The sequence below is a fragment of the Oryza brachyantha genome, chromosome 5 (assembly GCF_000231095.2).
Source record: "Oryza brachyantha chromosome 5, ObraRS2, whole genome shotgun sequence".
Classification (NCBI taxonomy): domain Eukaryota; kingdom Viridiplantae; phylum Streptophyta; class Magnoliopsida; order Poales; family Poaceae; genus Oryza; species Oryza brachyantha.
In genome coordinates, this window is record NC_023167.2 from 11,611,983 (window position 1) to 11,755,222 (window position 143,240).

At 41.7% G+C, this 143,240-nt stretch overlaps 12 protein-coding genes, 1 non-coding gene and 3 pseudogenes across 17 annotated transcripts in view; 8 read left to right on the forward strand and 8 right to left on the reverse strand.

Moving 5' to 3' along the window:
- The first annotated feature begins 3,107 nt into the window (after window positions 1-3,107).
- Window positions 3,108-7,912, forward strand: LOC102710980 (atherin). Of its 3 annotated transcripts, XM_040524241.1 has the most exons (8): window positions 3,110-3,583; window positions 4,306-4,736; window positions 5,437-5,589; window positions 5,905-5,997; window positions 6,206-6,264; window positions 6,668-6,761; window positions 6,897-7,036; window positions 7,591-7,912. In XM_040524241.1, the coding sequence occupies exons 1-8, from the start codon at window positions 3,172-3,174 to the stop codon at window positions 7,661-7,663; spliced, it is 1,455 nt and encodes a 484-aa protein (XP_040380175.1). In that variant the 5' UTR covers window positions 3,110-3,171; the 3' UTR covers window positions 7,664-7,912. The 3 variants fall into 3 exon arrangements, with proteins under 3 accessions (XP_040380176.1, XP_040380175.1, XP_006654339.3); XM_006654276.3 differs by lacking the exon at window positions 7,591-7,912 and having other exon boundaries at window positions 3,112-3,583; window positions 6,897-7,140; XM_040524242.1 differs by lacking the exons at window positions 6,668-6,761; window positions 7,591-7,912 and having other exon boundaries at window positions 3,108-3,583; window positions 6,897-7,002.
- Window positions 7,913-19,148: 11,236 nt separating this feature from the next.
- LOC102711260 lies at window positions 19,149-23,184 on the forward strand. Its single transcript, XM_006654277.3, has 2 exons — window positions 19,149-22,682; window positions 22,776-23,184. Exon 1 carries the CDS (start codon window positions 19,453-19,455, stop codon window positions 22,669-22,671), a length of 3,219 nt encoding a protein of 1,072 aa, XP_006654340.2. The 5' UTR covers window positions 19,149-19,452; the 3' UTR covers window positions 22,672-22,682; window positions 22,776-23,184.
- Window positions 23,185-58,167: 34,983 nt separating this feature from the next.
- LOC107304190 lies at window positions 58,168-60,926 on the forward strand. The gene is made up of 2 exons (XM_015837096.1): window positions 58,168-60,018; window positions 60,579-60,926. Exons 1-2 carry the CDS (start codon window positions 58,168-58,170, stop codon window positions 60,924-60,926), a joined length of 2,199 nt encoding a protein of 732 aa, XP_015692582.1.
- Window positions 60,927-66,819: 5,893 nt separating this feature from the next.
- Window positions 66,820-71,418, forward strand: LOC102722400 (probable ADP-ribosylation factor GTPase-activating protein AGD11). 2 transcript variants are annotated; one of them, XM_015837374.2, is made up of 9 exons: window positions 66,820-67,258; window positions 67,440-67,501; window positions 68,153-68,252; window positions 68,729-68,804; window positions 69,225-69,388; window positions 69,531-69,717; window positions 69,846-69,929; window positions 70,017-70,112; window positions 71,021-71,418. In XM_015837374.2, the coding sequence occupies exons 1-9, from the start codon at window positions 67,164-67,166 to the stop codon at window positions 71,303-71,305; spliced, it is 1,149 nt and encodes a 382-aa protein (XP_015692860.2). In that variant the 5' UTR covers window positions 66,820-67,163; the 3' UTR covers window positions 71,306-71,418. The 2 variants fall into 2 exon arrangements, with proteins under 2 accessions (XP_015692860.2, XP_015692859.2); XM_015837373.2 differs by having other exon boundaries at window positions 66,824-67,258; window positions 69,807-69,929.
- Window positions 71,419-74,086: 2,668 nt separating this feature from the next.
- On the reverse strand, window positions 74,087-76,559 carry LOC121054442 (annotated as a pseudogene).
- Window positions 76,560-82,602: 6,043 nt separating this feature from the next.
- On the forward strand, window positions 82,603-84,415 carry LOC102722680 (cytochrome P450 94A1-like). Its single transcript, XM_040524116.1, has one exon. The coding sequence runs from the start codon at window positions 82,635-82,637 to the stop codon at window positions 84,198-84,200; it is 1,566 nt and encodes a 521-aa protein (XP_040380050.1). The 5' UTR covers window positions 82,603-82,634; the 3' UTR covers window positions 84,201-84,415.
- A 3,634-nt stretch (window positions 84,416-88,049) lies between these two features.
- LOC102711531 (annexin D4) lies at window positions 88,050-90,014 on the reverse strand. Its single transcript, XM_006654278.3, has 5 exons — window positions 89,586-90,014; window positions 89,249-89,436; window positions 88,935-89,153; window positions 88,583-88,813; window positions 88,050-88,520 (listed from the first exon to the last, which is right to left on the reverse strand). Exons 1-5 carry the CDS (start codon window positions 89,623-89,625, stop codon window positions 88,239-88,241), a joined length of 960 nt encoding a protein of 319 aa, XP_006654341.1. The 5' UTR covers window positions 89,626-90,014; the 3' UTR covers window positions 88,050-88,238.
- Window positions 90,015-92,374: 2,360 nt separating this feature from the next.
- Window positions 92,375-92,447, forward strand: TRNAR-CCU. Its single transcript has one exon. It is a non-coding gene; the product is annotated as a tRNA-Arg (tRNA).
- A 667-nt stretch (window positions 92,448-93,114) lies between these two features.
- Window positions 93,115-95,048, forward strand: LOC102722962 (annexin D3). Its single transcript, XM_040524042.1, has 4 exons — window positions 93,115-93,474; window positions 93,824-93,969; window positions 94,100-94,654; window positions 94,741-95,048. Exons 1-4 carry the CDS (start codon window positions 93,264-93,266, stop codon window positions 94,942-94,944), a joined length of 1,116 nt encoding a protein of 371 aa, XP_040379976.1. The 5' UTR covers window positions 93,115-93,263; the 3' UTR covers window positions 94,945-95,048.
- Window positions 95,049-95,074: 26 nt separating this feature from the next.
- LOC102711805 (mitochondrial fission 1 protein A-like) lies at window positions 95,075-98,192 on the reverse strand. The gene is made up of 5 exons (XM_006654279.3): window positions 97,824-98,192; window positions 97,140-97,269; window positions 96,927-97,048; window positions 95,845-95,908; window positions 95,075-95,341 (listed from the first exon to the last, which is right to left on the reverse strand). The coding sequence occupies exons 1-5, from the start codon at window positions 97,917-97,919 to the stop codon at window positions 95,256-95,258; spliced, it is 498 nt and encodes a 165-aa protein (XP_006654342.1). The 5' UTR covers window positions 97,920-98,192; the 3' UTR covers window positions 95,075-95,255.
- Window positions 98,193-98,686: 494 nt separating this feature from the next.
- LOC102699407 (AP-3 complex subunit mu) lies at window positions 98,687-103,938 on the reverse strand. Its single transcript, XM_006655206.3, has 8 exons — window positions 103,811-103,938; window positions 103,595-103,700; window positions 103,407-103,517; window positions 101,994-102,083; window positions 100,950-101,197; window positions 100,060-100,269; window positions 99,752-99,959; window positions 98,687-99,577 (listed from the first exon to the last, which is right to left on the reverse strand). The coding sequence occupies exons 1-8, from the start codon at window positions 103,843-103,845 to the stop codon at window positions 99,332-99,334; spliced, it is 1,254 nt and encodes a 417-aa protein (XP_006655269.2). The 5' UTR covers window positions 103,846-103,938; the 3' UTR covers window positions 98,687-99,331.
- Window positions 103,939-112,219: 8,281 nt separating this feature from the next.
- Window positions 112,220-113,499, reverse strand: LOC121054476 (ATP-dependent RNA helicase RhlB-like). The gene has a single exon (XM_040524354.1). It carries the CDS (start codon window positions 113,395-113,397, stop codon window positions 112,819-112,821), a length of 579 nt encoding a protein of 192 aa, XP_040380288.1. The 5' UTR covers window positions 113,398-113,499; the 3' UTR covers window positions 112,220-112,818.
- Window positions 113,500-118,734: 5,235 nt separating this feature from the next.
- LOC102699688 lies at window positions 118,735-120,905 on the forward strand (annotated as a pseudogene).
- A 320-nt stretch (window positions 120,906-121,225) lies between these two features.
- LOC102699962 lies at window positions 121,226-122,657 on the reverse strand (annotated as a pseudogene).
- A 12,095-nt stretch (window positions 122,658-134,752) lies between these two features.
- LOC102712083 (ABC transporter G family member 23) lies at window positions 134,753-137,431 on the reverse strand. Its single transcript, XM_040523844.1, has 3 exons — window positions 137,367-137,431; window positions 137,138-137,296; window positions 134,753-137,029 (listed from the first exon to the last, which is right to left on the reverse strand). The coding sequence occupies exon 3, from the start codon at window positions 137,013-137,015 to the stop codon at window positions 135,054-135,056; it is 1,962 nt and encodes a 653-aa protein (XP_040379778.1). The 5' UTR covers window positions 137,016-137,029; window positions 137,138-137,296; window positions 137,367-137,431; the 3' UTR covers window positions 134,753-135,053.
- A 997-nt stretch (window positions 137,432-138,428) lies between these two features.
- The window catches only part of LOC102712360 (PH, RCC1 and FYVE domains-containing protein 1-like), a 7,969-nt gene continuing 3,157 nt past the window's right edge, over window positions 138,429-143,240 (reverse strand). For both annotated transcript variants that reach the window (XM_015837644.2, XM_006654281.3), the window contains 4 exons: window positions 141,067-143,172; window positions 140,539-140,685; window positions 139,808-140,166; window positions 138,429-138,903 (listed from right to left, as the gene is read on the reverse strand). In XM_015837644.2, coding sequence (XP_015693130.2) covers window positions 138,774-138,903; window positions 139,808-140,166; window positions 140,539-140,685; window positions 141,067-143,172 — 2,742 coding nt within the window. In that variant the 3' untranslated portion in view covers window positions 138,429-138,773. The remainder of the gene's footprint in view (window positions 138,904-139,807; window positions 140,167-140,538; window positions 140,686-141,066; window positions 143,173-143,240) is intronic.

The following is a 143,240-nucleotide window of genomic DNA, read 5'->3' on the forward strand; positions in this document are numbered from 1 at the left end:
TGCTCCATACAGTATACTAATCTCAGTGTTTTCTCGTAGTGTTAACCAGTGGATTTGGTGTTGTGTGTGCAGCATACTGATCTTAGTACGCATTCTTTTTGTCTTTATGTATCAATTTTTAATGTCTATCCCATGGCTTAAGAGCTAGAGGAGGAATGAGCTACATGGGCAAAGCCATTTAAATTGACAATGTTGAACACTTCAACCTATGTACTATGTAGGTATGAATATATATTGTGAAATAATTGAGCTACTTAATGATTTCACGTTTTCATTTAGTAGTAAGATTTAGGTTACCATGAGAACTACATTCTTACTATTTATGTTTCCTAACGATGTTAACCAATGGATTAAGAGTTCATTCCTTCAGCGCAGATCGTTTGAAGTCTCAACATGATGATACTTGTTTCAATGAGGTATTAATTTTGGGAAAAAGGTATGGCTTGTTGTCCGCTAATTTTATGCTTAACTTAGAAGTTTTATCCGCTAATAAGAAGTCCCAGTTAGAATTCATGGTCTGCTGCATCACCGATACACTACATAGACTCCGTCATGCATTATGATTCCTTATGGAAAATATATTATTTTATTATGAATTTTCCCCCCTCTTATTCTCATTATGACCGCAACAATGATGGAATTCTTTCTTTGGGGTTTGTCTGTATGGACAGATGTGGTTAAGTACGTGGAACAATGAATTCGTTATTGTTAAGGAATAACCAAGAAGATATAACTGTAGAATCACTTATTAAAAATATTCTTTCTATTTTGTATTTGTCAGATACTGCTAATTCTAGACCCTTGGGGTCATATTCTTGGATGTATACTATCACTACACTGTTGTAACAAAAACGCCGCAAAACGGTTCAGATGGATATACATGCTCATCGTTTGCTCTCCTCTCACATGAACCAATATTAACTTGATTGATTGAGTTGAACATTCCATTTTTCTAGGTGACGTGAGGTTCTGGTCCTACAGGGTGATTGCCTGGTGGATGAGAATATAGCTAGGTTGATTGTCTGGTGGATGAGAATGCAGCAAATATATTAGTAGATAGAAACGTGAATGCAATGACATCCATGTTTAGGCTTCAATAATTAGGAAGAACCAAAGTAGCAAAGAAGACTCCTGAGCTCATGATGCATATGTTTTAAGTCTCTCTTTGTATCTCAGATGGAGAACTGTCATCTCTTCTTTTCCCCTGTGATTAAGCTGACCTCACAGTCAATACTTATGACGAGAGGATGTTTCGTGCTCATTTTAGACAGAAATAGTTGCAAAGAATTAACTTGTGATGGTACATATTAATTTATTTTTAAAACAAGTGAGAAGTGAATCTTAGTGTTCTTTTATTTTCGTTTTGAAATGGCGGTGGAAATGAAAGAGATACAAGATGGCTTGTGCTTATTTGTCACTGAATATAACCCTCATTTCAATTATTTTTTATGTCAACATAAGTGGTTTATAATGGATTGATTGTTTTTTAACTATTAATAGGACTCAACAAATAAATTTTACTTCAATGTGCACGCACGTGCGTGCATACTAGTATCACAAATTTATTGGTTTGACTTAAGGTATCCTAATATAAATTCGAAGGCCATAATTTATAGGGGACTGCTATAATACGGTATCCCGTTTTAAAACGGGATGATTCCGATGAGGTATTAAATATGATATTTCATCGGTATCAGATCTGATACTAGAACAGGATGGGTCTGACGAGGTATTAAACATGATACGTCATCAGTATCAGATCTGATACTACGATGGAATGATTTTGACGAGCTATCAAACATGGTACCTCATCGGTATTAGATCTCATACTAGACCAGTACCAGGCAATACAAGAGTGGTAACAACTAATACTCGGTTAGCACCAATTGATACTAGGATGGTATCAACTCTGTCGGAGATATGGACCCGAGGTATCCCTGTGAGGTTGGCGTGCGGCAGTAACTCCCAGGCAACGGTGGAAAATTGGTTGGGAGCTTTAAGCAAGAAGTTCTTCTGCATCTCTGCGTGATCAAAGGAAATCTCGTAAATTCGGTTTCTTCGTGGATACAAACCCTGTAAAGTTATGGTTTCTGTTTTATTTTTCTCTATAAATATTGTACTTTACCTTTTTTTATAAAATTTAAACTACTGGGCGGGCCTGGTAGTATTAAAACTTTTAAAAAAAGAAGCCTTTGCGCTAGCCGTTATGACATTTGAGCATTAACAGCATCATGCTCTTAATGCCAACCATTGGTACAACTAATACCTAATAAATATTAGGTTTAATATCATTACATAGGTGCCATGTATAAAATATGTAGTTGCGGCAAGAGGACCAATGCTTTGCATGCCTTGGCCATTTGATACGTCGTGTTTAATGACAAACTAAACGCTATCAAGTGCTAAGAATGAAATTAAACTGCTAATGCTTCTGGAGCTGCTATATGTTTCGCTTAGTGCTCAAAAGTGGGGTTCCTTTCGTTTTGTGGTTGATGCTGTAACGTGGAACCGGTCTGCCCGGTGTTGCTTCTTTTTGGCTTTAATGAAAAGTAGGGTTGCGGCCTTTCTAAAAAAAAATGAAATTAAACATCATATGGTCTTCAGATTTAAAGCTAATCACTCTGTATTTAAATACATGTAGATTTATATATTAGATTACAGAAGAAACAAAGAATCATATTAATTAGTGAAGAATAAATTAAGAAACATGTTAATTAGTCGAGAAGAAAGAGATAATCATATTAATTAGTTGAGAAAAAAAAGATAATCATGTTAATTACTTGACAAAATAGATAACCATATTAATTAGTTAAACTAGACGTACGTACACATGCTGCTAATACGTAGCATCGACCGAAGTTAGAATTTACTAGAGGATACCGTCCGAGCGAATTGGTCCGGGATCCCATTGTTGTATAGCATTTCCATAATTTTGACGTATTTACCGTACCGATTCTTAAACAGGAGTAAATACTTGAGACTATGGGGCAATAGAACATAATTTCCAGAGGAAAAAAAAATCAGAAACGGATTTTTTTTTTTTAGAAAAAAGAAAACACTACTGCGACAGCACAGGCAACGCGCGCTGGACGGCTCCACGACTTCCATTCCACTCCCCGCGCCGAGTAACGGATAACAAACGCCCGGCTTGTCGCCTACCGCCGCGAACCAATGGCCGCCGCCGCCGCCGCCTCCTCCCTCCTCCCCTTCGCTCCCACCCGCATGCCCCACTCCACCGCCGCCAAGGCCCGTACACTCACCACCCAGAAGCCACCCCGCCCCCCGCGCCCGCTCGCGGCGTCGTCCTCGCCGCCGCCGCCCGAGGAGGCTGAGCCGAAGGACCCCATCCAGCTCGCCTTCGCCCGCGCCGCCGCCTACAAGAAGGAGAGGGACAGCCCCCCGCCGCCTCCGCCTCCGCCTCCGCCAGCCCCTGCGCCACCGCCGCAGCCCTCGGTGGCTAAGGCGGAGGAGTCGAGGTCCGGCAGCAAGGAGGCCTTCGCGCGGGCGGTGGAGTACAGGAACGGCAACGGGGGAGGGCTGGGCGACGGCGGCTCCGCGCTGCTCGGGGCGTCGCCGAGATTCGGTGAGTAGAGAGGTGGCCCCCTCTTCCCTGGATCGTTTTGTTTATTTGTTCTCGACTTCTCGTTGGCAAACATCGTTCGGGTCCGCTACATGATGAGTATTGAATTCATGGTTAGTGCTGAGGAATGATGAGTATTGAATTCATGGTTAGTACTGACTAATAGACGGTGAATTGGTGACTGATGGACGGAAAAGAATTGGGAATTCAGATGGCAGTGTTTGAGTTCTGTGTGTATTATGCATTTCCCCTGGTGACATATGGATGCGGTTTAAAGCCTTTTTGATCGATACGCATTTCGCAAGTCCAAACGTGTTCTCATTAGAAGCATTCAGTAATGGTTACCGTGTATACCGTATAGATTTCAATGCCAAGAAATTTTCTTTTCTTACGGAAAATAGGCACAAGCTTTGCCGATCAAATGCCTAGAAGCATTTTCTTTAGATGAAGCTTGTCTTGGAGGACTTTGTCATTGTGATCTTGGCAGAGTATGTGTCCTTTTGCTCTCAATACATTCTTGTATTGATGAATGTTATATTTTGTACTTGCCAGGCTACAATTTGAAACTTTTTCATGTTCTTTATAACCATGGCATTATTTACTTAGTTTCATGTAAAAATAGCTCCTCACCATGAACAGTGAAAAGCTTTTTAGATTGCACGAGTCTTCGTAAACATCATTGTTTTTATTTTTAGTGTTGTACATAACACTTAGTTTATTCTTAGGTCAAAGTACATTTGCTAGTGAAGATGCTGCGTTTGGGAAATTTGCAAATAAGAAAGAAGAGTATGAGTATGATGAGACTGATTTTTTGGGCCTAGACTTTTTTGAGAAAAAGAGTTATAAAGGGCCTCCACCAGGGTTAGCTCCAGCAGCTGATCCTTTTCCAGATGAAGATTTTCCTGAAGTGGAGATAATAATTGGGGACCCTAGTAAATTTGGGAAAACTCGTCGTTCGACAGAAATTCAACCAGCAGATGATAATGAGCCTGAGGAAACCTCACATTCAACAACAGAAGAAAAGAAGGAAGATAACAAGCTTGAGGAAACACCACCTTCAACTGTTACTGAGCCAGAGGATGAAGATGAAGACGAATACAAACCAACAGTTAGATCATGGGGAATGTTTCCACGACCGCAAAATATTTCTAAGGCGGTAATAAACTATAGTTTCTGTATCTCTTAAAGTGTGCTACACATATCTGCTTTTTGTTATTAGAATTTCATGTTTGCATGATTATTTATGTTGAATGGTGTTCGGAGGACAATGGTTTTGCTAAATGAAACTCCCAGAATCTTTTGCAACCTTCAGTTAAAGAAAGAGATTCTTTTGCAATCCTCTCTTTATATCTAGTATTTTTTTTTCTCTTTCGGACATGTATAGGGAAATCAGTCACCACAAACTCATCTATTTGTACTTCAGCCATCCAGCACAATCCTTCTGAAAAAAGTTTAAGTTAAAGTTTGCCTTGCCAAGGGACAATGTTGACCCATCCAACATGGCTGGAGAAGCTACCTGCGTATGAGAGACCATTATCCAAGAATGACTGCATGTAGAGCATAGGAGTGGGTACATAATATATATATGGTTTTGATGTGGACTGTCATAGTCTTTGGGACATCCATGAAGATAATGTGTGTAATACATGTCTGACAATAAAAATATGAAGATTATCCAACAATATAATATTTGGGACTGCATTTCTTTGTCTTGTTTGATTGAAACAGTGCATGTCGACAATTTCTGGTGCTATCATAAGGTATTTGATTTGATAAAACTGGATTATAGTGTAAATATGCGTATGGCAGTGCCATGTTACCCAATTCTGAGTTTTCCTCTATTCCTTCTTTATTAGTATGGTGGCGGAAGAAATATACGCCTGGGTGGAGAGGCTCAAAGTGCTAAAGAGAAAGCAGCCAAGGATAAACGTACAAGAGAGCTAATAGCTGCATATACGAATAGTCAGAACATGATAGTTGATGCAAAGACAAAGGCAGAGTGCAGTCAGGTACAAGAAACATCATGTTTTGTTAATTAACCTTCCTTGAAAGGAATTGTCATTTTTGTTTTATACTGTACTAGTGTATTTTATGATTGACCTAGTTTAGACAAGATGATGTCATATCTACAGACAGGTGGCCTGATAAGTATCTTATGGATTTGAACATGATGAATTGAAATCCTTTCTGTTAAAATACCAATGGAAAATGCTTTTGTCAGATCACATTCTGGTTTTGAAATTTGGTGTTATTGTAGTTTAGAGTTTTCTGAATACATGCACAGCGTTAGTATAATCTATAACTGTAAACTTTACATGTTGAAGGCCTTGAAGGAAGGTGATGAGTTGATGAATACTGGAAGGCTTAAACAAGCATTGCCTTATTATGAAAAAGTGATGCAGGCTGTAGACTTCAAGGTATTCTACTCCATATTACGTAACTTGCACTATCACATGAGAAGCATAAAAAAGGATACTTTGCATCATATTGTCCTGTTAGATGCTTTAATTCAGATACATTTTGTTTCTCACATATGTGCAGCTTCTAATTTGCTTGTGTCACGGATTTGTTGTTTATGTCCTTTATTATTTTTGTATCATGTTGGGAAAAACAAATCATGTGCAGACTGAATTGCATGGAATGGCTGCTTTGCAGTGGTCCATCTGTCTAGATTCACTATGCAGGTATTTCCATTTGTTTTCATGCCCACTCTCTACATTGATGTTTTTCATCACATGTATTTTATACACACATCCTGGTTTGGAATGCAATGCAACATACTAAAATTTCCCTTGAAGTGAACAAGCCTATGTTCGGTCATTATATTTTTACAACTCTAGGATTTCCATTCTATATAGATCTAATACCTACTGTGATTTGTACATGTGTGCATGCACATTCACCCATGTGGCTATGCAATGAATGGGTTAATTTCCATATTTTCACAGCACAGTTAGAAATAAGCTGTATATTTCGCTTTAAACATTTGTGACTCTAGTTTGCTCCACTACACCCTTTTAATTTGATGAAGTATCTTGTGTGTTTATTTGTTGGACATTTTATTCGACGGATGTCATGTTTGGATAGGTCCAAGGAAGCCATGAGCATGTATAGCAAACTAAAAAATCATCCAAATTCTGAAATTAGCAAGAAAGCAAACATGTTCATGTTCAGTTTTCAGGTAAGCATTTCAAATGCTTATGCATAGCCTCTCTCGCTTGACTAGGTTGAGGACAATGCAACTTATGTCTTTTAGCTCCTTAACTGACCTGTGACCTGACTGAACCACGCTCATCGTTTTTGCTGTCATCTGAAGGCGATGGACTTCATGAAGGTTAATAGCACTCCTGTGTCCCGGAACACTGGCTATGAGAATTACTTTGACAAATTTGGTGGCCGGAAGAATTACTACGCAGCCCTAGACGAACCTGAAATGGGCATTGATCAGATCATCCCGTACATGCTCTTCCTTGTCTCCCCAATATTCTTGGTTGCTTTTGTCGCTCTGAGAAAATCCTTCCAGTTATAAAAGTCATGAAGCATATGCTTGGATGCTTCAATCGTCCTCACACCCACTGACGAATTGATTAGTATGGATTAGAATGTTTATCCGTCAAAAGAAAAGGATGAAAAATGATTATTTTGTGTATATATATTGAGTTGATTAGTATATATATAAGAATAAAACACATATTGAACAGTATTTCTTATGGATAGAGCCTCAGAAGCTGTTGTAGTTCTTGTTTGGGTCAGCTAGGCTGAGAGTCGTTCTTCAGCTGGGCTGGGCCCATGTCAAGCCATTGGACTGCGATAAAACACTACCAAATTTGATTATCTTATCCTCTCTTTTTCCACGCGCACGCTTCCTGAACTACTAAACGGTGTATGTTTTGCAAAAATTTTCTATAGAAAAGTTATTTAAAAAAATCATATTAATCTATTTATTATTTTTTTAATAATTAGTAATTAATTAATCATGTACTAATCTATTACTACGTTTTTCGTGTCAGGAATAAGTTACCTTATCCCTCCACCCCAAACACGGCCAAAGAAGTAAAAGGGAAAAGTCCAGACGAAAACTAGCGTGGACGACGTCGTACAGTCTGAATACTGGTTTTGGGTCTTATTCCCATTAACTTCCACTAGTAACTGCCAAAATCCCAGAATGTCGCAATGTTTTTACTAACTTGTCTAATATTTGGCTAGCAAAAATAGACCGCACCTTACCTACTCAGGTTCCACTAACGATTCTTCGCTCCGCAGAATGCACAGCCACCGCTATAGAACCAGCAACGATTATGTTCTTACCCCTGTTTTTAATTCTAATTATAATTTTACCACTACTTTTTACCTTTGTTATTTTACCCTCATTTTCCTAACTGAAGCTCCTGTTTGCCACCATTCCGTTAGGGTGATTTAATATTTTTAAAATTCACATATGCCTTTGCAGACTTGCCTCTACTTTTCTAAGAGCTTAGGATTTTGGTCATATTTTAACATCAAGCATTTTTTGGGAACTGAAACAACATCAAGCATTTTGACATGAAGTTTCACTTGTTCAGTTCAAAAGGCTCAGGATAATCAAGCTTGTATAATTTTTTTCTCCTGTTTTAGCTAAATTTTAACAACGTTTAGTCCTTTTAATAGAACGGGTACACACAAGCTTCGGTTAAAATAATGTGGATAAAATCATAAAGTTTTTTTTAAAAAAATAGGGGTAAAATTACAGTTTGAGTTGAGAACTAGAGTAAATCCCCCCATAAAACAAATAGCTTTGCCCCTATTTTTTCAGTGAGTGTACTACAGCTACTAATAAATACATGCATGTTTTTTCAGAGACTAATAAATACATTATACGAGTACCGTGTTGCTAGTCTTTGTTAGAGCAACTGGCATTTGAGAGGTGTGCAGCACATGTACATACGTACGAGTACGAGTACGTGCAGTCGGTTGGTTGGATCAAATCTGGCGCGAGTCTTTGACTTGAAGAGGAATCCATGTGCCAATACGCTGTCATGCCATGTGTAGCAAAAGCTGCATGGTTTTGAGTAGGCACAGGTACACATTTACCCAATACAGTAGCAAGGTTCATGAAACCATAGAGTTCTATGATTATCGTGTGACTATTATGTTTATTTAGTTTTTCGTATCTATCATAGTGGTTATCGTGTAAATTATGAAATTGCGACGGCCATGTCATTATTGTGTAAACTTTGTTCAGTAGTAGTATATTAATAATATTTTAGTTACGAATATATATAATGTATAATAAAAAATGTCTTTTTAACTGATTTAATTGAACCATAATGTGTGAAATAAATACGCAAAAATGCCGAGAACGTCACCGTGATGAAAGTTATGCGAGTTGTAAAGTCCCGGGACGGTTTCAGGACGGTTGACAATGCCACAAAGGTGAACCGTGGCTGAATCTTCTTCCTCTTTCTTCCCCTGTCTTGTTCCTTCTTTCCTTGTGGGCACAGCATCTGCCGAAAGGCGTCTAAAGCCATCGTCACCGCAATCACGTCGGTTTGACGCTTTGATTTTGATATATGGAGTCCTGAGGCTAATAACCTTCCTCGTGGGCGATGAGCCTAATCTCAATAAATTAATAGTGGCTTGATTGCTTTGTCTGTGATGATACAGTGGATGATTGTTTTAGGGGTTTTTGTATTGATCCTGGAGCCGTTAGCTTATACTGTATGCTAGCTGCAGCTTCACGTCCTTAACAGCAAGAGACCGCTTTGATTTGCTGATTTTGTATTTAAAATGTAAATCGTAAAAACAATATTTAAGTAGATGTTTTTTACTTATATGTTAGCAATTATGAAAGAAAGAGCCAATATACAAAAGTGACGAAGGAAACCCCTAAAATGAATTGTAAAATTCAAATCCAGCTTCAAAGAGAGTCTGTGGCTCTGATTGACGTTTTTTTAGCTTATTAGCTGTAGACAAATTTTAAATTTAAAACTTAATTTTATAGCTTTTGCATCTAAGTCCATTTTAATTTTTTAAACCACTGTGGAATATAAAAATATAAAAGTTTTATACATGAAATATTTTTTTTGTACTTTGTGCATATTTTCTAGGGGTTCTCAGCCATATCTCAAATGATAAAAACCGACACTTTAACACTCCATATACCGTAAACTGTAACTAAATCTAGAGTTGACCCTGGAGATTAGAAAATTATGTAAGAATGATTGAGTAAGATTATGATTAGTTGAGAAGAGTATGTGCGTGCTAAAATTAAATGAAAAATGATCGTGATCGGTTGAGATGAGAAATTAGGTAAAAAATAGATTTATTTTAAAATAAAGGATGAACAGAAGAAATAGTTTTATTCTCAAGCAGCGGAGATGTAAACGAGGTCCATTCAAAATTACAGCACCGCCATATTTCCTAGCCTGGAACAATAATTCGAGACAACTGTCAGCTGTCATACTCTCGCCAACAAACCAACCAGTTGGTTCATTCACACATGGTGTCCAGTCAGAATGAGACACATTATTACTCGTTACTGACACGCAGTTCCGGTAGTGGCGATAGAGCACTCCCAACGCAGGCTCTATCTTTAGCTTCTATGCCTCAAAGACTTCACAACAAGAAACCATGCTCTCTAATGCAAAGTTTTTTATAGTAGTTTCTATAGATAAAGTATAGCACAAAGCTAACTGATTAGTCATGGCGTAGAAACCACGCTGCCCTCCCCAACACAACTGTGGTGGTTTCTTCTGCCTCGAACGGAACATAGACTCCGTTTCTTATCAAGAAACGATTTACATGGACTCCAAGACAGAGTGTGTATATGACATGTGCGACCATGTACTAATGTTTTGCAGGAAACTATTGTATGAATTGACTATTAGATTGGCTATAGAAGAATTAGAGCTAGTAATTGGCTATACTATTGAACTTGCTCTAAATAGAGTCTGCATTGTGAGTGTCTTTAAAACAAGAAAAAAACAGGACTACTATACTGGTACTAGTATCCTTGCCTTGAGACCATACACAGTGCAATGACATGGCATGTAGCTCCAGCCTAGATTCCTTTCTAGCTCGGACATGGTGTGCCTCAACCGAGCTTCTCGCGTCTTCTGCAGGGGACGGGCTCCTCGTCAGAGCTTTTGCAAAAAGCTAGCGAATATGTCAGACAAACAGTGCAGAGAGGCGAGGTGAGGGGAGAGCGCATGGCGGCCGAGCTCCTCCGCTGTCGGGACGCTGTGACCTCGAGCCGCCTCAGCCGACGAGCTCCACTGCCGCCGCGCCGCCGTGCCGCCGTGACCTCGAGCCGACTCCGTCGTGCGCCCGCTCTGCCGAGTCGCCGAGCGTCGCCGCGCCGCTGTGCCCTCGGGTCGCCTCTGCCGCGCGGCTGCAGCGCCCTCGAGCACTGTCATGCCCTCGAGCCGCCTCCGCCACACGCCAGCTCCGTCGCGCCGCCATGCCCTCGGGACGCCTCCGCCGCCGAGCTCCTCCGTTGCCACGCCGCCGTGACCTCGAGCCGCCTCCGCCGCCGAGCTCCTTCGTCACCACGCCGCCGTGACCTCGAGCCGCCTCCGCCGCCGAGCTCCTTCGTCACCACGCCGCCGTGACCTCGAGCCGCCTCCGCCGCCGAGCTCCTTCGTCACCACGCCGCCGTGACCTCGAGCCGCCTCTGGGGCGCGACGGCTCTGCCGCGCGCCGTGCTCCGCTGCGCCGTCGAACTCCGCCACGCGCCAGCTCCGGTGCGCCGCCGGCTACCGAAGAGGGAGAGGGAGAGGAGACAAAGAGATAGAGAGGGAAGCGTAGAGAGAGAAGAGAATAGAGAAAAAGTAAAAAAAAGATAAAGTGCACAGTTTTGTAGGACCGACCTAGAGATCCGTGCACTATAGTATACTGTATATGGCTTATGTGTAGACTTATCCTATGTGACATGTCTTTTCGTTTAGGGGTACTTAATTAAGTATGTCTGACTATGCATGCCCTGAGGCCTGAGACAATAGCCGTTGGAGGTCAGCAGAAGCGGACAGAGCAGCACGAGCCCCCACGACACCACCCAAATTCCCCGGTGAAAATGGCCCCCCGTGCGGCGTGATTCTCTCCTGCCGATCGACGCCGCTGGTGTCTGTCATGGCTCGGGGGAGCAGAGGCAGGAGGGACGAAAGGAGCCAAAACTATAGTAGAGAAAAAGCGCGGCGCCCAGCACAGCAGCAGGTGGGTTTTGAATGCGCCGGTGCGGGTCCGTGCGACTAGCCGTTGCCTCCCCAACCATGACCTGCTGCTTGCTTGCGACTGCGCCGCAGCTGCTTCCACGACCCTCGCGCGCGGCACGCGGGGGCGGGGGAAAGAAAAAATTCCAACCAAGGCGAGCGAGGCGCCCACCCGCGCTCCGGGCCGCGGGCGCGTTTCTCCACCCACCCACCGGGCGCGGGTGTACTCGTTGTGACGGGCGCCAAGCCAAAGCCAACGGGCGTTTCCTCCCTTTCCTTGGGTTGCGTTGCGATGCCAACGAACGGGACGGGACGTACGGCCGGTGGTGGTGGTGGTGGAGGCGGTGCGGGCGCACGGGGCGCGACAGTGACGCGGTGTCCGTGCGCGTGAAAACCGGAGGCCGCCCTACTCCGCTACATCGAGCGCGTCTTTCGTCATTTTGTAGCATGTATGTATATGGGCTGACAGATCGATGTGCTGAGCCAATATATAACTATTGCATACGTGGGCTCATTTCATGTTTTTTTTTAAAGAAATATATACACACGTGTTGGATTGGTGTGTTAGTTTGATTCAAATATTTTTAAACGCAGTATATTTTCGAATTTGACTGTCACTTTAGCATTGCACAGATTTTTCTAAATATTTTTATTCTATATAGAATTTTTTTGGGGAAACTTTATACATAAAAACAATACTTTATACATATAAACTATATACATGTCATATAATGCATATATTTTATGTGTAAACTGTATACACGTAAATTTTATATATGAAAACTTTATGTATATAAACATACTTTATATATGAAAATCGGAAAGGTTAATGTGAAGATTTCAGAAAGATGAGTTAATCATGAGATAATTTCAAAAAAAAAGGGTAAATTGAACGAACTAATTCTACTGGTAGATCTAAATCCAATTATAGAAAAAAAAGCAAAGCATGGACTTAATTTACAAGCTCATAGCAAATATGAACATATTACTATGCATGCATACAAATAAATACATGTGGAAGTAGTGATAAGCTGTATTACACGTCAGTGATTCGCGCTGTTGTCTGATGCGCGAACACTCACATGCTAGACCCACTCGCGTGAAACCCCACAGGATCCGAAAACTTACAAGATCATGACCTAGCACACAAAAAAACAAACATAGGAGTTAGTGTTGAAAATTGAGAGTTTCATGACATGAGAGAGGAGTTTCATATCAATGAAACTCATCTGGCTCGGTTAGCTAGTTTACCGTCTTGGTAACTATGTCATGAAAGAGACTGGCCTTAGTAGTACTTGGATTTTTTTTAGGAGACGGGTTTACAATATCGCTTTTGGGTCCAAACTGCGATGCAATGATACAACGATATTTGAAAATATTGTGTAAAAATTGTATACATTTGAATTTTATAAGTTTAAACAATTATCATGATATTCTTAGGCATACTCTCGGTGATTTTCACAATATCGGTAATCATGATATATATGTCGATAATCGTGATGGCATGATCAATATCGATAATTGCAGTTTGATTGTGAGAAAACAGTACGATATGTCGTGACAATCACGATATATTACACAAATATATTTTTAGAATTTTTACATTTTATTTTCAAAAGGTTTAAAATCTCACGAAATTTTTCAAACCATATCATGATTTACCAAAATCACACCCTGATGCCTCGAGCGAAAAGAGCAGTACAATAACTGGCTATAAACTGGTTGCAAACATATTTTAATGAGATAAGAGATAAGAGAGAAGAACAGTGGGCTACAAAATTGTAGCCAGCTGCAGCACGGACTCCAAGACGTTGTATGCGTATGACATGTAGGATATGATAGTATATGTTTTATAGGTAACTATTGTATAAATTAGCTATAGATGAATTGGAGCCAGCAGTTAGCTATACTATTGGTAACGTGAACCGTCGCGACGAGCTGGTCCTCAGTCGACCAACTAGGTGCTCCAAGAGGCCGTTCCGATATGTTATCTCGGTCAAGTTTCCAAAGACTCTAGCAGCCTATAAAATTTCAAAAACAGAAATCCTAGGTTGATCTCAAGGAGCAAAAGAAAAGAAAACTGTGCTTCTTGATGATGCGGATGCGCGCGTGCACGTAACGTCCTTTGCGTACCTATCTGGTTTGTTGGTTGGCAGTGGTTGTTCGGTAAATTAAGGATTCATTCATCGCCATACTACTACTAGTCCTACTGTAGTGGAGTAGTTGATTGGGACGTGCAGTACAACGGTAGTACGTGAACTGCACCAGCAGTCGACCATACCAGCACCGCGAAGACTAGGGCCTACCAATAAAATATAAATCTTCTAAATAAATTTTAATTAAAATATAGAAATTTCCTAATGTATTTTCTTTTGCTAGATATAGGGCTCCAGCCCAAACTGCCCCACGCCTGGTACCACCCCTGATCACCGGGGTTTCTCGTGATAATGGCCCGAGTCGCCATAGCATGACAATGATATGACCGGTTTTGTCCAATAAATATCGGGATAATTTAAAATTTTAACAGAACAGAAAAAATCTGAAAAAACCATGATGATATATTATGATTATCACGACACATCGCATGGTTGGAACATCAAAACTGCAATTATTTTCCCAAGATGCTGTTGCCAAAACCACCACGATAATCGTCCAATATTGTGTGACTATCGCTTAATATCATGTGGTTTGATCACCTAAACCGCAACAAATTTTTTCAAAATTTTGAAGTCAAACTTGCTTGGTTTCTCCATATTTATCGCCGATAAGTGTTCTGCTCGTTCATGGTTTTGGAGGTGAAAACCATAAATGAAACCTTCATCATCACAGAGCCATCGTTGTCTCCCCTATATACATCAATCAATAGCAATTGGAAGGGCACTACACATATGGACCCTCTTCTTGTCCCAGCTCTAGTTACTCTGGCCTTTAGGGTTGTGTTTGGTTAGTTGAATATTCTTGATAAGGTATGGTTGTTCAGTTATACCATATTTATGGGAAAAAATAAATAGATAATAAATTCTACGGTGGTTCAAGGTACAGTGAAAAAAAAACAAACCATTTTTTACTTACATTAATAGTTCACTACCATCGGTTACAATAATTTTATTCTATATTTGGAAAAGCTTATTAATTTGGAAAATTAAGTAAATCAATGAGATAGAATAAAGTTGGTTATTCTCACAAAAATGTATATGTTTTGATCACAAGGATCATATTGCCGACTTGCATTTTTGACAATTAAGTATCGTTTCCTCTAGGATATCTGTCAATTTCACACCTAAACAAACCATGCGTCATTAGCTGTCTCTATTAGGTACACCCAGCTTAAATATGCAGTGTTTGTACTTGTGAAGGGTGTTATCCCAAGCAACTATAAACTGATCAGTGATCACACGCAACTTGGAAAAGCCTAATTGCCACCAAATAGACTACTCACAAACTCCTACATCAGTCTCTCGTTAGGGCTCGCGAAAACGACGTTACGCCATCAAGCTGATTAATCAAAAGCTTATGAGCAGTGACCTAATATTCTCTCGCCATCTTAATGACAGGTTGATATATATTATTAGTCCAGGGAAGATGATCGCTGAAGCGATAAAATATTTGGCATTTGCGATTTTGGCCGGTATATAAGTTAACTGCACGTGTGCATCACACACGTAAAGCCTGCGTAGGCAAGGCAGGCAGGACTGCAGTTGCAGATGAGGATGACGGACGGTTAGAGCAGATAATAGCAGGCTATAAGCCAGCTATAAACATATTTTAAAGAGATAAGATGTAAGAGAAGGGACGTGGACTACTAATTTATAGCAAGCTGTATATGGGCTCCAAGACAAAATATGTGTATGACATGTGGGAACATGTATTAATGTTTTGTAGATAACTATTGTATGAATTAGCTATTAGATTGACTATAGATGAGTTGGAGCTAGCAGGTGGCTATACTAATGAACTTGCTCTTTAGCTTGTTTTTCTCCTTGTCCCGTTCTTTGTGTCATCACTCATTAGAGTGTTAGATTCAATCATGAGAAATTTAGGGCATATACAACAGTATAGACGGCTGCTGTCTATTTGATACATAGAGACAACTAAATAGACAACATGTACAATAGTTTGTCTATTTGGCTGTCTATAGCATATTTAATACATCATTTTTTATATTTGTATTTGTTACATGCAACCAATATATAAAGTATTTCTCTAGAAAAAGTTTGCATGCAACTTGAGAGCACGTGTCCAAGCAGTAGACGAACAAAGAGACATCAATCTAGTTTTTCTTAAGTTAATGATGCCACGTTAGATAAATAGTCTGATATGAACGTATATAGACAGCTGCTGTCTCACTGTTGTACATGCCCTTTATAACTGATCAGAAAATGCAGTGTGATGCTCCTCAGGATAAGATTTCCAGTTCTTTATCTACCCAAAATAAAACAAATTATGGAACGGATGGAGTCCTATAATATATATGAAACAAATGGAGCAGTATTTTATTGATTTACCTGTACTCAAAATTAATAATTAACAGGTTTTGATACATATGAATCTTCTTTCTAATGTAAACTATCATAATTCTAATAATTTATAATAATAATAATAATATCTTTAACATGTTATTAAAATTTTAATATGTACTCTTATAAAAAGGAGCAGTGCCCACCACCACTTACCCTCGCTACAGTTTTATAATTTAACCCTTAAGTTTCTTGATATTAAAAACTAGTTAAATATAGATTGATATTTACATATAAATTCAAATTAAGGTGACTATTTCATATAAAAAAATTTAATAACACATCATAAAATCCGTAGAAAAGCACGGGTATTTATCTAGTATTTGAACATCAGTAACAGTGACCCGTGCAAATGTACGAGTTGACGACCAGTGCACACATAAATGGTGTTTATTACCCTCCTCAAAATTAAGGGCAAAAAGTTAATTGAATAAATACATTCATCCAAACAATAGGACCACTAAAAGGCATATTCAGGATATCAACAAAAAGGTCTCACTTGCGCTCATGGTTGTGCTAGAACAGAAACACCAAGTTTTTTGCTTCCAGGTCAGCCACCACTAATGGCTTGTGCAGAAACTTCATGGCACATTACTTCAGGAAGATGCATATTTGTCCGTAATTAACGAAACCAAAAAGAAAAAGCTAACACCAGGCTTGAAAGATTAGTATAACTAGATCAGAGTTCGGAAGATACATGGGGTGTTTAGACGATGCTAAAATATTTTAGTCCATGTCACATTAAATATTTAGATACTAATTCGAAGTATTAAATATAGACTAATAAAAAACTAATTTTATAAATGAGAGCTAATTCGTGAGACAAAATTTTTTAAGCCTAATTAATTCATAATTAGCAAATGCTTATTGTAGCATCACATATGCTAATCATGAATTAATTAGGCTTAATAGATTCGTCACGCAAATTAGTCCAAGGTTATAGAATAGGGTTTGTAATTAATTCACGTTTAATACTTTAAATTAGTGTTTAAACATCTGATATATGACAGAGACTAAAAAGTTTTAGCCCTTTCCAAACACCACCATAGATTTCTGAAAATCATTGCAATTACGATATTTCCATGACACGTACTACACAACGGGTTCCTGCACGGCCGACAACAACTATACCCTTTCTGTTTAGCGAAAGATGTCATAAAGAAGAAAAACTCAGTCAGAATAAAGTTAACGGCACGTTTAATATCAAAAGCAAAGAAAAAAAAAGAAAGAAAAGCAAACCATTTACCAAAAGATAAATGAGCAACATGGCCTTTTGAAAAGCACACGGTATTGGCAGCAGAGATGCAAGCGGCGGCAACTAAAGAATAACGCGAAGCCAATTTGTGAGCTGTGTGATGCTACAGCATCGAAACATATAAATCGGAGAAGAGATTAAATTAGTACTGCACGGTTTCAAAATACAACATGTGATCGTTTTGGCATATTTGCAAACGCAAATATTATAAATAAAACTTTTATGTATGTTTTCTTAGCTATTTACAAATCAAGCTACGATAAAAAGAATCCTAAAATCAACTCTAAGTTTAAAGTTGAAAATTTATATTTTTGCTTACGAGCATAAAAATAAATATAAGATACAGCTGCAAGTATTTACCTGATTTAAATTATGTATCAAAATATAAATATTTCTTGACTCGCCCCATCAAACATTTTTATTCAAAATTCTTTTTATTTTTTCCTTACTACACAATCTTAATCTTATATTTTAGAATGTACGCGAATATAACTTGCTGGGCCCATGCTGCAGAACTATAATGAAAGACCAATAATAAACCGCGAGAACGCTTATTGTGCTCCAAATCTCCACCGATAAAGTGGATTTACGCGTCAGCATCTTTGCATTGACGTCCCGTTTATGCTCTGGGATCCCCTGAGACGAACATTCATGAGAGCATTTAGACCTGCTTTGCCTTTTTGTTAACTTTGTATCAGCCTCTCCGTACCTAATTAAACCATGAATCGTTAGTAAGATTCTTATACAACCTTCCTAAAATTTAACGGCTAGTGAAAATAATGTTAGATTTAAAATATATTGAAATCAAATCTTCTACTTTTAGTTGACTATCTAAGTGAAACGCATGGAAATTGACTGGCACCGTAAACAATTGTAACGATAAAAACCCATTATTAGTGACATTTAAATTATTACCTTCTTTTTTTCTTAAAACAACATGCTCCTAGGCTGTGTTCTTTTGTTTGATTGTTCTCAGATTTTTTTCTTGATTTTCACATATACGCTTATTGAACTACGAGATGATTATTTTTATAAAAAATTTATATATAAAAGTTTATCATATAATCTTTTAAAATAGATTTTTAACCTTATATTAGCTAATTCTATCATTTACACTATCAAATAGCTATTGCAAAATTTAGATAATATTTTATCTTCAGCCTTTCGTTAAAGACGCGAGAGCTTAAGATTTTTTTACACACGAATCTAATTAATATGATACATCATTGTTATCCGTACAAGAACAACCACACCATTCTTATGCATTCATTTTTGTTTTCAACAGCATACCTCCAAAAGTCTTGAGAGTACTAAGTATATTTCAATGCTCTAGCAGTTAGTTGCATCAAACCTCACAGGAATAAATCAATAGCCAAAACCACCAACAGAAAACCAGATAGTAGCTATCATCAAATCCATTGAATGAAAAACAACCATCACCAGCACATACCAACACACAACGTGGCTCACAGAGTTTGACACACAGAGGATCCACAGATTCAAAACTTTTTCGGTTTTGTGATTTTTGTCCAGTCTTCAATCTTCTTCTCCTCTCTCAAAGATGGCACCTTTGAGCCGCCCACCCACTCTCCTCTGCCCATCCCATCCTCCTCTCCTTGTCAAGCTTGTGCTTCCCAAGTCTTTATCCCCTCCACTAATCCAAGCTTCTTCTTCTTCTCTTGCTTACTCCAAACCTCCTCTTCCTTTCCTTTGCTTTGCTTTTCTCGGCGGCGCCGTCTAACTCAAGAAGCCAAGAGCGTCAAGGCAACCCTGCAAGTCTAACAAGCCAAGAAATTTGAGGTGAAGTTCGGGTGCAAGGATCCAAGAAATCCAAGGGGGGTTTTTGGCGGCGAGAAGGCAAGAAATTGATCGGGGAAGAGCCACCGCCGGCCGAGGAAGGAGTAGGCAGCAGCCATGGTGCGGAGCAAGGTGGTGCACAAGAAGCCCAAGGATCCGCTGGTGACGCCGCCGTCCGCCAAGCTGAGGAGGTTCCAGGACGACGACGGAGGCGGCGGAGGGAGCCGGCCGAGGAACCGCGGTGGCGTGGCTATGTCGCCGGCGGTCGCGTCCGTGCCTAACTATATGAGGGGCACGAGCAGCTCCGACGCGAAGGTCGGGCGGGGGGCGTCGCGGCCGCTGTGTTCCGCGTCGCCTCCGCGGCGGAGGCCGGTGCGGGTGGTGACGAGGGGGAAGGTGCTGTTCCAGAAGGCCGCCGCGGCCGGGCCCGGGCTGGGCCGGGCCACGTGCTCGTCGACGATGAAGGACGCCAAGTTCCCCGACGCGCTCGACCTGGCCCCCGGCGCCACCGACGCCGAGGGCCCCGCCGCGATGCGGGTCTGCCCCTACACGTACTGCTCCCTCAACGGCCACGCCCACTCCCCGGCGGTGCCGCTCCGGAGCTTCCTCGCGTCGCGGCGGCGGCTGATCAAGACGCAGCAGAGCATGAAGCTCAAGGGCGTCTCGGCGTTCCGCAAGGGCACCGGCCACCCGAGACCGGAGGACAGGGGCGGCGCTGTCGCCTGTGCCGCCGCCGGCGCGAGGGTCGCGCCGCCGATTGACGAGGAGGCGCTCGGCGACTTCTTCGTGGAGGTGTACGCCGGCCCGCGAGTGAGCACGGACATGAGCTGCAGCGACATGTCCCTGGACGAGATGGACGCGACGGTGAGGAGGATGGAGTTCGTCGTCTTCGACCGGTGCGGCGCGGACGACTCCAACGGGAAGGGGAACGGCCTCGATGTCCGCGGCGACGGCGATGACGACGCGAGGCTGGAGGAGAGGTATGGTGCCTTCAGGGACAACTCGTCGGAGTGCAGTGACGCGTCGACCTCAGGCGAATTTGTTGAGGAGTTGCCGTGGATGAGGTACCAGGGGTACGAAGATGACAGCTTGGATGGTGAACTTTTAGATGAACACCGGATCAGAGATGAGGAGATTACTGGAGCTGTTGTCTCGGAGGAGCAAGATGGCCAACATGAAGAGGGTACACCAGGTAGATCAGACGATGAGTGCGAAGATGAAGCTGTTCAAGAACAGGAAGCAAATGATGAGGAGAACATCTCAGATTTTGTCGGTGAATCAGAGATCGTAAAACCGCAGGAAGGTGTTGATTTCAGAGTAGAGGCTTGCGCTGAGCAGGAGGGAATCAGTGAAGACAACATCCTGGATGTGGCGCATCAGACTGAGGTTGGCACAGAACAAGAGATTCAGGAACAGAAGAACTTTGCTGCCATCTGTAATTTGGAGATTCCTGAGCAGGAAGTAGCTGAATCAGTGTCGAATATCCTTGATGAGACCGAGGGTACCTCGACAGAGCAGGAAGAGGAGGGCGATGGGACCAACATGGAGTCTGCCAGCATTTCAGAGGTTACCAAGGAACTAAATGTGGAAGACGAAGAGAACGCGCAGGATGACGGTGGATCTGAAATGGAGATATCCGAGGAGATCATATCTGGTTTTGGTTGCGAAGAGGATTTGTCGGAGGAGGTTACTTCAAAACATGTCTCTGAAGGTGAAATTTCTGACTTTGGTGCAATTATACCTGTACATGTTGAAATGCACAAGAAGCCAGTAGACAACCATGCCTTTGAACAAGATGATTGCAGCACTGCAGACAATGCATTTCATCAAGATGACAATATTGCAAACAAAGCATTTGATGAAGATGACATCACTGCAGATGGCCATTGTGATTCTCAAAAGGAATTGGGTATCACAATGGGAGAACTCATTGTTGCTTCCGAAGAAGGTGGTATTCAAGAAGCTAAATATCATGATCCTGTGGACTGCACAGAAGATGTTCACAAGGAATTGGATGTATTCTTGTGTGACTCACAAGGTGCTTCTGAAGGTTCTGGTATTGCCCAAGAAAGCAACCAAGATGCTAACTCAAGCTTTAACGATGGAGTGGAAATGGTACCAGATATTACCACCCAGACATTGGAAGATGGTTCTAAAGAATCTGATGCTGCTGAAGAAACCACTCATGACTACTACTCTGCACCCCTCACTGCTTGTGCTGAAATGGAATTAGGAAATGGCACAAATGATTTGATGGATGACTCTTCTTATGTCAATGAAGAACCTGATATTGCTCAAGAAACTGGTGAAGATAATAATGCTGAATATGTAAGTGATGATGATTGTCAAAAGGCAACCGCGATAACCAGATGCCAATTGCAAGTTGCTTCTGAAGTTATTGCTCAAGAAGCTGATGATAATGATAGAGATGGTGTACAAAATGAATCTGAGCAGATACCATGTGAATCTGCAGGTTCTGAAGAATGCGATGTTACAACTATTCAGAATGACAATACTGCAGATTTCAATGATGGTGCTCTACAGGAATGTGTGGATACAAGTGAATCAAAAGATGCTCATGAAGAATCAGATGTTACTCAAGACAGTGATAAAGAAGATTGTTCTGTACATACCAATGCTGTTGCTCAAAAGGAAATACATCTTGATGCATGTGAATCTGGAGGTGCTTCTGAAGGAACTACTGTCCCTCCAGAGAATGATGGACATGTTAACACCACCGATCTAAATAACAGTGCTCCAAAGGAGATAACTGGTTCTATATCAGATGCCTGTGAAGACCATTGTATTACTGAAGAAACCAGTTACTCATCCAATATGGTACTTCCAGATCTCAGTGATAACTTCAGTGCCGAAGGCCATGAGAAGCTCCACAACCAAGAAACTGCTACAAAAGAATCATGTGTAGATGATATATGCGACGCATTCAGCGGGATGCACCTCAAAGGCGATGTATATCTTGATCCTACTGAGTCCATGACTTGTCCTAGGAACAGATTGATCATTGCTAGGAGGAGGAAAACACCAGAAGAGGAGGAATACTTGCGAGGTTTTAATCCAAGAGCTCCAAATTTTCTTCCTCTCGAACTGGATCCGGATTCAGAAAAGGTGGACCTCAAGCATCAGATGATGGATGAGCGGAAGAATGCTGAAGAATGGATGATTGACTATGCACTTCGACGAGCTGTGAATAATTTAGGCCCTGCTCGAAAGAAGAAAGTGGAGCTTCTTGTCCAGGCCTTTGAGACCGTCCTACCGCATGATGAGGAGGAAAAGAAAAGCATCACACCCACAAGGCCTGTCCAAGCTTGCAACTGATAATTGTAGAGGTAAGAACATTCGAGGAGGGATGACAGTTGTTTTTGCAGTAACAATTCCCAAATTTCACTGTCTCTTACACGCCTTTTTTGTTTCTCTTGCAGTTAGTAGTCGAACTAATCGTGATCTTGACTCGCGAGCTACTAACTCAGTGGTCGCTGCAATATTATCGCCAGGGACCTGGTTGAAGTTGAATGAGAGAAGAACTTACTAGTTACTGGAGATTTCTAGTTTGGGTTGTTTTACTGAAATCTCTAGTTGAGTTGCTGAGGAGCTCAAAACTGCTCCACAGGGAAATATAACCACTCACTGAATCAAGCAGATTCTTAACTAGTTACTGAATTGCAAAGTAACAGCTCACCAGCTAAGTACTGTAAAAACGTGTGGATAAATATCTCTTGTGCTAGCATCTTACTGATGACTGAGGCTAGCAAAATGTCTTGGGTGGTTGATGCCTTCGACAAAAATCAATAGAATTCTTCAGGGGTGCAGATTTGGTTGAGTATGATCATATCTCCTCTTGGATCCAAAACTGTACTCATTTCAATATCTGCTTATGCATGACAACATGTTCAGTCTACTTCATTTCCACCAAATTTCTGAACAAATCAAATTGATTCCTACGAAAATACTATATAATTCTTATGTTTCGAAGAAAGCAGGAATCCTATAATATTCATGTCTCCCGAAGGAGCTGGAACTGCAAATGTTTATCTCTGTGAATATCCTATTGTTTGATTTTTTGGTTGCAACATTTTTTCATTCGTTTTATTTAAAAATTTAGTATAAATATAAAAAATAATAAGTCATGTTTAAATTTCTTTTGATAATAAAATAAATCACAAACAAAATAAATGATATTTCCATATTTTTTTAAATAAGACAAATGATTAAACATTGTAAGTATAAAAGTTAAATATAAAACGGAGAGAGAGTACGTAACAATTTTGGCTGAAGGCGATACTGTTGTTTTGTTGTGATCATGAAGGATCCTTCAACCAACCTAATAGTTGCAGCCCAACTGTTTAGAACAATCCAGACCAGCCATCTGACTCTGAATGAGATACGTCCATTTTGAGCAGTCTGCATCTGGGTTGATTGGTGCAAACGGCAGCCGACCATGGATTTTTCTGACGTGACACGAAACCAAACATCGGCATTACCCTACTGTAGGCTTGTCCAATGGCGTTCTATTCCTTCCATGCCCCTATAATTTCAAATGATCTTTTTTACGTCTCCGAGATTTATCTCTTAAATACCCTAGTTTTTCGTTAGTTTGGGTAGAAAAGACTTCATTTTTCTTAGTACATATCTAAAAGCCAGAAATGTTTGATGTATAAATTATTTGGGTTGCAAAAAATAATAAGGGATAAATTACTAAATATTTGTTATGAATTTTAAAAAATGAAACATAATTTCATTAAAAATTCAAAAAGATTTATTGCAAAAAAATCAAGCTCTACATCAAATTTGAAAATTACTTTTCAATCAATATGTAGTGAAAAAAGATTCAGCGTAAAAAACAAACGGGTGAAATTATTCTACCACAAATTGAAATACACATTTGAAATTTTTAAATAAATTTCAACTCAAATTTGAAGAATTTTGTTGAACTTTCCAAAAATTCAAACATAAATAACATATAGTTTTAGTTCTCAATTTTATGGTGAAAATAATGTATGAATTTAACATAATTAAAAAAATCAAAAATTTAATTTTTCTTTTTTAACTTTGTTACTAAATGATTCTATCCCTTTTATTTGTTTTAGTATAAGTTAATTTTTTGACATTAAAAATTATGGAGTAGGTAGCATATAAGTATGATAGAGGGGTGATTTAGTCATTTAGACATATTAATGGTCAACTGATCGACAACTGAAGGAAACGAGTACACAGGGGATAGAAATAAAAACTAAAGCACACATAAGAGATGTGTTAAAATTCAGGGATATAGTAGGGATTGTGTAAATTTTTAGAGGTATGTAGAAATTTTCTCAAAAGATCGAGATAGTAACCTGAGTTATGACTGACTTATTTTCCATACATTTCGGATGCATTGTTCCCTTGAAAAGAAGAAGGTAAGTATTATTTTGCATATTATTTCACCATCTTGGTATCGAACTGAAGATCGGAACTGGCTTGACAAGCCCGGAAAGCGGCCGCTTCCTTCTTTTCTTCTTCTCCTGCATCGTTCTACGTACGGTGGTTGCGTCTTGCACCGATACTGCTGCCGACTCGCAGTAGCTACACAATGAGCATTTTGCCGCTACTCGACTGGTCACACGTCAAAGCTCTTCATCGTCGTCGGCAGCAGAGGAAACACTCGCTGATTGGCCTTTGTACACTGCAGCAGGCCACCCATTTCGGAGCCTTTGTAGACCGCACCGTGGTTCGTGGTGCATCTGTTTTTCCAAGGGAGAGTTAATTCTCGGCCCCCTCTTGCTAACCCACGATTTTTTTCTTCGTTTTTTCACCCGCATACTTCCCAAACTACTAAACGGTATGTCTTTTATAAAAATTTTCTATAATAAAGTTACTTTAAAAATCATATTAATTTATTTTTTTTTATTTTTATAACTAATAATTAATTAATCATATTACTAATCTATTACTATATTTTTCACGCCAGATAGCTAAACCGTTGACGAAAGTGGCGTAAGAATACTAAATCATTCGGGGGCTCACCATAATTCATGGGTGCCTACGAGAGATGAAGGCAAAGCTGGCTTTGGCACAAACCATATATAAAATTGTAAGGTTAGAAATTCACATGACTTTAGTTCCAAATTTCTGTCGAGTGATATATATATATATATATATATATATATATATATATCATTTATGCTAAAGATATTTTACCTGTAGATCAATCCGTCGGGAGAACTGAGAAGTAGACTTACAGCTTGGTGATGCTTCTTTTTGAGAGGCTTTAAATGTATTTGCGAGGTATATAGAGGTGTAATGCAATGTTGGCCATTGATCTTAGTGCGGGACGCTGTTGTAGAAAATAAAAATTATAATCGACGATAGTGATATAATTATATAGGTAATTTAGTGACAATTGTGTTTATCTCAATACCTTCACCGTTTAAAAAATATCAATATTAAAATAAGGGGCAATTACATAACTGGTTCTACTTTGAAGTTCAATTGTGGATTTAACCCTATTTTTTCAGTTTGTAAATTTAGCCTTGCTTTTCAAATTTGAATCTTCCATTTGGCCCTACGTTAAATAACCGTGAGTAAGTGTAAATAGAAAAAGAGAAAAAAAAGAAAAACACGCGAAATGACAACAATACCCCTTTGTACTCTCACCCTATCTTCACTTCTCCCCGGTTAGAACTTAGAAGCTAGGATTCTTCAGCCGGCGGCGAGCAGTGCGGGTAGGCGCGAGGCGGCGCGCGCGGCGGCCAGGACCCGCGGCGGTGGGCAGGCGCGCGGGCAAGCGCGAGGCGGGGCGCACAGCGGCCAGGGTCGGCGGCGGCGGGCGCCCGCGGCCAGGCGCGCGGCGGCACGGCGGCCACGTCCAGGGGCGGCTAGGGCGCGCGGCCAGGCGAGCGGCGGAGCAGCGGCCATGTGCTCAGCATTCACCAGCTACAGCTTCCACGTGCTTGTTTCCATGCTTAATTGTGTGCTGCGTTCTCCAAGAAATTAGGTGTGCTTGTAATTAGGGATGCGATTAACAAGCAGTTAGCTCTAGAAACTGGTGTGGTACTGGCTCCATCAATTGTTTCAGGAGGCATCTAGTGAACTAGCTTGTGTGTTCTTCCTTTTGGAAAACTTTGCAGATGGTTTGAGTGGCGGCCAGGTGCGCGGCGGCGTGGTGGCCAGCAGGTAGCGGTAACCAGCAGACCGCGATTTGCTACGTGGGACTCTCTGTGTGCTGATTTGGGACTCTATGTAGGCTGTTGGACATGATTAGTGCTATTTTTACATGAACATTCTTTATATTTGTTTCATTGTTTGCAATTTCCAAATTTTTAGGCAATATGCTGTCAAAATTTTGTAAAAAAAAGATAAAACTATGTCAATTTTGTTTACCATAATTTTTTAAAATTTGGTTCAAACTTTAATCGAATGTATTTTAAATCTTAGTCAATTTTATCAAACTCTAACAATCAAACTAACTCAAATCTGTTAAATACAAGTTAAATATTATAAATATTTCTTAAAGTACACATATATAAAAACATGGCCAAATATGCAAATAGTACTAACAAAACATGGTCAAATGTGCAAGGGTAAAGACGTCCATTTTTTCACCACTTAACGCCGTCAACGTGACTTAATGGAGTAGGGCCAAAAGTGAGCTTCAAATTTAAAAAGCAGTGCTAAATCTGCAAACTGAAAAAAACAGGGCTAAATCCACAGTCCAAAGTAGGACCAGTTATGTAATTGCTCTTAAAATAAGTATAAAATAAGTATAGTGCATTCGGTCGGTACTAGGAACGGGCGATTGTGTTTTTTCCTTCTATGCAAATCATCCATCTTTGAGGACGATCAGTAGGAGGAACCCATGGATAGTCTTGGCTGATTGGACAATGATATTAGTGACATGTGACGGTGTGATAGGATCATTATATTTTTAGAAGTGTTGTTTTAGGAGAACCTTCGTCGTAGTCCAAGTGTTGTTTCAGTGAAATATGAGGATGAGATCAATTGCGGTTGTAGTTCACCACAATATGATATTTATTGTTATCCCCTTTGTCTCACACTATAAGCATTTATAGCATTTGGAAATTGGAATCCTGTCCAAAAACATAAATATTCATAGCACTATTCATAATACTATCTGTTACACCAATCACTTCTCATTTAAAATTCTTACTACTTTATCTCCACTTACTCTTTCATCCTATTCAATATTCATTCAATATTTATTAAGAGACACCATAGTCTTTTTTCCTCTACCTTGCTCCATACTAATTAACCTACAAATGCTTAGATGCAGTACATCATTTTTCTTTTTTTAAACAATAATTGTAGCATGTCTACTCTAGCTATGCAAGAGCCATGAATTCTCTTATAGTTTCATCTCGATATATTTATTGGATATCAATAAAACGTTTTTTATATACAAAATTCATGAAACTATGTTAGTACTACTTGTACAGGCCGAGGAGGAAAGACTGAAGGGACATGAGGCCTGGACATGGCTGGCAGGATGGGCCTCAAGTAGGCTGGGCCCATGGCAAATAGAAAGAGGAGAGATGAATGCGAAGGTGGTATTTACTTGCTAAAATCGAGGGATGTTTTTATTTTTATATTTTTATTAAAAATTTTGAAAATAAATTTTTAAAAAATATTGCAAATCTAGATTCCCAACATTTAGCTAGGCGTGGAATCTGATGTGAAAGTCGGTGATAGGGAAGGGCCTGACTATTTTATAGACGATCCCTTGCTGCAGAGTAGGAGAGTTTTTTCGGCATGAGCAAGGGGCAACCTGCAAATTCACCTGAGAGGTATAAAAACCATGAATCGAGTGCCCTTCCTTAGAACAACGATAACTCTAATATGAATTTGGAACCCGACAAAATTTATATCCACATACATCTATAGACAAAAAATACTTTGCCAACTTGGCAAAATCACAACTATGAAATTCCACTTGCATGATTGCATTTTTGAGGCCAGAAGCTTCAGAAACACATTGGATAGAACTTGAAAAATTCTACGGGTCACATAGTTTGACCATTTGAGCTCAGATTTTTTGAAGTTGGTTCCTGTGTGCTTGTAGGTGAACACAAAATATCAATAAAAATAAAAAGTGCACTCTCTCCTCCAACACTCTATTGGCTTCCCTTGTTGTATTGTAGGCAGCCCTATGCTTGACCTTAGAAGCCCCAACTATAAGTAGCAAGGGGGACCGCCTGTAAAATGACGAGGCCCCCAAACCCCCTCCACCGGCCGTCTTGGTGATAATCTAGCTATTTGGTAGCAAGGGGTTGTTAACGTCAAAATTTGGTAAGATTATTTAGTGGATTTGGTTAAAGAAAGAGCACTATCAACTGATGGAAAGTTTATCTAGGAGCGTCCGAGTTCAAGAAGGAACCATAAAGACAATGGCATGACAATTTAATTCTATGTATTAATTAGACAATGTTTAGTAATTTTCCTTTAGAAAGTTCTATCTCGTGTTCAATTAGGACTATGTTTTCTTTGGTCTTTAGACTAGTATTTACCCATAGGTATAAATATGTACACCTATGGTTCGTGTATAATATCCCACACATCAATAAAACTACTTTTGTGCATCACCACCCTCTCTCCTGAGGTTTTTGTCACGGGGAAAACTTGGCACTTGATGAGGGGTTTGCATCGGCTTCAATCTTTGGCGAAGAGTTAAGCTCTAAGTTCCGCCGACCCAAACAATTGTATCACATAGATCGGTGTTGTTCAAGGTTGCATTGCTTCAACCTCTTGGATTGCTCTTGTTCAGTTAGTATATTTGCATACTCGATATTTCAATTCTATCTTTAGTAGCATTGTGTTTAGAGACGCATCGGTTTAGTCAGAACTATCTCGGTTAGGTTAGGTCCGATCTTTTGTATTAGCCAATATTTGTCAACAATAATGATGTTTTTGATTGTTTAATTTGTTATAGCAATCACATTAGATAGATTTATAGGCTCATAGAGATCAGATTATCATAAAAATCTCATTCTACATCGGTTAGGTCTGACCTACTAGATTGTTGCTGATAATTTGAATCTTGTTAAGCTAATAGGTTCATGCTAATGTTCCATCGGAGGGTTAGCCTATCTTATCTGACCATTTTGATCAGTGTCATATCGGCTTACTTAAATCTATCAGTCAATTACCAACCTTATGATGTATCGGTTACGTTCGACCTATGGTTTGTGGCTGTAAGTTAGGTTTATTTAAGTCAATAGGCATCAATCATTGTTTCATCGGGGTTTCAGCCGATGAGTTATCTAAGTGTTGCATTGTCTTATAAGAATTATATGCAAATTGGTTTTAGCCGATCGTAGCATCGGCTTTATTGTTTATCTAACTATTTGAGTATATTTGTATCGGACTTATAACCGATCCAATTCTTCAACAATCGATTGCTCAACCTATTGGCTAACTGCCAACCCAATTCTCCAACAACCGATTGTTTAACCTATTAGCTAATCATTGCCACATCGAAATCTAGTTGGTTGGATCTTCAATTATCCATCGACTCGATAACCGATCGATTCCTTTTATTCTTCATCTTGTGAGTTGCAAGATCAAACTGACTGGCATATTTTCACCTCATCAAGATTTAGGACCTGCTCCCATGCCATCATGTGTGACCAGGATGTCAAATCAATAGATTTGGCATCAACAGGGGCCGCCTGCAAAAATCACACCATGTGTCCAACGACCGTCCCTCTCCCTTGTCTTGTCGTTTGCCATTTAGGATACCACAACCAACAAGTGGGCATTCTATATTTCGCACCACTATCTAGGCGTTGGGAGGCTAGATTTGCTTTTTTGCCCCTAACAAAACAAAATTCTATTTTAGAAATTTTTTATGATAAAATATAAAAAAAATAAAAAAGATAGGTTCCAAAGAAGAAAGCAAATTTGGTAGCATTATTATTCTTCAAAATGATCAATGAAATGAGTTTGTTTAAATAATTATCAAATTATCAAATACTTGATAGATAAACTATTTTGAATATTTGGTTTATATGATTGCATTTGAAGAAGTTTAATATATCTTATTTATATTATTAAATTGAGCCATAGCGTTAGCACGAGTACAACACTCTCGTGTGATAAATGCTATAGGCCTTGGTGTGTGGCGGTCCCTGATCAGAGTTTTAACTGCTAAGCCCCTGTAAAACTATATTAGTCTTTTCCTTTTTTTTTTGAATTTTTGAAGATCGAACAAATTCACCTTTAAAATGATGATTCTTCCTCTCTATCAAAACGTAGTCACTTTAGGATAAAAATATCCAACAAACTATCCATATTATATGCTCCATATTTTTTTGGGAACCTTGTTATCCTCCGTATATAATATGCCACCTTCTCTTGTGTATTTTTAGTAACCCGTCCAATTTAACACACGGTCAGGCTGTTATAGACTTACCACTTGGGATAAAAACGGCTCAGAATCTTTCCGGATACCAGACCAATTTTCGGAAATGAAAATCGTCGATCGGATTTTTTTTGAATTTATCGGAAACGAAAATAGATTCGGAATTTTTTCTCAGAAACGGAAACAGAAACGGTAAGGACACTATCTGTCAGAAATCGGAACTGGTCGAAAACTTTCCGGAATTTTTCTTGGAAACTTTCCGAAAATTTTCTCGGATTTTTTTGCAGGCCTATGTGAATGTGATATAAATTCACAATATCAACCAAAATGGCCTAACCCACTCGAGCAAGTTAGCCTTAAGTTCTTAATCAAAACATATATACAAACACTTTACTTTGTATCAACATGTATGATGCACACTTTATTTATAGTATGATATGTGAGCTTCTATAATAATTAGCATGATTTGTAATTTACTATAATAATTTGTAAATTATAACTTTTATTTGGTATTTAGACAATCATTAACAAAGTAACTTATGAACTTAGTTGTAATGATAAAAGGTGGTATGATTAGTTGCTAATGTTTGAATTTTTGATGTACTGATTTAGAAAAAAATTGAAACCTCGGTCAGGCTGTTTTTTAGTAACCAGTCATACAACGCACACGAATACTCCACAGTAGATATGCAAAAGGGAGGCCATGATGGAACATCTGGTTCTTTTCCTTGAACCGATAAAAGAGCATAGTGTGCCAGCATAACTTTGACCTCGAGCAATGCATATATACCTACGCCGAGCAGTGATGTGCAAGAAGCAGCTAGCATCTTTTATTTGTTTGCAGCCCGGACACTGCAAAGGTTCAAGATCAATTAATGAATCCAACAATTACCCATCTCTAATTGATGTTAGGCCATTCTGAATGACCCTTTTATTTGATATTAATTAGGTGTTATATCTGATGACATGATAAATATTTAATTAGGAAAGAGAAGAGAACCCTTTCATTCTAGTGAAAGGCTTGTGGCGTTGTTTCCAAGCAAATGAAAGTTGAATGAAAATCCATTGAGGCTAAACCTTTCTTTCATTTGGATTCCGTGTGGGTCCACCATCTATTCTCTCATGCAACAATTTGTATGACACATTTAATCATACTCTCATGCAGGAATTTAATGCTCTATTAAATCTATGAAACTGTGAAATGAAAAAAGCCACTGAGAGATACTCTTTCATTTCATAGAATAAAACTAGAATGCTGATGTGCCATACTTAGAAACTGTGAAATAAAAGAGATCATTGAGAATGATCTTATGTATATTGATTGAGAAATCTCTAGTTTCACTACACAGTTTTCAAAACAGCTAACTCAATGAAACGCCGCATGAAACAGTTATCACAGTGCAACATCTCATTGTACCATTTCTAAAGCTAAATAAAACATTTAATTACTACTCAAAGTTTGATTGCATGTAGATAATGTTTGATTGCAGGAAACACCTCAAGCCCCTCGGTGGGAGCTTCACTGCGTAATCGAGGACTTGTTGACGGTGTCCAAATGTTTCATGACCATGAAACGAATTCACTCTCTCTCTTCATAGCTTCATGTAAATATTCTCTTTTGTGCTGATGAATTACCTAATTAATATGCATGACACTCGTACAAAACCCCATTAAGATGGGCTAAGAAAGGATACCGAAGAGTATCCATGATTACCCGAATTAATTACGTCTTGCAGGTAAAGAATTAATTGGCTCTTGGACTATGAGTACAAGAAAGGAACAAAGGTTAACTTGCCTTGATGCTTTGCCACACATATTCTCGGAGGAGTACAACACACAGCCTATATTATATAATAACTAGTATATATAAATATATAAGCATTGTTCCAGAGGAGGAGATTAACTTACCAATAAATTAAGGAGGGCTAGATCCCTCCAAGCGAGCTGACGTTATACTGCTCCCTTGTTCATGTTCGCAGGCATGCCTCCAGTATCCCTTAAGGCCAACTTGGACTATTTCTTTCATACTTTAGTCTACACGCTCCATGCATATACTGTTCCCTTCATTTCTTTATTCTGGCATTATATTTTTTTCGATTACACAAGTTTGCATAAGCATGTCCTTTGTTATAATGTCAGTGCCATAACAGCCACGGGCATGTAGGCGCATTGGAGAGATAGAGGATCTAATCCCATTTGCACAGCCTATGCACAAGTGTGCATCCCTTCATGCCCCATACCCTAACAGTCTTAAAGGGTGAACCATGATCAATGGCGAACCACTAAACTCACTAAATTTTTATCATATGTAACAGTGTCTTGGAAAATTATTGATATTTTTCGTTCAAATCTTTTGGAATAATGCACATATCAGATCTTTCAAAATAACGATTTTCAACAACATAAGTACACACGGTGGTTCGTTAGCAGTGATGCACTGAGCATGCCGAAAAAAATAGGTGCTCAAACACACGAGACATTTCTATTAAATTCATAAATGTTACGGTAAATAAATGACAAATAATTCATTATACACAACTTGGCTGACATATACTCATTTCTTTCTTTATACTCCCTCATTTCTAGATATTACCTACGTGTACAAATGTATGAGTATGACGTCTAACTTAAAAATAAATATAAAAAATGGAGTATGGATCGACATTTGCTCACTGTTCAAATTTTGACCACTAACAAACTCTAATTTTTGAGATTGGTTATATTTAGAATGTTACACACTTTGATAATATGTAATCTTCTTTTGTATTCATCTTTTATATATATAGAAAAAAGACCATTTTTTGGTAAAGAAAAATAATCAAATTTGTACTCGGTCTGTAGTCTCAAAAGTGTCTAATCATTTAATAATTCTGTAATTGTGAATAGGTTAATTAACACCGAGCTGTACTAGATCCGAGTCTCAATTTTAGTAATCCACCTATTTAAAAAATGAAAGTTGTAGTGAAATCAGGGTTATAATATTTATCATGATTAAAATATTTTAGAAGCACAATTTTTTTACTGTCGTAAATACAATCACAAATTCACAATCATGATTTTATTTGGTTATTACAGGAAACTGCAGAGAGGATGTTGGAGGACATTGATGCAGCATTGCAGCTGATGGTGGATATATGGGTGAGGCTGCTTATCTACGCGGCCGGCAAGTCCCCAGCCAAGGCGGGTCCACCACAATTAAGGGTATTTAGACGTAAACCCAACATTTTTGATAAAAATACACACATTTGTGCATTCAGTGAGAAAAACACAGATTCAGCCCAAACAAACCAAAAATAGGTTTACCGTCACAGATGACATCTGTCATGACCCTATATCTCAACACGTTACCGATAGTTGTATTATCTGTAATGGCTACTAATCTAGGCCCATTAATTACGGATATATATTTGTCGTGGTTAACTGTAGCGAGCCGTTACCGATATTATCAATTCGATCGTATTCGGTAGTTCACCGGTGACAAATATTTTTTTTGTTATCCGTAACCATTTCTCCGTCACGGGGCCAATCCCCATGACAGATTAGTGTTTCTCCTTGGCGTGCAACCCACAGAAATACTCCACGGTAGATTTGCAAAAGGTCGGCCATGATGGAACATCTGGTCCTTTTCCTTTTCCTTGAGCCGGTAGAAGAGCATAGTATGCCAGCATAACTTTGACCTCAAGCAATGCGTATATACTTACGACGAGCAGTGACGTCGAAGAAGCACCTGGCCCCCGTGTAGTTTCCAAAAACTTCTTTTCAAAAACACTACATTGAATTTTTAGATACCTAAATGAAGCATTACATATAAATAAAATAATAAACTAATTGCATAGTTAGGGTGAAAATCGTGGGACGAATCTTTTAAGCCTAGTTAGTTTATGATTAGCCATAAGTGCTACAGTAACCCATGTGTGCTAATAATAGATTAATTAGGCTCGAAGGATTCGTCTTGTGGTTTCTATGTAAACAATGAAATTTGTTTTTTTATTGTGTCCGAAAATCTTTCTGATATCCGATCAAACGTCCGACGTAACGTCTTTTCCCAACTAAACAGGGCAGCATATTCTATTTGTCTGCAGCCGGGACACTGCCAAGGTTCAAGATCAATTAATCCAACAATTAGCCATGCATCTCTAGTTGAGGTCATGCATACTGCTACTAGTCATCATATATAAGAGTATCCATGATTACTCGGATTAATTACGTCTTGCAGCTAAAGAATTAATTAGCACCTGGACTAAGAGTACAAGAAAGGAATAAAGGTTAACTTGCCTTAATGCTTTGCCAGAAATATTCTCGGCGGGCGAAGTACACCACACTGCCTTTTATAATAACTACACAGTGGAGTATATATTAGTATGGTTCCAGAGGAGCAGATCAACGTACCAGTAAATTACGGAGGGCTGGATTACTCCAAGCGAGCTGACGTTGTTTACTGCTCCCTTGTTCATGTTCGCAGGTATGCCTACAATATCCCTTATTCAACGAACTTGGCCTTTCCTTTCATACCTCATTCCACGCTCCATGCGTTATATTATTAGGATGTGCATGCATTTTTCAATAATTAAAAAATATTCTATAGTGATCCATCATTTGAAAGATCAAGTAATTTACTTATTTCACAAAAAAAGATAATACCAACAACATATTTCCGAAATCCCAAATACTCAATTCTATTTACTAGAGATTTAACTCTAATATTATTGTCAGTGATTCGGCTATTTGTTACGTCCAAATTGGTCTAGAGACTCGACAAATCTTATAATTAGCACAACCGTGGCATAGTGTTGAGCATGAACTTCATTATCTTTTTTTATCATTGTCGGTGTTCTAACGGCGTCTCGTGTTGGCTCGTGGTAGTGCACATGCCGCACTAATGTTGCGATTGCACTCTAATTCTAAAGGCCTACAATTCATATTTATGGAAACTTGATGATTGAAAAGTCTACATATTTATCTTTATGTAAAGTCCCTAATATATAGAAAGTGTTTGCCTTATTTCTAATTGAAAAAAAAATTTCTAACATATAGAAACTCCATAATTGGTAAGGTAGTTTCTAATTTAGAAAGTCAATGTAAGGAGGTGGAGTCCATACTAGCCACCCGATTTTACGAAAATGGCTTTCGTCATCAGATTTGAGGAATGATGAATAAAATATATAGATTGAGTAAAATCGGTTGGTGCACTATAGGGAGATACAGGGAGACTATAGGGTAGATGCAGAGATGTAGATAGGCATAACTCAATAAGGCTAATATCTCCATGTTCTTCACAATGTTCTCAGCACTAGGGGAAAGAGTTTAAATGCCGATCCTAAACCCCCATTGGAGCTAAATTCGTAATTGGTACCACTGATGCGACACTGATGAGGGGGGTCTCATTAGTGCCGAAATTAAGAGCTAGTGATGATTGGGAGAGGCAAGCTAAAAAGAAAAACCATCTCTCAACAATTGGTGGGACAAGGGAGACGTGCGGCAGACAAGGGGGACAACGAGTGCCCTCAGTGAGGCTACCACCGAGGGGAGAATGACTGTTGCCAAGGGCCTACCATTGAGGGGAGGTGCATGATGTGGGAGACGCGTGGCGATCAGCAAAGATGGCGAATCTCCTTTGCAAGGCCTATGTCGAGGGGAGGTTGTCCGCTATGGAGGACACACCATGGAGGGGATGCTGCCTACCACCATTAGCCCTACTGAGAGAGATGATCAGGAGGTACCAAGAGAGGGAGGAGAGAAAAATTAGAGGGAGAGAGAGAATAGATAAGTAGGCTAGGTCGATCAGGGCACATCAGCTCGTATGACTTGGCTCATCATGATAGGTCTCAGATTTTATAAATAAACCAGAACTAATATCCCCTTTATAGGTGCCAGTTTATTGAAGAAACAACACAAATAATATATGCCATTTTTAAAATAAACCAACATATATAAAGGGATATCAATGTTTTTTTTAGCTCATGCATGGAAGGGTCGAGGAAGTAGAAAATGACTCGTAGGTGCATGTTTTTTTAAAAAAACTATACCATATGAGGGGTCCCTTATTAGTGTTTTTAGTAGTGTCTTTGTATGCTCATGCATACCGAAATTGAACCACCTCTTTGGCTTTCATGTTCTGTGTCAGTGACTATATATTGAACTTCCATGTTTACTTGGACGGGAAAGAGGAGCCCGAGCTTTGAATAGACACCACTGAACTGAATAGACACCACTGAACTGTTGCTGCTGTCTCGGGGCAATCCTTGCTGATTCCTCTAGGGATGATGTACCATACACTCCACCACCTTTCTCTCTTTTTTGCCCTTCTACCCCTCGGTGGAACGGTTGTGGCATTAAAGAAGTTTCATGGTCAAGCAATAAATGATTGAACCGAGGAATAATTTATGACATGCGAGGTGCTACGGTTCAATCTGTGTGTGGTTGTGTGCCTCTTCCTACATCTATGTGTGTTTGTGGTCTTGCCTTATTGACGTGATTCAGGGGCATCACTGTATTTAGTGGCCCGGTCTAGCCTAGCTAGGGGTGGGGGGAGTCAGCCAACCTAACCTGCTATATGGAGTCCACTGCCTGTGCTCACCAAGAAATAAATGTTGTGCTAGTTTCACGTGAAAGCACATTTTTATTAGTGACTATCCTTTATAGAGTTCACATTATTCAGTAGAGGGGGGTTGGGGTAATCAAAATTTCCAAAATTATGTATTTCTATAAATGGTACTTTTTTAAATATATCTAAATTTAAAGGGAAAAAATGAGAAGAACTTTTACCCAAATTCAAGATATTTTCCAAAAAACTAGCATGGTCCCATGATCAAAGAGTTTGCTATACCACCGTTTGTGTTGGCAAAATGGCTTGGGAGTTACAATGCTATCACGAACCCCTTCTAGTGCATTGAGATTGATCGAGCTCTCTTTAGAGTTTAGGAATTTTTATCGAGACTTCAAACGTTCTCTGTATCTCTCCTCTTTCCTTTTATACTTGCACTTGTAAATATCGAAGGCATATCCTATTAGGATTCTAAGTTATTACCACCTATCACAGTAATATTATCTTTTATTATTTTATATCTTTAAGTCTTGTTAGAGAAGATGATGGTGCAATTCATCTCTTTCCTTAATTATGTTAGAGGTAACTGATAAATCAACCAACAAGCTTATGCTTTTCTTCTCTATCTAGGAGGTAGTATAATTGGATTAAAGTACAAAATGGATTAAGATTTAACAGGCATGCATCACACAGCTGTATATACATAGAACACAGCTACACAGTTAGCTCGAATACACGCATGGCACACTAATTGAAATTAAGCCTGATTAATTTGCAGAGAATCAAACCAACATATTGTTGAGGAGGCATGGCACAATCTCATGCCAAGATCATTGTGCAACAGTTCAAGGACTGGGAAATCCAGATACTGATGCTCCTAAGCTTTGCCTTGCAATTAAGCCTCTTCTTCTTTGGTGGCCTTAGGCGCCGCAGCAACCGTGTGGCGCTTAGGATCTTTTTATGGTTAACTTACTTATCGGCGGACTACTTCGCCGTGTATGCACTAGGTTACCTCTCACGACATCTACCTACCACTACATATGGCCATACATATTACCAACCCTGCCTTGGCAAAAGCCTTTTTCCTAGCCAAAGCCATCACGATCTCACACCCTTGTGGGCTCCATTCCTTCTTGTACACCTGGGAGGGCAAGACACCGTGACTGCATTTTCCATTGAGGACAATGAGCTATGGTCAAGGCACTTTCTAAATATGCTAGTCCAAGTATGCTTAGTTCTATTTGTGCTATGGAATTCAGTAGCAAATAATCGACTTGTGATCCCTGCAACATTATTGTTTGTTGCTGGGGTCATCAAGTACAGTGAGAGGATATGGGCACTCAAGGGCGCTAGCCAAAAAGGTCTAAAGAATTCCATCAACACTGAAGAGGAGGACATCAACAAAGATTACGATGGATCGCGTCAAGAAGAAGATGGTGCTAGACAACATCCAGGAGGATACTCATCACTTGTAAAAGGTGCTCATTGCTTCATGCCGGCTCTTCGGCAGATATTCGCCAGAAGAAAAGGAACTGACATGCAATCTATCCTCGAAAGGCACAAAGTCTCTCAAGATGCACAACTAGCTTTCAAGACAGTGGAGGTCGAGCTTAGCATGATATATGATGAGCTCTACACAAAAACTAGGATGATCCTGACGAGGAACGGCACCATCCTTTGTGGTGTCTCCCTCACCTTCACAGCTGTTGCTTTTGTGGTCTTCATCCTGATGACAGGTGGCACCAAGCAGAGGTACTACAGCTCAACTGGAGCTATTGATATTGCAATAACATATACCTTATTCACAGGAGCTTTTTGCTTGGAGGCATGCTCCATTGTCACCTCCATGCTTTCACCGCGAGCGTGGGCTTCCAGAGAAGCTCGAGGTGGTAGAAGATGCAGTTTGCTCACCCGAGTGACCTGGTCTAAGTTTGGGAGGATGATCCATCAGTTGGAGAGAACAAGGTGGTCAAACTCTGTGAGGCAGTACAATGTTGTGAGGTATTTGAAGCTGGTTGATGACAAGTCGAGGATAGGCAAGGTGGTGAGCATGGTTGGTGCTAAGGAGCTATGGAGCAGCCTTCGGCATACCAGCCGTGAAAAAGTGACCGCCCCCATGATGGACAGTATCCACCAAGCAATATATCATGGCAAGCTGCGTCGTCCTCTAAACTTGCCTCCTGAATTGTATGTGGTTCTAAGTTGGTCCTTCGAGAAGGTTTTGTTTATAATGCACAGCTTCACAGAGTTGTTCCTGACCATACTGGCGAGCAAATCAGACTTTGCCTTGGATGAGGAGATGCAGATTCTCGTACAAACATTCAAGGTGATATCCAACTACATGTTCTTCCTTCTTGTTCTGCACTTCAATGTTACCTGTTAACAGCAGCGCCGGCATATATCCTCTGCGGGATACATTTTTGAAGTTTTCCAACAAGCCGTTTGTGGAATCGTTGGTCGCGTTTTTAAACTCTAAAGAGCTGGAGGTGAGGATCTTCCTGCAGCTTAATGATGTGGAATAGGTGTGGCCAGTGAGCTTTATACTCAATTCTTTCTTTATACTCCCTTGTTTCCGAATATTACCTACGTTTACAAATGTATGAGTATGGCGTCTAACGTCAAACAAATAAAAATGGAAGCAGTATCGATCAACATTTGCTTACCGTTTAAATTTTGACCACTACAAAACTCATAAATTTTGAGACTGGTTATGTTTAGAATGTGACACACTTTGATAATATGTAATAAGTATTCATCTTTTCAAGAAAAAAGACCATTTTTTGCAAAGAAAAATAATCAAATTTGTACTCGGTTTGAAGTCTAAATAGCGTCTAATCATTTAATAATTCTGTAAGTGTGAATAAGTTAGTTAACACGGAGCTGTACTAGATCCGCGTCTCAATTTAGTAATCCACTGATTGAAAAAATTAAAGTTATACTGAAATCAGGGTTATAATAGTTTCATGATTAGAATAATTTCGAGGCAAAATTTTTTACTGTCGTAATAACAATAAGAAATTCACAATCATCGGCTCCATCTAATAAACATCATAATTTTATTTGGTTATTCCAGGGAACCGCAGGGAGGATGTTGGAGGACGGGCAGGACATCGGTGCAGCATTGCAGCTGATGGTGGATATATGGGTGAGGCTGCTTATCTACGCGGCCGGCAAGTCCCCAGCACAGGAGCACGCCAGGCAGCTGAGCATGGGAGGGGAGCTGCTCACCTTCGTTTGGCTGCTCATGGCGCATCATCAGCTCGGAGACGTCTCCGCCGAGCAGTTCGAACTCGTGGAAAGACTTGCAGACGGATTAACCCCTCATCGTTCAGGTGACTATATGTATACGGGGCACACCACTATACTGATTCTCTTCAAGCCCCATGGTCTCGTCGCTGATCGTGGCGCTGGCTAACGCGGTTTAAGCGGACATACTACGGCTGTATTTGCTGATGCTAGCTAGCTTTTTTAATTTACGCGTATAACTACATACTAGATTTTATTTGATTTTATAAACGTATGATTTTATTTTAATATTTCCATGGTGTGTATTAATTTCTTTTAGCTATCTATTTGATGAGTTATTGATGTCCAAATACTAAACAAAGTTTGATCAAATATTATTATAACAATCAAATAATCACACTGTTTTTTATTGCTTGCTTCATTACTTTGCGCATGCAACTGTATGGAATTGAAAATTGTGTACTTGCCATGACGAGAAACTAGGGTCCAATATTCTTCCGAAATATATGAGTAGGTCGATTACGGAGACTTGATATTGATCATCCAAAGGCTACGACCAGAATGATATTATCCCTCGCAATCACTACACCGCCTCTCCCTTATGATTTATACTAGATTTTATTTCATTTCATAAACTTATAATTTTAAATTAATACTCCGTCACTCGCTTGGTTATCAATCATGCCTGTCGGAGGGTAAACTCCTCAAGCGGGAAGTCGCGGGGCCCCCTTTGGGTTCAAGCCAATGGGTGCGGGTGAAGGTGCGAGGATCGAGAGGGAGATGAGAGAGATGGAGGGAGTCGGGCCCCTCCAGAGCGATGCGGACATGCTCGAGTTATAGAGGTTTAGGCCGCTGAGAAGCGTAATACCTTCTAACAACAAAATTTAGATTTAGCAATTAGAGGAAAAAGTGAGAAGATATAATTGAATCGGATTGAAATTGCGGTAATCAGACCAATTGGCTAGAGATAGAATCGGATAAGCCGATAGAAAATGAGTCGGATTAGAATATGAGGACGATTGGACCCTAGAAGAATAGAGATTGGTTCGGGAAATAAGCAGAGTCTGTGTAAAGCAATATTCGTATATAAAAGAGTTTGTTTTAGGTATCTATTTAAATAAAATCCGTGTGTAATAAATTAGTTAATAAGATATGAATTTATCTCCAATATTATTGTTAGTGATTTGGATATTTGGACGTGCAACCAAATTGGTTAGAGCGTTGATTGATCTTATGATTAGCATAACTATCCGTAAATATAGAAAGCATTTACCTTATTTCCAACTAGAAAATAATTTCTAATATATGGAAACTCCATAGTTGGTAAGATAGTTTCTAATTTAGAAAGTCTGCGTAAGGAGGTCAATCAAGTCTGTTCTAGCCGTCCGATCTTATAAAGATGATTTTAGTCGTTAGGTTTGAAGAGTGATAAATGAAGTATGTAGAAAGAGTAAAATTAGTTGGTGCACTATAGGGTAGATGCATAGATGCAAATATGCACAACTCAATAGAGCTAGTACCTTCATGTTCTTCCCTATGCTCTCATCACTATAGAGAGGAGTTCCAATGCTGGTCCTAAACCCCCATTGGTGTTAGATTCGTAATTGACACCACTCATGCGGCACTGATGAGGGGGTCTCAACAGTGCTAGAATTAAGAACTAGTGGTGCTTGGGAGAGGCAAGCCAAAAATAAAAACCATCTCGTGACAATTGGCACGAAAAGGGAGACGCAAGCAGACAAGAGAGATGACAAGCACCCTAAGTGAGGCTACAAGGGGATACTGACCACTACCAACTGCTAAGGGGAGGTGCATGCCGAGGGAGACGTGGGGGGACTAGCAAAGACAATGGATTCCCTCTTCGAGGCTGCTGCCGAGTGGAGGCCATCTGCTACGTAGGGCCCATCGTGCAGGGGATGCTGCCCACCACCATTATCCCTATTGGGAGAGATGAGATGGAGGGACCGAGAGAGAGACGAGAAAAAAGTTGGAGGGAGTGACAAAAGAGATAATGATGCTAGGTCACTTGGGGCACATCTGGTTGTCCAACTTGGCTCATCATCATAGATCTCAGGTCTTATAATTAAACCAGAACTTGTATCCCCTTTATAGGTGTTGGTTTTTAAAAAAAGCAGTACAAATAATATGTCATGTTTTGAATAAACCAACACATATAAATGGATATTGGTGTTAATTCTTTATTTTAGTTCCGGATGGAGGGGTTGAGGAAGCTGAAAATGCCTCTTAGGTGCCTATTTTTTCAAAATACTGGACCATATGAGGGGACCCTTACTAGTGTTTTTAGTATTGTCTTTGGATGCTCATGCAATCTGAAGTTGAACCACCTCTTTGGCATCCCATGATGCGAGTAAGTGACTATATATTGAACCTCCACGTATACTTGGACGTGTACGTAGGAGGAGCCCAAGCTGTGAACAGATACATGTGAATTGTTGCTGCTATTCCTGAGGTTGAGGTCACTCCCTACCGATTCCTTCGGGGATGCTAAGCGTTCCGCATGCTCCACCACCTTTCAATCTTTTTCACCCTTCTGTCCTTCCATGGAATGTGGGTGTGGCATCAAATAAGATTCATGGGCCGGCAATAAACAATGCAACCGAGGAATAATTCATGGCTTGGAAGGTGCTACGGTTCAATCATGTGTGGTTATGTGCCTCTTCTTACATCTATATGTGTTTGTGGTCAAGCCTTTTGTTGAGGGGATTAATGGGCATCACTTCATTCAGTGGCTCGGTCTAGCCTAGCTAGGGGTGGGGGATTGGGTACGATGAGTCAGCCAACCTACCCTGCTATATGGGGTCGTCTGCTTGTGCTCATAAGAAATAAATGATGTGCTAGTTTCACACATGAAAGCACATTTTGATTAGTGATTACTCCTTCATAGGGTTCATATTATTCAGTTGGGGGGGGGGGTAATCAAAATTTCCATAATTATGTATTTCTGCAAAAAAAAAGTTTTGAACACAGTTTTCAAATATATCTAAATTTAAAGGAAAAAATGAGAAGAACTTGTACCCAAATTTGAGATATTTGCCAAAACTTGCTAGGATGGTGGCCATGATCAAGGAGTTTGCTATAGCACGGTTTGTGCTGGCAAAGCGGCTTGGGAGTTGCAAAGCTATCGGGAAGGATACAAGAGTTGATGAAGAATGGACGGCAGGGGGTGTTTCAAAATTTCCTTTAAAACAATAAAAATTCTATCTTTCACCGGTATTTTATTTTCATATTCCAAATCATCAAATGGAGGAGAGCATTGTTGAAATCTAATATATTTTGATCAATTCTTAGCCTAACAATGGCCACCTATGCTTAATGCGGAATTGATTGATTTACTTACCTAATTAGTGAAGCCAAAAAGTTTATCTTCACTTGGTTTTCTTCTGGTTATGTTGTAGAGATAATAGGACAATGGTTTGAAGACATATATCCTGCATGACAACTAAGTATAGGATAGCACTACGAACCTCTTTTAGTGCGCTGAGACAACTAAGTATAGGATAGCACTATGAACTCTCCTTAGGGTTTAGGATTTTTTTTTTGTTGAGACTTCAGGACATTATCTTATTTCCTGCACTAGTAAAGCTGAGATCCGTTAGAATTCTAAGTTGTTACCACCGATTACAGTAATGTTATCTTGTATTATTTTTTGTCTTTGATTCTTGTTAGTAACTGATAAATCGTGCAATTCATATCTTCCCTTAATTATGTCAGCAGTAATTGATAAATCAACCAGCAAACGTATATATTTTTCTCTCTAGCTAAGAGGTGGTCATATAATTGTATTAAAGTAAATAGAAATGGATTAAGATTTAATTAACTCACACGGATGACGTGTATATATATATATATATGTATATATATAGTTACATGTTAGCTCGAACACACGCATGGCACACTAATTGAAATTAAACCTGATTAATTTGCAGGGATTCAAACCAACAGAGTGTTGGAGAGGCATGGAACAATCTTCTGCCAAGATCATTGTGCTACAGCTCAAGGATTGGGAAATCCAGATAGTGCTGCTCCTAAGTTTTTCCTTGCAATTAATCCTCTTCTTCTTTGGTGGCCATAGGCGCCGTAGCAACCGTGTGATGTTTAGGATCTTGTTATGGTTGACTTACCTATCCGCGGACTTCATTGCCGTGTATGCACTAGGCTATCTTTCATGACATCTACCTACCACTACAGATGGCCATACATATTACTATGCATGCCTTGGCAAAAACCTTTTCCCTAGCCAAAGCCATCATGATCTCACCCCCTTGTGGGCTCCATTCCTTCTTATACACCTGGAAGGGCAGGACACCGTGACTGCATTTTCCATTGAGGACAATGATCTATGGTCAAGGCACTTGCTGAATATGCTAGTCCAAGTATGCTTAGTTGTATTTGTGCTATGGAATTCAGTAGCACACAATTTGACTTGTGATCCCTGCAGCCTTATTGTTTGTTGCTGGGGTCATCAAGTACGGGGAGAGGATATGGGCACACAAGTATGCTAGCCAAAAGCGCCTTAAGAATTCCGTCAAGACTAAAGATAGTGATGGACGACGTCGAGAAGAAGAGGAAAGAAATGAAGAAGTGCTGGACAACATCAAGGAGGAGAGGGAAACATTGAAGATGGAGATGGACGATTTCAACATGAGGGAAGCAATAAATATGTTGGCCAACGTTTTGATGATGGAGATCAAGGCAAGGGTGGAAGCAATTTAGATGGAAGACCTAGAATGGTGTTGGAATGTTCATCACATGTAAAATGTGCTCTTCGCTTCATGCCGACTCTTCGAAAGATATTCGCAGGAAGAAAAGGTTATGACATGAATGATATCCTCTCTAGGCACAAAGTCTCTCAATATGCTGAGGTAGCTTTCAAGACAGTGGAGGTTGAGCTTAGCATGATGTATGATGAGCTCTACACAAAAACTAGGGTGATTCAGATGAGGAACGGCACCATCCTTCGTTCTGTCTCCCTCACCTTCACAGTTGTTGCTTTCGTGGTTTTCATCCTGATGACCGGTGGTGCCAAGCAGAGGTATTACAACTCAACTGGAGCTGATATTGCAATAACATTTATGGTATTCATAGGAGCCTTTTGCTTGGAGGCATGCTCCATTGCCACCTCCATGCTTTCACCAAGAGCATGGTCATTCAGAGAAGCTCGAGGTAGAAGAAGATGCAGCTTGCTCAGCCGAGCAACCTGGTCTAAGTTTGAGAGGATCCAACTCGGGGAGAGAACATGGTGGTCAAACTCTGTGAGGCAGTATAGTGTTGTGAGGTATTTCAAGCTGGCTGATGACAACTCGAGGATAGGCTTGATGATGAGCATGGTTGGTGCTAAGGAGCTCTGGAGCAGTCTTCGGCATACCAGTCGTGAAAAAGTCACCACCCCCATGAAGCAGAGCATCCACGAAGCAATTTGTCAGGGGAAGCTGCATCGTCCTTCATACTTGCCTCCTGAATTGTATAAGGTGCTAACTAGCCACTTCGAGGTGGTTTTGTTGTTAATGCACGGCTTCAGAGTTGTTCCTGTCCATGCTGGAGAAAAAAAAAAATCAGACTTTGACTTGGATGGCAAGATGCAGATTCTCGTACAAACATGCAAGGTGATATCCGACTACAAGTTCTTTCTTCTAGTTCTGCAGCCTTCAATGTTGCCTGTTAGCAGCAGCGCCGGCGTATATTCTATGCTGGAGACAATTTTTAAATTCACCCCGGGTGAAGATCTCTCTACCAAGGAGCAGTTTCTGGAATCGTTTCTCAGGAAAGTAAACTATACTGAAGGTCTAACGGTGAGGATCTCCCTACAGCTTAATGCTGTGGAATCGGTGTGGCCAGTGAGCTTTATACTCATTTCTTTCTTTATACTCCCTTGTTTCCAAATATTACCTACGTTTATAAATGTATGAGTATGACGTCTAACATCAAACAAATAAAAATGGAGGCCGTATCGATCAACATTTGCTTACCGTTTAAGTTTTGACCACTGAAAAACTCTTAAATTTGTAGACTGATTATATTTAGAATGTGTCTAATCATTTAATTATTATGTAATTATGAATAAGTTAATTAACACCGAACTATACTAGATCCGAGTCTCGATTGTAGTAATCCATTGATTTTTTTAAAAAATAGAAGTTGTACTGAAATCAGGGCTATAGTAATGGTTATCATGATTAAATAGTTTAGAGGCACAGTTTTTTGCTGTCGTAATTACAATCACAATCATCGGCTCTATGTAATAAATATCATGTTTTCATGGCCCTGAACGGGTATCTGATTAATCAGAATATATGACGACAGTAAAAATACAAATTAATCCGTTATGTAAGAGCAATTTTACGGTTCTTACTAGGTACCGAGAGGTACAAAACTTTTAGAGTAAAATTTGGTACCTTCTAGCACCTAAAATACCAAGAGGTACAAAATTTATATAGAAAAAAAGGTACATTCTTAAGGATTATAAAATTGCTCTTTTTTAAAATAAAAAAAGCAAGGTTAGTAGCGCTATGATAAATAGACCAACACAAAACACACGTAGATCTATCAACATATATAAGCACTTGCACAATGTATATATGCCCCCTTTTCCAGTTACCAAATGGTTTTGTGGTCATGGGAATTAAGATTGCAATAATAACTAGTGTTACATCTAACAGGGATTATTTGGTTATTCCAGGAAGCTGCAGAGCGCATGCTGCATTCCGGGCAGGCAGCTGAGCATGGGAGGGGAGCTGCTCACCTTCGTTTGGCTGCTCATGGCGCATCATCAGCTCGGAGACGTGTGTGGCCAGCAGTTCGACCTTGTGGAAAGACTCGCAACCGGAGATAATTTCAGTTTACTTGGAAATAATTTAATTTGACATGATATTGGAATGGTCGTCTTGTTACCTCTCCGTACCCGTACGTATGTAAAAAATGGAGTTTGTATGACAGATGAACAACCGATCAAGTGGATCATGCTCTGGATCTCTGGTGGACCCGAACTTGAGATAAGTTGGGTCTCTATCTTAACTTGAACACGCATGCTGATTTTTTTCTCCTCCTATCTGCACTCCATATACTTCGTATATTTCGTGATCCTTTTTATGGTTTCTAATTCTAACTAAATTGTTATATATTATTCTTAAAATCGTATAAAGAAGTACTTATGAACAAAATCACCTGTAAATTCAATCGTCCTGTATGAGCTTTAGTCATTCAACTTTGCAAAACAAATTGAGAAATGTCGTTGTATGTCAAACAGTGAGATCCTCTTCATGCCACTCCCACGTACTCCATCCAATATACTCCGATCCCTCCCCAGCGCTAGTTCAGTTTGGAAACATCCTTTTCGTTTGATGTCATAGTGTTATCTACAGCGCTGATTTCATTTTTGCCCCTCCCCACAGCTTCTCCTTCACTGCGCTCGGCTGCCAAGCTACGCGGCCGAATGACGGCGGCGCTCTGCAAGGACGTCTCCGAGGAGGAGACCTTGATGAACAACACATCGACAGCCCATCCAAAACTAATTTCCAAAATGTGAGTCTGCGGCTATGTTCTAACTGAAACGGAATAACTAAATAACTGAAAACCAATTAGACCACTTCTGAAATGCGAACCCCTCGTGAACGCAGCACGAGCCAAGCTCTAGTTTATTTGAGTAGTTTAACTGTAAACAACAAGATTATATTCATTGTCAGCAAACGACGGAATTCGTACGGCAATTCTGTGCGCGAGAGCAAGTTTTTGTGCTGCTGAAACTTGACAGCTTTTCTCAGTTGATTGCTTGAACTTTTAAAGGGAAAACACAACACACGTTGGCAGCTCACTAACGGATCGTGCCATCCCACGATCGAGCTGTTTCCATGCGATCCTACTAACCCGGCACCTCGCCATGCCCCCCGAGGAGACCGCGCCATCCCACGGCCGAAGACTTGACGTGCGCACGCACTCCCTAACAGAAAAACAAAACGTACTCCCGCATGAACTTGCATGCGTCAGAGCGATACAATCGCCATGAACTCACGTACGTGAGCCACGAGCGAGAAGTGGAGATAGAGCAGTATTGGGCGATGTGACTTGGTAATTAGCGCAACATTTTCCCCCCTAATTCTTGTCGCCATCGCCATGCAGCTTGGTGATGCCGATTCCTTCACACAGTGCCTAGAACCTAACACGACCCAGCGGCTTGGTTAGCACGTCCGCCAGCTGCTCCTCCGTTCGGACATAGCTGATGTTAATCTTCCCGCCTTCGACACACTCCCGGATGAAATGATAACGAGTGTCGATGTGCTTGCTCCGGTCATGGAAGACGGGATTTCTTGTCATTCATCACCTAAGACAAAGTGTAGGCTCTGGATATGTCTAAAATTCTGAATTCTAAATAAACAAGACAGCAAACAAACTCTGAACGACGGAACGACACAACAAGCAGTACTCCATGTTAGCAGCAATGCATTTCTTGAGGTTGTAGTGCCATTTCACTTGATAATAATCACTAAAATTTATTCTTGAGCAAGATCAATCTAAGACATAGTGTACTGATAGAAGACAAACCTTGGGGAGAGAGTCATCGAAGACAAAGCTACACCGGATCGCATGGCCAAGGCGGCGGAACGGTGGAGGCAGTCTTGTACATGGTTGTGGCTACGACTGCCATCGCTAGCCTGCTGCGTGTATGTCTCCACCACTTGAGGATGAGGCTACTGGGGGAATCATGCCGTGACATTAGCCGACGATCTGCCGCCGTTGATGCCTTCGTGTGCCATCTTCTTCCATGGCGTGACGAATTTCCGCTGCCTAACCACCCTGCCATCCATCGTCGGTGTCATGGGGATGTCGGGGCTTGAAAGAACGCCGCTGACGCTGCAGCAGCATCGAGGGAGAGAGTCGGTGGCTCAAGAGAATGGCGCAGCTGCCGGCAGCTCTAGCAAGAAGGAGGGGCAGTGATGGCTCCGGTGAGTACGGGTGGTAGCGAAGGCGTTTACCGGCTTAAGAGGACAGCCACTGGCGCCGCAGCAGTGTTGGGGGAGGGTGCCGGCGGCTCCGGTCAATTGGGATGTCGCCGATGGCGGCACTGTCGTTTTCTTCCAATGACGAAGCCGATGTGATATCTCCTTCCTCCGGGGTGCTTGGACCAAGAGGAGGGCCTCACCGGTGTCTTGGGGGTGAGTCCCGACAGCCAGCATTTTCAGCGTTTCTTCGGGTGTTAGGGATTTCTGTGTTGACGAGGAGAAGGCACAGGGGCAAAAAAGTCATTTTATAGCTTCCTTAATTTTCACAAGGCTGTCGGAAACGACAAACATAACGGGATGGAGGGAGTAACATGTAAGTGTGATTTTTTTTATTTCTTGTAGCTTTTAACATTTACTTTTAAAAATAAACCAATTTCTACAATCTGCATTATTAGGCCATGCCATCATGATTGGTGTGACAATGTTATATAACACGCCATAATATGTTGCTGTTGTAATGTTTTTTGTCATGTCAGTCTAGCTGGCTTGAGTAAATGGGGTAGTTTTGAAAATAAATTTTTGGCCGGATTATTTAGAAATATAAATATTAAAAGGCACAAAGAAATCCATTGTTTTATGCCATATTGTAAATCAGCAAAACAAATTAGGATCACGTGCATTTAGTCCACTTACAGAGAAATCAAAATAACAACTGTTCAAATGTCCTGCATTGCAACCAGATAGTGTATTCATGTTTAGGGATCTAGGTAGAGGAGTCCACCCGGCAACGATATGAAATCCAGCTGAAATCCCCAACAAAGAGGTATAACATGAGCTTTGCTCCGGTCCTGTCTTTTGTACCGTGAGGTACTAATATCCTCACTCACGCTATTCACCTCACGACCAAGCTGATACCTCGAGGTACCATACAATTGTGACCATTCGATTTGTCATCACCAACAATCAGGGTTTCAGTACTACCTTGGTCGTGAGTTGAGTGTGAGAATTTTAGTAGCTCGCAGTACAAAAGAAATGACCGGAGTAAAACTCATATAACATACACTACTATAGAATCTAGCAAATTTGATGGGTCATCCGTGACGGAATCTAACAACCCATCACACCCACACTCATCTATGACAAGCCAAAATAAGGCCCGTTGTAAATGACTTTATTCGGTTTGGCTCGTCACTAGTGACATATCATCTGTGTCGGGTCAAAATTTACGCCCGACACGACTTATCCGTGAAGGGCCAAAATCAGTGTCTGTCACCAATGACACTCATCCACGAAGGGCCATAACTATGGCCAGTCAAAGATGAAATGAGTCATTCGTGAAGGGCCAAAATTAATACCCGTCATTCGTGACGGGCCGTAACTATGGCCCATCAAAGATGTGACATGAAAGAGTTCTAGCTTTAGGGTTTGCTTAATCTCAAACTGGTTTCAACTTTAAATATCATGCACACACTACCAGTACGCCGCCCTTGCACAAGCACACCGCTCACTTGTGCACACGCCTCTACCCATTCATGCGCCGCCCCACCCGCACCAGCATCGCCAAGCAGAAGAAGAACGGGAGGACATCAGCAGAAACATCCCATGGGAAAGCAGAAGCAGTGGCTACCAGCGATGACAACTGCTAGAGCTTTCCCCCTCCCATAACATGGATATCTCTAGTGAGCGACCTAGATCCATCCTATTTTATTATCCCGTTGCTCTAGTTTTTTCCATATAGTAGGAGTCCTCTAGTTTTAGTCCTTTTTCTGAGATTTAATTTATTTAGGATACCTGAATATCTTACTCTAAGTTTAGTGCTGCATAAAGGAATATTATTAACTTTTCCTTAGTGCAATGCAATGGACATATATGTGTTATTGCAAAAAAAAAAGACTATATGTGCAGTGCAGTGGATATATATGTGTAGTGCAATAGTGTGGGTGGTTTCATATATATGTGTGTGTAAATCAAATTATTTTTCTGTTGTGTATTTCATTATCCTTGAAGGGTCGTAATAAGTGTCCATCGTGGATGAGTCATCCATGACTCATCCGTGATGGTCTATAATTTTAGCCCGTGAAAGATGAGTTTTAATCATATTTTTTAATGTATTTAATCATCCGTGAAGGGCCATATATAATATATGCCCGTTACAGATGAGTTATCTATGACGGACTATGAGCATCTCGGTGACGGGTTTTACTTTTGACCCGTTAAAGATGATGTCCATTGTCCGTTACAAATATGGGTTTAGACCCGTCACAGAGGACCGGTTCTATAGCAGTGATAGAAACAAATTAGGTAATTCCACAGCTACTTTAAACAAAAAGCACCAGGGAAATAAGCATTGGGGAAGGCTGGTGAAGCGATCGATGCCTAGCTAGCATGGCGCTCAAGAGGAGGCAGACGACAGCGGAGCACCACGGATAAGTGAATATTCCTAACCCAAAAAATACACGAGTATATATATGAGCAAGGGGTTGTGGTTTGGAGCAGCTTTTTTGCCCTGTAGCGCATACGTGAGGAGAACTCTTTTTTCGCATTCGATCCATATCACTGCCAGTGCAGTGTTCTTGACCTGAACCTCACGAATTCCCTGGGCTTGGTGGTTTCTGCCGCGGTGCAATGGCGACGGGCGTGGAGGCGCCGGAGTACTTACTACTGGTGATGCAAGAGTACGTCTCATGGCGCATTATCAGCTAGGTGATATATATATATATATATCTGTAGAATGAAGTTTGATCTTGTCGAAAGAGAACGGGATGGGAAAATGAGACAATCCCTATTGGCCCAAATTCAAATATAAAACCCACCGAAATAGCTGTTATTATAGTCCAGGCTGGTCCGAACATTTTTGGTTTTTTCCTTCTATTTGTGTAGCTAAAACAGAACTTGCTAGTGCTATTTGTCATTGTGTAATATAATTTCCTTTTCTATTGCTTGGTTAATTTGCTATAAATAAACTAGGGATTCGCCTTCGTATTTTTCCGGGATAGGTGAATTGGACTTCTTATGTACTTACTTTGTTTTACATTATTAAACTTTTTATTCTTGCTTAGATTCATCATCGATGTATATAGTTTATATATATATATACACACTAATTTTCATATATATATACGTATTAACATCTATATAAATCTACTCAAAGCTAAAAAGGTGTCTTACATTATAAAAAGAGCAAAAGAGCAAGTAACTCCATAGAAACTATATGTTGGATCCGATACTACTAATTGAAGGTTGAATTCATATACTACCTTTCTCTCGTTTATCTTTAGTAACCAGTCATATTTAACACACGGACAGGCTGTTTTTAAGTATCCAGTCATGCAACGCACACAAATACACCACAGTAGATATGCAAAAGGGAGGCGATGATGGAACATCTTTTCCTTTTCCTTGAGCCGATAAAAGAGCATAGTGTGCCAGCATGACTTTGTCCTCAAGCAATGTGCATATATTCTTACGCCGAGCAGTGATGTGCAAGAAGCAGCTAGCATCTTTTATTTGTTTGCAGCCCGGACACTGGAAAGGTTCAAGATCAATTATGAATCCAACAATTACCCATCTCTAATTGATGTTATGCATAATGCCTAGTTTCACTACACAGTTTCCAAAACAGCTAACTCGATGAAACATTGTATGAAACAATTACTCACAGTGCAACATTTCATTGTACCATTTCTAAAGCTAAATAAAGCATTTAATTAGTACCAAAAGTTTGATTGCACGTAGACATGGTTTGATTGCATGAAACACCTCAAGCCTCTCAATGGGAGTTTCAGTGTGTTATCGATGACTTGGTAACGGTGTCCAAACGTTTCATGCTCATGAAACGAATTTGCTCTCTCTACTCATAGTTTCATGCCAACATATTGTGTTGTGCTGATGAATCATCTAATTAATGTGCATGACACCTGCACGAAACCTCAATGAGATGGGCCAAGAAAGGACACCTAAGAGTATCCATGATTAACCAGATTAATTACGACGTCTTGCGGATAAAGAATTAATTGGCTCTTGGACTAAGAGTGCAAGAAAGGAATAAAGGCTAACTTGCCTTAATGCTTTGCCACACATATTCCCGGAGGAGTACACCACACTGTAGTAACTAGTATATATATATATATATATATATATATATGCATTGTTCCAGAGCAGTAGATCGACGTACAAATAAATTAAGGAGGGCTAGATCCCTCCAACCGAGCTGACGTTATATGCTCCCTTGTTCATGTTTGCAGGTATTCCTTCAGTATCCCTTATTCAGCGACCTTGGAATTTTCCTTTCATACTTTAGCCCACGCTCTCCCTTCGTTTATTTATTTTGACATTATATTTTTGAGAAATATTACAGTAGTTTGTACTAGTAGTATAATATTATCACTAAAATAGATCTGATAGTTGGTTTATAGGAATAGGGGTAATGTTGGTATTTAGGATTTCTTTATATGAGGTTTTATCCGTTTATCAGATCATATCAGTTAATAACACATACTTGACGACACATCCTCTCAAAGAGGAAAAATATAAGATTTTACCCATATGTCCCATATTTTTTAGACCATTATGCCACTTCTTGTTTATACTGCAATCAAATGAGATGGTAACAGAAATAGACCCGAACCATCTAATAAGATTATATTAATGGTTCAGATTTATTTATACTATCAGTAGAGAGCATCATAGCATAGCACTATATTTTTGTATACAAATTTGCATAAGTGCTTTATCGTAATGACTGTGTCATAATGGCTAATGGCATGTGGGGTTGTAGGAGAGCGTGACGTACGTATCAGTCACTATAATGACATTGATATGATGACATTGTGGGACCAACAAGTGTGCAACCCCTCCTGCACCCTACCCTAACAATCTAAAAGGGACAAGCATGATCAATGGTCAATGGTCAACCGCTATACTCAGCTAAATTTCTATGATGTGTAGTAGTGTCTGGAAAATTCCGTCAATATTTTTCATTCAGATCTTTTAGAATAATGCACATATTAGTTCAAAATAATGAGTTTCAATAACATAAGTACACGGTGGCTCGTTAGCGGTGACGCACTGAGCATGCTCAAAAAATAGGTGCTCAAACACACAAGAGATTTCTATTCAATTCGAAAATGTTAGCCATAAATAAATGATATATAATTCATTATAAATCAAAGTACAACCTGAACAAAGTTTGCACCATAAAATTCATCATACATAAAGGATATATGAGAACGTTAGTGCTATACCCGTGCTAAAAACTACGACTCAATTTAGGAATGCAAATAAGATATCATAATTTATTTCAAATGTAATCATATAAACCAACCACTCAAAATTGTTTTTTGATTGAGGATTTGTTAATCTGAATTTAAATAAACTCTGACAAAATAGCACCAAATCACCGGCTAGTAGTGACTATCGTAGATTTACATAATTATTTAGGTTGGCACATAATAGAAGTTTGGACGATAATTCTACAACTTGCATGGCCAAGTTTACATATAAATTTCAGAAACATTGCAACTGCAAATTAATACACTAATTTCAGAATCACTACAATATTAAGTTCACACAGTGCAAGGATAATTTCAATCAAAAAATTTATTACTTGATGTGATATTAGATTAAATTTAAACTATGTAAAACTAAATTTAAGAAAAGTTACTTTATACAAACATGAGTTGTATCCCATATAACTTTCCATTTTCCTATGACAAATGAAAAGTTGTTGATGTTTGTATATATCAAATAAACCAAACAACTATGCAACTCTCAAATAACACATTATTCAATGTCTAAATCTTTTATGAGTTTAAAACAATTTTCGCCGTGTCTTCTTTTATTACATGAAAAGATATTTAAATTAAATATTAAGTTCTTTATAGTTTAAAATAATATATGACAATTTTCAGTGAAGTTAAATTACTAGTGATGTTTCCATTAGTTGTGTTTCCCATTCACTATGATTAGGATGTGCACATATCTTTCAATGATTAAAAAATATTTTATCGTGATGCATCATTTGACAAATCAAGTAATTTACTTATTTCACATAAAAAGATAGTACCTACAAAATCTTTCAAAAACCCAATACTCATTTCTATTTATCATAGATTATCTCTAGTGACTTGGCGATTTGGGTATGCAACTGAATTGGTCTTATGATTACCGTAATTATCCCTAATATATAGAAAGTGTATACCTTAGTTCTAACTCCATAATTGGTAACATAACTTCTAATTTAGAAATTCTCTAATATATAAAAGTCTACGTAAGGAGGTGTAGTCCGTCCTAGCCATCCAACCTTACGAATATGATTTTAGTCATTGGACTTGAAGAATGACGAATAAAGTATATAGAATGAGTAAAATGAGTTGGTGCACTACAAGGTAGATGCACAGATGTAGATATGCACAACTCAATAGAGCTAATACCTCCATGTTCTTCATTGTGCTCTCACTACTACAAAAAGGAGTTCTATTGCCGGTCCTAAACCCTCATTGGTGTTAGATTCGAAATCAACACCACTGATGCGATACTAATGAGGGGGCTCAACAGTGCCGGAATTCAGAACTAGAGCTGATTGGGAAAGGCAAGCCAAAAAGAAAAACATCTCGCAACAATCGGCGGGACAAGGGAGGTAGTGAGCACCCTCAATGAGGCTACCACCTAGGGGAGACTGACCACTGCCAATGGTTCTGTCGGTGAGGGGAGGTGCAAGCTGGGGGAGACGTGGGACAACCAGCAAAGACGCTGAATGCCCTCTATGAGGTTGCTGCCGAGGAGTGGTCGTCCGCTACGGAGGGCCCATCGTGAAGGGGATGCTGCCTGCCACCATTATCCCTATTGGGATAGATGAGAGAGAGGGAGAGAGAGACAGAGAGAGGAGTAAAAAGTTGGAGGGAGTGATGGAAGAGATAAGGATGCTAGATTGCTCAGAGCACGTCAGGTCATCTGACTTGGCTCATCATCATAGGTCTCGGGTCTTATAAACAAACTAGAACTTTCATCCCCTTTATAGGTGTCAGTTTATTTAAAAAATAGTACAAATAATATATGCATTTTTTTAAATAAACCAACACATATAAAGGGATATCGGTCTTGTTTTTTATTTTAGCTCCGCATGGAAGGGTTGAAAAAGCAGAAAATGCCTCATAGGTGCCAATTTTTTGAAAATAAACTAGGCCATATGAGGGGTCTGTTATTAGTGTTTTCTTCGTATGCTCATGCATATGGAAGTTGAACCACCTCTTTGGTTTCTGCGTTCTAAGTCGATAACTATATATTTGAACTTCCATGTGTACTTGGATGGGAAGAGGAGCCCAAGCTATGAACAGACACAGGTGAACTGTTGCTACTGTTCCCGAGGTTGAGACCACTCCTTGTTGATTCCTCCAGGGATGATGTACCACATGCTCCACCACCTTTCTCTCCATTTCACTCTTCTACGTACCCCTACATGGAACGGGTGTGGCGTCAAAGAATTTTCATGGGCAGGTAACAAATGATGGAACTGAGGAATAATTCATGGCATGGGAGGTGCTACGGTTTAATCCGTCGGTGGTATTGTGCCTCTTCCTACATCTATATGTGTTTGTGGTCTTGCCTTTTTGAGGGGATTCATGGGCATCGCAGAATTCAGTGGCTCGGTCTAGCCTAACTAAGGGTGTGGGAGATTGAGTACGATGGCTATGAGTAAGCCAACCTACCCTGCTATATGGGGCCCGATGACTGTGCTCATTAAGAAATATATGTTGTGCTAGTTTCACATCAAGGAACTTTTTTTATGATTACTCCTTCAGAGGGTTCACATTATTCAGTAGAGGGGTAACCAAAATTTTGGGCATTATGTATTCCTATAAATTTTTTTGACCAGAGTTTTCAAATATATCTAAATTGAAAGGGAAAAATAAGAACTTTTACCAAAATCCGAGATGTGTGCCAAAACTAGGACGGTGCCATGATCAATGAGTTTGTTACACCACCATTTGTGATGGCAAAACAGCATAGGAGTTACAATGCTATCACAAAGGATACAATGGTGATGAAGAATGGATGGTGGGTGGGGTGGGGTGTGTTACATGCCCCCTGTCCCTCATGTCATCACACCAGGATCAATGCACCTCATTTGTGCCCACAAGCCCCTAGCCAGGATGGTCATCATATCCCTCACACACAATTGCCATTGTTGTGACTTGGGGATGAGGGAGTGCGACTGGCATAGTGTATCTCCTGCATGTCAACTAAGTATAGGATAGAACTATGAACCCCTTCAATCTAGCTCTCCTTAGATGTTAGGAATATTTGTTGAGACTTTAGGCATTCCCTCTGTCTCTCCCCTTTCCTTTCATACCTGCACTGGTAAAGCTCGAAGGCGTATCCTATTTGTATTCTAAGTTGTTACCACCGATCACAGTAATATTATGTTTTATTATTTTATATCTTTAATTCTTGTTAGAGAAGATGATGGTGTAATTTATTTCCTCCCTTAGTTATGTCAGCAGTAACTAATAAATCAACCAACAAGCTAATGGAGGTAGTATAATTGGATTAAAGTACATCGAAATGGACTAATTAAGATTTTCAACTCACATGCATGACATAGTTGTATATACATACCAACACAGTTACATGTTAGCTCGAACACACACATGGCACACTAATTGAAATGAAACCTGATTAATTCGCAGGGATTCAAACCAACAGAGTGTTGAGGAGGCATGGAACAATCTTCTACCAAGATCATTGTGCAACAACTTAAGGATTGGGAAATCCAGATATTGTTGCTCCTAAGCTTTGCCTTGCAATTAATCCTCTTCTTCTTTGGTGGCCATAGGCGCCGTAGCAACCGTGTGATGCTTAGGATCTTGTTATGGTTGACTTACCTATCCGCGGACTTCATCGCTGTGTATGCACTGGGCTACCTCTCACGGCATCTACCTACCACTACAGATAGCCATACATATTACCAAGCACGCCTTGGCAAAAACCTTCTTTTCCCTAGCCAAAGCCATCATGATCTCACACCCTTGTGGGCTCCATTCCTTCTTGTACACCTAGGAGGGCAAGACACCGTGACTGCATTTTCCATTGAGGACAATGAGCTATGGTCAAGGCACTTGCTGAATATGCTAGTCCAAGTATGCTTAGTTCTATTTGTGCTATGGAATTCAGTAGCACATAATCGACTTGTGATCCCTGCAGCCTTATTGTTTTTTGCTGGGGTCATCAAGTACGGGGAGAGGATATGGGCACTCAAGTGCGCTAGCCAAAAAAGTCTAAAGAATTCCATCAACACAGAAGAGGAGGATATCAACATAGATAGTGATAGACGACGTCAAGAAGAAGAGGAAAGCAATGAAGATAGTCATGGGCAACATCAAGGAGGAGACGGAAACATTGAAGATGGAAATGGACGAAATAAACATGAAGGAAGCAATAGAGATGCCGGCCAATTTATTGGTGATGGAAATCAAGAAAAGGATGGAAGCAATTTAGATGGAAAGCATCAAATGGTGTTGGAATATTCATCACTTGTAAAAGGTGCTCTTCGCTTCATGCCGACTCTTCGGAAGATATTCGTAGGAAGAAAAGGTTTTGACATCAAAGATATCCTCTCTAGGCACAAAGTCTCCCAAGATGCAGAGGTAGCTTTCAAGACAGTGGAGGTCGAGCTTAGCATGATGTATGATGAGCTCTACACGAAAACTAGGGTGATTCAGACGAGGAACGGCACCATCCTTCGTTCTGTCTCCCTCGCCTTCACAGTTGTTGCTTTTGTGGTCTTCATCCTGATGACCGGTGCCAAGCAGAGGTATTACAGCTCAACCGTTGCTATTGATATTGCAATAACATATACGTTATTCACAGGAGCTTTTTTCTTGGAGGCATGCTCCATTGCCACCTCCATGCTTTCACCGAGAGCATGGTCATCCATAGAAGCTCAAGGTAGAAGAAGATGCAGTTCGCTCAGCCGGGCAACCTGGTCTATGTTTGGGAGGACCCAACTGGAGAGAACATGGTGGTCAAACTCTGTGAGGCAGTACAATGTTGTGAGGTATTTCAGGCTGGTTGATGACAAGTCGAGGGTAGGCAAGATGATAAGCATGGTTGGTGCTAAGGAGCTATGGAGCAAACTTCGTCATACCAGGCAAGAAAAAGTCACCACCTTCATGAAGGAGAGCATACACCAAGCAATCTATCAGGGCAAGCTGCGTCGTCCATTAAATGTGTCTCCTGAATTGTATTCGGTGCTAACTGGCCACTTCGAGTTGGTTTTGTTGACAATGCATGGCTTCACAGAGTTGTTCCTGTCCATGCTGGAGAGAAACTCAGACTTTGACTTGGATGACAAGATGCAGATTCTCGTACAAACATGCAAGGTGATATCTGACTACATGTTCTTCCTTCTAGTTCTGCAGCCTTCAATGTTGCCTGTTAGAAGCAGCGCCGGTGTATATTCTATGCTGGAGACAATTTTTAAATTCACCCCGGGTGAAGATCTCTCTACCAAGGAGCAGTTTCTGGAATCGTTTTTCAAGAGAGTAGAGACTCCACGTCATGATCTAAAGGTGAGGATCTTCCTGCAGCTTAATGATGTGGAATAGGTGTGGCCAGTGAGCTTTATACTCAATTCTTTCTTTATACTCCCTTGTTTCCGAATATTACCTACGTTTACAAATGGATGAGTATGACGTCTAACGTCAAACAAATAAAGTTAGAGGCAGTATCAATCAACATTTGCTTACCGTTTAAGTTTTGACCACTAAAAAACTCTTAAATTTTTAGACTGGTTATATTTAGAATGTGTCTAATCGTTTAATAATTATGTAATTATGGATAAGTTAATTAACACGGAGTTGTACTAGATCCGAGTCTTGATTTTAGTAATCCATTGATCTAAAAGAAAAATAAAAGTTGTACTGAAATCAGGGCTATAATAGTTATCATGATTAAATAGTTTAGAGGCACTGTTTTTACTGTCGTAACTACAATCACAATCATGGCGTCTATGTAATAAATATCACATTTTCATGGCCCTGAACGGGTGTCTTATTAATCAGAATGGATGAAGACAGTAATAGTACAAATTAATCCGTGACTTACATATATCTTTGGTTATTAATTCCAGGGAACCGCAGGGAGGATGTTGGAGGACGGGCAGGACATCGGTGCAGCATTGCAGCTGATGGTGGATATATGGGTGAGGCTGCTTATCTACGCGGCCGGCAAGTCCCCAGCACAGGAGCACGCCAGGCAGCTGAGCATGGGAGGGGAGCTGCTCACCTTCGTTTGGCTGCTCATGGCGCATCATCAGCTCGGAGACGTCTCCGCCGAGCAGTTCGAACTCGTGGAAAGACTTGCAACCGGAGAAATCGTCCTTGGTCCAGGCCACCACACTATCAGGTACAGCACGATAATGGTTCTCTTCGAGCTCGACGGCGCTCATCGTGCTACGCGCAGGACTACCGCGGTTTAGGGTCTCTGCAAGCAAGTCAAACTAGCAGCAAAACCGTGATGGCAGCAAAACCTAACCCGGCCTAACACCACGATGACTATAAGACTATTGAATGTAAAGGGTCGGTCAAGGACCCCTCGATGTGTTCTTATGAAACCCCAACACGATATAAGGCACATAGTCCAAAACACGGTGACACAACCTCTCATATATTCTTAATATTCTATTTCATTGTAAATTCAATCGTCCCGTACTGCATAACAACTTGAGAAATGTCGTGTGTATCTCAAACAGTGATATCCTCATCATGCTACTCCCACGCACTCCATCCAATATGACATGTAAGTATAATTTTCTCATTTCTTGTAGCTTTTAACAATTACTTTTAAAAAAACAAACCAATCTCTACGATCTACATTATTTGGCCATGCCATCTTTATTGGTATGACAGTGGCATATATCACGCCACAATCTGTTTGCCGTTGTAGTATTTTTTTTGTCACGTCAGTCTACTTGGCTTGAGTAAATGGTGCAGTTCTGAAAATAAATTTTTGGACGGATTATTTTAAAATATAAATATTAAAAGGCACAAAAAAATAAAAAAATCCATTGTTTTATGCCTTATTGTAAATCAGCAAAACAAAGATCACGTACGTACATTAATGTATTTCACTTACAGAGAAATCAAATAACAGCTGTTCAAATGTCCTGCGTTGCAACCAGATAGTGTATTCATGTTTAGGGATCTAGGCAGAGGAGTGCACCGGGCAGTAATATGAAATCCAGCTGAAATCCCCAACAAAGAGGTATAACATAGAAACAAATTATTAGGTAATTAATTCCACAACTACTTTAAACAAAAAAAAACAGCAGGGAAATAATCATTGGAGAAGGCTGGTGAAGGACTCTAACCTACCCCTGACCACGAAGCGATCGATGCCTAGCTAGCATTAGCATGGCGCTCAAGAGGACAACTCGATCTTTTTTCGAATTCGATCCCGATCACTGCCGGCGCAGTGTTCCTTACCTGAACCGGCAGCTGGCGTCAGCGACATCACGACGAGACGAATTTCCTTGGCTTGGTGGTGTGTAGGGATGGCAATTGGACCCATGAGTCCGGGTCTCAATGGGTTTTGTATCCAATGGGTGTGGGTATGGGTGAAGATTTGTATCCATGGGTTTGTGGGTATGGGTACCCGTGAGGCTATGGGTTGGGTACGGGTTTTAGATTTAACCCGTTGGTATTCATTGGGGCCCTAAAAATCTAGCGACACATTTAAATATTCGACATGAAGTTGCTTATTGTCCAGTATTATAAGCCGGAAGCATTAGAAATTGTTGAGGCATTGTTCGTTTGCGTTGATATGATTGGATAACTGAATGTTAGAATTCGTCAAGCTTAGTTTTACTTGCTTACTATTATACCTTTTTTATTTTCTTGTTGCTATATTAATCAATTGACTATGTTTATTTGCTTATTCCATATAATTAAATATTAAGAAACTGTAATATACTCATGGTGATGTTTCGATTAAGATGTTTTTTGTTTGATATGGTTTCACCGGTGGGTACCCATTGGGTTTCGGGTACCCAACGGGTATGGGTACGGGTTTAGCTTTGCACCCATAAAATTTTACGGATATGGGTTTACCTTAAAGTCACGGATTTTGTGATGGGTGGGTTTTTACAGAACCCGCTCTAAACCCGACCCATTGTGATGCGGTGGTTTCTGTTGCACTTAAACTGTTTCGTCCTCACGCCCACGCGAGAAAAAGATCAGGCTAATTGCCTAAATTTCACGTCTAGTAAAAATAAAATCATAGTGCTTTTGCGTTTATATTTTCGTTGTTTCTATTTCTACTATAGATTTTAGAAAATAAAAATAAATTGCTTCGTGTGTAGTCAAAAGTGTACAACACAAAACAAGGGGAAGAAGGAAATTAACCCCAGCCTCGCGAGCCAACGCTGGCTAGCGTGCGAAAAATAAAGGAAATTAACAGGCGCAAAAATCGAAAAAAAAAAGAAATTAACCAGGGCCCGTGAGCCGACCAAAAGAGAGATGAAAATTAACCCCCGTGAGAGTAGAAAAGAACTCAAAAACGTGCTATAGCTGGTAATCGAACCAGGAACCGAACGGCTCCCGGTGTAGCAGCTTGACCATTGGACGACAAAGTATTCTCCGTATAACTTTTTGAGCACAGGTAAGATTTTTTAATCGAACGGCCGACCGACGACGCAATCACTATTGGCTTTTATAATAGGGGTATATATATATATATCGCGTGACACATCACCTTCAGCCCTCTACCCGACACCTTATTACGTGTTCATCCACCTGTTAATAGGTGGTGGTTAATATTTAACTTAGTAAAATAACATCAACACACCCTACGAATATAAGTTACGTTTTAATTTATATTCTGAACATTCCCCGAAAACCATATGCCTTACGTAAAAATTTAACTCAAACACGTTGCCCACATATTGAGTTATTTTTTAACTAACATGTCCACCATCAAGCACGCACATCATGTTGTTATACTACGCAATTAAAGTTTAACTTATCAAACAACACAACGCATGCTAGGTATATTAGTTAATTTTTAACTAACATACTGGTAGGGGGTTGAATGCGTAATGAAAGTTAACTTTTAACGTTGTTTCGGGGGTGAACCATTACAATACAGCCGTTTCACGGAAACGAATCTTCTAGATTTAGTCACATCAAAACTGGCGCATTTATCGCCATGCACAACTTTATGGATAGTTCGTTTCCATTGTAGTTTACGGCGAACACTACCATTCCCCTTCCCCACGTCTGATTCTTAGGAGATCGCCGCTGCCGCCGTATTTATTTGTACGACGATCTTTTTCGTTCAACCAAGGTTGCCCGGCAGGTTAGTAACAGTATCACCCCCACTCGTTCCTTTTACCATCGCACTGCTTCTATATGAACTAGGGTTAATCGGTAACCACATTTTTGCTATTCCAGTGTACTGTCCATGGAAGTCACCGGAAAAATGCCAGCGAGGGTGAAGAGGATTCGGTTTGTGGATTCACAAAATGAGTGTGAGATCGTGTTGTCACAAACCGTGGCTAGAGGCGGGCAATCTTCATCAATGACGTATGGCGATGATGCACAAAGAAAGCCCAAACGAAGACGGCACGCTTCATCGTCTGGCGACGGCGAAGCATACGATGACGTAAGCACCATTTCCCTCATCTATCATCTTTCTTCAGATGATTATATTTTTTAGCGTCTTATTTTGCTGCAAGACCACAGTGTGTTCAGCTAAATTTTAACTAAGACGTGTTCTCCTGTTTGTACATAGTCCATATGATGCACACGTATTTGATAGTTAAAAGTTTACTGAACTATTAATAGTGATTAATTTGTCCAAGATTAACAATCACTTCAACTCAACCTCGTCTATGTAGCAGCGTACAAGATGTTCACATTCTATACCGGTGTGCATGTGCCTTTTTTCTGTCACAAGCTGCTAACTTTTATGATTATTAATTGTTAGTAACATATACAATAATGATTTTTATGTTGATTTTTTTGGTAGGATGATTATTACGAGCACTGCTAACTCTTTTTTATTTTGTTATATATGATTGTATTCAACCAGAAGGCCTTTTATTTCTTATGAAAGTATCGGAGTCAAAGCGGCCCAACTTGACACACTGCAACGCTGCGATAGCATATGACGTTTGTTGTGTGTTATCTGTCGTTCACCATAATAAACTGGAGGAGATTGGACTTGACGCTGTGACGTCCATGAGCCTAGGTAGCCTTGGGAAGCCTTACTTCATACGATGATTGATGGATAGCACCGACCACAAGCGTCATGTTTTGACATATATATTGACATGCTTCAAATTTTTATTGGATATAGTTTTTTATGGAGACAACCAATATGGAATATATTGACATGCTTCATGTTTTGACTTATCGCATCATCAGACTATTGTACCTGTCCTGCACAACAGCCATTGGTCGTTATATGCAATTAACAGCAACCATAAGCGTGTCGACATCATGGATTCAAACAATTACCAACTAATCGGAACTATCATATAATCACCATGGTGCTCTGTTTAAAAGGATCGTGAAGCGGCTCGTTGATGTTCTACAGACGACAGCGCCAAAGAGTTTTTGTAGGTTTGACGGATTCAGGAAGAACTTCATGGATTGGCCAAAGATACAAATTTGCTCTAGTGACTATGCATTCTTTGTCATGAGGTTCATGTAGGCCTATGATGGCAACAGGGAGCCCATCGAGAGCCTATCTATTCCGGTAACAAGTTACACCTTTACTCACATTTTGATGCTAAACCATATTAGCACCCTTTTTATCATATAGTCGAACCATTTTTATCTGCTCAACCATACTACACTAGTTAATCTTCAACCATCATAACCATATCGTGCCGTTACACCCAGAGATCGAAAAGTTCTGAGTTCATGCGACAAATGATCATTCGGCATAATAGCTGCAAACAAAAAACAAACTGACGATACTGTGTGTTTTCTGTGCAATGTCTAATGTGTCATAAACATCTGAAAGCAATGTCTGAACCTAATAGCATATTGTGCGTGCGTGCAGTAATAATTAGGTTTCTGTGTCTTTTGTTATGCAAGATGAATGTATATATTTTTACTATTACTGATGAGGGTGACAAACTTTGTATTATATGATGTGATTAGTAGATGATCTATCATATTATGAAGTTTTCTGCTTACTTAATATTTTTCAGCTATGTTTATAATCAAACACGGCACAATGCTAGTATGAGTTATTTTTTAACTCAAACATGCTGACAGGTTTTTGGTCATCATTAACTACCGTTAACATATAGCTAACTTACACAACTGCATCAAGCCATCGAGTTTCTGACTTTGCCAAGTTGCTAATTGGATCGATGCCCTCTAACGTCACTAGAGGAAAGGAAACCCCAGAGGAGAGAGGGCCACTGAAGGTTGCGGCCATAGGCCACCCGCATTAAGTCTGGTTCGATCAGACTTTAGCAAATTGTCATCCATTTCTAACGCCCTTCAATGCACTTCGAGAGAAGAAAACCCTAAGAAGGGGAGGGCCACTGAACATGGTGACCAGAGACACCCAAACAAAGATGATGAAAACAATACAAGGAGATGAACAAGCAAATTTGTGAGAGGTAGCAATTGCACCAGTAAAAAACCTTAACAGCAGCGGCGAAGGAGAGCACAACTAAGGTACAACCAAGGTTCCCGACCAACACGTGACCCGAATTACCGATCAAGAAGCATAATGAAAATAAGGCATATTTAAAAGATAGGGCATTGGCATACTCATGTTATATATATGGCGGTGGTGGGTTACAAAGATGGTTGAGGCGATGCTGAAGAATGGTGGCAGCATTAACTCCAACAATGGAGGTACGTTGGGACCCAAAGTTGATCAACGGGGAGAAAGGGAAGGGGATGTCGTCGTAGACGATGGCGAAAGAGGGAGGAGTGGACGACACGAATAACAGCCTTGAAAATAACGAGGAAGTTGTTAAATAGTCCCACATTAGTTGCGGAAGAATCCGTGGGTGCCTGCGGGGCCCGTATACCTGAGAGGCCGTGGGCATGTAGAGCCCGTATACGGTGAAGGGGCGGTGAAAGACTGAGAAACACCCATGTGTGAAGGAAAAGATCGCTAAATAGTCTCATATTGATTATGAAAAAATAAAGTATCTAAGATATAAGTGAAGTAGCCCCGTATCTCAATGGCTAGCATTTAGGGTGGCTGCGGAGGTGAGGCGACGAGGGGTCGGTCCGTCTCTAGCGAAGAGAGAGTCAATGGTCGCTCGCCGGCAACGATCGATCGCGGTGGCAGTGGCAGTAGGGTTGGAGGCACGGTCTGCCATTGGAGTCTTTGTTCGTGTCGCCGGTGGCGCGGCGCCCCATGTGAATCACCCCCTCAAGGCTCCAGTGCCTATTCTTGGACAGCTGCTAGCTGCTTTGCCCCCCAACCGAAACAAAGAGAGAAAGAGACAGAGAGAGAAAGAAGAGCGAAAAGGGGGAGAAAAAAAGGAGGGAGGGAAGAAGGCACACGCAACGAATTCGACCAACCAACCTGCCTCCAATCGATCGATCGATCGCTAACAAATCCTTCTGGTGTTCAAGCTCAACACACCCGGCCGGCCCCATCAACTTGATCGATCGGGGTTTCCCCCCAGCGGAACGGATGATCGAAAATCTGGCGTGCTGATGGTTCGCCGCCACCAATGCAGCAGGTGAAGACGAAGGAGGCTGAGGAGGGGAGGATGGAGGAGAACAATCTTCTGCATTTTCTCGATAGCCCCAACGCACATTACAGAAGGTGCGCGCCTTTTTTTTTCCCTCTTTTTTCAGTTGGTGATTCAATTTTTATCAGCGATTTGGATGGCGTAATATCAGTATCGGATGGGTTTCCCTGCAGATTAATTTCTCTCCGTTTTTGTTCATGCGAATTCAGTTAGAACATTAGATTAAGTAGTTTTTCTTTTTACCCTATGTGAAAGGAAATGTGAAGAATACGGATCCCGGTCCCGGCATGATGGAGATGCCCATTTCGATGCATCAGGTTAATTTCTCCCCTTCCTCTTCCTCATCCTTGTGTGCATGGTATTTTACACCTTGTTGAAATGCCTAATCCGTTGGCATTGGGGATCTTTGGAACTCAATAGATTTATGAAATGTTTCGCATATATACTGAGTATCACATAATGTTCGAATTTTGTTGGATGATTTCAATAATTTTAACTCGTGTTGTTAGCATCGCGCGAAACTAATTCAATCAAACAGGTTAATGACTGTCAACACATGGAGCTATATTTGCATATGCATGCATGCATGCCATGGGTGGTTCTTCCTTGGAGCTGCAATGGCTCACATTTGCATGGTTGGGTTGCCAAATGAGATTCGCTAAGTATCTCTAGGTACCGGTATCTCGAGGTACCGAACCGTTTTTCATCATTGGATCTAGCTAAGTAGGATTTGCACTGTTAGATCCAACAATCAGAAAAGATTTGGTACCGCGAGGTATTTTTTTTGAACTGAAGTAAATAAAATTGTGATCTGCAAATTCAATTCCCGATGCGAACTTCTTATTTGTGTTTATGATCATCGGTGTACATGTTTGTTTGTCTTTAATGCACGATTCACCTGTTGATCCACTACATATAGACATTGTGCTGCAACCTGCAAATTACAATTAATTTGCAACGCTTATCAGATATGGACCTGGCTAATGCAAGTGAAAGATTGGAACATCTGTTGAAACAGCCTGCCAACAAGTTCTGTGCAGATTGTGGGACCCCAGATCCAAAATGGGCGTAAGTATCAGCCATTTTCCAGACATGCAACAATGTTCTCCTAGATTCTCCATGTGGTTTACAGTTTCAAGAAATCTAGAGGGTTAGCATATTACCTTCTAAGCAAAAATGTTAACAAACTAGTGTCTGTATCTAATTATAACAATTGCAGTTACTAATTGAATAACATTTTTTTGCTAGTTTTGGGTACTGTTAAAATGCTTAGTGCTAGTTATGCTGACTAAATGGCCGTCTGAAAAGTATAAGAATTCATTTGGCGTTACTAGAGCTTGTGATATATGTCAGATATACAATGGTTTTTCACTTGTTTTTGCTGCTAAGCGGTACAGGCGGTATAAACATACTAATAATTTGGTAGTATTCATTTAGCTGGGCATGTTTTTTTTTCTTTTGAAATAGTGACCGCTCTCTTGTAAACATATTTTTGGAAATTAATGCTCCTTTGATTATCCTAATGGCTGATGTGGCTCTCGCAGGGCCTTGCCCTTTGGTGCGTTAATTTGCATAAAATGCTCTGGAACCCATAGAAGTCTTGGAGTACACATATCAAAGGTAAACAATTGACCCTTTGAAGTTCACTTTTGTTTTCCCATCTTCCAATCTGAAATTTGGTGCCAGTTCAACTTACTCTGAGTCAATGGTTGGAGATTAAGGATGGGCATGGGTCGACCCATGATTAGTTTAGGGTCAGTTCTAGTTCAATAAAATAAATCAAGTTTCACCACAAAATAAAATTTAGTTTATTTAGTTGAATTAGAGTTGGTCCTAAAATACCCATGGGTCGACCATTGGAGATGTTGTAAGGGAGCAAGGGTTGCCACTTGCCACAATATGAATATGAGACCAATAAAATTACACTGCAGGCAAACATTTCCTTAGTCAAAAGCATATATGGTCTAGTTTGCAAAGCATAAGCATATGGTAATCGGAAAATAATAAGTATTCAACTGTTCATTGTTTAATTGAACGCAGGTGATTTCAGTAAATCTAGACGAGTGGACAGATGAAGAGGTCAACTGTTTAGCCGGTTCAGGTGGAAATGCTAGGGTGAACACACGATATGAGGCCTTTTTGCCAGACAACTACAAAAAGCCCAGACATGATTGCACGACAGAGGAGCGTTCTAATTTCATTAGGTACAAATTGGGCTAGCATTTTCATCGTCACTACTTATGTAAATTAATTCTGCTACGAAACTAGTACTCTTATCGTTAGAACAGTACTTCTGTAAATTCTGTCTGACAAAACTATGCTTTCGCTCTATCTACACATATGCAGGAAAAAGTATGAGCTTCAACAGTTCGTGACTGATCCACAGTTTTCATGCCCTTTACGAGTGAATACCAAACACCCAGCAGACAAGCATCAGCAGCAGCAAAACTGCAGTGTACGACATGGTTTTGGCCATCCTTTTAGGAATAGCTGGAGAAGAAAGGACACAGATCACAAAGGACTAAAGAAAATGGTGGGGGAGAACTTCCTTGTTCTATCTGTTTCAAGCTGATATTGCATTTTATAAGCTATTTTTACTGCAATGCGGGTAATTCTTTTCAGACTGATGTGGGCATGGTGGAATTTGTTGGATTAATTAAGGTTGATATCAGACGGGGCACAAATCTTGCTGTTCGTGATGTGATGTCAAGTGATCCGTATGTTATGCTTAACTTAGGACATCAAGTAAGTTCATCTTATTGGCATATGGCAGCTTATCTCTGGTAAAATATATATCTTTTTCTCACGGCCAATTTTTTTTCACATTTATAGTCCATGAAAACCAGGGTGATAAAGAACACCCTGAATCCTGTATGGAATGAAAGGCTAATGCTGTCGATCCCTCACCCGGTGCCGCCTCTTAAATTGGTGCGTGTTCTTTCCTATGGAAACATGGTTTTTAGTCGTAACATGACATCTAATTTTAGTTTTACCTTTTCCATCTCAATGGAGAGTATTGATCAGAATTTCTATCCAATGTCATGGAATAGCTATGTTGTCAACTTTATGTTGCAAGTAAACTCTTGATATTTAGTATTCAAGAGTTCAAGATGTTTTGAAATATTAACTAGGGTGGATTTGGGTGGATTGGATATAGCCATTAGGTTTTTCGTAGTGCCTGGTTTGCGGGCAACGAGTGGACATTATGGTCACCCAAGGAATATTACTTAAATATGTTGGATGGATTAATCCGATCAGTTTAGCCCGATGAGGCCATCCACCCTCGTTAGCATCTATCATTAGCAACTAATTAGTGATAATGGTGTGTTTTGCTATTATGGCTAGCTATTATATTTTATTGTTAATCAGTGTTAATTATGGTAAGATTAGTAATAATTAATATATTTTGATATATATTAACAATTTAGTAATTTCATTTCATCCACCTTTATCCATCTAACCAAACAAAAAAAATAGTTTATGCTATCTACTGAACCAAACAACCAATTTGGATCATCATATCCAACAAAACATGAATCACCATATCTTATTCAACCTCGTCCGTGAACCAAACGTACCCTAAATTGATCTAATTTGTCGAAGCGCGTCATTTTGGAAATAATAATCTAGACTTATGAGAGTGAGAGTGTCTTATTTCCCCCGAAGAGCAGCAAGAGAGTAACATGTTTTGTTGAGATTCAATTTTTTTAATGAGATCTGAACATTTGCTACATACAAGATGCAACATGGATTACCCATTGATCTACAAACTTGTATAAAGAAACGCCGACAAGGTCACACTCATCTATGTGCTCTAATTTTTATCTTCCTAACAGCAAGTGTTCGACAAGGACACATTCAGCTCCGACGACCGGATGGGGGACGTGGAAGTCGACATCCAGCCGCTCATCGCCGCCGCGAGAGAGCACGAGAGCTCGGCCGCCGTCGCCGGCTCGGTGGAGGTGACGAAGCTGCTGGCGGTCGACGACGGCACGCTGGCCAGGGACAGCGTCATCTCCGTCGTCGACGGCAAGGTGAAGCAGGAGATCTCGCTGAGGCTCCAGAACGTGGAGCACGGGGAGCTCGAGATCGAGCTCGAGTGCGTCCCGCTCAGCCAGTAGCAGTAGTAAGCTAGACGGAGACGGTGTATTTTGCTGGAGCATTTTTACCATCTTTAAAAAAAACTTCAGATATCATATTTTTAGTGTAAAAATTTAGTATCTTAAGGTATCTTTAAGATAATAAAATTTTACACTAAATTTTTTGATCCTAAAGTACTTTTGAAAAATGGTAAAAAAAAAACTCATTTTAGTGGGATGAAATGCGCTCCGTTTTGCTGTGACCATGCATGGAGCTTTGCTTCTGTGTTTACCCTCCATGCCGCTGTACTTGTCAACTTAGCTTGTGTCATGTTAAGGGGTTTTCATGTCATCATGTGTTAGATATGGCTGTATAGGTAGGAAAGGGAGAATTGGATCATCCGAACAGCTCTAATTTTAGGATTCAATGTTGGTTTTTACTGGATCTTGTGGTCCTTGTACTGCTACAATGTGTGTGTATAGCTGATTTTGGGTGTTCTCAACCAATCCCAGGGTGCTAAATTGGTAATCAGTAAGGCAGTATGAATATGCGGAGTTTTTTATTTTTTAAATATTTTTAATAAATAATTTTATTACTAAATTTCAAAGTTAAATATTTCAACCATATTAACCTTTTGTTCATGTCAACCCGCCTGACGTGGAAAGACTGTCACACTAGCCAGCTTGGCGAGACAATTCTTTTGTCACATCAAGAGGGATGGTGTGAAAAAAGGTTTAGATGGTAAAAATATTTTTCTTTCAAATTTAATAACAAAAATATTTATTAAAAATGATTATAAAATAAAATCCTTTGACCCACTCCCTCCGATCAGAATCATCTAACGTTTCGTACAGTCAAGTACTATGTAACTTCGATTGTTTGATGTATCAAATATTTGTATCTGCAGGCAGTAATTTATAAGTCTAAAACCCAAAGTCTAAACAAATAAGCAACATTTTTTGGCTCTTTTTAAACCATAAGTCACCGTTGCACTATTAACCAGAAGTTTATGGATTATAGTAGGACTATGAAGTGTGAACTAAATGCTTCAAAACCATCGGTTTCCTATAGCATTTACAGTGAATACTCCATCTCATCCCCCATATTGTTTAATAGAGTATGTGAGGAAAAATGTTGCTCCAGCAAATACTCCATCACATCCTCTAAAAATATGGCATCATTTGTATTAGAAAGAGATACTCCATATTTAAATGTTCTCTTCTTACTCCATATCTTAACATCCAATCTCAAAAGAAAAGAGCAATAACTATGAGAGTAGATGGTTGCAAATATTAATAAAAATATATATAGAAGATGTAACATGGATGTTCCATTAGAGTGATAACTAATAAAAGTAGAGAATCTATTTTAGGTTATCACATCCAGTTAATTAACAGTATGGATGATCGAATTTATATGAGCTATTGGGAATGCTCTTAAGACCATAGAAAACAAAAGGTTAGCTTAAAAGTATAATCCTATAAATTTAAGCCAAAACAAGGGGACTTATTCTTGAATATTTTTTAGATAATGAAGCTTTACTGATTGTCAGGCAATTACGTCAACAGGATATCTTTTCTCTATGCACATGTATAGCCCATCAATTATATATGTGTTGCAATTCGCAAGTATATTTGTAGTCTTCAGAATAATTGGCTCTAAGTGACTTTCAGGATCGTAGAGGCCCAACCTTCATGGGCCGTAGTTCTTCCATCCGGGTTAATCAGAATGGGCTGCACGGAGGCCCTAGTCCCGTTCCAGCCCAACTATTATGGGTTGTGCGCTTACGCTACATTACCTTTTCGGCCCAACTAGTTCTGCCAATGTTAGTTCAGAGTATTAATTTATTGTTTTTTAATTTTCTTTACGACTGTAGAAGACCCTAGTGGTGGGCTCACTAAAGATTTAACAGAATTTGCAAATTGATCCAACATCCAATATTTGGTTTAAACTAGTGAATATCAATTTCTGAATAAGCAAACAAGTGATGCTAACATATTTTATTTCACCCATAGCAAAGCATAGGGCATTTCGCTAGTAACTGAATATTTCTTCAATGTCCTACCATCTGCTTTTCACGTGTAAAGTTGTAATTTCATTAAACTTTCTTTAAACACAATTTAGCACATTTTAGTTGTAGGTGATGTACTCATCGTCATTCTTAAGATATATTAGTCTAGTTTCTAGATAAGCTAATAGAGGACCAAATTCTAGAGTTGGCATATTTCACTGGTAGGGCAGTGATTTGGCCATCATAAATCTTAAGATATGTTGGCCTAGATTTTAGAGGTGCAAATAAGGGTAGGCTAGTAGGATGAGTGTGTATGAATTCTGCGTTTGTACTCCCTCCGTCCCTAAATGTTCGATGTTGTTGACTTTTTTATATACGTTTGATCATTCGTTTTATTAAAAAAATTTATAAAATATGTAAAGCTATATATACGCAGAACAACATGGACAATAGAGCATCATTGGAGTAGTAACTGCACAGTAGTTTGGGTAATTTTGTTTACATGAAAAACACATCACAAACAACACTTCATCACGAGGATGATACATGAGTAGATCGAAACAAAAAGGATGATACATGAGTCTGAACAGTGGAGTACTAATCAACGTTCACCAACAGCAAAGGATTGCCTGCCGGAATGGAACGAGATCCTTCGATGTTCAGAGAGACTGACGCGTGGATCCATAGACGATAAGACCCATATGTCACTAACCATGTTTCTCTGACCACGGAAACACAAACACAAAGAGTGTGTACGGTCTACGGAGTAATGCACACACGCATGCAAATTCAGCTATATATACTTAGCTAGCTAAGCCGGGCAAGCATCACCATCTTTGAGCTCCACGTCGCTCTCCGGTGTGGTCGCCGACGGCGGCCGCCGTTAGAGCGCCGTCATGAACGGCGTCGCGAGCACCGTCGTCGTCAGCGCCATGATCACGAAGATGGCAAACGTCGTGTCGTCCAGCACCTGCACATACACATACGCGTATATACGTACACGAGCCATACGGTTATACTAGCTACGTATATTAATTTGTACGTATTGAAGTACATGTATACTTCATCTGAAGTTTACGTGTACAGGTAATCGTACCTCCTCTCCTTGCCGATGTTGAGCACGATGAGCTCGACGAGGCCCTTGGCGCTCATGGCCACGCCGAGCGCGGCGGCCTCGCGCCTGGCCATGCCCGTGCCGGCGGCCACCGCGAACGTGCCGGCGAACTTCCCGCCGATGGCCACGGCCACGACGAGCGCGACCATGCCCCAGGCGGCCGCGCCCCGGACGTTGTCGATGTTCGTGTGCAGCCCGCTGGTGGCGAAGTAGAGCGGCAGCATCAGCCCGGACACCAGCGGCGCTACCTTCTCGCCGGCGCGCTCCGCGATGCCGCCCTCCCGCGGCATGGCCAGCCCGAACACGAACGCGCAGAACACCGGGTGGACGCCGGTGGCGTCGGTGGCTGCGCCGGCGAGGAGCGCGCCAGCGACGGTGCCGGTGCAGGCCAGGTCGTCGCCCGCGCGGTCGGGGCCTAAGCGGCGCGCCATGATCGGGCGGAGCCCGCAGAGCATAAACGCCACGAAGACGGCGGAATAATTAACTTTTAATGGCAGTAACATATTTGCTGACATGACACATAAGGACCCACGTATCATAGACAGCGGATAGCAAATATATAAGATGTTATTTTTAAAAGTGGCAAAAAGTTAAATCCCCACGGCACCCGACGCGAGGATGTATACCGGAGCAAGCGGGGGGCCCTTAGGCTCCCCACCTCCGCCGCCGGAGACGGCGAGCGCGAGGGCGAGGAGGACCCACGCGAAGACGTCGTTCACGGCGGCGGCAGCCATGGCGGTGTCGCCGAAGGGCAGGCCGAGGAGGCCGAGCTCCTTGAGGATGCAGGCGAGCACGGGGAGCGCGGTCACCGAGAGCGCGGCGCCGACGAACACGCAGAGCGGGAGGAAGGAAGCATGGCGCGGCGCCGGCACGGCGACGTCGAGGAGGGGCACGAGGCCGGCGGCGGCGAGTAACGGGGGCACGATGCCCGCCGCGGCGATGGCCACGCTGCGTGGGCCCACGCGGCGCACGGAGCGGAAGTCGAGCTCGAGGCCGACCAGGAAGAGGAAGAGCAGCAGCCCGAGGCCGGACACGGTGTCGAGCGCGGCGCCGCTCCACGCCGGGAAGAGGGTGCGGCGGAAGGCGCCCCACCGCCCCAGAGCCGACGGCCCCAGCACGATGCCACCCTTGGCGAGCACACAACATATAAGTCGACATGCAGATCATGTACTATAATTATAATTATAAGTACAGTAAAACACTAGTTATATATGTCCTTTATATATATGATGGATGGATTAGCAATTCAGGAAAATAAGGGCCACTAAGCATCTACTTCCTCCGTCCAAAAGAAAAACTTGAGTTATAATATATTATAGTTTCTATATTAAATACTAGAACCAGTGCCAAAGTTAAAATTAAGTTATATAAAATATATATAAACACTCGTGCCAGTTAATTTTAGGGTTGGAAGTTACATATTTACATGGATAGATTTCACTGCAAGAATCGTAGGAGTACTACTCGTGTCATTCATAACTCCGATTAAAATGTTGAACTGCAACGCTTTTGGCTGTGTGTGTACACCGTCCGGCGCTACTCGTGTCATTCATGATGGTATGATCCAATTAACCAAAAAAAAATCATAATATATATATATACAATGGTAGGTAGCAGGTAAGTTACTGTGTATCCCACACAGAAGATAAGGGGCAGTAATTAATTAACATGCATGCCTGTATATATGTGGAGAAATCTTATCATTAGGAAAATATTAGAAGTTACTATATATTTTGTAGTATAAAATAAAATTTGGTGCCTACCGACGCTTTATAGGTTAGAGGTATGATATCTAATATCTAAAGGTATTTCATCGAGGACGAATAGAATTGTATATATACCATTGAAGTAATTTTATAGTACTGTATCATGAGGTATCAAAATTTTAGTAATTTCAGTGTAAAATTAAAATTTTAGTACCTCATGGTACATAGGTACTGAGAGATACCAAATTTTACATTAAAATTTTGATATCTCTTAGTACCTAATCAAGAACTATAAAATTAGTGTTACAGGATGTGGGCGACAACCCTAGGCTGGCGCAAGGGCCTGAGCGCGAGCGCGAGCAGGAGGACGAGGGCCACGTGCACGGCCCCAGCAGCGGCAGCGCGAACTCCAGCGGGTTCTCCCCCTGCCACACCCCGTCCGACGCCATCTTCTTCACCGCCATGCTGGTGCTGCCCCGCACACAGGCGCGTTTACTTCTTCCTTGTGGTTGAACTTGATTGATGCAGCTAGCTAGATGGCAGCGCTAGCTGCGAATTTATAGGCGCGCGGGGCGTACGTGCGTGGGGGACGGGCCGGCCGGGGTGAGATGCGACCTGGCTGGCTGGCTCGCTCGTACGTGCACCTGATCATGAGCCACATCGATCGATCCGTCGACAGTGCGTTTCTCCATCATTGTGGGAGGGAACAAGCTAGAGATCACAGGTCAATGGATTCTAATCTCTCCAGTGGCGCAGGATGTCGATCCCCTCGTTTTTGCATATTATTCAAATGCTAGTTAGGAATGAACTTGGAAAATAATAATATTAATATGGGATATATCACTCTACCAATATAAATGCTTAAATTGATATCTATAAGTTGTAAAAAAAAGAATGAATTGTACTTTAATTACTATAGACACATTAAAAGCTATATTGTATATTTTTTAAGTTATAGAAGTTAAATTTAATCTTGTATGTTTGTGTAGTGATATATCATATATTAATCTAGCTTGTTTTTATTAAAAAAATCCCATAGTCATTTAAATGATTTGCGATAAATAAGAGAATATATCATCTTCAGGGTTTAAAAGAGTTGGTAGAGATATAGATAGCTCGATTTGGAGAGACATGTGGGTGTTATTGATCGATGTGATCGATCTCTCAAAGTCTCACTCTTTGCCCCGTGTGTGTGGCTACCGATTAATTCAATGACAGTGCGTGGTAAAAAGTCAATGAATTTTCGAGTGAGGATCCAACAAATGTATGTATATATTTTGGAAGGAACAACTAGCCATGTGTCTTTAGTCTCACCACGTGCCCTAGCAATAACATTATATATGATCGTGGTCGTAACTGTTTACAGGCAACTGGTGCGAAGAAATAGTAAAAATGCAATACATGACATGCATATATGAATAAATATGATACCCAGGGGTGATTTAATGTGTACATGATCACCCAGTTAAAATTTATGCTTCTTAGATATATTCACACTAGTATGACCTATGGACTCCAACTACAATAGAAAAAATGATAATATCTCAGAGTTTTTATAAGCTGCAATGAGATGAGTTTTATTTGACTTTCATGTTCAACGAGTTATAGATATATGCCCATAGTTATTTTTTTACCCTACGTCCACCCCTAATAATACCATACTCACTCTTTTTTTCATAAATAATGCTATTGACCTTTGACATATGTTTAACCATTTACTCATTTGCAAAATCTATATAAGTTCTTTTGTTGTGAATTGTATTGTCATTAAAGATAACTTTAGACATAATTTATGTTTTTCACATTTGCACTACATTCGTAAATTAATAAGACGAATAGTTAAAAGTTCATATAAAAAATCAATGGCATCATCAATCAAAAAACAGAGTGAGCAGTAAAAAAATCATATTGGATACCATCATGTATGTTGACGCACATTTTAAAACTAGATGTAACTATATATTGTTCCTATTTGTAAACGAAACTCGTGAATGTTATGAGCCCTGAAACGATGGGAAATTTTGTTTCTAAACATATTGGACACTATTTAATTCATGAGAGATAATATCCATTTATTGGAACAAGCAAAAATTGGGGAAAGATGTATATTAAAATGGAGATATTTGAATTTTTAGCACTCCATGAACTAGGGCATGATTATTTAACATGATAGGCCACTTTTATTGTCTCAGGTGGTCCTAAGTGTCTAACTCATAAGTGCCAATATATAAATCAAAGTGGAATGTTAAATCATTGAATTTTACTGTTAAAATAAATCGACAAAATTTTGACAATCTTTTATGCCTAAATATCATTGCATTTAAATAAACTATAAAAACTACACATATATACATCACTGTCTTCTTATTGCATAAATTTAAGAAACTTGCATGCATTATTAAGTATAGGCTCTTTATTCCTATAATTAAGAAACATGCATGCATGTATGCCTATAAGATCGAAGTGTTCAAAAAGATACGTTCGAGACATGCACAAATAATCCCTCAAACCTTTAAAACATTGATAGTGTTCTCAAGATAAATTTACACAGACCATTTAAATTTCGTGCGTGCATACTGGTCCAAAAAAACAGGATTCCTTCTTCAGCTATGATATATCGGGCGCATATACTATCACCGGGGCTAGGGGCTTCCGCCCCTCCTACCCGATCTGCGCCATTAAAGTCTCTCTTAGCCTCCCACCACAAAATTTCTAGTATTTTTGAAGAGAAGGAAGGGCTGGAAGCAGTTCTCTTTCATCAGACCTCTCCTAATATTTTTTCTGGATCCGCGATTGGTTCTTGCAGTTTCAGATGGATGCTGGAGAATCTCTGCACACCCACTAAACCCAGGCAGGTTGGTAATAAGTGGCCACCTTACTAATGTAGCTATCAACAGCTTAGCTAGCAAGATCGATCACCAAAGCATTGCATATATATGCAACTATATCTCAGAAGCGTATGCGCACTCCGGGTCTCAAACTTTCCAGAACCCTAATCCTGATATGATTTCGAGTCCATGCAGTAGCGGAGCCACCAATATGGCGAGGTATGGCGGCCGCCATACCTCGCCACATGCAGACCCCCGTCATACTTAAGGTTGTACGTCACGCAAAAGATAATTTATAGGTATTATGATTTATATGGAGTACTATTCGCATGATGATTTATAATTTAATGTATTATAGCTTTATTTTATTTTACATATGGTTCTTATATAAAAATAACTTATGCCGCGTTCGGGGTAAGGGGATAAGTTAACTTATCCGGTGCGAAAACATAATAATAGATTAGTACATGATTAATTAATTATTAATTGTTAAAAAATATAAAATAGATTAATATGATTTTTTAAACAACTTTCATATAGAATTTTGTTTGCAAAAATATACAACGTTTAGCAGTTCGTGAAGCATGCGTGGAAAAAACGAGAGGCATAAGTTAACTTATAGGGGCCGAACGTGGCCTTAGTAGTATTAAGTTCGCCATAGGTAGATTTTCATCCTGGCTCCGCCACTGAGTCCATGGCTGATACAGAAAGTCAATCACCAGACCTTAATTAATCCTCTCAATTGTACTATGTGTATATATGCATCAATCAAATCCTTTTCAACCTGTCGGTTAATCACTATGCAGAAAAAAAAAAGCATGGCAGCAGAGCACTGGAGCTAATCGTGGCCGTCGACAGGAGCTTGGGGAGAAACAGACGAGGAGCATTTTGATTGGCTGAGCAACTTAGTGCGCCCAGCCTAGGGCCGGGCTACCTGACCACACAATTAGAAAGGGGTTAATTAGAGCAGGTATAATAGTAGACTATAAGCTATCTATAAATATATTTTAAGAAGATTAGAAAGAAGAGAGAAGAGCAATGAGCTACAGATTTGTAGCTAGCTGCAGCATAGACTCCAAGATATTGTGTATATGACATGTGGGACGGGGTGGTATATGTTTTGTAGATAACTATTGTATAAATTAGCTATTAGATTAACTATATATAGAGCTATTAGTCTATACTATTGAACTTGCTCTTAGTTTAATCATGCGATTGGTTGGATGCCTGATTAAAATTATTTATCCCCATGAATTCATGCATTCATGCATACATATCAAGGTAATCATCAGTGGAAAAAAGATGCATATGGGAAGAAAGTTAGTGCTCCTGATGCTAGCTAGCTAGGGTTAGAGATGCTGTGAAAGGGGCTTTGGTGGTCTGACCTGTCATGGCTTGATTGGGTGGTTGCATCGTGTTTGATCGCCACGTCAGTCCGACTTGTCAATGGATCACTGGAGATGAGCAAGAAGGTGTCAGTGACACAGAATGCTAGTTAACGTTCTCTCTCTTTATTCTTTAGAACACTGAAAGCTTGTAGGAACTTGGAAGCTAATAAGCATAATTAAGCTGAAGAAAACGAGATAATCTGATCGAGAGTGAGACATGTCGACGATCAATCGAAAATTCGAAACTACTGATCAAACAAGAAAACTTTGAGGTTGATTGTGGGTGAGAGTTGCAGTTCCATATATCTAATTTATGTTTCAGTTTTGTATACTCCTTGATTTCCTATATAGGATCCTACATATGACTGGAGAAGCTAATATACTCAACTCTCTTTTGCAATACTACGCATATTAAATTTTGCACTCCTGCTGTAGATAAGTAATTTGACCAATTTTGAAATATAGGCAAATATCTCTGCTAAAAAGCAGAGTGGTAATATCCCCCTCCCCACTGCGAGTTCGACCACTTCTTTCCACATAATGTTTAAGTGTAACGGTATTTAATATTTTATATATCATCTACGTACCCTCACAATCTATACATCTTCAAATCTTATGGGCTTGTTCAATCAGCTGTTTTGTTGTAACACACTTCCATACTACCAGTCCTCTATTCCAGTATAAAGGTTTTCAGAGCTTAGTAAATAAAAAAGTTGGTAGGACTAAATTGGAGGGTGGGAGGCTTGGTGGGTTGTGATCACTTGAGAAGACAAAGTACATGAAAAACATTAGTGATGGAGATTTATGATTGATTAGAAAGAGAATATAGATATAGTTTGTTATATTATGAGATAAATTTTGAGAAGTTATTGTATTTTGGGACATACGGAACACTATATATATACCAAGAGCATAGGAATTTTAAGAAAGAGTTGGTACGAGTAAGGATGAAAATGATCGAAAGTAGTCGGTAAATAGTCAAACTATTTTTACATCTGTATTATTTCTTGGAACAGAATCGAAAACGGCAAGCCAGGAATGAAAACAGTATCAGAAATATCAGTATATCGGAACTGAAATTATTCAATCAGAATTAAACAGGTTGGTAATGGTTAGAAGATTCCAAACTAGTAATTTATTTTGGAAAATGAACTGCGGGCATATTAAATTGAAAATAAGTTTGAATTCAATGATATTTAAGTGGTAGGTAGATCCATAAACAACGATAAAATGAGATACATAAAAAAAAAGTAAGCAATATAGGACAGTACATAAGAGACACTAGACAATACCAGTCACTCCATTGCATAGTAGACGTTTCAGAGGCACATATGGCCAGCCATTCAGTCCCCCAAGTTTCAATCATTCCATCAACCATAACTGAGCAGTTAGATTTTGGGGTTGGGCGCGCATGGGCATGAGCATGGTGAAAAAAGAGTATTTCTCCGCATTCGTTAATGGTAATTATTGGAATAATACCATTTACCGATAAAATGGTTGGTAAATACCCAAACTATTTCATATACCAATTAATCCGTTTATTGTTTTCACCAAGCCATTTCCATTTACTTCGGTCAGTAATTTTTGGTGTACTCACATGGGATGCTCTGTTTGATGCAGAAACTTTCCAAGAAATTACTCATGTAGAGTGTCAATTCACTGCATATTTAACAGTAAGATTTAAGCATTTTTCTTCTAACTCCTCCAGAAGAAAAGTCTGTTGCCGGTGGCTTTTATATATCTAGAAGCACCAATCCTGAAATTCGCATGACATGTCTTTATCCAACCAAATTTCAGTACGAACAACAGTCTGCATGAGCTGAATTTTCACCCCTGCAAATCAACTTCTTGGAAAAATGAGCACAATTTAGCACCAAAAAGTAAAAAAAAAACACAGGTGAAGAAACGGGAACAGTTTTTAACACACGGGTGTATATGCTTGCATGCAATCTAAATAGTCATAAAAAATATGAAAAAATTTAACAAGATAGATTAATATGAGTTATATCATTTCACAAACATACCGATTTAAATTCAACTTCTACAAATTATAGCAAAAAAACAAACAAAACTGAAACTAAGTATACGCATATTCATAATTATTTTTGTTATTTTTGCTACAACTCGTAAAAGTTGAATTTAAAGTTGCATGTTGGTGGAGTGAAATAACTCATATTAAACTATCTTCTTAATTTTTTTATATTTTTTGATAATTATTTAGATGACATGCAAGCAACGAATATATCTACACGCGTGTGCTAAAAAAACTGCCTCCGTCGAGAAACAAAAGACTTCGCCAATCTGAATTCTGGAGTTCCGAACCATGGAGATGTCACAGGTCGCCTACGTGCTCCTCTTCCTCGTCACCGCCGGCCTCCTCTTCCGTCTCCGGCGACGCGGGGCGGCTCCGGCGGAGCTGACAACGACGGCGCACCGCCCGCACCCGAACCCCGTCCTGGGCAACACCGTCGAGTTCATCCGCAACCGCAGGCGCTTCTTTGACTGGTATGCCGACCTGCTGCGCGCGGCGCCGCGCGGCGCCATCGAGGCGTGGGGCCCTCTCGGCGCGGGGCGCGCGGTGACCACGGCGTGCCCCGCCGCCGTCGACCACCTCCTGCGCGCCAGCTTCGCTAACTATGTCAGGGGGCCCAGCTTCCGCGCCGCGATGTCCGACCTCATCGGCGACGGCATCTTCGCCGCGAACGGGCGGCTCTGGAGCCTCCAGCGCAAGGTGGCGTCCTACGCCTTCTCCTCCCGCTCGCTGCGCCGCTTCTCCGAGGACGTCCTCGGCGTCCACCTCCGCGGCAGGCTGCTTCCGTTCCTCGACACCGCCGCGGCGTCCGGGGAGGCCGTCGACCTGCAGGACGCGCTGCGACGGTTCGCCTTCGACAGCATCTGCCACGTCGCGTTCGGCGTCGAGAGCTCGACGCTCCTCGACACGGCGGCGGCGGACCCCCGGCACGAAGCCCTCTTCGCGGCGTTCGACGCGGCCGTCGAGATCTCCTTCAGGAGGGCCCTGACGCCGCTCACCTTCGTGCAGAAGCTCAGGAGGCTCCTCAACGTCGGCAACTCGCGCCGGCTCCGCGAGGCCGTGGACGTCATCGACGACTACGCCATGTCCGTCGTCGAATCGAAGATGGCACGTCGCGAAGACGGGGACCCGGACTTGCTCTCGCGGTTCAAGGCGGCCATGGATGAGGAGGACGGCGGCGAGCTCGGCGCCATGTTCCCCACGCCGGAGGGGAAGCGCCGGCTCCTGCGCGACGTGGTCGTCAGCTTCGTGCTGGCCGGGAAGGACACGACGTCGTCGGCGCTGACGTGGTTCTTTTGGCTCCTCGCCGCGAACCCGCGGTGCGACAGGCGCGTCCGCGACGAGGTGTCACGATCGCCGGACGGCGACGTGAAGGGGATGCACTACCTCCACGCCGCGATCACGGAGGCGATGCGACTGTACCCGCCGGTGCCGTTCAACGGGAGGGTAGCGGTCGCCGACGACGTGCTCCCGGGAGGCGCGGCGGTGCGCGCGGGGTGGTTCGCCAACTACTCCGCGTACGCGATGGGTCGGATGGAGAAGCTGTGGGGCGATGAATGCCTCATGTTCTCGCCGGAGCGATGGCTCCAGGTTGGCGACGGCGACGGCGACGCCGGAGAGTTCGTGGGCGTGGACGCCGCGCGGTACCCGGTGTTCCACGCCGGGCCTAGGGTGTGCCTCGGGAAGGAGATGGCGTACGTGCAGATGAAGACGGTGGCGGCAGCCGTGCTTCGGAGGTTCAGCATGGAGGTGGCGGCGCCGGCTCCAAGCATGAAGTCGCCGCCGGCGTACGAGATGACGGCGACGATGAAGATGAGGGGCGGGCTATGGGTGCGGCTAAGGAAGCGCGAAGAGTGAGAGATGCAACTTGATTGTTTGACCAAGTCAACACTTGGTGAAGATGTTGACTAATGACTACACAACTGTCGTAGCACGGCAAGGGAGACGGGTCACGGGACTATGATGATGGTAACACCGTGGCTTTTCGTTTTTTTGTTTGTACAAAGGGGTGTTCGGACAAGTTATTCAACATGTTCCATCAAATATTTGCAAATATTTGGATATTTATTATAAATAGTAAATATAGATTATTAATAAAACACATCTATAATTTTGGACTAATTCGCGAGATGAATCTATTGCGCCTAATTAATCCACAATTAGCCTATGTGATGCTACAGTAAACATGATCTAATTATGGATTAATTAGATTTAAAAAATTTGTCATGCAAATTAGCTCTTATTTCTATAATTAGTTTTATAATTAATCTACGTTTAATATTTATAATAAGTGTCCAAACATCCGATGTGGCATTAGCCCCATCTAAATACCCCTAAGTCAAAATTTAATTTTTTTGTCTTTAATTAGAGTTGCTTAAAGGGTTTTTATTATAATTTATTTTTCAGCATTGGATTTTAATAATTAAAAACACGTATATATAAGTTTTATTTATAAATTATTTTTCGCTTGCAAATAAAAAGATGACCCCTATACGTGCGTTGAATTTTGAATCGTTCGGCTGATGGGTGACGATGACAGGAAGATATCATGTTGAACAAGCATGCGATGGTCTAGGACTATCAAGATATGAGAAATCTACAACAATAATAATAATTCAAATGACTTCGTGGTGATGGACCGGTGGTAAACGTTGAATTAGCCTTCACATATGATCAGTGTGATCTTCTGTTGCATGAGACCATTAAAATAATATGTTTTATTTGAACCAGAGTAAGAGTATCTTCAAATGATTCTTCAAATGATTGCCAAAAATTGATTCACAAAACTGTTATATTGGAAGTTGTCACAAAATAATAATCTTTCTAAATCATTCATAACTCCAGCAGTATAATATATATGTTTATTTAGATTCGTAAAATTAATTAGTTGGTCACGTAGACAGGGGTGTGATCGGTTGTTCGTTTAGGAAGGATTTTTTAACTACTCTGTGCACACGGACAATCAGCTATGACAGACTTCTTTTTATCGGCTTACACAATTGGCCATAGCGTATTTTTCTTGTTTGCACAGAATAGGCCTAGCCATTTTTTTTTCTGCGCGTCGTTTAGGACATATATGTTTGTTGTGACCGAAGGACGGAGAGGAGTTGAGCGCAGGCGGAGGCGGATGAACATTGAAGGGGACAGAGGAAGATCACGATAAAGAAAAAGGTGCGCACGGAGAAAGAATAAGTCCACGCGAAGCTGATTTTACCTGTTGGAGCAATTGATAATACCCAAAAGACATCTAAATCTGACTCATTTTTATGTCATTATTAGGAGCACCATAAAATTAGGAGTAAGTGTTAGGGATGTTGGAAATTACTTTTTAGACTAATTTTCTAAAAAAAAGTTTTAGGAGTAGAAATTAGGCCCCGTCGAAGACGCTCTAACATGAGTAAATATGTTATGTATTAAAACAATAATAAAGAGATTTATATACAAAGCAATAATGAATGAATTTTCTTAAATCGGTACGATATCCACTCTTTTCTTCCATGTCATCTAAATAGTTATTAAAAAAATCAACAAGCTAGTTTAATATGAGATATATCACTTTAAAGACATTTAACTTTGAATTCGATTCCTAGAAGTTAAAAAAAATTAAACTGGAACTATTATGCACACATTCATCATTGAATTTGTTATTTAACTATAATCTTTCAAAGTTAAATTTGAACATGCATGTTTATAGAATAATAAATTTCATATTAATATATCTTATTAAATTTTTAGATAGAATAAGATACATGTGCGGTTCTTAAACTTAAGAGCGAGTGTCACTTAAGTCCATGAACTTGAAAATTACATATCTAGGTCTACAATCTTAGTTTAATGATTCCTAGTAGGTCCAAACCTCATTTGACCCAGACTGACTCCCGACGTGGCAATCCACGTAGGCAGAACATTTACAATTTACCCCCTCCACGATGAAGAATGCTAGAATAATTGTAATTAAACCTTGACAGTACAGTACCTCTCTAGAAACAAAAAAAAATCCCCTCACCTCCCTCCCATTCTTCCCTAGTCATAGCACTTAATGAACTCTGGCGACACCCAGTCGTCGCTCTCCCTTCCTCAAATGCTATGGCTGGGGAAGAATGAGAGAGAAGTGAGGGGTTGGGAGATTTTTTTTTTAGGTTTCTAGAGATGTACTATGCTGTCAAGATTTAAATTACAATTATTCCAACATTCTTCATTGTGGAGGGGGTAAATTGCAAATGTTCTTCCTACATGGATTTCACGTCGGGAGTCAGCCTAGGTCAAATGAGGTTTGGATCCGCTACGAATCATTAAACCAAGACTCTGGACCTAGATATTCAATTTTCATATTTATGGACCTAAGTGACACTCACTCTCAAGTTTAAGAACTGCCTATGTATTTTACTCTTTTAATATCCAACCAGTTCATAGAAACACTTTACCCAATCCCTCTCAACATCCATTTCCTTTTTGTCATGGTTAATTAGTGGTATAAGTTCACTTTGGGTCCCTCAAGTTGTCACGAAATATCAAAATCGTCTCTCAACCACAATACCAGAAATATTGTCCTTCGAAGTTACGAAAACCGTTCAATTCAGGTCCCTGGGCAGTATTGAAGAGTGGTTTCGCTGACGTGGCATCCTAGTCAACAAAAAATAGATTAAAAAATTCATGGGGCCACCTGTCAGCCTAATAAGAAAACAAAAGAAAACCAACACTCTCCCCTCTCCAAAGAGGCCGGCAGCCGGGCAGCAGCGAGCTCGAGCTTGGGCACGGGGAGGCGATGACATTGGGCGCGAACTTGGGGCGGCGACGACAGTGGAAGGACAGCGGCAGCAGCGAGCACAGGCTTGGGGCGGAGGCGGTGGCGAGCTTGGCCTCCGTCGCGGCGCCTGAACAGCCTTCCCCCTCCTCACCGGAATCGGCAATGACGCGCCGTCGCCATCTCCGGCGTTGCCCGGGCGATGACACCGCCAGCCGTCTCCTCGCCCCGTGCCCACGCCTGGCTCCTCCCAGCTGGCCGCCGAGTCGCGCCGTCAGGCTCCCGTGCGCCACCCGGCCGCCGAGCCACCGCAGCGCCGCCCCGCGCTGCCGCTATTGCCGGGCGTCGTCGAGCCTCGGCCGCGTCGCCCGGCTGCCGAACCACCCCCACCGTCGCGCCACCGGGCCCCCGCGTGCCACCTGGCAGCCGGGCCGCCCCAGTCGCCGCCGCATGTGCTTTGTGAGGGAGAAATGAGGAGAGAAGGGAGTAGAGAGAGTAAAAAAATTTGACATGTGGAACCCACCGGCCGCCACGTCAGCAAACCGGTTAAAAAATAGATCAATACTACTGAGGGACCTTTTGTGAACGGATTCGATGAGTTTAGGGGTACACATTTCTGGTATTGCGGCTAAGGAATGAAAAACAAACTCGCCTTCAAGTTTAAGGACCTCTAGTGGACTTATTCCTTAATTAGTTACGGAGTAGCTGATGGGCAAACGGCCCACTCCAGATAAAACAGCGGCCGCCGTGGTTACGGCCCTTGGGACTTCCCGCCTGGCGCCAGCCCATTCGAGGCTGCGAGTGTGTGTTGTGTGTGCTCTGTTTGCTTCGGTCCCTCCCATTCCCATGTCGTGTTCTACCTATCCAGGGTTTGCGTGAGCATCGTCGAGATCAACCGCCATATCTTCAAATCAAATTTTGCAGCCAGAGTGAACAAACAATGCCAGATTGATTCCAGATGGTGAAATCAAAACTCTCCCAATTGAATTCGATCTTATTCCATAAGAACAACTCAACATCTTCTCCAAATGCTAAGTTTACAGTCTCGATCCACGTACAAGAACAAGAACGGCAACAGCAACGGTAGTACACACGATGATCAACAGATCAACGACACCCATTCACGATGGATGGATGGATGGATCGATGGATCACTTGCCGCCGGCGACGAGCGAGAGGAGCGCGTCCCTATAGTACCCGTGCGCCTTCCCGGCGACGGCGTCCTCCAGCTTGCCGCCGAACTGCTCGTGGTAGGCGGCGCGGATGCCGTCCATGTCCACGTCCGCGCGCGTCACCGCCACCCGCGTCAGCGCCTCCTTCGCGTGGTGGTCCGCGCCGTCGCTCAGCGCCGCCGCCATCACCTGGCTGAAGTACTTCGCCGGCGTCGCCAGGCACAGCACCGCCTCTCGCAGGGTCTCCTCGTGCCCGAGATCCTGCAAAACCCAAACCAGTAAAAATCTTTCCTTTTTTTATTTTTTTTTGTTTGGTTGATTACCTCTTCGATGTGCCGGCCATGGATTTCCTTGTAGTGCTTGAACGTCTCGACGAGGTGCGGCTTGCTCCGGGTGGTGAGGATCCTGACCACCTCGTCGTTCTCCACCAGCTTCGCCGCCGCGCCGCCGGCGCCCTTCACCGCCGCGGCGAGCGCCTTCGCCTCCGCGCGCGCCGTCTCCTCGCTCACCCTCGGTCCCTCGTACCGGTACGCGCTCACCAGCCCGACCAGCAGCTGCACGACAGGACACGACGCGACAACGCACAGAGATCAACATGAGCTCGATCGATGAGGACGACGGACGCCATTGCCGGCGACATCGAAGAAAGAAAGGTGTTCGGCCGCGAGTGCTTACGCCGCAGTAGGGCTTGTCCCTGGCGCGGTACGCGACGTCCTCCTCGAGGGAGTGGTGGAACAGCGCCTGGTACGCCTTCCGCGCGCCGAGGAGCTCCTCCGCCGTCCGGGTGCAGGCGACCTCCACGACGATGGCGGCCGGGTGCGCCTGGTGGAGCACGTGGTGCGCCAGCCGCGCGTCGCGCTCCCACGGGTGCATCGCCCACATCACCATCAGGTTCTGCGCAAACACCCACCCCGGTCAGCTCGATCATCTCCATTGACGAAGCTTCAATTCGCCAAGATTGGATCATCGAGAGAGAGATTCTAGCTTGCCTTGAAACGCGAGAACTCGGCGGCGAGGTGAAGCATGTACTCCTCCTCGCACCTCTCAATGACGCCGGCGTGATCCTTGAACAAGCCATTGAAGCTCTTCCTGAACCCGGACAGCTTCTCCGGCTGCCTGCGCCACTTGGCCAGCGCCGACACCATCGCCGGCTCGTCCACTCCGAGCCCTCCAAGCCCTTCATCGATCGATCAATTTGCCACAAAATCCATAAGCATTTTGCAAACGGAAAACAAAAACAAGAGCAGCAGCAGCAGCAGCAGCATGAATGCACACCTGAGTGTGCAAGAATTGATTGAAATGGTTGCAAGCTTACTATTTACTAACCTGAGAAGGCCCTGGTCAGGTGCTGGATTTCATCAGCCATTGCCGATTGGATCTCTAGCTGCAAGCAACAAAGATGAACGGAAGAAGAAGCTGACTAGTGAGTGAGGATGATTGCTCTGAGCTCTATGCTTTGCTGCTCTCCTTCCTCTGGATGATCGATCTTTATACCCAAAAAACGTTTGTGTTTGGGAAGCCAATTATGGGCAATGCTGGTATTTCAGTAACCAGGAAATGTTCATCAGTAGTTTACACATGTGCAGACATGTACGTATGGATCAATCTAATTTAGTTTCCCTGTTGAAATAGATTGGAGAGAAAAAAGAAAATGAACGAGTTGCCAGCACATGAAGCTGAGTTGGCCTGGGGTATGTCCAAATCCAATATATCCTGGCTCAAAAAATTTGAGGAGATTTGTTGGTTGTTGCGAACTATTGGGGTCGTGGAACACGGGGTGAACGGAGTGTCATTAAGATTATGTCTGCAATAATTGGATATGGGAGGTAGGGTTGATGGCCTCCTTATCTGCATGCATTCCTTCCTGTCATGCTGAATTCTTAGAGAGAGGTTAAGCAAACTTGTTGCATCTATACAGCATTTTCAGGGCTGGACTGTAAGCTAGTGATGGGCATGATTCAATCATACTTCACTTGCTCACAGCAGTTCAATTATTATTCAAGGAAAAATTTAGATATGGTAACTAGAGGAGGTATGCAAGGAAGTGTTTAACAGAAAATGGACTGTCTAAATTTACAGCAATGTGTGTGCTAATTGCTCATTAGTAGGCAGATCCACAAGACACTCTGTCACCCTTTTCATCATTGGCACCAGCATTGCCAATATCTTTCATCAAATCATGGTTGGTTTATGTCTTATTCGATTGTTTTTTTCATAGTCTTGCTGAATTTAAGTTCGTGTCTTGCCATTGCTATGATGACATAACACTGTTTTCTGAAAAAAAATACTACCTCCATTTATGTTTGACTTTTTTAGTTGTAACTTTTGACCATTTGTCTCAAAAATTTAGTACTAATATAAAAAAATGATAAGTCGTACTTAAAGTTCTTTTGATAATAAAGTAAGTCACAAGCAAAATAAATGATATTTTCATAATTTTTTAAATAAGATAAATAATTAAACATTGCAAGCAAAAAAGTCAAACATCTTATGAGGAGGGAGTAGTTGCCAATAGGAAACACAACTTCTGCTTGAAGTGTTTGTTGTAAGGTCAGTGACTAACTACCATACATCCACTACATTGTACAGCTTGTTGTACTGGCTTATTGGTATAAAATCATTAGTAGTTTAGCAACTAGGTTCGGTATATTGCTATCGTTAATTGGGGAGAGACATAGAAGAAAAATGAATCCAATTAATACACATTTGGCCTTTCAGACTGTTAAGCAACGTAGTCTTGGCACGAGTAACATGCTCACAGAAACATTATCTTAAAAAAAACTTAACAAGAAGGTTAATTTTACAGTTATTGAGAAAATACTTGTAGATACTAAAATTTTATATTAAAAATTTTGGTAACTCTAGTTACCTAACAAGATATGTATCCTGTAAGGCAACATATATGTGGTGTTCATATCACCGACGTCTTCGAGAAGAAACATGTGAAACAAGATTCCTTGAGTTATTACAAAGCTCTATCAAGAAAATGCACAAGAACATGTTGACAATTTAGGAACATGAAAACATGATAGGCAGGGATATAAATATCCTACCATTTGAAACCTACTGGGGCAATTGTCCCCTTCAAATGTGGACCAAACTAATTAATTTGTCATTTGATGTTTGGGTCACCCTGTGCAATCATGCAGGAAGGATGAAAAATTGGCACATGGTAGGAAAAAGACAAGATGATTAGTGACAAGTGCACAAATGGATCACCTCTAATATTGCAGCTGAAATCTGATCGAGTTGTTGGCAACTTGACATGTTTGCACAAAAAATAAAAAACTCTCATGACATTTGCCACATAGAAAGCCCATGCGTTTCACAGATGAACAGCACTATCATTGGTTCATCTTTTCTTAATGTTTTGTTATGAGTTAGCAACCAAATTATATTCGCTTTAGTATTAAAACCAATTAGTCAGATCAGTGTGATCCACAAGGAGACTTATTTTTCAGTTTCCTGTGCAGCAAAGTCTACTGTCAGCTCCAACATTACCAACTGTACTTTTCACACTTTATTTTTGCACAGTTGCTTGAAAGCAATTGGAGAAAAAGATGGGTCGTGTATAAAATAAATATAGTCGTTTCCAGTGATCCATTTTCTTGAACGTGATTATTATTTTTTGCTGGAAAGACTTCTCCACTGCTTTAATCCAATTGAAAGGAAATTGTAAAATAAATAGAATGAATGAATGATAAGACCAAATTCGATGCGTTTCACATGGCAGGCCAAAAAAAAAAGTTAGAGGAAACCTGGTATTAAACATGTGAGCCAGGCCATCTGAACTTTAATCTTAGAGACCATAATGCTTCCTGCTTTTGTATGATGGGCTGAACACATGCAAACATGTAGTGCCCTGAGCTTTATTTTCCCCATACGTATTACTTTTTTGTAACATAGTAGAGATATTCAAAACATAATTAACCTTAGGAGCTAAGCATTGAATCATACTTCAAAAGTTCTTTTTTCTAGTATGATTAAATATCCTCTTTTTGGTTCTAAAAGAATACATGTTCCAGTCCATTGCTATCATTAATCAGCAGAGTGGGACTTTCAGTTAGCTATCTGATGAAGAACCAATAAGGAGTCAGATTTACTCAAACATGTAAGCGCCTGTAGCTCAGTGGATAGAGCGTCTGTTTCCTAAGCAGAAGGTCGTAGGTTCGACCCCTACCTGGCGCGTTTATTTTTTTTTACATTGTGCCTCAGACTTTATTCAGGCAATAAAGTTTTGCATCATATTTAAAATCATCGATAAAATCATATTTTATTCGTCTACCATGCAAAAATATAGATTTACAGAGTACTTAACGCAGAAATTACTTGCATTTGGGAGAAGAGTGTGGAGTGATTGTCTGTCCTTTTATGGAAGAATCAAGATAACATATTTGTAAATGAAAATTAATTTGGCAAGAAAACTTATATATATATATATATATATATATATATATATTACTAACGATCTAAAATCCTAAGTTAGAAAATAAGCTTCGGGAAAAAAAATCCCAAGATCAACTATAATTGTAAGATTGAAAATTTAAATTTTAGCTTAAAAATATAAACATAAGAAAAAGATGAGATGCCTGCAAAAAAAAAACATACAAAGCTTAAGAAGCCGGTTCATAGGGCTCCCTTTGTAGAGGAGCTAGCTTGGTTTAGGTAGCTTCTTCTTAACTATAGAGATGATTTTTTTAATACAGTAATAATTTGCATTTGTGAAACAGTACAAGAAATCCATTATACAAGCAACCAATCATTAAAACACAAAACAAAACAAAATTCCCAGCTTGTCTGAGCTGTAATATGAAAATGTATTTATTCAATCACTGTCACTTACCCACAATCATACACTTCAAGAACATAAAAACAAGCCCCAAAACACATCATGAAAAATACCATGAAATACAAGTCGAAAAAATTGGGGGGGGAGCAGATCAACATTCGATGTGCAGCTGAAGCTAGCATTCAAGTTTCAACCCTGCTGCGTAGGCGTGTGCCATGTGTTGTTGGTGCTGTTGCCTGGACTGCATCCATAACATACCTCCACTCAATCTCCTCTTCCTCCATTTCTCCCCTTCTCTCCATTCCTCCTCAGCTGCTGCAGGAGGAGGAGAAGCAGCTGCTGTTGCTCCCATGGCTTCCATCTCTGTCCCTAGTCCAGCTCCTTCTCCAGCTGAAGATGCAGAGAGCATAAGAAAGGCTGTGCAAGGTAGTGTACTCTGCAATCTCTTTCTGTATTCTTGCAGTTAGGATTCGCACACGTTTGACAGTACAAACTTTTTGATCATTGAATGCTGGGGAGATTTAATCTGAGCTCATCTTTCTCTGTATTTTCCTTTTAAGCTTTCTTTCTCTGTATGAAAACTGGTCTTTGAAGAGTTAGTGAACAATCACTAATTAGTAGTTCATTTTGGAAGAGAAGGAATTTGTTTTCTACCATTTTGATCAGGGATCATCAAAGCATGTTCCTAGAACCTGTAGCTCTGAAACAAAGCGATGATTTTGCGATCAAAGATTTGAGCTTTTGGGGCTGAGTAGAATTGGACATCGCATCGCAGGATGGGGAACGGACGAGACGGCGCTGATCGAGATACTCGGCCACCGGACGGCGGCGCAGCGGGTGGAGATCGCCGTCGCCTACGAAGGCCTCTACGGCGAGACCCTCCTCGACAGGCTCCACTCCGAGCTCTCCGGCGACTTCCGTGTAATGAACGAACCTGACGACCCTCTGCTTTCTTGCCCTTCGTATGTGGCCGCGATCTCGCCGGCGCCATTGATGGTCTCTCTCGGAGTTCTTGATTGACCTCTCTCTCTCTCTCTCTCTTGCTGAGCAGAGCGCGATGATGCTGTGGACGATGGACCCGGCGGCGCGGGACGCCAAGCTGGCCAACAAGGCCCTGAAGAAGAAGGGCGACCTCCGCCACATCTGGGTGCTCGTCGAGGTCGCCTGCGCGTCGTCGCCGGACCACCTCGTCGCCGTCAGGAAGGCCTACCGCGCCGCCTACGACTCGTCGCTCGAGGAGGACGTGGCCTCCTCGTCCCTGTTCAGGGACCCGCTCCGGCACTTCCTGGCCCGGCTCGTCAGCTCCTACCGGTACGCCGGCGCCGGCGAGCACGGCGGCGTCGACGGCGAACTGGCGACCGCCGAGGCCGCGGAGCTGCGCGCCGCCGTGGCGGGCAAGGAGGGGCAGCTGCTGCACGGCGACGTCGCCCGCATCGTCGGCTCGAGGAGCAAGCTGCAGCTCGCGGCGACGCTCGAGCGCTACAGGCAGGAGCACGGCGAGGCCATCGAGGAGGCCCTCGACGCCCGCCGCGGCGACCAGCTCGCCGCCGCCGTGCTCAAGGCCGCGCTCTGGTGCCTGACATCGCCGGAGAAGCATTTCGCAGAGGTAGTAGACTCTCTCTCTCGAATCAAATCGTCTCATCTTCTTCAAATCGACATCCATCCATCGATCGACTGACTGGGACGTTTCAGGTGATCCGGACATCGATTCTTGGGCTGGGCACCGACGAGGAGATGCTGACGAGAGGGGTGGTGTCGCGGGCGGAGGTGGACATGGAGAAGGTGAAGGAGGAGTACAAGGCGAGGTACAACGCGACGGTCACCGCCGACGTCCGCGGCGACACGTCGGGATACTACATGAACATTCTTCTCACCCTCGTCGGGCCTGAGAAGTAGCAGCAGCCATTGGATTGGATGTTTGTGTACGCTCATTTCATTTGATTTCGGACAGAAAAAAACATACGCCGTGTGATGATTGTTTTCGTTGGGTTTGAGACAAATAGTATGGCTATCGAGTGATAAATCAGAACCAAGCCAAATGGAAGCTAGTGACAATAAAACCATTGGACAAAAGGAGAAAGGTATATGCTGCATCCGGGGGCATCGATTCATTTTATGCACATAAACTGTGGCGATTCTTGACTGAGATACCACGAAATAAAAAGAGAACAGCATGACTTGGTTACTTCATCAGTAAGAAGATATGATCACTTCTTCCTTGCAGCAATAGCTGCAATTCCACCAACCAGAAGTCCGACAGCAGTTGTGGCGATGCCTATTCCGATTAGGCCATCTGCACATAACACATGCAGATATATTTAGACAGCAGTATCATGTTATCTATCGGACTGTTCTAGGATCCCACAATCCCTGGCCCATCAACATAGATGGGCCGGGTTTCCAGTTAGGAATAATTGGCTGCTGTCCCACCAATGAAAATACCGAAAAAGAAGAATACATTCTCCCTCCATTTCATATCATAAGTCAGCTTTGGATTTGTCCTAAATCAAATCTCTTTAAGTTTAACTAACTTCATAGAAAAATATAGCAACGTTTTCAACAAAATTAAAGATACTATATAGTGGTTGATCTAATTAAACTAATTTGGTGTTGCATATGTTAATACATTTTTGTATAACCGTAGTCAACATGAAGATGTTTGATGTAGAACAAACCCAAACTGACATAATATGAAAGGGATGAAGTATTTGATTTGTGAGACCATCCATCATGTAGCCCAATGCAGAATCAATAATATAGAATGTAATTGCAACACTTTTCTTTTCAATGTCTCACCTTTGGCAATTTTATCTTCTATAGCCTTCCTGAGAGACAAAGCCTGCCTCCAATCAGGTTGAATCTACAAGAAAAACAACATAGATTAATTTAGGATCCAAGAGGCCGCTAAAAAATATACATTGAGGAATGTTCCAGCTGGTGTACAGAATAAGCACAATAATTTTACACTTTTTACATGATGATCACTTGAAAACGTTTCTTCCATACTCAAATTAAAGCTTCAATTTCATCTCCATTGTGGACATAGATCAGACAAGAAAACCATCTAAGATGTAGGAAGACCAAGTAGACATTCCCATGACTATATAACTCATCATACCAAGCAAAATCAAGAAAACAATGCTAAGGAAACATATTAGGATACCAAAGTCCCAAACATGTTCAGTGAAGTTATGAAGTTACAATTCCTGTCTGTATGAACAATAACATATTGGACACAGCACATTTATAATTTCATTTCAGCCAGCACCCAAAATATCTTAAAAGATGCAAGGATAGTAAATTCTGAAAGGACTCGGATGCGTTAGCGGAATAGCAGCTAAGGCATCTCCAACAAGAATGAGCTGAAAAGCAATAAGCTTAAATTCAATAACTTTGCTGGAACTGGACTACAAGTCACAGGGCAAAACTAAAATATCATACCAGAGAACCTCTGATTTGCGTAACAGCATCAAAACATTGTGTTTCCTAGTCTGATGAGGCAAATAATTTAATAAAGGTTCAGATCAACGAAGATAAATCCGAGGTCTACTCAATTGTCAACCATAGATGGTGTAGCCAAAGCATGGTGTCAACTTTTGCTATGAAAATTCAGTGGAAAAGGTGGTAATCTTAAAGGGTGTCAACTTTAGTTACATCACATGGCACAAAAACAACACTTCTATGCTAGTAATGGAAAGTTCTCAGTGGCTCAATACGAACAGACTTGCACCAACAATAAAAGTTGCATTTTTGCAGGCATCTAAGACCTACTGACCGCATAAAAAATGATTGACATGAAAGTTGCTGCAAGAAAAAAATGATTTTAAGAAATATGAATTATATTGGTGAATCTACAAGCTAAAATTTTGCACACATACCTCCAAACAACGGTCCACAAGCTGCCGACTTCTTGGATAGTCACCATTTCTGTAGTGTCCAACAGCCAGCAGATAAAGCTTCTCCCTAGTCTGCAGTGGGCTGCTGGATTGACCTAGCGATGCTGTAAAATGAAATGAATTAATCAAAACAGATTAGGCTGCAAAATATATGTTCTAATCTTTGGGTTTTGAAAACTAAATACGAAATGTGACCTTCAAGCATGCCTATTCCACGATTTACATCTTCCTGGTTCTTGGAGTGCACAAGGGCCCAAGATAGTCTCATGATGCTATCATTCTTCTGCTCCTCAGTTGCAGCCTCACCTACCTCTCTTTCACAGCCCTAATGAAACATACAACCATGAGAAACTATAGAAAGCCTGAGCTCATGAGGCCAACATTATTTCAAACCCATAACAAAACACAGAAATCAAAATTTTCGAAGTGAGACTGGTATGTATTTTTTTAAACCAGCAGCTGCAGCAATGATTGAATCAGATAATGTGCGAAACAACACCGACTCCAGTGAACTCTTCAAGTTGTATAAGCCGCTAAAACTGATCAAAATCACGCACTCAAAAAGAGACGCAGATTTGACTCATCCATGTTGCAACAAGCAATCGAGCGAACAAATCGCGGGCAGCCGACGGCGCCACCGTGGAATAGATGATAAGCCACTGCAAATGGGGCAGGCTGCCATGCTGCCTAAAATCTTCGCAGGGGCGCTCCGCCTCGTACAACCCCTCTAAACCTAGCAGTTACTAAATCCTCAAGCACCGCGGAGGATCTCGCTAGAACTAAAACCCCGAAAAGAAATTGAAGCAAGAGAAAAGCTCTAAATTAAAAAAAAATTCAAAGATTCGAATAGGAGCGGAGAGAAGGGGGGGCGGTCCTCACGGCGATGATGTCGCGGGTGCACCAGGGGATGGTGTCGCCGCCGCCGGAGAAGAAGCTCCCCACCGACTCGACGAGCTTGCCGATCTTGGCCTCCATGGCAAGGGGAAAGGAGGGGGGGAGGGTCCGATCTGGAAGTCGGGGTGGAGCTAGCACGGCGGCGAGGGAGTAGGCGGATCCGGTGGGTGGGAGGGAAGGAAGGAATAGATTTGGGTGCAAGTTTAAGTCGCGTCGCGTCGGCGTGGGTTTTGTTCGTCGATTTTGCTCGGTGCTTCTTCTTCTTCGGCGCTAAGAAAGAAGGGGAGGAGGACTTCCGGCGACTTCTCGCCGTGGCACATGGCTCCCGTCCCGCCGCCCTTACTTATCCGTGGTAACCGCCGTTTACCGTCGAATGATAGGGCACATACCGTGATAGCTATATTAAATTTAAATAAATTTAGAAGATGATTTGAATTTTTTTTATAGATTATCACCTCCGTCCTTTCACTTACGCTTACAAACCAAAATTTAAATTTTCAACCTTAAGTCTTAAGTTTGGAGCTGGTTTTATTTTTTCACCGGAGTTTATGTATATTTACAAACGAAATATAATTTGTTACTAAAAGTTTTATATATGTATTTTTAGGAATCTAAAAGCTACGATTGAAAATAAACTTTGATAAGAAAATATTAAAATCAATTCTAAATATAAAATTGAAAATTAGCATGAATATAAGTTAAAAGGGGTGCAATTAACGGGGGAACAAAGCTGCAGTATTTGTCAGGCAGGTGTATCTCTAGTGAAACATAGCTGAATGCCTGAATCTCTCATGTGATTACCATCAGAACTAGACTTTCTGAAAACCCTTCCTCTTACAAGTTTTAGGGTTATTAAAGAAGTTTTCACTGTACTTCTCAGTACCTGTTCTTTCTTTGAGAGTTCTACTTGGCTGTAGAAATGCTAAGTCAAGGTGATTAACCATGCAGATAACTGTAAGTTTGGAGTACCCTTTGGACAAACAGTTTTACTTGCAGATCACATCCAAACAAGTACTAGTAATATTTTCCTTATAACCGATAGTTACAGACACCTGCTAGTTTTTGTACAGGTGTTTATAGATTTCCAAATGCAAACAAAAAAGCTATGACGCCCATGGAATAATATCCCTGGTTGTTGAGGTATTGGGACAAAACCTATTCACTTCAGAAACGCCCACCGCTTTTCAATGGGTAGTTCTCAAGCAGTACTGAACATTGACAGATTTACTCGGTCGAATGGATGGTGAACAGAAAGATATGGAAGAACTCAATCTTGGTCTCAGCCACTGAAGTACTGAATATCTATATGCAGAAATCTGTCTTCACAAACATAGCTAAGATTCTGTAGCTTTGTCAACAAGGAGAAAAAAGATTGATCTAGAGAGCATGCCCATGGACGAACTGAGTGATCGTGATGCCTTGCCAGCCCAACCCCAGGGTTATGGTATCATGTTGTTTCCACGTACAGGCAACAGCTGAGCCTACACAGGCATCTATGATCTGACCTCATACCTTCCGGCTTGGGTCTGGGCTCGAAAACCTTTGTAAGGAGCATTGGGAGTGTTTCTGATTTCCAGTTTATCAATTTGAAGCCCAGATAGTGCAACCCCCATAATCTTGAATTTCACCTCAAATGTTGGGAATGTATGCAAATGAGTAAGCCCTTCTTCAAGGCGCAAATTCCCCGAGAGAGAAGGTGCTTTGTCTTTTGGGATCTGCCCTATTGTCCAAAGGCAGGTCTGCATAAAAAAATATTCAAAGTATTATTTACCAACACAAAGTATAGTATAAATAATTGATGACATTTGCGAAAAATAGTTCAAACTGCAATCTTGTGTTTACTCAGAACCTAGAATACTGACAGGATAGCATGAAACCAAGTTAGAGAACTGATGCGGAAAGAAAGTATTGACCTGGTCAGCAAGAATATCAACTGTGCCATAGTTTGCAGTCAAATCAGCAGAAGCAATAAGTGGGGGCAATCGAAACTGTACTGTTATAGAATCAATAGGTTTCCCAGGATCATTTTTAATCCCCACCATCACATTGACACGACAATTCCCAGAATCTGATGTTAACTGAGGTTTCACATAAATTGGTGTGGTCTTCAGTTTCTTAACCCTGGTCATATGTGATTAAAAATGAGTAAAAATACAACAGACGAGTCAAACATAGCCAGCAGAGAGACAGGAGACATCAGAGACATCAAACATTCATGCACCTGTAACTCATAAGTTCAAACTGCCCATCAGGGGGAACAAACGAAAGGATCTGGCTGGACTCCCAAGGTCTGAATCGGACACAAGGGTGGAACCTCACATCGTTGATAATTGTAGGATTAGAAAATGACAAGGTCAGTTCTGGTACACCTGGAAGGCTCGAATTTACTTGAATTTTACCATATGCTTCACATTTCACTAGAGCCCCTTCTCTGTAAATAAAATTGACCAGGATGTCAGAGATCAAGAACACAAAAACATTTTTTTTCACAATGTTCCGTGTCCTAAGATAACTAGATCAGCTGATTGGATCTCTCCAGAAACGAGCTACACTGGGTTTATGCACAGACATGGTTTCATCAGGATCCTTTGCACTGTTATCACAATTAATGGGCTTGAACTACATCACAGCATTCAAGAATTTGAATATGCTGAAGTTGAGTGATAGCTTCCTCCCAACGTACTTGTAGCATGGTGGCAAATTCCTTCCGGTAGGAACACACTGACCAGGGTTCAGATCCTGGTCTTGCACAAAAAAGGTCACTCACTGCTTCGCTGGTTCCCCCAAAAAACATGGGTTAAGAATAGACCTATGGAGGGCGGGCCCTGGTGTATGGGGTGGGATCCTCAGAACATGGGTTAAGGACCAATTCATAGGGGGTGGCTCCCCATGTAGGGGTGACCAGCTTTCGTGACCTTTCTCGACCCTGGTTTCGAGTGCTTCTTAGTTATAATACCTCAGGGAGGCCTTTCCCTTTGGGGGTGAGTAATAGATGCCTGCAGATATTTCTAGATGGAAAGGTGAAATACATGTTCAGGTATGTATCAAGAACCTAAAACTCAAATTTTAGTGGAATATACATGAAATATCTAAAAGGCCAAGGTGAAGTACCTGTTCACACATGCATCTAGTTCTTCAACTATGTTAACATAGACTTCATTGCTTGCATCCTTGACAACAGTTGTTCTCCAAGGTACAAAAGAAGCAGCTGCATCTGGAAGTTTGTTACCAAGATTGGAACTCTTACCAGTCACAACATTCAACACTTTGCTGACAATATTTGGTGGGGCAATCATCTCCTTTAAGATGTTTGGCTCAGTAGTGAGTGGAAAACCATTGTCCATCATTTCATCTAAAATCTGCAGTAATAAAAGTATTATATTGTTTAGAGAACTAAAAACATGAATATTACAAAATTCACCTATCATTGTCTTCAGAAGCAACTAAATATGCTGATATTGACTGCAGCATGCATCATATATCAATGTTTTGCATAATCAATAGAATGCAAATAATAAAGGAGTGTCTTGACCAATCCACAGATATAGAGCAGTTGGATTACGGTAGAAATTATTGCCAGATACAGAGGCAAAATTCTGTCACACTGGTAGTTGAAATATCATTTCGATAAGTTGTAACGCATCATATGCAATTAGCAATATCTGTGCAACTACTTTTAGACACTTTGGCATGTGGCAAAAAAACTTTTTCTTAATCTATGTGGCAAAGAATAATATGATTGTGTTTAAAAAATATAGAAGGATTGGGAGTGCATTATAGCTGAATACATATTTTTTCAACCTTAACCTGATATGTAAAATTAATTATCACAGTTATATATTTTCATCTCCATAGCAATGTAAAAAAAAGGCACAGTGCAGAGACTAAGCCTATAAATGATATCTTAGTTTTGAAACTTGTACCATGGTATACCGTTATGTTCAAAATTTGTATACAGCTATGACTTAAAACCTGTTTGACATAATGTTACAACAAGTCCCCAGTAACAAAGTAAATTGGCACTGTAATATCATCCAAATATTTCAACCAGTTTTTCATATTTTAGAAGACTAAAAGAAGGTGAAAATAATAGAGTGAGCAACCAGCTGCAAAGTTACTATGACATACCACATAGAAGAGCATATGAATACAGACCTGATACACAAGCACGAAATTGTCTTTGATTATGTCTTCATTTAAATCTCCAAGATAATCTGTTAGGACATCAGCAACCCGAGAAAGAAACTGGAAGCCACAAATCATATGCACCGAACCATAGAAAAAGAGCAAAAGTTAAAACCTGTAGTCAGTCACAAACTCATAATTCCTGACATTTCATGACAAATTACTTTAGCAAATTACATCAATATGCATCTTTCATGATAGATTGATAGGGCATAATTACGGATAGTGACAACAATTTTGTAGTTAGTTGCATGTTGTACTGATAGAGCTTCTAAATTCCTGAAGTTGTTCAGCATATCATTTCATACCTTCAAGAAATTTTCAGTATGATCTATGTTAAAGTGTACATAACATGATTACAAAGAAAAGTTTAGAGACAATAAATGTTTTAAACATACTAGAATTGAGAACATTATGCAAGCTGAAATCCAAATACATTGCATATAGGGAATGTTTGGATTGGTGCTAATGTGTGTCCTACCAATGCTTTGGTAGCTTCAATAGTAATTTGTTAGCATCTGGACTGAAGCCAATTTTTGCCAACGCTAGATAAAATAGCTAGTAGAAGATATACCCTACCAAATTTGGTAGCGCCAAAACTTGTGTAGGTTTTGACACTACCAACATTTTGGTAGAGATTCCCCACAAAAAAAAAAAATAAAACATTTTGGTAGAGCTTCAAACCAAACAAGACCATAGTCATATTTAAACTGCAGTGAACTCTAAAGATTTAGGAGTAATATAACTATGGCCCTGTTTACATCCTTCAAAATGACAAAAGTTTTATCATTTTGAAGCAATTTTTGGCAAAATGGATCTAAACACTAGGGTAAGAAAATGACAACTTTGCATTTAGCATTTGACAGTCTAGACTAGCAAATTTCACCAAAAAGTGCATAGGAACGCGAACCACCTCTCACTTTTGCCAAAAATAAAATGACAACTTTTGCATGCCTCTAAACACCAACTTGCAAAAATGCAATGTTAAAACTTTTGCCACCAGAAATTTTGCCATTTGCCATTCCAAATGCCTCTAGGGCCTATATAGATTCCAGGATCTTGCTAGATATTATCAAACCTCTAGAAATACAGATTCTTTGTTAGCATGCCATGTAATCAAAAATCAGTCTGTGAACAACCACCAGTATGACTAGTATTGTGGATTTACATTTCAGACATATCCTTGCTGAAAGTGTGAGTAGTACCAAAGCATTCACTATGCTCAGTAACAAATAACAAGTGATCTACACGACTCTACCCTAGTTCAAACCGCATGTCTTCAGTGAAGACAGAATTATGCTATACTGCCAAGTTTACAACTATTACAGACCTCCAAACTCCCAAGCAAGTAAAGGGAGTGCTAAAGTGTATAGAAGCTCATACCTCGATAGCCATCAACGGCGGCATCTCCACCTGGGTGCATGCCAAGAATGTCACGCCATTTCGGTAAACTTGAAACAAGTAATGCGTCGGTGACACCACCACCTGCAAGACCTTCCCAAGCCGAAGAAACATAGTCAGCGCCGTCCCATCAGAGAATCCAACAGCCAAGGCAACAAGGCAGTCAGTACCTTGGACGCGTCGCCGGCGGCGTGGGCGAGCACGTAGTCCCAGAACCAGCCGCAGATGGCGCGGTCCACGCGGTGCGCCGTCATCTGCTTCTCCACCATGACCTCCCTGCCCCCACCCCCACAGGCCGCCCCGGCCATCCCGAAATTCAGTGGAAAGTTAGGACAGATCCGGCGAGAACATGATCGGAGTAGGAACCGATGCGAGGAGGGGATTACCCGGAATCGGAGAGGAGGAAGACGCACTGCAGCATTTCTGCTCCCTTCTCGCGGGCGGAACGAGCCGGAGGCGGGCTCGCCGGCGGTGAGGATCTGCGACGGCGACCTCGCGCAACTAGCACGGAGCTGGGAGAGCTGACTCCCTGTGGGCCAAATGAGCGGCTGAGGCGCTGAGCACGGGCTCGATTTGGGTCTCAATTTTTTTTTTTTGCAGCAAATTAGATATGTGGGCTAGCCCATGGGCTTAAGAGGAAGCCTAATAGTGGCCTGAAACTCCCGTGCATGATTAGCTCGTCGGGCCTGTCGTCTGAGACCATTTTATCTAAGGAAGAAGTCCACCAGAGTTTCCTGAACTTGAAGTCGAGTTTATTTTTTTTCTTTGACCGAAATACTAAAAATGTGTGGCCCTTAACTCTTAAATCCGTTTAAAAAAGGTCTCTCGGTAGTATTGACCTATTTTTGACCGGTTTTACCGACGTGGCGTCTGGTGGGTCCCACATGTCAGGTTATTTTATTTTTTTCTCTCTTTCTCCTCCTTCTTCTCCTCTCTCTCTTATGCCCTTTCAGCTGGACCACCTTGGTGCAGGATTGTTACTGATAGCTGGTAGCTAGGCTAGTTTTCCTTTCTCTGATCTTAATTAATTTTTTGTGTGTTTTGGTTTGCACATGCGCATGCAGGGAGGGAGGTGGTGAGCTACGAGAGCCCACGGCCAAACATCGGCATCCATAGGTTCATCTTCGTGTTGTTCGGGTAGAAGCGCCGGCAGGCGGTGAGCCCGTCGCCGTCCAGGGACTGCTTCAGCACCCCGCAAGTTTGCCGAGGACAACGACCTCAGCCTCCCCGTCGCCGCCGTCTACTTCAACGCGCAGCACGAGACCGCCGCCCTCGGCGCCGCTAATATCTACCGACGACGACGTACCTGACCAATCTCGCACGGACATACGAGCTTAATTACTTGCTGCCTATGATCAACGAGCTAGCTAGAGCTAGCATTTCTTGTTCCCCTACATTAATTTCATTGTTAAATAAGAACACTAGTTGACTAGCTGCAGCTTGCTCGTAGCTAGTTACAGCCAACTAGTAATTGACGTACTCGTCCGTTGTATGCACATTATCCTAGTTAATTTGTGGATTGATCAAGGTGATCATCGTTCGTAGCATTTGGAGTAATCAAGGTGATCATCGTCCGCAACCCCTTAGTATGCCTGTGCTTACTCACGCGCGCGCCCGTGGTGAGGTCGGGTGGCGGCGGCGGCCACGCCACCATCAAAACCCGACACAACAAGCAGCAGCGCCACCGCCAAGAACCGCGCCCACGACACGGCCACCACCCCGTCGCCACCCTAGCTCACCGGTCGTCGCTCGCCATCCGCGGCTCGCCGCCACCGCAGCTCACCGGTCGTCGCCGCCACCGCCCAGGCCACCGCGCGCCATCCACGCCCTGCCGCTACCCAGCGTGCCGGTCGTCGCCTCCGCCGTCATTCGCCATCCGCGCCCGCCGCCGCCCACTGGAGAGCAGAGTGATAGATGTACGGGAGAGAGAGGAAGAAAACAGAGAGAGGAGAGGAAGGGAGAGAAAGAGAGATATATAAAATTAAAATAGCCTGACATGTGGGACCTACTAGACGTCATGTCAGCAAAACCGGTTAAAAAAGCGGTCAATACTGTCGAGGGTCTTCTTTGAACGGATTCTATAATTTTAGGGGTACATATTTCTGGTATTCTGGTTGAAGGACAAAAAATAAACTCAGCTTCAAGTTTAGAAACCTTTGGTGGATTTATTCCTTTATCTAATAAGGCATACAATGCTGTAAAATCAGGAAAAACATGAACTTTTGTTAATAGGTCACACCGACACCATTATACTTTTGTTACATGTTTTTACTATTTTTCTTATTAAAAAAACTATGTAAATATGCAGAAATGTAAGTTATGGTTAAAGTATGAACCAAAGCCCAACAAAATATATATAAATATTAGTTATGTCAGGTTTTTTTTATATCAAAGAGGGAAACTTTATTGATTACGGAAAAGAGGATTACATTCCTGATCTATTAAGTCTGAGATTCCTGGAGGAGCACACAACTCTCACTCCGCACACAATCTAGACCTCATAGCCATTTGAGCTAAAGCATGAACAATCCTATTTACTTCCCTCTTGAGCTCATAGCAAGATCTCTACGCTTTGGAGACATTGCATCATCCCTCTCGCTTCCTTGATTATCGCTGCCTGGGGTGATCTTGACACCGTATGATCTGACAGGGCCTTGAAAACCTCAGGTCCTCAGCGTTGTCGATTTCCAAGATTATTGGCATGTGAATCCATTCCATGCCAGCCCTCAGTCCTTCTAGACAGGCCAATGCCTCAGCTTGAGCGGCAGTGGCACAAGGTTTCAGAGTTTTGTGCGCACTGTAAAGAACCTCTACGGTCTCTGATAATGACACCAGCAGTTGACTCTCTGATAATGATTAGTTATGTTAGTTTTTTAATCAGACGGATGCTCATACATATTGCTAAAAGTCAACGATATTATATATTAAAAATGGGAGGAAATATATAAAATTAAAAAAAATACAAAATGAAGCCATAGCTAAAATGAAAATACATAATACTGCCCCTCTACATGATTTAAAGTTTGTGCTAATCATCATAACTTAAGTGACTTTTAAGTAAAATTAGCATTGCCGTTCCTCCTTAGCGAACAAATTTCAGTGTTCATGCTCCGCCACTAATTAATAGGTGTATGAAGATATTAAGGTTGTACATTTGTACCGGTTAACATATTACTCGTCGGTTGTGCTATAAGGAGGTCAACAAAATTTGCGCTTGGTACAAAAGAGCTTGGAAGGGAGTAGTTTTAAAAATGTTTAATCTCACCAGTTGGACGTGCATATCCTTCTAGCCAATCCCAAAACTCTTGGGTAATTAGATATTAATTAAGGTCATCGAATTTTAAAATATCACTACGGGGTTGTTTGGATACTGCCATGAGTAAAATTTGCCTGGTCTGAGCACTCCTTGAGAGCTGCCAGGGTATTGTTTGGTTGCCAAAATAGCAGCCTGGTTCAGGCAGGTGGGTTGAGGCTCAGGCGTCCAAAAAACGGTCGCCTGAGTCCGGCATAACCGAGCCAGCACTAATCGCTTCCAAATCTATGCTGATCACTTTAAAAAACAACACTAGTTATCATCCCAAATCAATAAAAGTATTAGGATGTATTTGGTTATAGGGATGGATGAGACAGGTTGGGATAGAGCCAAACCATTCCTAGCCATGTTTAGATGATAGATGAGTGTGATGGGTCGGACTTAGAAAAGAAATATTACTCTTACATCCATATTCAACCTATCCCACTAAAATGGTGGGATGTATCTATCACAGGACGACCATAACGTAGAGAGGATATCTATTTTATTTATTAAATTTATTTAAAATATATTATTTATATAAATATATATTTAATTACTTTATATTATTTATATATTAATCCGAGTATTCAATATTTTATTTTGGATACGAGAGATAACATTTATCCCATCTTATTCTTTCAAAAAACAAGTCTCCAACGGATCTTATCTCATCCTTCTCACCAAACAAAAAATATGATCCAATCTATCTATAAAAAAAACTGATTCCTTTATATAAAAAAAACTGATTCCTTCGTATAATTCAGGAACGAAAGGAATGGATCTAACCTAACCCATCTCTTTCAGGTCAGAGTTTCTCGTAGAAGCAGTTAAGTTGACGCTGTCATGTGAGGTTGTCTCCTTGCGCCTCGTTATTGTCGTCACGTCTCCATCGACGAGATGTTACCAACACGCACTTTCTGGTATTACGGACTTGCTTAGTTTCTAAATTTTTTTTTAAAAACATCACATTAAATCTTTAAACAGCTAAATAATGTATTAAAAATAGATAAACCAAAAAACTAATTGCGCAGTTACGAAAGAAATCTTGAGATGAACCTTTTGAGCCTAATTAGTACATGATTAGCCACAAGTGCTACAGTAACTAACATGTGCTAATGACGGATTAATTAGGCTCAAAAAATTCGTCTCGTGGTTTCCAGGCTAGCTATGAAATTTGTTTTTTCATTCGTATCCAAAAACCCCTTCCAACATTCGGTCAAACATTTAACGTAAACGGCGCCTACGATTTCTGATCTGTAATGCGTATTTTATTGGTATTATTATTAAGGCTTACCTCATCAGGCAAATATCATTAAATTCCTACACATAGGCTCGTGGTTTTTTTCAGGAACGCTGCTCTAGGCACAGCCAAACAGACCCTACATTGCAAATTTAGTACTCCTTCCATTTTATAATGTAAGATGTTTGATTTTTTTAGTATTGTTTCATCATTCGTCTTATTAAAAATTTATGAAAATATCATTTATTTTACTTGTGATTTACTTTGTTAGCAAAAGGACTTTTATTATTTTTTATATTTATGCTAAATTTTTGAATAAGACGAATGATCAAACATTACCACTAAAAATCAAACAAAAACATTACGAGAGTTAGTAGTACCTATTTGCTGTTCTCGAAAGCATAAATAAGATCAAGATTCCGGTTTAGAGCGATCTTGAATGTAGCCATTGTGTCGACAGATGCCGCCATATAAACAGAAAGACAATTTGGCAATACTTGCACAAATTAGTACTACTCACTCGGTCTTAGAGTAGGTACTTTTAAACAATTAAAGTATTTATTTTGAAACAGAGGTTATACTCTTCCATCCAGAATATCACATCTAGGCTTTAAAACCAAAGAGAATCAAAAATCTTATTGTAATCCATTCACTCAGCTATGATTTTATCACATTGATGCAACTTCATGATAGGATATAACTGATTAGAATAAGGTCTACAAATTAAGTCTTAGGCCTTAGTTTTTAAAAACATCCCATCTAATTTTTAGACACCTAAATAAAGCATTAAATATAGATGAAAAAAAAACTAATTACACAGTTACGGAAGAAATCTTGAGATGAATCTTTTGAGTCTAATTAGTCCATGATTAGCCATAAGTGCTACAGTAACCAATATGTGCTAATGACGGATCAATTAGGCTCAAAAGATTCGTCTCGCGGTTTCCAGACTAACCGTGAAATTCGTTTTTTCACTCGTGTCCGAAAACCCCTTCCAACATCCGATCAAACATTTGACGTGACACTTCTCCAAAAATTTTCTCAATCTAAACACCACCTAAGGCCTTGTTTAGTTCCTAAATTTTTTTTCCAAAAACATCACATCGAATCTTTGGACACCTAAATAAAGTATTAAACATAGATGAACCAAAAAAACTAATTGCACAGTTACGAAAGAAATCTTGAGACGAATCTTTTGAGCCTAATTAGTCCATGATTAGCCATACGTGCTACAGTAACTAACATGTGCTAATGACGGATTAATTAGGCTCAAAAAAATTCGTCTCGCGGTTTCTAGGCTAGCCATGAAATTCGTTTTTTCATTCGTGTTCGAAAACCCTTTCCGACATCTGATCAAATATTTAACGTGACACTTCTTCCAAAAATTTTCTCAATCTAAACACCACCTAAATTCATGATACGAAACGGCACGAGTGTCCAGCTTATGATTTCCGCTTCTTCTAGCCTTATACGACGACCAAATTTGGACGTTTCTTTTTGGTAGTATGTTAATCAATTTTAGATAGAGTGAGTACCTAATCCGAGCATTTCGTGATACTACGTCCTGTTTATGTGATGGGAAAGAAAAACATGATGGCTTTCTGCATTGTCCTAGCATTTAACCTTTATGCCCTGTTTAGTTTTAAATTTTTTTTCAAAAACATCACGTCGAATCTTTGAATACCTAAATAGAAGATTAAACATAGATGAAAAAAACTAATTACACAGTTATGTGAGTAGTCGAGAGACGAATCTTTTCAGTCTAATTAGTCTATGATGAGCCATAAGTGCTACAGTAACCTGCATGCGCTAATGCCGGATTAATTAGGCTCAAAAGATTCGTCTAACGATTTCTAGGTGAGCGGTGAAATTTGTTTTTTTATTCGTTTCTAAAAACTTCTTTCAAAATCCGATCAAACATCTAGTGTGACACATAAAAATTTTCATTGCACCAACTAAACACCCCCTTGGGATTAGTGGTCGTAATTTCTGATAACGGCACGAGCGAATAGTACCAATTTGTGTTTATGCCAGTTATCTGTCAGGAGTGTTGTGTGGTGTCTGCGCCACCGATTTCAGCAACATGAGCTTCTTGTGGTGACATGACCTTTCCATGCGTTCCCTTAAATCCCTTAAGGCACTTCTTAGTTCTCAAAACAAAGAATTTCGCATTGTCACATCAAACTTTTGACATATGCACGAAGTATTAAAGATAAAAAAAATTACATAGATTAGATGTAAATTGTAAGATGAATTTTTTAAATCTAATTACGTCATGATTTAACAATGTAGTACTATAGTAAACATTTGCTCATTACCGATTAATTAGGCTTAATACATCTTGCAGTTTCTGTCAGAATCTATAATTTATTTTGTTATTAGACTACTTTTAATACTTTAAATATGTGTCCTATATTAGATGCGATAACCGAACCTATTTTTTTTCTAGCTAAACATGGTCTAACCAGACTGATCCAAAGATACACGGAGTATTTTTAACGGAGCAATAACTGGATGACAGTTTGGACTTAGCACATGTATAATACAATAGTGCTTTAAGGACCTGGACACCGTCAGTATATAAACTCATCCAGAAAATCCACTGTTAGCCATGATTCCCATGAACATGTGGTGCTCCTTTGGTGATGTGGCTCTTCCTTCCACCATCAAAATTTTAACGGGATGAAAAACGGTCGAAAATGATTTTATTCAGAAAATTTTCCATACCAACGAATTATAACTATTTAGTTGCGATTTCAATACAATGCTTACTGAAATTAAAAAATACATATATTTTTTTACATGTAGCTAGAAATAAAAATAGTCGAAAAAAACATTATCACTTTTAAGGAACTACGGAGTATCTCGGTAAGATAAGATGAGAAATTTCCACCACCATTTTGGCTTCTCGTGGTGACAAAACCATTTTGGTTTCGTTTAGTTGATCCAAAAGCGAACTTTTGGTAGAACTAATAAGAAGGGAACTCGACACCTTGTAGCATCAAGAAATGGTCAAAATCCTGACAGCAAGAAAGAGAGCCAGGGGCTCATATCATGGAGCTGATTAGTCAGAAGATGATAAAAATGAGCAGCCGGATGGTGTTCAATCGCCTTCACAGGAAAAAAAAAAAAGCAATCGGTTGTTGCACCCTTCCTGCCAATCCTCCATGGACCATGGTAGTAGAGGCGAGGCCAACTGGCCAAGCACAAGGACACCACATTTTCACCTATGCCAAGTCACCTGCCCGACTCTGTGGTGGTGCTGCTGCCCCCTCTCTTTCAAGCGTTGTACACCTGCCAACTTTCTCAGCGCGTACGAAACATACCCTTGACTGTGAGTAAGAGTACCAGGAGTATATTCGTTCGCCGTAGGAATAACAATTCAAACTTCATGTTTAAATCATGATATGTACTATTTATAAGTATTTTTATATTGTTCAGTATGGATTAAGGTTGAGGAAAAATATTATGGTGTTTCAGGATTATGATGTTTTTTAATGGATAAAGAATAAATGTTGGTAAAAGGATATGTATGAATTTTGAATAAGAAGTGATTGACAAAACAAATAGTTTCTCCGGAAAAAAATATTTATCGTTTAGGATAATATTTGGTCAAACTTCTAAAATTCCGACAAACAATTTTTTGTTAAAATATATTTACAAAATCTAATCAGTTCATGACACTATGGCATTACTTTTCCAGAAAAAAATTACATGTATTGTTTGTTTTGTATTTAAACTAAACATTTACGAAAATATTGATGGTCAAAATAATAAAAAGTTAACTAAATTTTGTCGTAAATGATAATTTTTTTTATCCAATGAAGATATATAATATTATAAATATTTATATTTTGAGAGATAGGGTAGGGGTGGACAAAAAGCTCGTGGCTCGTTAACTCGCTCGACTCGTGACAAACTCGGCTCGGCTCGACTCAGCTCGTTTCATTTTTCTAACGAGCTGAGCTAGCATTTTAGCTCTTTAGAGATAATGAGCTAGCTTGAGCTAGCTCGTGAGCTACTCGCAAGCCTAACGGGCTAGACCAAAGACACAAGATTCACCGGCGTTCATTGATTTCACCCTAGAATACATGTATTATGTACTTCATAGGTTCATCATGTAATTTGTTGGTTCAATTTTTAATATTTAAATACAATTTCATATGATTTGCATATTTGAAATAAAAATTTGCTTATATAACCTATAAAAAATTATTTAGATTAACTTTTTATGCATGGCTCACGAGCCTAATGAGCCGAGCCGAGTTGGGTTTTTAGCTTGTTACGATAACGAGATAACGAGTCGAGCCAGCTCGTTATCTTAATGAGCTAGACTAAGCTAATCCAGCTCGTTATCCAGCCTTAGACGACGGTAGTTGATTGTGAGCTCTGACCTCCTTCGAGTCTGTGAGCCCCTCCAATGGCAGGTACCAACACAGCTGGACTGGAGATCCGCAACACAGCTGAGTTCAAGAAAGTCTGTGTGCAGTGTACTTGTTGGTGTGGCTTTCTTCTGCATCCTCATCCATCTGATGTCCAAGGCAATCAATGCACAGTCACCAATAGCTACAGAACAAAACCAAAGAAATGCCCATCCATTGATTTCATTCCACCCCATGTCCACTCCTGTCATCACAGTACATATGTACAGAGGATGGTGACAGAGAAAAAGTACACGGAGAAGAAGAACCGGAGCAAGGAATCAATCAACAACGCAATCGGAGGGAAGGATCAAGAACGCAATCGCACACCTCACATCTTCGAATGGAAAAGAAAAGAAAAGAAAAATCCTCTTTGTTGTTGTGTGGAATTTGTGTACAGAAATGTTTGGTGGTGATGGATAGACGGATCAATGGCACCTAATCGGAGCTGTCGCCGGGCACAGGGAAGGCGGCGGAGGCGGCGTGCGGGTTGCAGTCGTCGGAGAAGAAGTCGTTCTGCTCGAGCAGGGAGCGGAGCCCCGGGTCCTCCTTGCCGTTGGCGCTAGGGTTCGCCTCCAGCCGGCACTCCTCGTCCGGGCAGTGGCAGACGCAGCACCACGCCGCCGCGGGAGCCCTCGCGGCGGCGGCGGCGGTGGCTGCGCCCGGATCGTCCTCGCCGCCTCCGCGGTCATCGCCGGGTCTCTCCCTCCGGCTCCTGCCCCTGCTCCCCCCGATCCCCTCAACCACCGCTCCGTTGCCCCAGCAGGCCCCCGCCGCGGGCAGCCGCTCCCGGATCGCCCTCGCGACCCCCTCCCGCGGCCGCTGGTTCTTGCGCCTCCCCTGCTTCCTGCTACCGCCTCCGCCTCCGCCCTCCTCCTCCGCTCTCCTACCGGAGGACGACGACGCGGCCGACCCGGAGGTCGACGGCTGCGCCGCTGGCTGCCTCCGCCGCCGAACCACCCCTCCCCCTCCCTCTCCCTCTCCATCCACTCCCCCATTGGTTCTCCCCTCCCGCATACATGCAACCGCCAAGAAAAGCCCCGCTCCCCCACGGCGGCGGCGGCGGCAACAGCGCCGCGGAGGCGGTTGACGGCGGTTCCGATCAGCGGCGACGTGGTGGCGCGGGGATGGGAGGAGAGGGGGGGGGGGGGGGGGAGGGAGGAGGTGTGATGCGATGCGCAAAATCTAAAAAAAAAATTGCCGAATCGGAGCGGCATTATTGGGGGGCCCGCCGCGCACAGCTCGAATACGTTGTCGCCTTGGGCATTTCTCCCTCTCTCGCTCGCTCGCTCGCTTTCGTTACAAGTGGAAGCTTTGTTTAATTTACAGCACAACAAGAGAAGTGCCTCGTCAAAATAATAAAATGTGAAACGAACTAAATCCGTACTTTATCACTTTCTCATGGAACTAATGGAGGGAATTCACATTCGTAAAAAGGGTAGATTTGATTGATTGCTTAACGTGGGTGATGATCTACGGTTTGGGCAAAATAGTGTCGCCTTCGGTGCTTCCACGATATATTCTTAGTTGTGGTCAAAGTGACTTGTAACTAGGCACCGTATCTGGTGCAAACCAAGTTTGCCGTGTAACCTTGCAAACTTTCAATGTAGACCATAGGATGCTCATCCGATGGCTAGAGACAGAGGTGGATTACTTTTGCACTTAACCGCCCGTACTCATCTCCTCATCTCTGCTAATCTGCTTTTTTATGCAAATCCCCCCTAATCACAGTGTTCGTCCGCCCACCCTCCCCGCGTCGTTTTGTTTCTACAGCACACGTGATTCACCACCGCCTGCTAGTGACTTGCCGGTGCCCCTTCGCCGTGCCGCCGCCGCCATGTCGCAAACCCTCCCATTGTGAGGTCACGGTGCAGAACGCACCGTTGCCGCCATGGAGTCCGGCACGTGTGATGTTTCAGATTCCAACGAGACAGACCCTGTGCAGTACCAGCGGGCGCTGTGAACTATGAACTGTGGAAGTGTACTTGCTGGAAGTCAAAATCCATGCTGGTTTCAGTTCATCTATCATCCGAATGCATGAAGTTGGGCATATATTCAGTTCGACAGATTGACACAGAAAACAGCTGGTAGTTCATTCAGGCTATTATTTAGTTACACACCCATAGGTTCCACCGTCACCACAAGAAAAAAAAAAGTTTTTATGGTCCCACTTGATTGAATCTCATTATCAAATGACAGAACACAATTCCATTACAAATTTGCAGTCACTCAAAATCAGCACATCAGTGTCAATCCCAGAACACAATTCCATTGCATATTTTAGCGGTGACAGCGGGAGCCGCAACTCAGCGGGCTAGCGACCGCGTCAAGCCGGTTAGACGGGGATGCGGCCGTGGCGGCGAGCGGCGCGGCGGGAGGCACAGCTCGGCAGGCCAGCGACTGCGTTGAGTTGGCTAAACGGGGACGTGGCCACGGCCACGAGCGGCGATGGCAGGAGGCGCAGCTCAGTGGGCCAACAACCGCGTCGAGTCGGCTTGGCGGGGCCGCGGCTACGGTGGAGAGCGGCAACGACGAGAGGACGAAGGGAGCGGCAAGGCGGAGGGCGGCGGCCACACAAAGTGAGGGGGGATTTGCATAAAAAACAGATTAACAGAGATGAGTGCGGGCGATTAAGTGCAAAAGTAAACCACCTCTGTCCGTATCCATCGGATGAGCATCCTGTGGTCTTGATTAAAAGTTTGCAAGGTTGCACAACAACCCTGGTTTGCACCAGATACGGCGCCTTGTAACTAACGTTGTGTTTAATAGTTATGAATATGTTTTGTTGTGTTTTTATAAATTTATATAAGTAAATGGTCAAATTCAATAATGAATCGAGAAAAACTTTGTTGCATGGTACATCTGTGTCTATGTTTACTATAAATTTTTTGTTTTTAATAATTAAAACCCACCAAATTCTATTGCACGTTCGCCCAGCCAGCTAGGATCGCTGGGTGTCGATCTGCCAATGGTCAATTTTGTATAAATACTTGATGATACTAATTTGATATGGCTACAAGGTATAAATAGGATGTCTCACAAACTCTGTTTTTCTTCTTCAGGTTGTATGTAGAGTTGGGATCCACACCCAACGGTCTCAAATCAGCTTATTATATTTGCATATTAGGTTAGGCGATCAGCCCAAGCTAACTGGGATGGACAGCTAGAGCAAATTAAGTAAATTAAGGAGTAACAGGCTAACAGCACACCTTATAAAATGAAATGATACCAAACCTAATAACATACTCCTTCCATCCGAATTTATTTTTATAGTTTTCACATATCATACCACAACAATATAAACGAAAAAGACTAGTATGCACTACATTTGTCCTATCACCTTCACACAAGATGTATTTGAGATCCATGTTGGATTATGGATTTTTGCTACTACGCTTTTCAAACTCTTAAACAGTCAGATTTGCATAAAACATTTATATATAAAAAATACTCATATGATATTTCTAAACTAGATTTTTTTATTTTTTACTAGTTAATTCAATTGTTTGTACCCTTAAACAACGATCACAATCAGATGATCCAAAATCCTTGTTAGTTTCGAACAAGGCCAAAGTCTCATAGTTTGGAAGATAAAATTATTTTAGAACAAATAAGATAACAAAAGATAAAATTATTTTAGGACAATAGACTAGCGATCAGTTCTTCTCCTATAAAGTAAAGCATGTAGCAACTCAAGAAGTAATATCAACTACTAACAACATTGCCCCAACTTCATGAACTGCCGAACAAATCGCTAAGAGCATTCATAGTGCACCTACATGGCAAGTTGTTTTAACTTGCCACATCGGCGAACCACTTGTGTAGAGGTGGAGGTGAGAGGGGGTAGAGAAGAGTGGTTTCACTAGGATCCACGGTTCTTCAAGATATATGAATGGCTTTGTCAAAAAAAAAAAGTAGCAAGCCATGGTGCGGATGTACGTTGGAGGACATGTTACCCTACTTTCTCCACCCCCAAGAAACAGGGCGAGAGCAGCCAGGTGAGGATGGAGGAGTGAGAGCAAACATACCTAATCGCAGGCGAGTCGAGAAAGAAGGGATTGATGGTGATGGAAGTTGTGATTGTCGAGCTCCTCTACGTGGCACCATCAAGCTCCATGTCCCCCCACCGAATCCGTGCCACCACATTAATCCAGGCTACCCGAGCTCCGTAGGTGGTCACTCAAGCTCCATAGGTTGTCACTGCATTTCGCCGAGCTCCGCTGCATCACCGCAGGAGGAGGGAGCGGTCTAACTAGATCTTCAAAGAGCCTCATAGCCAAAATTTCTCAAGCAGAGAAGTCATTTCTTTCTCTATCTAATACAAATTCCCACATCAACTTATGCTCCTGGCGTATACGAATGGTTCTTATGCTCTCCATGGGAAGGGGGCTGAACCCATATCCATTACCCAAAACCCGGAGTTAAAAAACTAGGGATATGGGAAGTCATTGAAAAAACATATACGAATTTGCTGGTTAAACCCTTTCTTTAACCCTTGGTATGATACCTCATTTCTCTTTGTTTTGCTAAAAGATACACGTTACGTTGTTCCATTGGTGTTGTGTCTTCTTCTTTGCTTCAAAAAGGTTGATAGGGATGTCAAAAGACATCGACAGGGAAGAGATATCCCTAGCTACCCTTCAGTGAACCATTCAAGGTCAACCTATGCCTCATATCCACGGTTATTATACGATACCTCATATTAAAATACAGATGGAGTACTTGGGTACACCGCCAAGTGCAACGTGTGAGGACTTGCAAGCCTCAGCCGCGGCTCCGACTACATGATCGCGCTCATCGTTTTTCTGGATAAACCAAGTAGGAGCTCTGTCATTTCATTTTGAGGGGAAGAGGCAACAAAAATACAAACATATAGGCTTGAAGGATTTTAACAGTCCTTCTAAACACAAGCAATTACAAGCAGAAAACAAAAGGGGACTACTCTTAGTTACAGATTTCCCCATAGCTTTAAACAAAGTTATAATGTTTTTAGCCATTTGTATCGTTGTAGCATAAGAGTTTTGGAAAACCTGGGCATCTCTTTGGAGCCAAATGCTCTACACCGTATAGATGATAATGCCATCAAAATTCCTCGGATGATCATTTATCAACGTCCTTCTAGACTCGTTTCACTGTTCAAGGAAATCTTGATGTGACTATATATTGCCTCTTCTTTTTGCTTTTGCCTATATTTATAAGTCAAATTTTGAATCTTCAAACTTAGATTTATAGTTGATTTGGAGGTTTTTCTTACTGTATTTTATTTTAGCATTTACTTTTAGATCGTTAAGGATACGCATATATTATTTATAAATTATTTTTTATTTACAGATATATTGTTTGGTATTTTTTTTAGAGAAAAAGCCAAAGGACGGGGGCATTACTTCGTAGCTCATTGTAAAACGCGAAAAACGCCCTCAGACATGAATGTTCACATGCACAAAACCTGTGCAGCCCGCGTGATCTAAAGCATATGTATGGCAAAGCAAAACGGCAAAGCACCGACAAGCCAAATCTGTGGGATGGGCCAACCATGCCAGTGGGTCAACCCAGACCAAGCCCATCCCTATGCAAAAGGAAACAAAAACGCAAACATTGAAGACGATTTATAAAGATGGATTTTCAATCGTCTTTCTGATATATCACTTAACTACTACCCCGTTTTATATTACTTTTTAGCCCTGACTAAATTCATCAATGATAAATATATATAATTTACATATATATATGTCTAGATTTATTAGTATCCATATGAATCTAGGCAAGACTAAAAAGTCTTACATTATGAAACGGAGTGATAATTATTAAAACCAATAAAAATATAATATTAATTAATACAAAATATATCACTCTACTTCAAATTCAACTTTTGTAAGCTGTAAAAAACAAATTAAACTCAAACCATTGTACACACATTCCCAATTATGTTGTTATTTTTTTATAACTTAAAGCTAGCGGTCATATTTGAATTTGACTGTTTGTAGAGTGATATATTTAATACTCACTCCATCCTTAAATGTTTGACGCCATTGACCTTTTTATATACGTTTGACCATTCGTTTTATTTAAATTTTTTTGTAAAATATGTAAAGTTATATATATGCATAAAAGTATGCTTAACAATAAATAAAATGATATACAAATAATTAGTAATGATGTAAATTTTTTGAATAAGACGAATAATTAAACATGCATTAAAAAGTCAACGGCGTCAAAACATTTAGGAACAAAGGTATTTATCTTGTCAAGTGAAGTGATGAAATATTCTGCTCGGTTAAATTTTCTCCGTTCGGCATCTATCCAGAGCAAGAGGCGCTCGCTTTCGCTCCCTTCCCGCGCGCGGCAGCTCCCTCCCGCGCTCCACCTTCCTCTTGCACCCCTATATACGCGAGCTCCTGGGAAACCCTCCCCTAATCGCCCCTCCCCTGCCCCTGTGAGATTCCGCCACCAAGCCCTCCCGCCACCGCCGCCAACGCGAGCAGTCTTGCAGCCGCCGCCGACATCGAACCCTACTGCCCCCCAACACTCCTCCGCCGTCGATGTAGAGAATGTTCAGGCCACCCCGTGCCAGGTCAATGGCGGATGGGGATACCGGCGTGTGGTCTGGATCTAGCAATATCCCGGTCACCGACGAGTTGGAGGAATCGCAGCGTTGCACAGGTGACATCCTCGATGCATTTCTCTATAATTTATTTATTTCAGAGTTTGTATGTGCCATGGTTTAGTTCAGGGTGTTTGTGATCTATAGCCAATCAATTTTTTGATTGCAGTGTGAAAACAGAGACAATTTAAGTTCAGTTAATTTGTGATCTATTTTCAGTGTGAAAACAGAGACAGATTAGTTCAGTTAGTTTGTGATCTATACCCATGATTGCGGTGTGAAGACACAGATAATTTAGTTCAGTTAATGTTTGTGCCATGATTTCAAATTGACATTTCAGTATGTTTGTGATCTATAGCCAATCAATTTTGTGATCTATAGCCAATCAATTTTGTGAAATGCAAACTGAACAAAATTGATTTGCTGCTATAACCAATCAATTTTGTGATCTTTATTAAGTTCAGACTGCACAATATAATGTCATATTAGCATTGCTAGCTCATCAAGACTGAAGAAGAAAATTCATACTACATGTTCCACATCTGTATTATGTGGTAAAATTCTTATTGTAGCTACTACTATTTATGCTGTTATTACTGACATGAATGTTTCATTGTGAGAAACATTGTAGGCTATCACTATAATAACCTTTTTTTGTTCCATATTTGATTTCTATCTCATGCAGTTTGTTATCTATAGCCAAAATAATGTTCCATATTTGATTTCTGTTATATGTGGTACATCACCAGGGTATTTTACTGACCTCCTAGCGAATGGTGTTGAGCAATCTCAAATTTCCAACGCTATCAATGCAACCACCAATGAAGTTCCTGCAATAGGGAAGATTTTTCAGGGTAGAGGACCTGCATTCAGTACAGAGGAGGATATCCTTCTTGTGTCAGCTTGGCTGAATGTGGGCATGGATCCTATTATCGGAGTTGATCAATCACATGGCACAATGTGGGCACGAATTCATGAATATTTCCATGCAAACAAAGAGATCGAGTCAACGCGTAGTGAAAGCTCATTACTGAATCGTTGGTCAGCTATACAACATGATGTGAATGTGATCTGTGGATGTCTGTCTAGGATAGAATGTAGGCAAAGGAGTGGAACCAGAGAAACTGACAAGGTACTTACATTATTTTAGTGGTCTATTCATTTCACACATTGTCCACTTATTGTTATTTATGTTTTCTAACATGCAGATGGCAGAGGCATGTGCATTGTTCAAAGCTGAAGACAAAAAAACATAGGAAGTTTCCTGTGATGCATTGCTGGAATATCTTAAAGGACAAGCCCAAGTGGATGGACAGGCGGAAGGAAATTGCCACTGCCAAAAAACTAGCAACAAGAAACAGAAGACATCAGCAAATTCAAGTCCTGCATCACTTCAACCTGCTGCCCCAGCTGATGGTGTTTGTGATGCTCAACCATCAGGAAGACCAGCTGGAAAGAAGAAGGAAAAACAGAAGCTAAGGCATGGTAGAACCATTGAAGCGGTGGACTATCTAATGGAAAGAAGCTAATATTGAGAGGGAGGGAGTTGAAGAAAGAAGAGAGGTGCCAGAAAGCCTTTACTCTGCAGGAAGAATGGATCAAATTAGAAAGAGAAAAGTTTGAGTTCAAGAAGAAAGAAGCTGAGAAGGCCGAGAAGGAGGAAGAGGAGAGAACTCTTGGTTTGGATTTGAATACATTGAACTACCATCAGCAGCAATATTATGAATGGCAGCAGAAGGAGATTCTTGCTCGACGTTGCAATATCTAGATGTGTCTACTTACTATTGTAGTTCAAGTCTTATTTGCTACCGGGTTCAGTTATCAAGCTATTTAGTTCAGTTTAGTTCAGGTTCACTTATCAAACTATTTAAGTTCAGTCTTGTAATATGAAGTGCGGATCACTTTATCAATTTTAATTCACTGTTAGTTGCTGATTTGGTGCTGGAATAAGCTACTGAATGTGCTGATCACGCATCGACGATTTCTGGACGGTAGCGATTTCTGGACGGTGGTTTGTTTATTGTTAATCACCGTGGGCCCACAAGTGACGATGTGGAATAGATTCAAATATACAAAGTCCTGATTTCGGATAGCCTATTGGATTATCCACCTGTTTACAAACCTTTATCTCCATACTAGATAAATTTACATATAGATATTGCTATTTATTTATCTAACATAGCTCGGCCCAATAACATATCTCATCGTCTCGTCTGTGACAATTAATGGGCCGGTACTACTAGATCAACAGTTCACAAGAAACGCGCGCCACGAGCCCACGACGCACCACACGAAACAGGCGATCGTCACAGCCATGGGGATCTGTGGCGGCGCGGTAGACGACGACGACGGACGTTTGGACGGCTGGTCCAAAGACTCGAACACTAGCCTCGACCGTTCGATGTCATAGATCATGTGCGTGCCCGTCTGGATGAGGTTGCCGAGGAGCGTCAGCCCGCCGGCGTCCTGCGACGACGGCAGTATCGTCAGGCACTCCAGCCCGGTAGCCATGTCCTGGTAGAGGTAGTTCCGCGGCTGCAGCTCCATGACCGCGCCGTCCCAGAAGACGAGCGCCATGGCGGGCAACTCGACGCTGGCCAGGTACTGGCTCCTGTAGCACAGGTCGAGGCCGAGCGCGGAGGCGCCGTCCACCGTCTCGGGCCCAACCGCACTCATCACCTCCCGCTTCACGAGCTCGTACGTGCCTTTCTCAAGTATGGTGACGGGGACGGAGGTGCTGAGGTAAGCGACGAGGGGTGCTCCACCCGAGCCCGACCCGCTCGACGTACGCGTGCTGCTCACCACGTTGCCGCCGACTCGTACGCCGGAGAGCCCGACGAGGTAGAGGTTGCCGTACGCACCGTCGTTGTAGCGGAAAAACTGGGTGTGCCGGGGATCGCTGGTCCGCGGGACGGCGTACTCGCCGAAGAGGATGAAGCTCCCGTTGCCGCCGGCCCCGTCGTCGTCGTCTTCGGGGGCGAAGTAGTAGGAGAACCGCGTGAGTCGCAGCTGCGTGACGAGGGAGAGTCTCCATCTGTTCAGGCCGATCACGCCGTAGTTCGCCGCCGGCTCGAGGCCGCAGCCGAACTTCAGATTCTCGATCGTGCTGTCGCCCAGCGTGAACACCTGGGCGCCCAGGTTTCCGCTCGTCACCAGGCCGCCGGCACCACCGTACCTGCAGGTGTAGGTGCATGCGCTATCACCACCCGACGGGCAGCGCTGCTGGAGGGTTCCCCGGCAAGCGGAGCTTCCGCATGCGTAGAGCCCCCCGGGCAGCGTCCTGAAGACGCCGGCTTTGTCGCTGGCAGGAGGGCGGGTTGCCGGGACGGCACACCTCGCACGGCACCCACACGAGCTCGCTGGTGACGTCGAACGCGCCGGAGACGTACTGCGGGGGCGTTCCGACGCCGACGGTGATGAGGTAGGTTCCCGCGGTGGTGGCCGGGGCCTGGCTCGGGCTGCTCTCGCTGCCGTCGCCCCCGCTGGGGATGGCGTCGGCGGCGAGGCCGGCAAATTCCGTGGCATGGTCCTTGAAAATGTCCCGGATCTGCTTATTTGCCTTTGGGCTTAGCTTGAACCGTGGGATGAGGCCGGACGAAACAATTTCCGGCGTAAGGATGAGGAGTAGGGAGGCAATGGCAATGGCAGCGGCAACAGAAGGGATTCGGTCTGCCATTGGAGGCAGCCTGGTTGCTTCACTGCTATCCTTCTGTGAGAAGGGGAACAAAGCTGGAACGTTCTCTGACAGGTTAATTGCGAAAACTAGAGATTCTTTGTAGGATGCGTGTGATTAGGTTGTTCTAAATTTATAGCCCCGAACAAATGAAAACTCACCTTATTTAAAACAATTGAAGGCTTTGTAGGTTCTACTAAAAGTCCCTATGTTAATCTTTAAGAGAATCTTCTTTAATTTCCTCGCGTCACAATAATTTTGAATAGTAGGAATGCTTTGAGTCGTCCAACACAAGTAGGGGTGAAAGAGCATTTTTTCCATCCTTGAGAAGAGGGGTGAAAGAGCATTTTTCTCATCCTTGAAAAGATACCATGAGGTATCACTGCTTATATAGAAAGTAGTGATACCTCATGGTACCTTCTCAAGGATGGGAAATTGCTCGGGGTGAAAACATGATGGGTATTACCCGCCAAACCGAATTAATCTAGGATAAATTTAGGCCATCAAATCAGGTATCGGAAAGATAATTCGGATTTTGGAGCTAGGTCTGGGTTTTTTTAATACAAATATGGGTTTAGAAATACGGTGCCCCATGGATACGGATTACCTCACAAGAAAATGGATCTACCCGTTTAAATATCCGAATGTGATCCTGATATCATATCCCATAGAAATCCATGTTGCATTTGCGGACTATTACAGCCTGATAACAAAAGAAAGCATTATTCTAAATGTTTCATACACATTTACATTAGAATTTATTTATCGATCTTGTTCATATATACTAATGATTTAATATAACGAATTAATTATACTATCCTACTAGCTTGTTATTGTTAGTTGTTACTTCCATGTTACAGTTGTATTTGGGATTTATGAAATAGTTGAATGGCTATCCGGTTGCTTTGATTTGATATCCAAATAAGTATTTGTAATCAATATCGTTCATATTCGTTTTGGTACGCGCCGTTCTGTATTTGTGCTCAACACTATTCAAGTTTGTATTTGTATTTGTAATATCCATATTTGACTAGATCCTAAAAGAAAAATATGGGTTAGGATATGAAAAAGGTGCTATCGGTATCCAATTTGGTTTCAACCTTAACTTCAAGGTCCTCCTCCCCTTCCCTCGGAGTGGTGCTGAGGGAGCCTTCCCTGTTGCCAACAATCGCCCATGGCTATCGGTCCACTGCTACACTCGTCATTCCTCTAAGCCAGAGAACACCCCCACCATCCCGCTCACCATCGCCCCAACGAAACCAATCTTAAAAACTACAAGTTTTGAAACATATTTAAGGTTATAAATTAGTGTATTCCCTTGCCCCCCACAAAAAGTCTATGGAGTGATGTATCAAAGAAATCTAATCTTGCAAGACAATGCAAAAACTAAAACTTTTCAAATCTACTAGTATCCAATATATAATAAAGGACCATTGAATTTCCTCTTGATTGTTTCTAAGTTGTTTGAAGACAACTGAAAAAAATTATTCCCTCCATATGAAATATATGGCGTTGGTAGAACTAACAATGCCAAATAAATAAAATGGGAGGGAGTATAAAATTTCGAATAAAAACAAAACATTCGAAATTTTATAAATACATGTACCTAGATGACACATTAGTTCAAATTGAAGAGTGGCCATGAATTTTAGTTTGCTAAAATAAGGGCATTAGCATAGAGTACATATTTTATACACTCATTTGTAAGGGAGCAAGGGTGGTAGTGAATGTTGAATATGACCCATCAACTTCCTACCTTTTTGGAAAGAGCAATTTTATTATTCTTGAGGAGATATCATAAGGTACCACTGTTGTAAAATTTGATACCTCTTGATATCTTAGATACTAGAATGTACTAAATTTTACATAGAAAAGAGCGATACCTCCTCGAGGATGGAAAAATACTCTTTTGGAAATAGTAAAAGGTGACGACATAAAACCCATAAGACAACCATCACACTTATTCTCTACTTTTGTGAAAAGAAAAAGAAAAGACACGGTAGACCTAAATGGCATACACATAAGTAACAAATATATGATAATAATGAGTTAATAATAAATTTCTTTGATTAAAATTATGTTGCAGCATTCCAAGATAACATGCCTTAGAAAATGACCTGTGTTTCGTGACGAAGCACTACGGAAGGCTGATGCATTGACCTCGTGTAGTTTCCGGTCTAGACGTACTGACCGGTTAGGAGGACTGAGTCGGGTATAATTATTTTCGTTCCAACTGGGGACACCACGCCAATTGGGGTTGTAAATATCCCGGTACCTGAGACTTGCAACTAGATGAGAGAGAAGAGGGCGTAGTTATGTACTAACTCTATTTCATAACTTTTTTTAACGTTTGATTATTCGTCTTATTTAATATAAAAAATAACAAGTCATGCTTAAAGTTCCTTTATAATAAAGTAAGTCACAAGCAAAATAAATACTATTTTCATAATTTTTTGAATAAAATAAATGGTAAAACATTATAAGCAAAAAGTCAAACATCTTATATTTATATTATGTAAACGGAAGGAGTAGCTTTGAGCAGCTAAAGCTAGTTATCACCGATCAGTACTGAGGCTGAAACATTCAAACGATACCCCCTCCCTTTTAATACGTAAGGTCGTTAATTTTTACATATGTTTAATTATTTATTTCTTTAAAAATTTTATATAAATTTATAAAATGTAAGTTATAATTAAAATATATTTAAGTAATAAATCCAATCATAATAAAATAAATAATAATTATATAATTTTTTAATAAGATGAATGGTCAAACGTGTAAAATGATTAATGGTGTCATTAATTAACATAAATGCTTAACTATGACAGTTATATCTTTCGTCCTAGCTGAGATTACACGCGGTATTGTTCTCGGAGATAATAAGATGAAATGATCAAGTACTGTTAGGTTCTTTCATACCAATATGTCATTGTGTCAATTGGGATGCCAATTAATTAGCAGGACAGGTTCAAAAGGTCACCAATCCTCTTCAGCAACATGGTAGAAGACTAAACCATTGACCACACGTAACTTGGGTCTAGCTAAACAGCGGAGACTAGCTCATCGACCTTAGATATCTTCGGGTTAGGTTGATGGTACTATGAATATATCACCTCAACTGGAGCAATTAAGGCGACGGGGGCATCAACTTTAAAAGATAGTGTGAGATACCTGTACTAGGAATATCCGAAGACCATATAAGTATGTACAGTCAAAAAGGTATCGAATAGAAGGGAGTTTGTATATATATGATGTCGGCTAGTAGTTTGGGGCGTGCCGGATTACATGACGTGTACTCCAGACCCGAGCCGTAACCGAATTGGGATATATCTTAATCTTGTTAGATTAGGACTCTATCATATCTGTAACCCCACCCCCACTATATAAGGGGGTACGGAGCGCCCCTTTGAGGGCACGGAGATTCATCTACGCAATATAATCGCCAAGCAGGAGTAAAGTATTATCTCGCCACGCCGAGAGCCTGATCCGGGTAAATCGTCTCCTTCTTCTTCATCATAACCATTGAGTTCCGAGCCTAATAGCCACCCTATAAGTTTATTGCCGACACCAACTGTCTACAGGATGGATCCTGCCCCATCTCTACACTTTTTTTGATTATAAGCCAAGATTTAAATTTTTAATCTTAATTTAGAGTTAATTTTGGAGTTTTTTCAATTAGGATCCTACTGCTCAATGACAGGTAGGCCCCACAAACCACACTAGGTTTTTTCACCACAGGGTTACAAGAGAAGACTAAGCAAATCCAGACGTAGAAAACCTAATCCTTACCATATATCTAGCTCAATATCCACTTTTACATCTTCCTCTATAATTTAGGACCATCTTCCTATACAAATATGTAAAATACATGGGTATATGTATACCTGGTACCCTCAACAGCCTCCGGAGTCCTACGTAACCACACAAATCACCTATGTAGGTTCCCGATCATCGAGAATATCTCCTGAGTGCATTCTTCTCCAAGACTTTAGATGTTGTGGAGGGCTCCGAAGAAAATAAAAAAATTAGTTGCATCGAATAGATGCATCTATTAAGTGTAGCCCCCGACTCTATGCTTAAATGAGAATAATTTAAACATAGAGTCGAACAAAGGTTATAAATAAATAAAAACTTAGGTGCATCAAGTACATGCATCTAATAGGTGTAGCCCCCAACTCTATGGTTAAATGAGAAACAAATAAACATAGAGTCTAATAAGGGCTATAACCTGGTATATCCTCGGAATACTGAGTAATCCTGACTCGAGTGACACTCTGCCAAGTGCTCAGAAACCCGAGTGGTTCTAGCCCAGGTGGCTCTCTCCTGAGCGCAAACAACCCGAGTGATTTAATAGATGCAAATCACATCATAGTATCTCACACGTATAATCAAAGGCTATCTTGCTCGAGGATACATAATGCTAAAAAGCATAATCCAAAGATTAACCTAGTGATTATAATCCCGACTAGCCCAAGCCCACTCAAATCTAGCACATACTTAATAGTATTTGTGTGCCTAGGATATGTCCATCCAACATCTACCCAAGCCCACTCAAATCTAGCACATACTTAATAGTATTTGTATGCCTAGGATATGTCCATCCAATATCTGCATTTTCAAAAGAAAATCAGTTGGCGACTCTTTTTAAGGGCATACCATTGGTACCATAATTGGGCAAATTATGATTATCATGTTTTCGTTATGGCAAACCATAAAAAATACAATGTTTTTCTAGGCATGGTATAAACTGCGCAATTACCGTACAAGAGCAATGGCTCGCTATCCCAAAAAGGGATGCATTTACACCTAGTCAAAGTGGACCGCACTAGTAAGCACATTTTTAAGTTCATGAAGTTTCCGTGGAGTATACTATCTAGTTCAAATTTCTGTGTAGGAGAAAAGCTCACAACCATGAATCCCTTTTACACACATCCCGATCTAGACCAGAGTCACCGCTTAGCGGTGATGATGACGACTGATATAAGGACAAGGTCACTACTTGACGGTGATATTGGCGGCCGATGTGAGAAGACGATGTTCCCACTCAATAGTGGCGAATGATGTGACTGGGACAAAAGCACCACTTGTTACTAGCGAAGGCTGTTGCCGTGGTGATGAGGTCACTAAAAGTGCATCTAGCCCCTAAATAAAGTTTTGGATGATTAATGACAATGCTAGCTAAGCATGTGTGCGCTAATGAGCTGTGATTGCAGAGAAATTTAAAGGATCAATTCGATTGAAGGATTACTTGATAAAACTTAGAGCATGTGTGACCCGAAGCGATGGCTCTATAAAGACGAAGGCGCTCGAAGGCGTATTTTATTTTTCTTTTCGAGTCGTAGGAACTCCGTACTATTAAGAGGGGTCACCAGAAGCTAAGCATGCATCCAAGAGTGGTTAGGGTTGAGTCGAAGTCGAGCGGAGGCTCGCTGCTGTTTTTCGCAAGCAGCAGGGACCGGACGGTCCGGACTTCTGTCCGGACAGTCCGGTGACAGGACGGTCCGGACCTTGGTTCGGCCCCTGCTCGGAGTGAATGTGTTAAGTGTCAGCCGGAAGGTCCGGCCCCCTAGCCGGACAGTCCGGTTAGGTTTCTTTTCCAACGGCTATATGACGTCTGCCATAAAAGGGGCTCTTGAGATCTAGCCGTTGGAGAGGCTTTCTGTTCGAGTTTTCTGGTTGCTAGGGCAAGTTTAGCCCCTCTCAAGCCTCCCCACTAACCCAATACACCTCCTAGAGAGATTAATCGTTGAATCATGTCTTAGAGAGAGTGTTAAGGTTAGTGAGTGATAGAGTGTTCATTCTCGGGCGTTGATGGATGCATGTGGAGTCAAGGTGGCCTATTACTCTTGGAGATTGATCTCCTAGACGGATAGGCGTCGCCCGCGAGCCTCCGATTCGTGTGGATCGCCCAGGAGCAAGTTGTGAAGGTTGGTGCCTAACCTCCGCAAGGGAATATGTAAGATTGATAGTGGATTCTTGTGCTTTCTCATAGAAGGCTGCAGGGTAGAGTGAATCACAATCTAGGGCTGGGCAAGCCGCCTTGATCTTGACCTTGGTGGTCGATCGAAGGGGTTGCTAGTCCCTAGGTGTGAATTCGGAGACCCGTGTTGGCCTTATGAGAGTAAGCCAAGAGAGGGAAAGGATCGAGAGAGATCCCGCTCGCAGGAGCGCCTCAACGGAGAGTAGGATCGAAAGATCCGAACTACGGAATAAATCTCTCGTGTCTTTGTTCTTATGATTTCGTGTTTTGTTTGTTCCTGCAATCTTTCTGCTGTTTTATTCCACACACAATCACATCACGTTCCCAGGAACATCACCGAAAAGGTAGACTGTCAAGTCTGCATTTTTCACTGACCGGACGGTCTGGTATTCTAACTAGGACGGTCCGGCCAGAGTTCTCGGCCCAACCTGAGAGTGCCAACCGAACGGTCTAGCCGTAGGCCCGGACGGTCCGGCCTCTGTACTGACCGCTGCGATTTGAAAGAATTTTCAGGACACCTATTCACCCCCCCTCTAGGCTCTCTCTGGGACTTCAGTCACCACTCGGTGGCAACAATGGATGCGGTGAAGGTCGACGGTGATGACATGATGAGGTCATCACCTAGTTAATGGCGATGATGGATGTGGCCGACGTGTTGATGAGATCACCACTCGATAGTGCCAATTTTAGTGATGATGGTGGACGTGGTCGACTGGTGATGAGATCACCAACCAATGACAACGGTGAATATGACCAGCGTAGTGATGAGATCACCACCAGGCGATGACGATGGATGTAGTCGGTGTGGTGATGAGATCACCAGCCAACGGTGATGGTGGACATATCTAGCATGTTGTCAAGAGCACCACTTGACAGTGACGGAGGATGTGGTCCAGGGATGGCAACGGGGCCCCGATATCCGATACCCGACGAGTATTTGCTCCATTAGGGGATGGGTATGTGATCGTCTCTCTTCCCGCGGGTATCAAAATAGGCAAGAATCCATCTCCAACGGGTATGGCGGGTATGGAGACGTTCTATACATACATGTCCTCGTTACCCATCGGGTAACCCATTTATTTTAGCAGTTATAGCAAAATAGGCCCAAATATGCCATCAACTATTTTGGCCCAGCCCAAATCACAAATTGCCAAGCATTGAAACCCTAGGACCTGCCGATGCTCACACGCCGTACTCGCGAGTCACACCGCAGCCGCCGCACTCGCCCGCACACGCGGTCGCCGTCGCCCCACTCGGCGTCGTGTGGTCACACATGCTGCAGCCGCACCACCTCGCCCAGCTCTGCATCGAGGGCGTGGACCAGTCGAGGTCGCCTTCTCCGACCCCTGCGTCGTGAGGTGCAAGCACCATTGCCTCTTCCCCGCCTTCTCCCCGTACAAGAGGATGCTGCTAGAGCTCCTGCCCTTCACGACAAGGCAGAGCTAGTTGCAAAACTAAAAAATTTCCCCACACTGCACCGGAGGAGCGCTCGAGGCAGCTTCCTGATTTGGAGAGTTCAAGGTATCTCCTTCCCTCCTGATCTAGATGCTTCTTCACCCACTAATCTTTGCACGATCAAGTTTCTTCGCTTGGTGTTGCGCTGTGGATTCATGGTTTTCTTGATTCTCGGTCTCCCTCTCGTGCAATTTCCATGCCCGCCACCTGCTCGACAAAACGCCTGCGCATGCGGGGAGTGCTGGGGAATTGGGTACCCATCGGGTTAATTTTACCTGGTTGGGGACGAGGACAAGGCGAAATCTGTACCCACGAGCGCAAACGAGGATGGGTGTGGGACAATTATATATACTCAGGGATGATAACGTTCTTCCAATACCCGACGGGTATATACCCGTTGCCATCCCTAATGTGGTCGGCGTGATGACGAGATCATCACTTGGCGATGAAGGTGGATGTGTCGGCGAGATGACAAGATCACCACTCGGCAATAACAATCTTGACGACGAAGGTGGACATGGTTGCTATGGTGATGAGATCATCACTCGATGGAGAATGTGGATGTGGCCAACATGGTCACGAGATCATCACTCAGCGGTCACAGTCTCAGCAGCGAAGGTGGACGTGGCTGACGTGGTCATGAGATCACCACAAGGTGACAAAATCTCAGTGACGAAGGTGGACATTGCCAGCGTAGTGATGGGATCACCACTCAGCGGCGAACATCTCAGTGGCAATGGAAGTTGACAGGCTGATGTGGGGATGGGATCACCACTCGATGGCGACCATCTTGGCGGTGAAGGTGGATGCGACCAGCGCGTTGACGAGATCACCACTCAACGACGAAGGTGGACGTGGTCGACATAGTAATGGAATCATCACTCGACCAGCCATCTCGACGACGATGGAGTATGCGACATAGTAATAAATGAGACCTTTATTTATGTCGGATATTATTATTAGTGTCAGATATTATATACAACCGGTACAAATAAGTGGTAATTTGCTTCGGTTACTTTTTTTACGAGCGGGATGTCTTAGAGCAAACCCAACGGCTCATCCAAATTTTATCATTCATATAGTCATTTGAATGACTATCCAAAATAGATTCTCTATTCATATCATGCATCACTCTAACAAAACATCTATATTGCATTATCTATTTATATTTTATTAATATTTTACAAACACCTCCTCTCATGTTAATATTGATCTCTCCTCTTGTGATTGAATGTTGAGATATAGATGGAGGAAAGAGAACATCCATATTTGGAGTTTCTCTTTTAAATATAGATCATGTTCTATTTTTGGATGATAGGATAGATGATATGCTAGAACCTTTTTTTCTTCACAACATCTATATTGAGGAGAATATATGATAAGATAGATGATCCGCTGGATTTACTCTTAGAGGGTTGGTGCTATTAGTATCGGATTTCGAGGGAATCGGGACAAATAGCCCAACAGATTTTATTCTTTCTGAGGTAATGGAGGCTTGAATAGTCCAAATATCAAACAAATTGTTCTTAACAACACTAGGGAGAAGTGGCGACAACGGCTACGGCTACTGAATGAGATCATTCAGACATAGTTGTTGTTTTTCCTGGATTATTCTTAATTTTTCTTCGTCTTTTATCTACCTGCTTTTCAAATTACTAAAGGTGTGCTTTTTATAAAAAGTTCTATATCAAAATTTATCACCTTACATTTCTAAAATATATTTTTAACTTTATAATAACTAATTTTATTATTTACACTATTAAATAACTATCATAAAATTAGATAATCTTTTATATTAGATCTCAACTGAAAAAATAACACAATTTTCTCTCTCACACGTAGGTGGTTTGTGTATCAACAACATATAACCAAGTGGGAGATTAGAGCATCTCCAAGAGATGTCCAAAATTAGAGTCTTAAAATTTATGTATTAGAAACATCCCAAAAACTATTAGGCTAAAGTATGACCCAATTCTCTAAGAGTTGTCTAAAACTAGAGTCCTAAAAACTTTAAATTTTGTCACATCATCAATGTGGGCCATTTTCAACTAATTCTTGACTATAACTATCAATGTTGCTAATGCATTGAACGGACTAGATCAATTATCAATAGATTCAAACTGCATATCCTTACTCTATGTATGGTCAAGTTAATGATCACAACTACATATTCTTCAACGCAGCAAAGCTACATATTACATATTCTTAAACAATACAACAGATTCTACCCATACCTTCTGTCACACTGGTTGAATTAGATGCATTGGTGTCCGGAGCAATGGCAACGGCGGCTAATGCTGCGATGGATTCACTTTCCGCGTGCTTGACCATTTTAGGAATGCACGAGATTGCCCCAAATATTGGAAATAGTTGAGGTGATATTAGGAATACCTAAATTTTAGGTATAGATTTAGATACCTGTTGGAGAAGTATTTTTTTAATCTATTCCCTAAATTTTTGTTTTTAGGATATATTTTGAAAATCTCTTGGAGATGCTCTTACTAACACAGTAAGCGCACCAAGCCTATCAGTAAAAACACAAATACTTCATACGTCTTTTATTTAACATCCTTTATTTTAGTTTTATGTTTTATCATTTATCTGATTAAAAACTTTATATAATTATTAGTTATTCTATTATAATTTAATTTATTATTGTATAAACTTTGAGCATGACTAATAGTTTTGCATATTTAGATAAAAAAGCTTTAAATAAAATTCACATTCAAACTTAGACCACGAGCGAACAGCGTCAAACAAAATATAACGAAGAGAGTATCATCTGGAGCTAAGTTAATCACTCCTTGTTGATCTTTGATAGTAGACTCCTTGTTACGTTTGTATACGATAATTGTACAACATATGGCTTATGAGCCAATCTAATCATCTCCTCGGCTCCTCGCCCCAATTCCCTGTTTGTAAAGGAAAAAAAAACAGAGAAGAAACTAGAGACACACCGACCAACAAACAGGGGAGCAGCACATCTTTGGATTTCAATACGGTACCGCAGTACCCGCACTGAACAGTAACACAAAGTGCACGCCGCACGATTTGCTCTAAGATTCGTGCATATCTCACGCTCACGCCGCACGATTTGCTCTAAGATTCGTGCATATCTCACGCTCACGTGAACAGTCTAGCTCTACATGGAAGGTAGCGATGGCAATTTGGGTACGGCTACCGGGTACCTGCCGGGCACCTGATCCAGTGGGGACGGGTACGGGTATAATTTTTACCCACGGGTAGTACCCGTACCCGATCCGAATTAATACGGATATGGACACGGGTATTTTTTCTCACCCGTGGGTAACTCGTTGGGTACTCGAACGTAGCCCACATATTGAATTTTGACCTTATTGAGAAAATTCCTTATATGCCACTTAAAGTTCACCAGTTTTCTTATATGCCATTGGAAGTTCTCTATTTTCTTCTGTGCCACTGCCTCAACTTTTTGTATACTCTTATGCCACTCCCATCACTTTACCATGAAACAAACGTTTACCCCACACTGGAAATACCAGACTGCCTTTTGTTTGCTAATATTTGTGCAATATGGTTGTTAATGAAATACTTATGCATTATTCGTACAATATAAGAGTATGTATCAAACTGCCAAAATACTAAATTAACATCAATTAACTAACAGATATATTAACTGAGCAATTTTACAGTCCTTGAGTAGGTACTAGAAGGTACCAAAATTTTAGTGTAAAATTTGGTACTTCCTAGTACCTAGGTAAAATTGCTCATATTAACTGGTTCTTAATTGAATCCAAATTTAACATCGAGTGCAATGTATACTACATTGTCACTGCCAAATAGCATCCAACGCACCATCCACCATGTATCAAGGCATTACTTACCATTTTAGTTCCAATATACTAAATAGTGCACTAAATAATCTCTAAATTTAAACAGTAAGCTTCTTTTTGCTTCTTGTCCCTATTGTTGGACCGTGGTGACACCGAGTATATGCCATTTCCCTTGGTCTGAGCTTGAGGTGTGACATTGCCATCTCCACTAGGATTTGTTTTGCTGGTAAAAGGCAGTCCGGTCTTTCATGTGTGGGCAAACGGTTGTTTCACGGCAAAGTGACGAGAGTGACATAAGAGTACACGAAAAGTTGAAGCAGTGGCATAGAAGGAAATAGAGAACTTTCAATGGCATATAAGAAAACCAGTGAACTTTGAGTGGCATATAAGTAATTTTCTCAACCTTATTATGTTAGTCATGTAATAATATTTGTGATATACTTCCTTTTAGCTAAAAAGTTTGATGTGACCTATGTTATTGATATGGGATACAATATTAAATGGTTGAATCTGAACATCAGATAATGTACTATGCGCTATTATTATTGCTATGATTGATTTGTTGTATTTGTTGTAATATTTTATTATGAGCAATATGTTGTATTGGTTGAACTTTTTATGTGTGATGCAATATTGTATCATGAGCGGTATGTTTAATTTGTTGTATATGTTGAAATGATTATTTTGATGTGATTTTGATATGTTAAATGATAGACCCGACGGATACCCGATACCTGCCCGGTACCGGATGGGATAGGTATGGGTATCATATTTTATTCGCGGGTACGGGTATGAGTAGAAAACTCTACCCGCAACCTTCGAGTTGACGGACAGTAATTGCTCTACCCGCATCAAATCCGACCTGTTGTCATCCCTAACCGCAGTGCATATGATGCGATTACTTTAGGATTTGTGCACGTGCTCTCTCCTAAAATTTTCACAAATAAATTTTTGTATTACATTGTCCAAAGATAAACCAATTTTACGGTGCTAAATTACATGACACCGAGATATAACAGGTCGGTATGCACTTTTAGGACAAGTGCTGGAATACGAAAAAATCACTGCGCTCTCTCTATCTCTCTCTCGCTCCCCTGAGCCCTGACCGACACGGCCACACGGGTGCACGACCCCAACATGATCGGTGCGAAATCACAGCGTGGTCTTGGCTGCCCTCCTGACCAGCACGGCCCAGCACATGATCCGGTACACGAGGAAGAACCCTAGCATGACCCCGACGTTCACCCACCTCATGCCCTCGTCGATCCCTCTCCCCCTCAGCACGTCACCCCCCGTCCTCAGGCACACGCCGGCGCCACCGCCGGCCCACGCCACGCACCTGCCGCTGCTGCTGCCGCCGTACTCGTTGATGAGCAGCAGGTCCAGCGGGTACCTGTACATGGACACGTAGTACATGAATGCCCAGTACCTCGGGATGCTCTCCCTCGGGATGAAGTAGCCGGAGAAGAGGAAGAAGACGCCGAGGGAGATGCAGATGAGGGAGTTGCCGAGGATAAAGTCCGGCGACACGGCGCTGAGGAAGAGCACCAGCGAGCTGGCCATCAGCACGATGAGCCAGACGGCGAGGGCGAAGAAGGCGAAGCACTGGGGCGTGGCGCGGAGCCCCGCGAGGAAGTAGACGGGCGCCGAGAAGAGGAGGGACACGGCGAGGAGGCACGGCGCGAAGACGAGCGCGTTGGCCACCACGTAGGAGGAGAGGCGGTAGGCGCGGCGGGAGGACTCCCGCATCAGGACGCGGCGCTCGTGGAGGAGGATCGGGAGGGCCTCCACGGTGGAGGAGAGGAGGAAGCTGAGGCTGAAGGCGAAGAGGCCGAGGCGGAGCGCCACGCCCTCCGGGTCGGGGCGGAGGCGGAAGTAGACGCTGCCGAGGCCGAGCCCGGCGATCACCGCCTGCGCGGCCCGCGCCGCGAAGAGCTCCCTCGTGCGGTGCATGGTGCGCCAGCAGCGCGCCGTCAGTGCCGCCACCTCCACCGCGCGGCTGCAGCGGTAGCCCTGCTCGGCGGCGTGGAGGGCTAGCTCTCCTCCTCCTCCTCCGTGGCCGTCGCTGCTCTCTTCCTCGTCGTCGACGTCGCCACCATGGTGCCTGCGGTGCTGGATGGCGGCGAGCGGACCGAACTTGGCTTGGTCCGCCTCGAGCTGCTCGGTGACCTCCATGGCGAGCTCCAGCGGGTTGAGCTGCATGGGGATCACGTGGCCCAGCCGCGCGAGCGCGTCCTCCAGCGACTTGAGCGTGCCGAAGTGCGCGACGGCGCCGCGGGAGAGGAGCAGCAGCGAGGAGATGTAGCCGAGCATGCGGTAGCTGGGCTGGTGGATGCTGAGCACCACCACCTGCCGCCGCGCGCGGGCCACGTCGCGCAGCAGCGCCAGCACGTCCATGGCGGACCGGCTGTCCAGCCCGGACGTCGGCTCGTCGAGGAGCAGCACCGGCGGGTCGTGCACGATGTCCACCGCGATGGACACACGCTTCCGCTCCCCGCCGGACACCCCGCGCGCCGCGCCGCCGCAGCCGCCGACGTAGCTGTCCGCCACCTCCAACAGCCGCAGCTCCTGCATCAGCGCGTCCACCCGCTCCCCCCGCTCCCGCGCCGTCACGGCGGCGCGGAGCCGGAACCGCGCCGCGAACAGGATGGTCTCCCGGACGGTGAGCAGCGGGAGGAGGTTGTCGTCCTGCGTCACGAACCCGCACATCCGGCGGAGCTGCGCGCGGGAGGCGACGGCGTGCCCGTTGACGGACACCGTGCCCGGCTTGGCGATCTCGCCGCCGGTGCCGCGGCCGGAGAGGATGCGGAGCAGCGTCGACTTGCCGGCGCCGCTGGGGCCAACGACGGCCAGAATCTGCGAGCTGGAGGCCGTGAACGACACGTTGTTGAGGAGGCCGTGACCGCTGGCGGAGCTGCCCGAGGAACCCAAGAACGAGAGCAGCCCGGCGCCGCCGGAGCCCCGGCAGGAGAGGCTGGACACGGCGAGGGTGCAGCTAGGAGGCGAAGGATGGTAGAAGGAGCACGACGATGGCGACGCGGAGTCCGGCGGCGACGACGAGGACGTCGACGTCGAGAGCAGCGCCGGGTCGAGCTCCGACGACAGGTCCTCCATGGCTAGGCGAGCAGCTATACAAATGCAAGCGAAATTGATCGACACAGAAGCTTAGTTTACTAGCTCGAGATCAACTCGAAACGGACCGTGACGAATATATGCTATTGGGCTAGCTCGCTCACCGTATTGCTCGTCCAAACGTTGTTGCTGGATTCAGCTACAATTAAGCCGACGCACTTTTCTTGAACGTGTAACGCACTTCTCACATGCCCGTCACGACACACCACAGCCAGATCAATTGTTCTTGTTCGTGATGGCACCACGCCTTCTTACTACTGTGACTGTGAGAAAGAAAAAGAAGATTACTTGATGAACTGGCTGGGGAATAAGGTGAGAAAAAAAAAAGCACACATTAGGTGGTGATGGGAGGAACGCTCGTCGAGATACATGGCTAGCTGGTGAGAAATGGAGCAAGTAAATTAATCAGCACTCCAGCAGCATTGGGAAAGAAGAGATGAGCAAAAGGAAAGGGCAAAGCGTTGCTTGGGGCGTTGCGAGCTGTGAGCTACTTGGGACCTAACCGAACCTGTGTGTGTGTATCGCGGGCGGTTGGTTGGACCTAACCGTCGGACAAATCTAACCGTGCTTGCTTGCGTTTCGTGGCGTGTTGTTGGGGTCTGGTTCGTCACTGTTGGTGTTTCGTGATGTATTCAAGCACATCCGGTGGGCAGTTAATTCCTGTATTGGTTTTTTTTTCTTCTTTCAAATGTTGGATTCGCATAATAAATTGGTGGACAGCTTGACCACGTACAGTACGCAATATAAATCTGTGTGTTAATTTGAATGCGATATCAAGGCCAAAAGTATGAACTCTCCTAATCTATTTTCATAAGGTGTATTTTGAGGAACTCACCTTAGTGAAACTTTGAAGTTTGAACATCAGTTAGGGAAATTGCCAAAAACTTGCACTTATATATCAAATGTTGGCAATATATAGTTTCATGGGATAAACGTTCAAAGCGTGACCTTGAAAACTTTTGCTATAAAATACACGCTATAAAATCCCTTCAGATTGTAATGATTATAGTATGCAATTAGCTAAACAGTCATGCTTTGCTAGAGCAAAAAAGAAAGAAATATCATAATACTGTCTGAAAGTAAATCCAAGCATACTTTTTAAGAAATTTATTACCTACCTTTTGCTACTTATATTTATTTCTTATGCAATATTAAGATGTTCAAGGGGCACTATGTAAATAATGCCAGACTTCATATATTGATTTTAAAACAGTACGATTTTATACACACAGAAAACATACCTCATCCATATGTAAGAGAAAATTGCCGTTCAATCCGGGGGAAGCAGAGCAGTTGCCATGAAGTTTTTGCCAAAACAGGCACTCAAGTCAATCAGAACAAAGCTTAAATCTTTCAAAACTACTTTGCATCTCAATCTACAATTAGCACCAAATATTTCTTCAGCATTTCTTAGATTTTGCACCTATATTTGCCAATTAATTAAAGGAAAATGAGGAAGAGCATAGTCTAAAATTGATGCACTTGCTTATGCATTTACAGGACAGATTAGCCAGCTGCCACTAACCATTTACATCACTTCTGCTTGAACACTCTACATTCAACACAAGGGAAATGGAAGAGGAAAGAATCATGTAAAAAGAATGCAAGCCCACATTTTTCAAACAGCGGGCCCCTCCTCTTCTAGGCCTAATCAAAATATCATAGCCGCGTTAGCACCCATGCTCGACGGTGAGAGAGCTTTGAGAGCTTCGTAGTGACTGAGCAAGTCAATTTCTTATGTCAATGTTGTACTTCATTATCAATACTGCCAGCCGATTTGTCGACCACTCGAACATTATACTGCTCATATACCCGTGCCCTATTCTCTTGCCACCATTGTTCTGCTTGTGTCTCACTGAAACGCTTCCGGCTGCATTCAAAACAAAGAGTGAGTGAATATGCACCATTACAAAAAGATAAATTCAAAATCGTAACTTTTAAATACTACTGAGTATGAAAAGCAGCACAGAACTCCGTAAGAGTTGAATGTAGCAGCCTTCAACTCATATAGTTTGATGTGGCAGCAGTCAGCCCCTGCCCCCCTGCGCCCTCACCTCTTACTACTCTCAAAAACCCAAGTACCATGACCACCCAACAATCTCCATCTTCAACGATCTATTTGTCCCCCGGGGGGTGCACATGACCTTTGTTTTGCAAGCTAGGTATTATGTCAGATTGTTGTAATATTCCTAGCATTCTCAATCCATGATATACATATATCAGGCGACGACTATTAGAATTCAAAAGGAGAACATTATCTGTAGAGCTAGTTAACTGTGGTTTTGCAAATCAAGATCCTTTTTTCAAGACTCAACTGGCCATTACATGCTGTTCTCTCCACAGAACAAGAGTATACAGCAGTTTTCCAAATATCGAAATAGGGACAAACAGAACATAGGTTGATTTTACTACATAGCAAGTCAACACTCTCATCTTTAGGGTTTTGCTTATGCTTATAAGCCAAAATTTGAATTTTCAATGTTCAATTTAGAGTTGATTTTGAGGTTTTTTCATCATAGTTTATTTTTCAACTTTAGCTTTTAGATTGCCAAGAACACGTATATAAAATTTTTATTCACAAATTATTTTCATTTGCAAATATGCCTTTGCCCTCCAAATAAACAGAATGTGCAAACATCATTATTTGTCATTGCTAGCTAGTCCGAGTCTCCTAGACTGCTTACCAAATAATTTACAACCAAAGCATTTGGTAAACAAGATTTTTGCTGACTAATAGTTATATTGCGTAATCTGTATGTGTGGTTGGTGTGTACCTGAACCGGACCCTCTTGAGATCTCGAGTGCCTCCAGGTAGGGCAGTTAGAGTGATATACACCCCTGGTTCATCTTGCTCTACCCATTCAGACTCATGCTTAGCATCTGAATCAGGTAGCCTTGTTCCATTCTTAGCAATTTCAGGGTGACTCAACTTATTTCTAACTGAAGCTGGTCCATTGGAAACAAGCAACCCATTTGAACCGTTCAAACAGGTTTCTCCAGAACTTCTTGGACTACTCAAATTATCAGATGCAACTGATATATCAGTTGGAATAGAAATTCCTGGCAGCGGTGGCAGTCTGCTATTCTTCACTACTACTGCTCCTTCAGGTAGCTTCTCTGCCATGCCCTTCAACTATTACATGAAGAATTGTTAGTGAAAATATTCAACATGTACAAAATTATTATTTAAGTTTGAAGATCATCATGCACTTTTGGTTTGTTAAATACAAAAATAGCACCCAAATAATTCTATTTTCAGTTTCCCGCTTTCAAATTCCACTAAAGCGGCAGGATTGTCTTATGTCTAGTAATGCATGTAAATTATTAGTCAGTCTCATAACCCAGAAAAGTTATACTTGTCAAGGCCTGTTGACCAACCCACAGTTCCCTTCATTTTGAGCCATTCGGTTTCAATCAAAAGGTTTCACTTAAGACAAACGTGTAGTTTGTTAGTTTATAAATGTCTGTACAGTAGACAACCAACTGGAAGCATAAGCAATCTTACCTGAACAGTTAATGATTTAATTACTTCCTTTGCAGCTTTGCACTTCGCAGTTTCCTCCCCTGCAATTGAAATAGCTTCCTTCAACTGTTTAGTTGTTCTCTCCAAATCAGCTTCCAGTAGCTGAGACTTACGAGTAAGATTTTCCACCTGAAATATTAAGATTGTTAGATAATGAACTGTTAAGCATGTTCTCTCTACAAACAAATGGGATTTTTAATGATCTATCAGTCCAATACTTGAATAAGGCAGTTAAAATATTCTATAGATGAAAATGAAATAGTGGATCAGGCCCAAGAGTAGTCATAAAAAGGTCATAACGTTTAACACAGGCAAAGAAAAACAGGAATGCATACAAACAGTAGCAAATCGTCTTGCTAGCACAAGATTTTTAGTTTCCAGTCAGGCACCGAAGGCTTACAAACTGATTCTCAGTATCCAATTATGCATACAAACCTAAAAGGTAAAACTTACTGAAGTAGAAAAAATTTACAAAATGTAACTAGATAATGAATGTAGTAAGATATGTACCTGAGACCTCAAACTTAAAACTTCTTGGCTTATGCTATCATTTGGCTTCACACCATCCACCACTCTAGGAGAGGTTAGACCACCCAAAGTAGGTGTTGGAGTTGTGGATCGAGGAGGGCTTGCTCTTCTTGAAACAGGTGATGTTGCCCTTGAAACAATTCTAGACCCAGGAACTGATGCTGAAAAAAACTTCTTTGATGAGCCAAAGGATTTTGAGATGTTGAGCCCACTCCAGTGAGAACTGCCATTTGGAATAGGGGAAACACGACTGCTATTGAACTCAAACTTCTTGTTTTTCTTTGAAGTTCTATTATCCATGTTCTTGAAAGACTCCAATGATGTCAATCTAGACAATTGGGCATTTGATTTTGTCTCCAACTCATCGTCAACAGAATCATTGAACCCCTGTATGACAGATCCCCGCTTTGCTGAAGAATATCTGTCTGTCTCAGGCCCCTTGTTCAGCTTGCTGTAGCAGCTATCACAGACACGATAAGGCTTGTTTTGGTTTGGTGCTAATGAAGCTTTCAGAGATTTCTTGCTGCTGCAGGAATGACAAAATACAAGTGCACAATTGTAGCAATTATGACGTTTTCTCCTCAAGTTAAATGGCAACCGACATCCAGAACACATGGACTGATCAACTCCAGAAACCCACTTGTGAATGCATATTGCTGCAGTGAAGTTAATCCCACAAACAACAGTTCTGACTTGCTTATCTTTCAGAGCTTCAACCAAAGTAGGACAACTCCTATCGTCCGTATCTCCATGTCCTAACCGACCATTTGCACCTTTACCCCATGTGTACACCTCAGTTCTTGAAGTCAAGACAGCGACATGATAAGCACCACATGAGATCTCCTCCACAAAGTTTTTATGTAGCTTCCCTTCAACACGCACAGGAAGGATGCCATCTGCTTGCGGATTTCCAAGCTGACCATAAACAGGACTTCCCATTGTATATACATGCCCTGAGGTAGTCAGCGCCACCGTCATACAATGACCACAAGCTATTTGACAAAAGTTGGGCTCGACCAAAGCAGCTACACACGTTGGAACAAGTCTTGCATCTTTGTCACCATGTCCTAAACGGCCTTTATCACCATCACCCCATGTAAAAATCTTTCCAGAAGAACAGTTGCTGGAACTAGAATTACCGACCATCACTTCAACAACAGCGGCAGTGTGCCAAACACCACATGCTGCACGAACAGTCCGTAGTCCTTTGAGGGATTCGACTTCCCTAGGAACCGAAAGACTCTGTCTATCTCCATGACCTAGAACTCCAAAAGATCCATCTCCAAATGTGAATAGCTGCCCTGCAGAAGTTACTATAGCTGTGTGCCAAGGACCACATGAAATAGATGAAACATGCATGCCCTCTAACGGTCCATTCACCCTTTTGGGTAACCAGTGACTGACTTCATTCCCATGGCCTAAAAGCCCAGAATTGAAGGTACCATTTCCCCAAGTGTACAGATCACCAGAGAGCGTAACTGCACAAGTGTGGTACTCACCACATGCTACTAGCTCAATGTTCATATTAGCAAGAGCATCAATAAGCTTTGGCTGGGGCACATCACAATCTACACCATGACCAAGACGTCCACCTGATTCCTCACCCCAAGAGTAAATCTCTCCCTGCTTAGTGACTAGTGTGGCATGCCTTCCTCCGCAAGAAATGTTCTGTACATCAAGTTTAACAGCAAACTCCAGTGGTTTTGGTACAAGACAATCCATCTTTGCACCTGAGGAGTTCCCAACTCTCGAATTGCCACCACCAAGAATTCCTTCCCCAGTTCCCTCTCCCCATATGAAAACATCACCTAGGGCATCACCATCATCATGACCAGAACCATGACTTGACGAGCTAACAGCACTTGATAGACTAACACGGAAAGCATCCATTGGGATGCCCCTTGAGTGTAAATTTGTGTTATCTGACTGCCCAGAAGACACAGAGTGGATAGATCCGGCATTAGAATCTGATGGGAAGAATGGCTTGGGAGGGGCTGCATATGATACAATGTCAGAAAAGGCCTTCTCCAGGCCGATCTTTGGTGGGCTCCCAAATGGACTACGAAGTCGGTAATTTTCACTACCATCCTGTTGCAGGACAATTGTCAAGATGTTTTCTATGTTAATTGAAGTAGACAGCCACAATAAAACAAACA

Coding starts and splice junctions, on each gene's coding strand:
- LOC102722962 (XM_040524042.1), top strand. CDS start 93,264: ATGTGTTGTTGGTGCTGTTGCCTGGACTGCATCCATAACATACCTCCA. Junction 93,970..94,099: donor AGCTCTCCGGCGACTTCCGT/GTAATGAACGAA, acceptor CTTGCTGAGCAG/AGCGCGATGATGCTGTGGAC. Junction 94,655..94,740: donor CGGAGAAGCATTTCGCAGAG/GTAGTAGACTCT, acceptor GGGACGTTTCAG/GTGATCCGGACATCGATTCT.
- LOC102711805 (XM_006654279.3), bottom strand. CDS start 97,919: ATGGAGGCCAAGATCGGCAAGCTCGTCGAGTCGGTGGGGAGCTTCTTC. Junction 97,270..97,823: donor GCACCCGCGACATCATCGCC/GTGAGGACCGCC, acceptor ATGTTTCATTAG/GGCTGTGAAAGAGAGGTAGG. Junction 95,909..96,926: donor TTGTGGACCGTTGTTTGGAG/GTATGTGTGCAA, acceptor TTTTTCTTGTAG/ATTCAACCTGATTGGAGGCA.
- LOC102699407 (XM_006655206.3), bottom strand. CDS start 103,845: ATGCTGCAGTGCGTCTTCCTCCTCTCCGATTCCGG. Junction 103,518..103,594: donor CCGCCGGCGACGCGTCCAAG/GTACTGACTGCC, acceptor CGGCTTGGGAAG/GTCTTGCAGGTGGTGGTGTC. Junction 102,084..103,406: donor CGCCGTTGATGGCTATCGAG/GTATGAGCTTCT, acceptor TGTGGCTTCCAG/TTTCTTTCTCGGGTTGCTGA.
- LOC102712083 (XM_040523844.1), bottom strand. CDS start 137,015: ATGGAGGACCTGTCGTCGGAGCTCGACCCGGCGCTGCTCTCGACGTCG.
- LOC102711260 (XM_006654277.3), top strand. CDS start 19,453: ATGGTGCGGAGCAAGGTGGTGCACAAGAAGCCCAAGGATCCGCTGGTG.
- LOC102710980 (XM_040524241.1), top strand. CDS start 3,172: ATGGCCGCCGCCGCCGCCGCCTCCTCCCTCCTCCCCTTCGCTCCCACC. Junction 4,737..5,436: donor CGCAAAATATTTCTAAGGCG/GTAATAAACTAT, acceptor CTTCTTTATTAG/TATGGTGGCGGAAGAAATAT. Junction 7,037..7,590: donor GGCATTGATCAGATCATCCC/GTACATGCTCTT, acceptor TTTTCGTGTCAG/GAATAAGTTACCTTATCCCT.
- LOC107304190 (XM_015837096.1), top strand. CDS start 58,168: ATGGAACAATCTTCTACCAAGATCATTGTGCAACAACTTAAGGATTGG. Junction 60,019..60,578: donor CTCCACGTCATGATCTAAAG/GTGAGGATCTTC, acceptor TATTAATTCCAG/GGAACCGCAGGGAGGATGTT.
- LOC102711531 (XM_006654278.3), bottom strand. CDS start 89,625: ATGGCTGATGAAATCCAGCACCTGACCAGGGCCTTCTCAG. Junction 88,814..88,934: donor GGGACAAGCCCTACTGCGGC/GTAAGCACTCGC, acceptor CCTGTCGTGCAG/CTGCTGGTCGGGCTGGTGAG. Junction 88,521..88,582: donor ATGGCCGGCACATCGAAGAG/GTAATCAACCAA, acceptor TGGGTTTTGCAG/GATCTCGGGCACGAGGAGAC.
- LOC121054476 (XM_040524354.1), bottom strand. CDS start 113,397: ATGCGGGAGGGGAGAACCAATGGGGGAGTGGATGGAGAGGGAGAGGGA.
- LOC102722680 (XM_040524116.1), top strand. CDS start 82,635: ATGGAGATGTCACAGGTCGCCTACGTGCTCCTCTTCCTCGTCACCGCC.
- LOC102722400 (XM_015837373.2), top strand. CDS start 67,164: ATGCAGCAGGTGAAGACGAAGGAGGCTGAGGAGGGGAGGATGGAGGAG. Junction 69,389..69,530: donor GAGCGTTCTAATTTCATTAG/GTACAAATTGGG, acceptor ACACATATGCAG/GAAAAAGTATGAGCTTCAAC. Junction 70,113..71,020: donor CGGTGCCGCCTCTTAAATTG/GTGCGTGTTCTT, acceptor TCTTCCTAACAG/CAAGTGTTCGACAAGGACAC.